Source organism: Micromys minutus, assembly GCF_963924665.1.
Source record: "Micromys minutus genome assembly, chromosome: 16".
NCBI lineage: Eukaryota > Metazoa > Chordata > Mammalia > Rodentia > Muridae > Micromys > Micromys minutus.
Genome location: NC_137985.1, coordinates 30,036,376 through 30,168,884, shown reverse-complemented (window position 1 = coordinate 30,168,884; position 132,509 = coordinate 30,036,376). Strand labels below are relative to the sequence as shown.

At 43.8% G+C, this 132,509-nt stretch overlaps 2 protein-coding genes across 2 annotated transcripts; one reads left to right on the top strand and one right to left on the bottom strand.

The window, feature by feature from the left end:
- Positions 1–12,973: 12,973 nt before the first annotated feature.
- On the top strand, positions 12,974–22,834 carry VSIG10L2 (V-set and immunoglobulin domain containing 10 like 2; the record flags this gene model as incomplete). Its single annotated transcript, XM_080930537.1, has 13 exons — positions 12,974–13,052; positions 14,327–14,674; positions 14,939–15,214; positions 16,752–17,027; positions 17,538–17,789; positions 18,356–18,616; positions 20,259–20,549; positions 20,884–21,180; positions 21,779–21,901; positions 22,159–22,183; positions 22,308–22,360; positions 22,484–22,577; positions 22,693–22,834. 13 exons carry the CDS (start codon positions 12,974–12,976, stop codon positions 22,832–22,834), a joined length of 2,517 nt encoding a protein of 838 aa, XP_080786663.1.
- Positions 22,835–25,879: 3,045 nt separating this feature from the next.
- CDON (cell adhesion associated, oncogene regulated) lies at positions 25,880–107,426 on the bottom strand. The gene is made up of 20 exons (XM_080929657.1): positions 107,302–107,426; positions 76,554–76,683; positions 75,848–76,120; positions 74,393–74,539; positions 73,404–73,547; positions 72,124–72,411; positions 71,329–71,598; positions 64,443–64,796; positions 58,831–59,120; positions 57,847–58,021; positions 56,838–56,969; positions 52,260–52,463; positions 51,364–51,545; positions 50,816–50,921; positions 46,360–46,482; positions 44,286–44,507; positions 42,116–42,396; positions 39,627–39,706; positions 28,816–29,069; positions 25,880–28,177 (listed from the first exon to the last, which is right to left on the bottom strand). The coding sequence occupies exons 2-20, from the start codon at positions 76,621–76,623 to the stop codon at positions 28,014–28,016; spliced, it is 3,759 nt and encodes a 1,252-aa protein (XP_080785783.1). The 5' UTR covers positions 76,624–76,683; positions 107,302–107,426; the 3' UTR covers positions 25,880–28,013.
- Positions 107,427–132,509: the final 25,083 nt, after the last annotated feature.

The following is a 132,509-nucleotide window of genomic DNA, read 5'->3' as shown; positions in this document are numbered from 1 at the left end:
TGCTTCTAACACCTCCTTTAAGAAACCCACATTGCATTTTCTTCAGCTATCTCCTTTTGTGTAATAGGTCTCTATATCCCGAACATGTAAGGTTCTGGGGAACTATGAATTTGTTTTTTCTTATGCCAGTTTCTGTTTGGTTTTGGTCTTAAGATTGGTTTATTATGTATACAGTGTTCTGTCTGCATGTATGCAAGCAGCCCAGAAGAGGGCACCAGATCTCATTATAGAGGGTTATCCTTGGGTAGAGACCCCAACAGCAAGCTCTCGGCTTGATGAAGGAAGGCCCTTACCTGCTGTGGCCTGTCCTCCAGGTCCTTTCCAGCTCTGCGGTCCTTTACATTTGTGATGCCTCTGAGCCAGAAGCCTCGGTCTCTGCTTATTCTTCAGTCTACAGACAGCAAAGCCATGACTGCTGTATTTCTTCCTAATTGGGACCAATTCTCTAACCAGTGCTGGGCACCCAACATGTGTTCCCCAGACACGGGAAGAGAATGACAAAAGGGAAAGCGGGCAGCCCCTGTGCACAGAAGAGGTTTGTATGGGCCAGTACATTCTGCAGCACAGACTTTGGCGTAAAACCAGGGATATTTTTGGCCTCTAGACCACGCAATTCTAGAATGTTTACCTAGGTAAGACTGCAAAAGGAAGAAGGGGCTATAGTACTGGTCACAATTATGCTAAAAGTCTATATATATATACATAAATATATATATAGACATGGGTATATATATATATATATATATATATATGGGTATAGACAAGCCTGGAAACACAAAACCACCTGACAGATTATGGGAACAGTATGACTGGGTGATTTTCTGCATGCTTGTTGCTGTCTACTGTAGAGACTGGAAACTTTGAAGAAAGCACTTGGCAAAGAGGAGACGATAGATCCCATTTGAAGCCTTCATAACTCTGAGCTACTCTGTGCTCCTCGGGGGAAATTCTATCTAAGAAGCATTTAGAGTGTGAACAGCCTGCTTGACTTTTACTAGAGTTTGGAAGCATTAAGACTATGATCATAAAGACATTAGCCTTTAGTTCCAGCAGTCAGGAGGCAGAGACAGGAGTATCTCTTGAGTTCAAGGTCAAAGTGATCTACACAGTGAGTTCTGGGGGCTACACAGACCCTGTTTCCAAAAGAAAAAGAAAAAAAAGAAAAAAAAAAAAAAAACAGACAAGCTGTCCAACCAGGACCCAAAACTCCTAAAGACAGAAGAAACAGCTAGTCCAGCTGAGCAGTGACACCTCAACACCTTTTATTTTAAAAAGCAGAATGCTGGGCCAGTTCATAAGTCTATAATCCTAGCTATTCAAGAGCTTGAGGCAGGGGGAGCACAAGTTCAATGCCAACCTGGGCAGTTAGACCTTGTTCCAAAAGAGAAGGGGCAGAGGTGAAAAGATTAGCTCAATAGTAGAACCTACCATGTGTGAGGTTCTCACTTCAATTTCTAGGAGCACACACTTGCACATATATACATGCACTCAAACCACACACACACACACACACACACACACACCTCTGACTAAATTGAGCATGGTGACCTACACTTGTAATCCCAACACTTGGGATACTGAGACAGGAGGATGATGAATTTGAAGCCAGTCTAGGCTACATAGGGAGACCTTGATTAAAAGAAAAAAGGGGGGCCTCTGAGGACTGGGTTCAGTGACTGTGTGCTAAATGTAAAGATCTGAGTTCAATCCCTAGCACCACAAGAAAAGTTCTTTCTTCCTGGAAGAATTTTTATGAGATGAGAGTGTTGACAACTTTGTCATTCCCAGAACTTGCAGGCACAAGCCTCCCCTCCCTCCTCACCCCCCTTGCCTTGGTTCTTCAGTACGTTTTTTTTTTTTTTTTCTCCTTATTTTTACGGGGGTGGGAAAACTCTCTTGAGCAAGCAGAAAGTTTTATCCAAGGTGTTTGGCAGGGAGTTTGGGTTCTGGGAAAGATTTATGTCTTGGTCTCCTGGCACTGCTTCCTGTTAGCTCACTTGAAACAACTGAGTAAGCGAGTTAAGTTTATCCTCTCTGAGTGGAGCCCAGGGCAGCTCGGTACCCAGCTGGGCTCCGTGGGGACCCGAGGCAATGCTCACATCCCAGTCACTTACTCTGAGCTCAGCCCGTTTTATGTCTATCTGAGATCATTACATCGAGTTGGGCAGGGGGCAGAGCTTAGGAATAGATGGTGTGATGGAGATCCCAGTGGGAGTCAAGGGATACAGCCAAAAGCATGGAGAAGGAGGTTCACATAGAGGGCTGTCTGCTCTGTTCTCTCTCTCCCAGTCACCAGTGGTTGGGACGGGACTGAGACTGGTTTCTTTGAGTTTTAGCTTCAGAAGAGTTCTTCCAGAAAGTTCTCCCTAGCTGGGCACTGGGCACATACATTTATAGTAAGAACACATGAGATACAGCAGAGGCAGGCAGCCACAAGTTCCAGGCTCTATCTTGCCCTCTCGTTTGCTGACCTGTCTTATCACTAAAGCTTTGAACAAGGTCGGGTGCTCCAGAAAAAGGAACATGAATTCTTCCTAGTTGGACTTTTGGGCCAGAATAAAGCTATGGCTCTCATGTGGGTTAGCAAGACGACTTGGAAGGAAAAGGTGCCTGCCACCAATTCTGATGATCTGAACTCTTGGGACCTACAAGGTAGGAGAGAAATGACTCCTGCAAGTTGTCCTCTGAGCTTTACTTGCTGGCAGTGGCATAGGTACATTCATGTGCACAAACATACATACATACATACATACATACATACATACATACATGGACCAAAAAAAGCACAGAGAGGGCAACCAAGAAATGAGTGATCAGGTCAGAATACTGGCTGCTCTTCCACGGGACCCAGAGTGGATTCCCATTACCCACATGGTGGCTCACAACCATCTGTCACTCTAGCTCCTGGGAGATCCAATACCCTCTTCTGGCCTCAGAGAGCACAGGTACACATATGGTCCACATGTATCCATGCAAACAAAACACCCACACACGTTAAGAAAAAATAACAAGCAGCCCAGGTTCTACATCTGCTTATCCAAGAAGTCTCCCATAAACTCCAGTCTCCCCCCCATGTTAAGCCTAGTTCCCACTCCTGGGATCCTCTATGAAGGCTGGTGGAACTGTTACAGCTGTTTGCACTTGGGTATCTAACTGACCTTGTGCTGTGTAAAAAACCTAAGAGAAAAAAAGGTGTGCCGCCTTAGAAGAAAATGAATGAGTTCTGAGAAGTGCTCTGGACAGTTTGTGTGATTTTACAAATGTAGTTGAGACAACAGGTGACCTCATTCAGACTGTGGCTTGCTCAGATCTCTCTGGAATCAGCATTACCCAAAGCTCAATATGTCCATGTTTCCTAAGCTCAGACCTTCTTCTAGTAGCGGACTCCATCACTGTCTGGCCAGGGACTGGCTCTTTTTACCTTGCCCAATGGGGTGGAGCTCAGGGAAGTAGGCAAGAAAATGCTGACGTTCCAGTTGCTGGTTATCCCAGGAAATCCTTTGCTTCTGGCCCAGGAGTGTCTTCTGAAACTATCAGACTAACTTGTCAGTTTGCAATCAGAGTAAAACAAGAGACCCTTCCTACTTCTTTTGTTTGTTTGTTTGGTTACTTGCTTTTGTTGAGACATGCTCTCTCACTCTATAGCTCTGGCTGTCCTGGTACTCACTATGTAGACAAGGCTGGGCCTTGAACTCACAGAGATCTACTGACCTCTGATGGGATTACAGGTGTGCACCACCAAACCTGGCTTCTACTTTACTGACTCCTCATTACACTGCCTGCAGCCGCTGAGCATTGGAAAATGTGCTGAGCGTGACTACACTGGAACGTCTATTTTCATTTTAAACGGCTGCACCTGGTGAGGAACTACTACATTACAACAGCACGGTATAGAATGTGTCCTAGGATAAACTCCTGGTCAGGTTACAGCCGCTTTGAGAGGCAGATGTAACACAGGACCCATCTGAAGGAATGAGTTGCTAGAATACAGCTGCTGCTTCAGGCTCAGGCCACGATACCTCCATAGCAGCCTTTCCCTTTTCAGATACCAAGGTGGACACCCTACAAAACATCTTGAATCTCTGGCTAACTGACTTCGAAGTACCCGGGTTTCTCACCTGGGAAAGTGAGTTTACAGATAGGCAGTATTTGGTGGCCACATCTCTTGTTCCCCTGTTCCCACCTTCCCTGCTTCCTGCCTGGGAAGCAGAGGGCTGAGGCTGCAGGAATCCACCCCCATGTACAGTAGGATATAAGAAAACACACACACATCTGTCACATGGATCCTGGTTTTCTCCCTCCATTCTGTTGTCTGTCTGTCTGTCTGTCTATTTGTCTGCAGCATTAATGACTCTTCTAATGAACCCTATACTTTCAACAATACGTCCCTTGAGCCCACATCCAGACTTTATTGTCTAGGTTATTTTCAGACTTTGAGTAGAATCATAGAGAGGCCAAGCATAGAGAGAAAGATGCCCTTTCATACATACCCAAAGAGGTACTCACAGAGCATCCAGCTGAAAGCCAAGAGTAGTCGTGGCTGTATGGGAATGGAAGATGTTGCTGACACAGGAAATGCCGTTTGGGAGAGGTTAGGATGTCAGTAAGAGAAGATACAGACAGAGAAGAGAAGCCACAAACAGCGGGCCGTGAAATGCCACAGTCCCACCATGCCTTTCTCCCCTTCCTCCACTGGTTGCCTAGGACTCCCTTTGGGTTCTCCTTAACTCCCCAGACTCCTGCCCTTCTCACCTCCTGGCTCAAAACAATCTCCTCTTTGATTGCCAGCTCCACCCACAGCTTGTCCAGTCAGCTGCACCTAATCAGGAGTAGCTGGGCCTGAGGGATGATAAACGGGGCTTCTCATTTCAATAAAGTTTGTGTAGAATATTAGAAACAGCTGTGGGCCTCCATGGGCCCTGGAGAACCTGTGGGGGCTGGCGTAGGGGGGTGGGGGCCGGCGTAGGGGGAGGGGATCGACGTGACAGAGCATCAGGGCAGGAGTCTGTGTAAAAAGGAGCTTAGCCACCAAAGCAGACAGTTAGCAAGCTTTCACATCAGTATCAGCTTCTGCCTGGAGCCTCAGGCTGGGGTGAAAGCAGAGGACACTGCAATCAGAGGACACCTTGAGGGTGCTGGGTCCCCACTACCCAGCTTACCTTTATTGTCAGTTGTACAAATGCTACATAGCTGGTTTTCTCACTTCACAAAAAGCAAGTCGATTCAATTTACTCTTTTTTAAAAAAAAAAAATTGTGATATACCTATAAAGTAATATTTACTGTCTTAGGAGGAGCTGCCTTAAGTACAGTCATGTGGTAACATAACTCATCTCTGGAACGCTTCCTTGAAACTAAAATTCTCTCTCAGTTAGACAATTCCCTGCTGCCTCTTCCCACACCCTGGCAAGCACTGCTCCATTTTCCATTTCTGCAATTGTGACCACTCTGGGGACCTCTTATCAGTGAAATCATACAGCGTTTGCCTTTCTGTGATTTATTGTTCTAATAATTGCATAATAGGATATTATAGGGGGGGGAGAGACAGCTTAATCAATAAAGTTCTTGCAGCACAAACATGAGAACCTGAGTGTGATGCCCAGAATCCACGTAAAAAGCTGTACTTTTAATTTACCTCTGGGGATGCAGACACAGACACGGATCCTTGGACCTCCGAGGCTGGCCAGTCTAGCCTCCTTAGTGAGCCCCAGGCCAGTGGGAGAGTGGGAGAGTTTGCTTCAAAAAGTAAGGTGGATGTCACTTGAAGTACATGTATTCATACATGCATGTACACACATGTGGCATGTAAACATGTATACAATACACATACAACCTTACATTGTATGGACACACACACACACACACACATACATATCATTCTGCCATTACTATGTGAAATATATATACATAAGTACACCCCCACATACAGTTTCTTGGGTTTTTTTTCCTCTCTATGGCTTAACTCCCAGACTTTGTTTAAACTGGCCAAAGAAATTCATACTTTAGTTTTCGTATGCCCTGACGAGTACCTTTCTCAACAGGCTGAGACACCCATAACTTCTAAGAGGGCTGTTTCTCCTCCAACTTACCTGGCATCCAGGTGTAATCATCCTGAAGTCTCAGTCTCCTGGTACAGGAAAAGCAGTATCACGTATTCAAATGTGCACCTCACTGACTATTCATGAGACCTTTTCATACATTCATCGGCCATTCAGCTTTCTTGCCTATAAATCATGTCCTTTGCCCTTTTTCTGCTAGGTTATAGTTCTTTCTCAGGACTGCACTGTGTTTTACAGATGTGTGGCATTATCCATACTATATATCCAAATATTTTCTCTGTGTATATCTGCTATCTTCTTTTTGCACTGTGGAGTCCAGATTTGCTTTAAGAAAATTGTCAGACTCTAGATTTTATAGTCTCCTCACTGTTTTCTCATGAAAATGTTTTAAATATCATATTTAAGTCTTTTATCTCTTTAAAATAAGAGGAGGTAGAAAGCTCGGCTATTTTTTAAACGCAGACATAATTAGTATATTATAGTTTTATATAGTTAGTATATTATAGTTTAGTCCTCTAATCTTCACATGCCATGGTGCAGGCTCACGTATGTATACGCGCACACACACACACACACACACACACACACACGATATATATGGGGTGTGGCTCAGCTACTAAGTAAGAGAACTTCTTGCTCTTCCATAGGAGGCGGGTTCAGTTTCTAGCACCTATATCAGGCAGTTAACAATTCTCTATATCTCCAGCTCCAGGGGAAGCTGACACTCCCAACCTTTGAGGGTACCTGCATTCATGCGTGTCACATGTACACGCATGCATGAACACATACACATACATACACAAAAACAAAATTTTAAATAAAAAATATTTGAATAAATAAATGCAATACCAGCTTAATTATTTCCAGCTATCAGAGTCTGAGGATGCCAGTAACCCTTCAAAACAAGCCAAATCCAGGCCATCGAGGTGGGGCGGGGTGGAGGGACTGTGTCTGTACCTTCTCATGTGCTTCTCCCAGAATCAACACCTACTACAAAAAGCATTGCTCTTTCTATAAGCAACAAGGCTGGGAGTCCCAACTTTCCGGTTCTTAGCAAATAGTAGGCTCTTGTTTCTCGGCCCTGAGCTTACAGTCTACATTCAGCTTTGTAACACCAGGCCCTGTAAACACATTTCTGCTTTCCCAGCTGTTCCTTGTTGGTGTCAGCCACTAGAGGGGGTGTGCAGGCTGAAGTGGAAGGCGAGACAAGCTCCTAGTGCTCCCAGCAAGTAGTACCTGAATGGTGCCTCCCTCCTCCCAGCATCCAGTTTGCAACATCACCTACTCCAGTATCCACAGCGAGCCTTATACTCCCGCCCAAGAGACTACAGATCCAGCTTGCAGGTGCTGGCTACCCACAGGTCTGGATACACAAGCCCTTCGTTCTCACTCCAGGACCCTGCCACCAAAAGAGTGGTGTCCCCTCTTCAGAGGCCCCTTTCTTGAGAACTTCTCCGCTTTCTCCAGCCCTGAGAGTGGAAGGTGACCTTGCAGGTTTAGCCTTCTCTCATTACCGTCCACCCGCCCACCCCCGCCTAACCAACCTTGAGCTTTGTCATTGATTCCTCCTGTTAAATGTTCTTTTTCAGTTAATGCATGGTTTCTGTCTCCCGACAGGACCCAATTGGCACAAATATCGAGGAACTGAGGTTTTCCTGGGTCTGGAGGCTGCTTCTCTTGGCTGCCCTGCACGCAGCTCTCCTCCCTCCTCCATTCCCAGAATTATTTGGCTGCTAGTTGCCAAGGAGATGGCTGACAATTTCCAGTTGCCAAGCCTCCCCCTGAAGCCTATGGAGACATTATGGGAACTCCCAACTCCTTCCTGAGCCCTCGCCAGAAAACTCAGAACACCAGGCCAGGTTGGGGTGGAGGGCTTTGGAAGGAGGAGAGGGAAGCCAGCCAGTGCTGAAAGATGGAGAGGGGAGGTTTCCGTGGACTCTGGTTCTCTCCACGGATCCCAGGTGCCGGGCCTGCAGTCAAAGGTTGGGGGCTGGTCGTGATAGATACCCCCTCTGCTTCGCACACAGAGATACTTGTTGGATTCAGTTCAGGTATAACCTGTGTCTTCTAGACAGGCCTTTTACCAGAAAATAACTGTCCCCATACGGTCACCTCAGGCCTACGGGGAGTCCCTGCTGCTTCTATCTAGGGAAAGTCCAGGGAAGAACTTGGCAGCTGAAGGCTGGCGATGGAAACTTGGACATTTTGTTGGCACTGAGCAGCACTTAACAGCCAGTGAGACCTAATGTCACACTCTGTTTGATAGTAACAAGAACACTGCCAATCACAACAGCAGTGACTCTTACCCCACAAACTCAAGTGTGCAGAAATACACATTTCTTTATTTCATGAATATCAGAGTTGGTCCCAGGGGCTTCCTCTCCCTTCCAATGTCCACTCGGAATCTAGGAGGTTCGTTTCTCCAAAAGTTACACGTTGCCAAGGCAACGTTAATTAGAGGATGGGAGGACTCCTTCACTGGGAGGGCGATTGGTGTCCTTGGTGAAGAGAGTTTATTCCTTTTGGCCTGTCTGCCACATTAGGGCATGGTGCTCGTCCCCTCCAGAACATCAACAGTCTTAGAAACAGAGAGCAGTCCTAGCCAGTCAGCCTGGCCTTCCAGCGCCCTGATCTTTCGTTTGTTTGTTTGGATGTTTGGCTTTCCAGGACAGGATTTCTCTGTAGCACTGGATGTCCTCAGAACTCACTCTGTAGACCAGGCTGACCTCAGACTCAGAGCTCCACCTGCCTCTGCCTCCCAAGCACTGGGATTAAAGTGTGACCCTCCATCACTCAGCCAGCACTTTAGCCTAAAACACTCCAGCCCCAGACTACTTCTGAATTGCCATCTCTGTTGTCTTTGCTAGCAAACTAAAAAAAGGGGGGGGGAGGAGCAATAAAACCGGGAAAAGACCTCTAACCTCCTCTACACCCCACCTCCATCCAGGCTGCTGACATTTTCCTCCCTGCCTGGGGTGGGACTTGTGCATCAAGGATAACATTCACTTCTCAGCCCCTAGGCCGAGCCTACTCTAGGGTTATCCTTTTCTGGTGTCTTCTGGCATCTGAGGAAGAAAACCTCATCTCTGCTCCAACCATTCCCATTGGCTCTTTACTTGTCCCCAACACACAGCGCACAACTATTCCATAAATTCAAACTTTTAAAAAAGTAGACAAACGTTAGCCTCTGCTTCTAACGTGGCAATGTAGGACCGGTAGACACAAGGCTGAAGCACCACTGACGTTATTTCTGCATATGATTTTCAGGTGTATAAAATATACTGTTATATTTCATCAATGAATACTTTTAACGTTTGTTTTTAGATGGAAAAGTAATACAAATTCAAGCATTTGGTTATGTGAAGTATTACATCAGATAATCAAAATAAGAAAAATTTTCTGATATCGTCTAATAAATGATTACACAGGAAAAATGAGTGTTTATGTGTGTATGTGTGTGTGTGTGTGTGTGTGTGTGTGTTTTACTGAGAACAGAAACTAAAACCTTCCATAAGATAAGCATACTCTGTACTACTGAGTTACCCACCAGCCCTGTAATCATGTTTTTAACCTTACCTCTTTTTAACTTATGTGTGCAAAAATACACATTTCTTTATTTTTAATGTAGGTTAAAAACAGAGAAACTTTACATAATTGGCCCCATGAAAGGCCTGAGGTGAAGGGGCCCCTGGAATTGTGAAGCAGGTGGAAGGTTATTAATTTCCAGATACCTTTGGCACCAGAAACAAGACCTTTCCCACAGCCCCAGCAGGTGTGATAGTCCCTGTCACACCCTCTATAACTCTGTTCTTTCCTTCCTCCTGTGAACTGCTCATCTCTTTGTCCCTGCCAACCAGGTAGGGCCCCCTTCATTTCCTCTCCAGTCCCCAAGACACAGTTTAAAAGTGGCTAATTGGTGACCCTAGCTGGTCCCCCATCCCTCTTTTTCTTCTCTCCATTCTGAGCACAGCAAGGGTACACTGACTGTGCAGCCTCTGACCCGTGTCCTCTCTGGCTCCTCAGCTCATCTCCTTATGGTGTCCCCAAGGGTCCATGTTGGAGTCCAAAAGGTGCACATGGAAAAGCTATCAGCTTCCAGAAGCATCTGCTTCCCCTGTTCCAGTGGTCCCCGTCCTTCCACACTGATACTGCAGAGTCGAGTTCCCAAGTGGTTACTGCAGGCCGGAGAGCTGGCTTAAAGCATGCAGCACAAATGCTGAGTCTGCAGTTGTTTCTAAAAGGCGGGAAGGTGATGATAAGACAAGAAGCCAAAGGGCGAGAGTTAACCTGTCTCTCGTTTAACAAGAAGCCAGTGTGATGGAGCTAAAGCGTGTGGTAGGGCAGAGGCAGGAATGGGAGGCAGTAGTAGGAAACCTGGGGGCCTGTGTCATGCACGCTCCTACATAGTCAAGAAACACAAGGAAATGCTTGAAAAACCCATGTTCTTTCAGATGTCAGAAGGTCTTCCCAGCCCTCTTCACTTGCCTGGTTAAAAGCTCAGAATGTAGCAGTGAAATCATTTCCTAATGCTCAACATATATTACCTAACAGGAACAATAAATACCCTCACTCTGTATAGAGCAGGAAGGATATTGAGTTCTCCCATCAGAAGAGAATTAACTCAGCAGCTCCGCAGACCCCTGGCTGGGCAGAGTAACCCATAGTGCAATAGCTGAATGACACAAACTGGAAACTCTCCAGACCCGGAGAGCTAACAAAGGTGGAGATAATTTGAGCATGTTTCGAAGGAGGAATCCTACGCTATCCATCTCTTCATACTTTCAGACTCCCAAGGCAAAATCAGCTCCCTTGGGTACTACCACTTATCTGTGCAAAGAATCATATGAATGGAGCCTTTATAATAAATCTCTTCCCGATGGGCTAGAATGTGCTTCAGTGGTGAGCACTTGCCTAGCATGTGGAAGGCCCTGAGTCATCCCCAGGACAACATTAAAATAAAACACACACATTTTATTGGTTTTGTTTCCTTGGAGAAAACTGATGAATATCCCTCTTTCCCTAACTTTCTTTCCTAGGGTATCCCTTATTTAAAAAAAAAAAAAAAAAAAAAAAGTGTGAACTGAGAAACCCACCTGAATCTTCGGTGATCTTGCTGCCCCTAGATAAGAAAGAGAAATCGGGACTAATTTTTGCAGGCAACATAGAGCAACTTTTGGAGCAGCACGAACCCTTGAACCCTTCTCACAGGCAGGAGCATCATGTAAAAATTTCCTAATTCATACTGGCTCTGTTCTGCATGAGACAGGCTACTGAATACCTTGAGTGGGAAGCAGTACAAATCCTCAGCTATGCTCCCCAGAGCTTATCTAATTGTTTTTCTTTTTCCATTTTAGTTATATGTGTGTGTTTATGCTTACATTTGAGGGAGCACACATGTGGGAGGGGGGGCGATGCCTGTGTATGTGGAGGTCCAAAGCTAATGTCAGGAGTAAGGATCAGTCATGCTCCCACCTTATTCAGTGAAGCAGAATCTCTGTCGAACTTGGAGCTCATCTCACAAGCCAGCTTGCTCTGGGGATCTCCTGTGTCAGGCAAGTACTTAACCACTGAGCAATCTCTTCAGCATCTAATGAGGTTCTGAAGATTCCAACTTTGAGAAACATGGAGATCAATATGAGTGATCCACAGGAGCTGGTCTCTGGTCAGGCACCCCTGTCTTCACTACATAGTCAGAATCTGAGTCTCAAGGGCCACCTTCTCCTCTGTTCTCCATCTGATCTGAGGGGATGGGGGCTCACGACTCCAAGAAGGGTTGAGAGACCTTGGCCATGGGTTGGGGAAGAGGGAGATAGAGTCTGTTCTCAGGGCTACTGTCCTAAGGCAAAATTAAAAAGGCCAAAGAGAATCTCTGAACCCAAGAAGAACCTGCCTAGCTAGCATTTGCCTCGACAATGATCCTGTCACCAACCAGAACCTGACACCAGACATCAGATCTCCTGTCTCACTGGGGTCCAGGAATCTCACCCTCCCCTCAACCTTACCAAAGAGGATGGAAAAATCTGATCCCATGTGGCACTGTCATTCAAAGACCACAAGGGCAGCAGGGCATGATAGCAAATACCCGAGAGGAGGAATAAGAGGGCCCTGGAGAAAATGCTGTTTGACTACAGCTTCAGATGCTACACTTCATCAGTTAAATCCAGTCAGGAGCACAAATGGTGCACCTGCTGTATACTAGGCAAGGCTCGCCTGCATATGTGTATGTGTTCATGTGTACAGATGTGTAAATCATATTAAATACAAAGTGCATAAAAATTACAGCGTTATGAACTATGGCCCTGCCCTAATCAAGAAATAGGACATTGTCAACATCGAAATGTTCACAACATGCTAATATAAATTTTCATGCAATGTTCACAATGTATTATAACTTAGAGTATAATCCCATTTATCTATGAAGTTACTGAAGTTCCAAGAAGTTGGAAACTTCTTGAAATCCCATACTCCTTTGCTTATGTTTGACTCCTCCTACTAAAGCTCTTCTTACAAAATGGGGGGGGGACACAACCCAAGGAGAGATGAAAGTCATTCATCAATGACTTAGATGCGGTTCCTTGGAAGTCTAGTTTTGAGCAAGTGGCAGATCTTTAGGTGGGAGGCCTTATTCACCACAACATTCAGTGACACCCTTTAATATCATTGAGTTGGGTATACAGGTCCTCTCAGCCAGGCCTGCCCCCCCCAACCCCACTCCCTAACCTGATGTTATGGATAGAGTGAATTATCAGGTAAATAATTCATGAGTTATCAGGGCATCAAGGGTAATAGGAGAGCAGGGGTATCAGAAGGGCTGAGGTTGGCAACCTGAGCTTGATCCCCATCCTCTCAGGACTCCTGTGCCTTGAAGAGAGAGATTCAGCAGTTAGGCAGGAGCCTCAGGTGCCCTGATGGGGCCATGATGGGTCTGAGTGCCCATCACAGACCCAGCTGCTGGCTGCTGGTACTCTTCTGCCTAATGCATCCAGGGACCTCAGGTGAGTGACACTCAGACCCTCCTCCATCCCGCCTCACATCCCATTATTTCTTCCCCTTCTGCATTCACAGTCATTTAAGGACATCTATTCATCCATCTATCTGCTAACATTTGCTTAGTATGCACTGGCTCTATTACTCAATGTGCTGCTCCATTGTTAGTTGACAAAGCAATGGAGCCTGGTGGACCGGTAAAAACTGTTCTCTTTTCCCTGGGCCACAGTAGGATTTGAGGAAGCTAGAGTGCTAGTCCGAAATCCTTACAGAGAAACCCCCAGACTCTGAGTAGCTCTCCTGTGTCCCCAGGATTGCCATGGTCATCAGCCTAATCAGGCTCACCGTAGGATGCTTGTTGAACACAGAGTCTTGGTGATAGAGAGATGAGATGATGGTTAACCAACCATGAGGAGACCAGTTTGGATCTCAGAGTTCACGTAACAAGCTAGGCACCCCTGCAAGCACCTGTTTCTCCTGGAGGGCTCTGATGTATCCAATACCCTCTTCTGGTTTCTGCACATGCATCTGCATACACACAAGTGCAAATGTACTCAAACAGACACCTGTGTACACTTCCATACATGCACATAGATAAATACAATAAACCTTAAAAGCAAACAAAGAGACAGACTCCTGATCCATGACCCCTTCTCAAACTTTGGGATTCCAACTCCTTAGTCTGAGGTGGAGCCTATGATTTTGTATTTTTAGCAGATAGCTTTATGTATGTATGTATGTATGTATGTATGTATGTATTGATGGATGGATGGATGGATGGATGAATGTATGTATGTATGTATGTATGTATGTATGTATGTATGTATGTATTGATGTATGTATGTATGTATGTATGTATGTATGTATGTATTGATGTATGTATGTATGTATGTATGTATGTATGTATGTATGTATTGATGGATGGATGAATGTATGTATGTATGTATGTATGTATGTATGTATGTATGTATGTATGTATTGATGGATGGATGGATGGATGGATGGATGGATGGATGGATGGATGTGGGGGAAGGCAGGCTGGCAGGAGTGGAGAAGGGAGGTTCTGCTCCAGGATGCTGCTCTATGACAATTAAGCTCCCTTCAGAGAATCTAAACGGGGAATCCCTCCGGCTCCTTCATGGACTCTCTTGCCCATTAGCCCCAATAGTCCACTGGACTGCCTGAGTCTACAGAATGCATAAAAAGGCTCCAGGTTATGGGGTGGAATGCACCCGGAAATCTAGAGCAACACAGATATCATGGTTGTCTCTTGTGTTCCTAGCCCACCCCTACACAACCTCGAACACCCCTGAGGAGGCTTCATCTATCCAAGGAGTGCGGGGCAGTTCTGTGGAGCTCGAGTGCAGAGCTGGGCCTGCCCCCTTGGCAATCCTCTGGAGCTTCACTCCACTGGGTTCGCTGGTTCTCCAGCCTGTGGCAGTCACCAATGGAGGCTCTTCAAAGGTGGAGTCCGGAGCATTAGCTCTGGGGGTGGTGAGTCTGAAGAACAGCAGCCTGGTGATAGAGGAGCTCCGAGAGAGTGCCCGTGGCCACTTCCTGTGCCAGACCTTGCTCGTGTCTGGTGGCCAGGTCCATACCACCTACTTGTACCTCACGCTAACTGTGCTGGGTGAGGCACCAAGTCTGGTTGTTGCCAGCCCCTGGCTAACCTGCCTCCTGTTTTCTATCTCCTTGCATGCACTTTCTTTCTGTTCTTGTTGCACGTGGTGAGTCCCGGATTTAAAGGGTGACTCCTGGAAGTGAGAAAACAGGATTTGGAGGAAGGGATGTTCCAGATCAAGTGTCCCAACAATCCCATGGAAATCAGGGCCAGAGTCCCTGAACACAGATTGATCTATGTAGCAACCCAAAGGTTTCTCTGTCTTCTCCTCAGTGCCTGTGTCTAAGCCTCGAGTACAACTGAATGACCCATCCCCAGTAGAAGGCGTCTCCGTGGTGGCCACTTGTGCTGTGAGGGAGGGCACAGAGCCATTGACCTTTTCCTGGCACCATCACACACCCCAAGGCCCTGGAGAGGTCCTAGTGGGTCTTTCACAGCCAAAGCTCCAACTAGATCCAGTCAACCGGACCCACCTAGGCTGGTACATGTGCAGTGTGGGCAACGCAGTCAACCAGCTCAAGAGTGATGGAGCCTTCCTAGATGTCATCTGTGAGTTGGACTTGGGACACTGGATGCCCCCTACACCCCCACGAAGTTTGGCATCTGGTCCCATGCCAGAACTCCCCACATTCTTTCACAAAAGTCCTCCAGCCTTCCAAAGACTCCAAAAGGCACACAGTTGGGGATTTTTTTTTTCTCATTGGGGCCCAACATGTCTCTTACGTCAAGGTTTTTCACCTTTGAAAGTCATGAGTTCCTTTTTTCTAGGAAAAGGGATGTCTACTCTCATGCCTGAGCTTACATACAACTTGGGGAATGGCCTAAAAAGTTGGTCTTTATGTTGAAGATGTAAATTTCTAACCGTGCAGCAGACTCCTTGGAGGATCAGAGAGAAGGATCATTATGGCATCAAGCTGGTCCATAAGTTGAGGCTGAGGGTACCAGTTAGAAACCAGAAGGTGAAGCCTGGAGGAGGATAAATATGTTCCTGTGTTCAGTACAGTGGCCACATGTGTGTCTTTGGCCATTTGAAAATGTGGCCAATTTGAGCTCTGTGAGTAAGGGGCAAAACACGCCCATGATTTTGAGAACTTCCTTGAAGTAAGAAAACACAAAACAGCACAACAATAATTTTTAAATTCAGTAGCTGTTGAAATTTTGTTTTGGACTTATTTGGATAACATAAATATTAAAGTAAAAACCGCTGTGTGGTTTGATTGAATTTGCTATTTTTACTAAGACTGACTACCAGCAGCTTAAATCCACACAGTGGCCCCGGCATCCATAGAGCCCGGGTGGTCTAGAGAGGTCTGCCGATTTGCTTGCATTTTATTTTCAGTCACTACATAGCCCAGGCTAGTCTTGAGTTCCTGATCCTCCTGCCTCTACCTCTTGATATTCAAGAGTATGTTTACTTGCCCAGTGGTCCTGAGGTTTTTAGGGACAGGAGCAGATGGTACCCTCTCAGTCAAAAACTAGGTCGTGTGTGGGGATTGCGGACTGAAAACATGGAGCAGCGAGGTGAGCAGGAGATCTGGGGAAAGAGATGGAAGCAGAAAGGAGGCAGGCAGAGACTCCCAAATCCTCTGGGAGTTGGGGAGAATGTCAGGACTGGAGATCCCAGTTGTGGAGAACAGGAGAGGGCAAGGTAGGCACCCAACAAAGTAAATAATAGTGCTGGCTGGCTGTAGGCTCTATGCTCAGAATGTTGGACCACCATCTTTTCCTCCTCTCTGGAGTCTGGAGTGGTCAAACCTTCCTCAAGTAATCAATCCCCTAATCCCAGACACCTAGAGCAAGTTAACATTCGATCTCTTTCTTGTCTGCCTAGTAGGGTCCCTGCTTCAGCCCAAACCTGTGCTCCAAGCTCACCTCTCACAATAGGAGACTCCTGCCTCCAGCACCCTTGCCTGCTCAGTGCTAAGACCCATCCTTCCCAATCTCTGAGCAACCAGAGGATCCAGCACAGACAGGACTTACAGACAGCCATGGGCTCCTGGAATGGGTGAAGAGAATCAGCAGTGATAGCATGGGCGAATGAAAGGACAAGGATGGAGCGATGTGACGGGCCTTCCTTGTCCTCCAGATGGCCCAGACAAGCCCGTGATCACCGTGGAACCACTAGGATTCTCTGAAGATGGGTACTGGGCCAGCGAGAGGGAGGAGGTGACGCTGAGCTGCCTGGCTGCATCCAATCCACCTAGTCACTACGTGTGGTTCTGTGATGATTCTCAGATCCACACTGGGCCCACCTACATCATTGCCAGTGCAAGCCGCACCCACACGGGCCTGTACACCTGCCTGGCCCACAACAGACACCTAGATACGCACACCCAGACCACTATCCAGCTCATCATCTACTGTGAGTGTTGGGTGGGGAGGGCATCCAAATCTGGAGCTTAGCCAGGCATGTGTTCAGGTGGCCTCCAGCCACCCTGGGGGAAACAGTGTCAAAGCTGTTGGCTGCTGGCTGCGGGGGAGAAGGCTAAGAGAGACCATGGGAAGAGGCTGGGAAATGGGATGCTCCTAGCCTTCCACAGTCCTTTCCCAAAGTCATTGTCCCCATGTTCTCAAGACCTGGACTGAGGCACAGAGAGGGGTACTATAACACCAGTGAGGCTAGCTGCCCAGGGGCAAAGATGAAAACTAAGGGCCTTTTATGGGGTCCCTGGGTTCCTGCAGGAGCTCTGAACTGCCTAACCCTTAACCCCTTGTTTCTGGACCCAAAGGGTTAGCATTTCTTTACCAACTCCACTTGTCTATTTCCTTCCCCTTTGTCACCCCAGTTCTCCATGCCCTGACCTGGGTCAGGCCTGCTGGGCACTGACAAACAAAGCCACTTCAGCTCCTTCTTACCCACCTCTCTACCCAGATCCCCCTGAAGGGCAGCCCTCCTGTGCTGTGCTCCCCACCCTCGGGGGTGTGACTCTGCTATGCACCTGGCCTGGGGGTTTTCCAAATGCTCAACTGCACTGGGAAGGGCCACAGGGGATTGGCCCAAGTGCCTCCGGCAATGTCACCTGGAGTTACACTGCCACCACCAGACTTCCAAATGGCAGCCTCTTCACCTGTATGGGACAGCACCCAACCTTGGCTATACCCGTCTTCTGCAGGGTCACTCTCTGTAAGTAGACACAGGTAACACCCAGGATGCTGGTATCCTAGGCAGTGTGGGTGGGAATTAGGAGACATCTAGAAGGTCCTGGGGTCTGAAATGATGCCTAGACATTTTAGGGAGCAAGGAGATGCTAACATTTAGTTCTCAGCTTCTTGCCCATCACGGACTTGGTTCTTTTTTAATTTCTGCCCTGGAGCCCTAGCCTGTGGCATCCTCAAACCCACATTTTGCTCCTGCCTATTACCTGTTGATCTGGAAATAGACCTTCGAGGCTCTCCCTGGCTATATTCTCTTCTGTCACTGTATGTTCCTCTGCACACCCATGCCCAAGACAGTTCCAATGTGGTTCTATCTTCAAAGGGTCCAGATTGTGTTTCTCTACCTACAATCTAATACTCACCAACTCATAGAGACGCTGCTTAGTGTCCGTCCCCCACCTTTGTACTGCCCCATGGTCAGCCTTGGATAAAGGATGCGGACTGAGAGTGAGTGGAGAAGTAACTTAGGGGAGACATAGGCCTACCAAGCCCTTCCACTTCCCACAAGGCCACATTGATCTTATTCCTTTCCAGGGGAACCTCCTGGGAGCCCTACCTGCTGGACCACTGCCACAGTAGGTGATCAGTTCATCATGCTGAGCTGTGAGTGGCCTGGAGGTGAACCTCCTGCAATGCTGAGCTGGATGGACAGACAGCAGCAGCCCCTGGGTGACCCGAGCTCTTTGCAGGCTGTGTACCTCCTGCAGGCTCAGAGTGATCTGGCAGGCAGAGAGTTCACCTGCCAGGGTTCTCACCCGCTCAAAGTGCCTGGCTCCCACTGCCAGCTAAGACTGGGTGAGCAGGACCCGAGTCATGGTTCCGGGCTTTGGGCAGCGGAAGCCAGGGTTAGGGGCTCTGGAGGTGGGCAGTGCTAGGCTGCAAATGTGAGTCAAGATTCACTTTCCAGGAGCTCAAACTATTCACTTGGTGTGTGTGTGTGTGTGTGTGTGTGTGTGTGTGTGTGTGTGTGTGTACACCCTTACCATTCTGCTTGTAGAAGTCAGAAATCTAGTAGGCAATTTTCCCTCCATGTGAACTCAGGTTGTGAGACTTGGTGGCAAACTCCTCTATACGGAGCCATCTTACCAGCATCCCCTCCCTCTTTAATCCATAAAATGAGAGAGGTTAGTTAGGGTCAGTAATGTCCAATAAAAATATAATATGAGCTATATGCAATTTATTTAATTTAATATAGTTAAAATTCTTTCCTACGTAGCAATGCTATTTATGAGTTATTTAACATTCTTTTCACCATCTTGAAAATGCAGCCTATTTATAAGTTGCTATACATCTCAATGTGTCCTGGCCTTATTTCAAGTGCTCAGTAGTCTTATATGGTTGGTGGCTATGGTCTGTATTGGACATCACTGGGCAGTACTGATGGTGTGGACACCAGCTGCATGTCTCACTTTCTCGTTTGCAGAAGGGAGATGTCTGACCACATTCTTGGCTTCCACTGTTTCAAATATCAAAGCCTCCTCTACCTGTGTCCCTTGCTTTACCTACAGTTTGGTTCCTCCTCTGTCTTCACCTGCCCCCTTCCCAATCTATGAACAACTGAAAAGAAAAGAATCCAATACTGAAAGGATTAAGATTTCAGGAGAGCAAACAGGAGTTATCACACGCAGCACGTCTCACAAAAGGATTTCCCACTTGCTTTTCAAAGTCTTTGAGGCTAGCATACTTTGGGGGCTTTAAGGAGATCCTCAGCCCCAAATATTTCCTTCCTTATTAATCAGTTTCAGAAATTCCATTGTAAAAATTTCACTGGCAGCTGACTGTGGCAGCCCTGCAGAAGCTGAGTGTCTTCTATACCAGCAAGGAGATATGGCAGGCCAGTGCAGGAAGGAGGACCCTGCTAGGTGCTGGTAGGGAAGTGAGTAAGGACAATCCCTGCCTGGGGTAGGAGAGGCTGTGATGGGAAGCTGGGAGAACATTCAGGAAAACTGCAATGACTAGTGGACCCTAGAGAAGACCATATTAGAAGTCTGAACAGGAGGACTGAGTTGCCCAAGAAGAGCAGCCTTCTCTATTCGCTCTATCCACTACCTTCCCAGCAGCTGAGGTCACCACCTCAACAGCTGGGGCTACCACCTTCTCAACAGCTGAGGCCACCACCTTCCCAACAGCTGAGGCCACCACCTTCCCAACAGCTGGGGCTACCACCTTCTCAACACCTGGGGCCACCACCTTCCCAACAGCTGAGGCCACCACCTTCCCAACAGCTGAGGCCACCACCTTCCCAACAGCTGAGGCCACCACCTTCCCAACAGCTGGGGCTACCACCTTCTCAACAGCTGGGGCTACCACCTTCCCAACAGCTAAGGCCACCACCTACCCAACAGCTGGGGCTACCACCTTCTCAACAGCTAAGGCCACCACCTTCCCAACAGCTGGGGCAGCTGTTCACTCACCCTTACCTTCTCTGTCTTTGTAGAAGTCCCACAGCTGACAGTGACTGAATCCCGAGTGTCAGTGCTGGAGGGAGAAGAGGCCTGGCTGGGCTGTGCTCTCCAGCGGGGCACACCACCTGCTCAGCTCCTCTGGCTGGGACCCCAGCAACAGCAGTTGGAAAGAAGTACTTATGGATTCACGCTCCACCCCGAGGGTACCCACCTGAGCCTTCAAGTCCGAGATGCTGACCCAGCACACCACCAGGGCACCTACCAATGTGTGGCCCGCAATGCCTTGGGCAATAGCAGCCAGAGTGTGCTGCTGGAGATCCTGAGTAAGTGTAAAGCATGTGTGTGCTCCTGTGACACGAGATATAGGTGATCAATGGTTCCAGAGAGCTTTGCAGAAAGCTCTGAAAAATTACCCTTTCCAAAATTTGGGCACAGCATGGCTCAGATGGGTCAGGTGAGTATGAATCTGATGGAATCTTAAATACAGGCACATAGAATTCCACATTCCCTCATTTCACTAATGAGGAAGTGGGGTTTAAAGATGCTCACGGATACACACACTATCCCATCTCTCCATTCTGCAAACTCTATCCACAGGGCAAAGCCGCATAGCTTGTTGCTAGGCAGATTGTCTGATTTTATCTCCATCTTCTCCAGGGTATCCAGCTCCTCCCAACGTCACTATCAGCCGACTGACCTACAGGCGACAACGGAGAGAGGTGCAGCTGCAGTGGGCCATCTATGGCCCTGGCAACCTGACAGGCTTTCTGGTGCAGCAGAGGGCCAGTATTCCCAGCTCAGAAGCTGGTGCTTGGGAAGTAGCAGCTAGTGACATTGAGCCAGAGAGCAGGGATCGGCATCTGGGAGGGTTGGACCCAGGTGTCCTTTACGCCTTCCGTATCCTGGCTATGAATCACCACACAGCAGGACATCCTTCGGAGGTGAAGACACCAGGTGCTGGGCAGGGAGGAATTCACCTCCCACACCCCAGAAAACTGAAACCTGTCCCATCCTCACTCACAGGGTACCATGCTCCAGCCCTTTGCCTCCATCCTGATGGGTCCCTTGGTCTATCTGTGTATGATCCTATTTGTCCTTTCCTATTGCTCTTTCCTAACTCTCCCAAGGCAGCTCAGGAGGCCCCAGGCACAGTTTCAACCAGAAGAAACTGGGATGCTGAGGGTTTATGAGGAACCCATTCTGTGCCTCAGTCTTACGTTTCAGGGAATAGGAGGGCTCAGCTTTTTGTTGCTCCCTCTAGTTTTTATTTTATGGTCTAGTCCCTTCGGCCCCAAGATGCTAAAATAAGTCATATCCTCATGTATCTTCTGCCAGAAATGGGGATTTGGCTGGGGATGCGAGCCATCAGCATCAGGCAGCCAGAACACCTCTTTCAATGGGAAAGAGCTAAACTCCACATTCCCAGGGTTTCCCCACAACAGGCAGCAGAGCCTTTGGGAGGCACAGGGCACCATCTCTGTACCCTGTGAGTCACTGTTGCCTAAGTTCGATGGTGGGAATAGTTAATACCATCCATGCTCTCACCTCCTAGTGGACCCTGCCTTCAGTGCCTACCCAGCTGTATTGGGTGCCGCAGGCACAGGAATGGTAGTGACATTGGCGACCTCTTTGTTGGTGTTCCAGTATGCTGCCCGGCACCCACACACCTTCTCCTGTGAGTAGGAATCTGAAAGGATGGGCTGTTTGATCCCATAGAGTGGCCAGGTATAGACCTATCTAAGAGAAAATCTAGACTCTTCCTTTGCTGTGATGTCATCCTTTGAGGGTCAAGACCACAGCCAGCCTCAGGCATTGGAGCCATCCCCCTTAGACTCCTGAGACCCTGTATGGAACCCGCTAGAAAGGGAAGGGCAGTTTTTCTAGGGTCCACACTGCACTGGTCAAGTAATGCTCTTTCATTTCTTTCCACAGGCCTGAGTCGGCTGCTTGTTCCTATGTGAGTGTGCAAATTATCTTTATGGGGTACAGGTTTTTCTTAATTGGAAAGGAAGGCTAGAAAGGTGCAGAAGCCCTTAACATTCCTTCCCTCTCCTCTCTCCCCACCCCCACACGCACCTCAGGGAGCATGAGCAGCAACAGAGGACCTCCAGGGAAAGCACTGAGGCCCCAGCAGGTAAGTACCATCAGTGCCAATGACTATACAAGAGTCCACTGCTGGTTTCTGTACATGTCATGTGGTCTGAGAGCAGCCTCCACACCCCACTTGCTCTTCTCTGTCTACTTGTGCTCTTTTTAGGCACCGAAATAGCATCTACCACCTCCAGTTCAGACCCTATACCAGAATCCATTGATGCTCCAGTAAATGTCACCATCACAGTGACAGCGACACAGTAAAGTCAATAAAGGTACAATGGGCTTCGGGAAGGCAGGTAGGGTGGGATGACCCCATCAGACTTTGGTCTTAAAACTAAGAAGGTAACTCTCCCTTCCCCATTCAACACCCAGATATCAACTACTTCCATCCAATATCCAGACTCAAGAAGTGGTCCATGGCCCAGTTACAGTTCTCCATGAGAAAAAAGCACTCATCCAGCTTGTGGCAGATAGAGGAAAATCCACAACTGGAGCCAACAACGAAGGCATCTGAGAGCAATTGAAAACAGCGCAGGGAATGTTCTCTGAAACCAGGGAACTAAGAGCTGAGTTCTTTCTAGGAGCTAGAGAGAGAGAGAGAGAGAGAGAGAGAGAGAGAGAGAGAGAGAGAGAGAGAGAGAGAGAGAGGACAAAAAGGCATTGGGTTGAGTAATTCCCTAACTCAATTACAGTAATGTCTAGCAGAGCTATCTCAATTACAACTACTGAGCTGGTTGCTCGGGTTATGCATTATTGGCAAGAACCAGGTGCCTAGGTATGTGTTCCCTTTGTTCAAATGCAGCTTAGAAACATCGCTGACCATGCAGCGGTCAGACTCCTGGAATCTGCCAGCAGAGGTATTCGGTAACATTCCAGTCACCGGGCCTGGGGGAGCTGGCTGACAGAAAGCAGAGGCTGTTCCAAAATCACACTCTGACAGCTGCCAGTGTGAGTCTGAGATCTGGGCGAGGCACAAGTGAGCGCTTGTTTGGTTGACAGGGGAAAAAGTCAGAACTCAGAGCTGCTCTGCAGACGACTCAGATGAGAAGAAACAGCCACAGAGGCCAGGGCTGATCTGCCAGCAGTACTGAAAGTGGCGCCTGACAGGAGACAGAAAACCGGGAGAAACCTAAGAAGCTTCTTTGGTTCTCACACACTTAGGCCATATTAGAAAAGGGTTTCAACTTTCCTCGCAGACCCCAGGATGGGGCCTAAGAATTAAAAGTAGCATATTTAAGTATGAGAAATGAAATACAAAATGGTTACACCTTATAGAAAGATTTTGTTGATTTTTTTCTGGTCAGAGAAGATAACTGACTTCCACTATTCAGGGCAGTAAAGCGAGTTTCTTTGGAGGTGTTATATCCTGGTACTCACACAAGGACCCTGAGGCTGTGGTAACAGGCACTATGGGGAGGACTCTCCCCTCTCCTCACTTCTCTCCCACCCTCCTGTCTATCTCATGCTAAGCTCCTGCTGGGGACTCTCAGACTCCCTAGTAGATGGCTGCTGTAGTTCTGCTCCCTCCCAATACTGGCAGTCACGATAAGGGAGAGGTAGCTGGGCCCCTGGGTGTTCTAAGGGAGAGGTGGCTGGGCCCCTGGTATTCTAAGGGAGAGGTGGTTGGGTCCCTCCCTGGGTGTTCTAAGGGAGAGGTGGCTGGGTCCCTGGGTGTTCTAAGGGAGAGGTGGTTGGGTTCCTCCCTGGGTGTTCTAAGGGAGAGGTGGCTGGGCCCCTGGGTGTTCTAAGGGAGAGGTGGCTGGGTCCCTGGTGTTCTAAGGGAGAGGTGGTTGGGCCCCTGGTGTTCTAAGGGAGAGGTGGCTGGGCCCCTGGGTGTTCTAAGGGAGAGGTGGCTGGGTCCCTCCCTGGGTGTTCTAAGGGAGAGGTGGTTGGGCCCCTGGGTGTTCTAAGGGAGAGGTGGCTGGGTCCCTGGGTGTTCTAAGGGAGAGGTGGTTGGGCCCCTGGTGTTCTAAGGGAGAGGTGGTTGGGCCCCTGGGTGTTCTAAGGGAGAGGTGGCTGGGCCCCTGGGTGTTCTAAGGGAGAGGTGGTTGGGCCCCTGGGTGTTCTAAGGGAGAGGTGGCTGGGTCCCTGGTGTTCTAAGGGAGAGGTGGCTAGGTCCCTGGGTGTTCACAGAGACTTTGCAGAGCAACAAGGCAGAGGTTCCGGAAAGTTCCCAACAGGACAATTATATACTCTTATTCACAAGCTACGTTGTGCCCACAGGTGTGTGTGTGTGTCCCTCTTCACAGGCGACAGTGTGTGAAAGCAGCATTCTCTTTTAATATAAAATCATGTCGACCAAATAAAACCTGTCAAAAAAAACTACACCACTTAGAGTATGTACAGTTTCACACACAATAGCACAACTTTGAGGAAAATAAAACATATTTCTTCAATATAGTACAAAACATGCATCTCAGGGTCAATGCTGTAAGAATAAGCAATACAGGTAAAGGACAATTACAAACAGTTTCTTGGGAGTACTGGAGGTGACACATTGAAGGGACATGATCAGCCTGGAATAACAACTGTACAAAGAGAACCCAGCAAAAACCATTTAACAGTGAGGTCATCTCAATGGTTTAGAGTAACGCAATTAACCTGTACCCTGGACAGCACCTGTCACCAGAGTCAGCCACACAATTGGTGAACACAACCAGGGAAAGGTGACATGACTTACTAGGACGAGGGATGTTTAATGCTAATCAAAGACTGGCCCAAAACATGAAGAGGCCTTACCAGCTTCATGGTCAGTGAGCCAGTAGAAGGTTAAATCTTCACAGGGTTAGGAGAGGGTAGGAGTTGGGTGAGCGTAGGGGTGAGGGTATCAAGGAGAGAATCCTGAAGACAAAGTACTTGGTAAAGAACTCTGCCAGCGTGGGATGAGAGTGGGCAGAGGGAAGCCCCACCAGCTGCAGTCGGAGCCTCACAGAGAAAGTTTGCAGCAGGGGTGGACAACAGCATATGCCCTGGACTGGTTCCACAGAGAGTGAACCATAACACTTCCAGAAAGCAGGTAAATGGGGTATCGGTGATGGGTCAGGTAAACTGGGCTCCAGTGCAGGCCCCAGCTCACTTGTGAGCTGGGAATTATTTCATGCCTACCCTGTCTATTTGTTGTGGGGGTCAGATGAGATAATGGTAATAAACAGGGAACTTAATAAACAACCATTCCTCCACAAATGCATGCCATTCCATCTAGGAATGACTGGTACTCCCCCCCCCCCCCAACACACATTTTCCTATGTCCTGTTGATTCCTGGGGAAGTGACACTTGCTAGGACCATTTCTGGTAACTGTGCAGGGCATGAGAGTTCACAGAAACTCACACTAAGGAGAACTCAAACTCCTAAATATAAAAGCAATTATATAGATTTATATTTATATTTATATATCTCAATATATAAAGCCATTTTTATAAATAAAATACAATAAAAGGGTTAACACTTAAAACAGCGTTACTAATCATAAATAAAGCAGTCCACAATGAGATTGCCCTAAAGGTAAGGGAATTTCATCATCCTCATAGGCAAGTCCCATGTCAAATTCAATCTTTAAAAGCAGTTCTGACCTAAGGCTCGCGCCAACAGATCTGTTTCATGAGTCACAGTGAAGAACTGACTGCCCACAGACATTTGCTTCCTGCTTTCCTAAACCCCCTGCTCCGAGACACATTTGTTCCAACTCAACTGGCAAAGCCCACGGTATGTCTCTATGCCATCCTTGGCAAGTCAAGATGTAAGGCTACAGCTAACCACCTCCAAAACTAACTGTGGATGTTTTATAACCTGGCCATGAACCCCAGGATCATAGAACTCGCTTCTACAGCACCCCGATACCCAGCTATGGAATTCTATTTACTACATTCTACAGAGGGAACTCTGCTGAAACTGCACATTCCCACTAACAGTTCTATTTATAAAAGATACAGACATATGTAAGGGAATACTGAAACGTGTACAGAGCTGACTAGTACAGTACCTTATTCCCTTTCACTGCAATTTGTGGGAGACAAAAACAAAATGTATCCTGAAATCGTTTGATTCCACATAAAGAATAATTTTGTCTGCCCCTCCCCCAGCAAGGGATACACAATTCAAATCAAATCTGTGCTCCATCAGGGCTTGGTTCGAGTTATTGAAATGCATTTGTAGCACCTGGGGTTCCTATTTGACACATCTGGATGAAAAGCCTTCCACAGGCAGCTGCAATGTTCTTGTCGCTCAGAGAACAGTAACTGACGGCAGGGACCCTGCTGACCGAAGCCTGAGTTACTGTTCCTAATGATGGCGACCAGAGAAAGTGTCAGAAAATGCCCTCACAAACCCTTTCTTCCAACTAAGCCTTTCCTGACATTCAGCTACAGTTTGGATACTGTTTTCCAAAGCCTGTCTGTGTGTCCAAGGTCTGATTCCCACGGCCGCATGTCTCAGAGGTGGTAGGATCTTGAAGAGGGAGGAGTGTGAGGTCTTCAGGTCACTGGAGACAAGCTCTCAGTGAGGACCTGAACACTCTGCTCCTCTTCCCTTTCTCCCCTCGCCTCTGGTTCCGCTCATGCCGTGCAAACCCACCATGATGTGCTTCCTCAACACACGCCCAAAGCTACAGGTCTATTCGGCCACAAACTAGAACTTCTAGAACTGGGAGCCGAGAGAAAACCCTGTGTCCTTAATAGACAATCACCTCAGGCATTGTGCTACAGTGGCAGAAGGCTGTCACATGTGCTCACTCAGGTCCACATTGAAAGTGGCAAAAATGTCAGTCTTGGAATAGTGTAACACCACAGCGGCATGGGGCAGAGGGGAGAGCTTCCATTAGCGGTCCCTTCAGCCCTCCTGTCTTTCTCCTCACACTATCACTTTAAAAGCCTCACTGCATATCATACAGCCTTGCAAGTAGTGCAAAGAACTCATGGTGAGCATTTTGTAAATGAAGATAATTAAAGCAGTGGAACATGAAGACATTAGTTTCTTTTCTGCATCTGGTCCCCTTTCTACATAGCACAACAATCCAAATATATAAATACATGCTTTGATATTCATAACAGCACTGGCTGGTTTTTTTGTTTTTTTGTTTTTTTTTTTTTTTTGTTTTTTTGTTTTTTTTGATACCGAGATCAATCACTAATTGTACCCAGGCACAGAGAGAAAATAATAGTACTTTTCTGGAAGGTAGTCAAAAAACTTGTCAGCTGGGCTGGCTATTATAAGCATATGATCACAACTATGGTTGATTTCTAAATGTTCCCAGAAAGTCTGACAACATGGGGGAAGTGACAGTTTTCCCTTCCAGGAATGACTGCTGACAAATGTGAAATGGCTTGGGCAATCTTCCTCCCCACAACTGAAGAGGCCTGAAGAAGATGGAACCCAGCACAAGTTCCTCCTGCCATGGAAGGCCCTGGAAGACACGCAATGATCCCCCGCTCTCCAGATGATTAAAACTCTATTAAAAACAAAACAACAACAGGGGGAGGGTGTTGCTATTCAGGGGGAGGGAGAAGAGAAATCATAAGGCATAAATAATATAAAAGAGCACACATTTTAAGATACATTCATGACATTACTACTACAAAAAATAAATAATGGTTTTCTCTGATTTGAATTAATGTCCTTCACACAGTTTGTTCCCAGGCCCACGTGGCACAGTTACTGGCTTGCAGTGGAACATGAAGAGACCCGCTCATGCTCCTCTCAGGTCTCTTGGGCTTGCTGAAGGACCACTGACAGCCCGTCTAGAGGGGGACCGGGAGGAGACCACGATGACTTCTCACTGCAGTCCTCCAAGACAGGTGACAAAATAAGAGGATTCCAGCTGAAAACTCTGTCCTCTGCTTCTGAAGGGTCACTGCTGTCCCCTAAAAAACAGGGAGGTTTGGGTACATCGCAGATTAATAAATGGGCTCATTCAGCTTCTCTGAAAACAGTATGTTGAATAATAGAGAAAAGTAAGCCCTGCTTATGTTTGGTTTGAATCTGAAGAAGAAAGTATACTTTAAAAGCCGATATAAGTCGTTTGGGATTAAAATGATCCCCCTAAGAGTCCTTAAGAAAGCATCTTAAAGAAAGTTTATAGTTCCTACAGGCAACTCAAAGAAACGCAGGGCCCATGCTCACAAAACGCATCATCTCGGCAAGTCCTCTGTTCTGGTACTAATGAGTCCACACCTGTTTGGAAAACTTCCCACAATGCAATGGGATCAGCAACCTGAGCCACCTACTGCTACCTGAGTGTGTTGTTGGCTCTCATCCCATCTGAGAAGCTAAACAGGGCCAGCTCTGATCAGTATTTAGATGGGAGACATGCTGGGCTGGAGGGTATAACAACAGAGAAGTTCCAAGAATCTCTTATCTGTCTTTATCTTTTCTCCAAGTTCCCAGCACTCCCGCCCAGTCTTCTAAGTGTTCTGTGGGCCAAGCACGGGTACAGCTTTCCTGATCCAGCTTTCAGCCCTCTGGAGACCAGAAACGGAAGGAGGAGAATGCCTCCCTGTACCTCTGTTGAACTCTGCTGTGTCTTCTGTGGCACTGATGTCACTGGTGTTATCCTGGCAGCAAGTATGCTGGGTAGGGGCTGGTGCCACGCTGTCCTTGAGGCACTCTTCAGGGACCTGGCCACAGTCAGGAACCGCAGAAGCTGGACACACAGGTACCTTCATGGCACTGAGGGGCTTCATTTCCAGACCATCCTGAGGATAAGAGGCTACCACTGGGACCACAGAAAGGGGACTGCTGGTTTTGGTGAAACACCTGCAGAGTTTAAGTGGAGAAAAAAGAACTGAGTTTTTACACATATCAATAATCAAAATAAGCTTATTTTAAACCTAATGAATATTTTATGCTCACTATCTCTTAAGAATTCTTGAAAAATAGCTAACTCACTCATTAGGATTGGAAATACCGAGACCCTGAGAACTGCAGTTGTAGTGGATGTTGATAGGAACTTGTACCAAAGGCAAACCACCTAAGGACAGAACCTTCCATGATAAACCGACTCACACACTTCCTCTACTCCCCCGTCGGAAAATAACTCCCATTCCATTAACCAGTTCCTAAATACAGCACACAGAAGTGAAACACACCAGCAAGGATTGGGGGAGAGAAGGGAAGGAAAGACACACGGCCACACAAGAGAAATGGCCGTACAACAGTCAATATCAAACCCCATGAAGTCAGGTGGCACAATGGTTTCTTTTCTCAGTGCTATGACAAAGTCCCAACCACAGCCACTTGATGAAAGAGAAGTCCACTCTAGGTCCATGGGTATGATGCACCATGGTGTGGATGGTTTGGTGACAGGGCAGGAGGTAGCTGGGGACACTGCGTCTGCAGCCAAGAAGCTGGGTTCCACTGGCTTTCTCTTTTCTATTCAGTCTGGGACTGCAGTCCACACTCACTGAGGGTCTTTCCACTTTAGCCTCATCCAAGGACTCCCTCACAGCCATGTTCACAGCTTTGTCCCTAGGTGATTCTAGGCCCTGTCACCTGAGGGTCAACATTAACCTCATAGGTACTTCCCCTCAGCCCTGCAGGAAACCGCACAGACTAGTCACTTAAAAACCAGCAGTTTTAGCATTTTTTTTTTTTCTATCGTCAAACTAATTCCTTGGGAATTTACCCAGCACTGAACACTTCATTTCAACCCTATTCTACATTTCTTTCCTGCCTCCAGCTTCAGCCTGGGTAATTTCTCCGACTCCTGGTCTTTGGTTCTTCTGCTCTTCCGTTCACTGTCATGTTTACACACTTCGTGTTCTCGAACAGCACTTCCTCAGCCCTGGGGCTCCTATTTGGATTTCTCTCGGCTGAAACACCCATGTGTTCATTTCCTGAGTGTTTATTTTCCCGTATGTCCTTGAACATATTATAATATCTGCTTGATGGCACTGTTTGCTAGCGGTGACACTTGGGCCATCTCATGATCTGCTTTTACTGTCCTGGTGTATCTCCCCAGGAAGCACCGTGTTCTGTTTCCTTGGATGTATGGTAATTCTTCTCTAACTTGATTTCTTTTTGAATTTTGTTTGTTTTACTGTTGGTGAACTCGGTCTTCTGACATGTTCCTTCTTGAGTCCCTACCCCAAGACTGGAGAAAGGCTTCAGGTGAAACCCAGAGTGCCTTTGACAGTTTAGTTTCTGCCTGAAACATTGTTTAATTGTCTACATTTTACCATTGCCATCTGCTGAAGATCAAGCTGTTCCTGTTCCTGGTACTCCTTTTTTAAATATATAATTTCTAAAACTGGGACTAAGAACAGTTTGAAAATGAGACTCTGTTAGGCTTTAATGTAAGGCAGGCAGGCAAGGCACAGAGGTGAGCAGTTACATGGTTGAAATAGGTCATTTGAGAGAATAAAGGCCAGAGTTCTTTATTTCTATCTTTAACACATGGGAGGGCAGGGTCCTGGGACAAAGAACTTAGGAAAGGAGTTCAGTTCTGATGGCTCAAGTCATTGGAAGGACCAGTTCCGAGCAAGAAGACGCAGATCATTCTGAAAGAGAACCAAATATCTGTCAGTAAATGGAGTCATTAACTTAAATAAATCTTTTATTTCAAACAAAAAAAATACACTAACTATACAGCTAATGGAATTCAGACACCAGGGATCTAATTTTGGCCTTAGATAACATGGCAAGACTATGAGTATGACCCATGTTTTCTCCAGGCAGGTCTTCAACCAGTCCAGCTGAAGGAACCGCAGGTATAGAAGTGACATATCACATCTCAACAGAGTAGGTATTGCTTTTGGTTTTCTCCCTTTGCTGTTTGATGTGAACTTTTAATAGTGTTCACATGATCCGTGTCTCCTCCCACTCTGTATTTTGTTGTTAGCGTCTCCCACTCTCATACTCAGGGGACCCCAAAATTCCCCTGTGGACTCAGTACATGCTACCCATAGACTCTGAATATGTTAAAACACGGGGTAATGTCAAAGGTGGAAGTCATTCTACCTTCAAACTACTATTAGAGAGAATTCAGTGAGTGTAAGGTCTTCACAGACACTCTCCTGTGGAAGACCCCTCCAACTGGCAAGGACTGTGGTAGGCACCGTGAATAACAAGGTAAAGACAGCAGAGGTCCTGTTCCCAGCACAGCAGAGATAAAGAAGCAAATAAACAGGTGCAACCAAATGTTGGGATTGGAAGGAAGTAGAGGAGACCTGGGGCTTGGCGAAGGGCTAAGGGTGGGAGGCACTGGGACTTTATAGCTGAGGACCTCGCGTTAGTATCAGTTATGAAATTGGAGAATTTTAAAAACTCAGAAATATCTCTGGCTAGGGGAATTAGAATGGCTACTGCGACTTACTGAACCTATTTCTTAAAATTTAAATGCTAGACTCCTGGATATTTAGTTTATAGTGTAATATCTGTCCTGGTAGGAACCACTAAAAGGATAGAACATGTTTCCTTTTAGTCTATTCAAGGCGCTGGGAGTTACTAAAGTACTCGTGTGGCTGAGGGTGTAGAGAAGGTGAATGTGAACCTGACTGACAGCCTCTGTTGCTCCCGAGGCACCTGCTCGACCGAGCGCAGATGAAACTCTGCGAGCTCAAGAACTGAGAAGCTGAGAACCTGAGCTGAACTTCTGCAAGCATCTGGAGCTCAGAAGACAACTATTAGAGTTGTTTTCCCCTCCACCGTGTGGATTCTGGGAACTAAACCTAGGTTGCCAGGCAGACATTTTTACTTTAAAAATGTAACATAAATAAAAATTATTAGTATTAAAAATTGGGCTTTTGTCTATACCTTTTCTCAAGCAAGTAAGTTATTAAGAACATTAGGCTCAATAGTACAAGACTATCGCACAGCCCCCACCTAAGGCTCAATAGTACAAGACTACTTGCACAGCCCACACCTAACATGAGGTAAGACACGGGTATTAAAGCGGGAGGGCCTGGCACTTATTCATTTGCTCATTGCATCACAAGCCTCATTATCCATCCTTGTTCAATATTGGTGGCCAGATACTTTTTCTAATATCTTTAGCGCTAGCTGGCTTAAGCAGCCGTCTCCAAGAGGTTGGCAATGACTGTCCTCATTGTCACAGGGGCACAGCCAGACACTTGACCTTTGTGTTGTCTCATGGTGCTAGGACCCTGAGCTCAGAGGACAAGGAAGGACCAGGAAAAAAAAAAAAAAAGCTCATGTTAAGGAAGCAAAATTAAGTTGAGGGGAAAATAAAAAGCACACTTGTCAGAATCCAAAGGGGGGGGGGGAGCAAGGCAGGTCTCTATAAATATAAACATCACAAATAAAATGAGTCCATACAGCAGCCACGAATGATTTTCATCATGCTGAAACAACAACATGCCAGGGACTCACCGGACAGTCAGAGGCCTCTTCTTTCCCTTTGATTTTTCTTGTCCTGCGCTCTTCTTTAATTTAAAGCAAGTTGTAGATGGGATTTCTGAGTGAAGTCTAAGGTCTTTTCAACATCATGATTACTAATAAACATTTATCAGTGTCATGGAGTTACATCCACGGGGCAGGACTTGGGGCCAACGAGACAGAAGAGCAAGGGCCAGCTTCTACAGGGATGGCCATTGATGTAGGTTAATGTACCAGGAATGCATATTAAAGAGATTTAGAAATGACTGATTCTTGGCAAGAGAAAGTACAACTTCCTGTCAAGTATTCCTTGGTATCTGCTTTCCAGGTAGTAGACATTCCTTTGAACTGTACCTCTCCTGAACCAGAGATCAGAGTAGTGTAGTTAGTGATATAATTTAGTAGCTATGACCCAGATTTCACCATGATAAACCACAATGGTTGAAAATTTTCTAGTACATTGAATCTTAACTCAGAATCTGCAATTAACCACTTAGCCAACCATGTAAGTAATTGCATGGCCTCCCTGTTAGCATGCTTCCAGATGTCTGTGTCTGTAGAAAAACGGCTTGGGCTTGGGCTGGGCATGTGGAGATAAAAGCATGTGGTCCACAGAGGGCTGTGGCCTCTCTTCTGAATGTGACCAGGTGCAGCATGAGAAAGTGAGTCTGCCATTGATAATGCTCTCAGACATTTTCCTAAGGCCATGACGAGAATATCTGTGAATATGTAAATCAAGAAACCAAATCTCCAGGGAGTGAGGAAGAATAGAACGTTCCTTAAGACTCTTAGAATGGGCTTTACCGTTCACACAACCTTTGAACGTAGTGCCCCAGATACACTGGGGGTTTCCACAGAGCTGTCACCAGCCTAGGGAAACTCCTCTTCTTCATTCCTTCAACCCCAAGTAAATGGAACTCTGAGTATCCCATCATAAACAAAGTGGGTTATTCTGTAAGAGCTCAGGTAGTCAAGGACTCGTCAGGTTACAAGACAGCCTTTTCACCTATTGTTTATGAGATGGAAAAATGACTAGAGTAGGAATCACAAAAATAACGGAATCCTCATGAACCAGCAATCGGAACAGCATGAGTGGAGTATGAAAGAGAATGGAACAGAGGTTTACATTTGCATTTGGGAGACCAAGGCATATTGCTAGTTGATTAAACATAATTTGGTTATTTCCATAAATGATACAGACAAATGTTTTCTAAATAAGTATTTCCCTTCTAATTATATGCTTGGATATAATTAAGCAGAATTATAGTGGCTATTCTGATCAGATGTGGGGACACTTTTTACATAAAGCCCCTCCCCCAACTTTTTTGCAGTACTGAGGATTGAACCCAAGACCTTATGGATGCCAGGCAAATATTCTACCACTAAGCCAGCCAGGCCTTCTCTCTATTCATTACCCTTGAAGTTAAGGAGTAAGGATTCACAGGCCACCTGAAAAAGTCAACATTTATTTTCACACACATGCCCTGAAGACTTCTACAATAGTATCTTGGTGATGTTTGTTTTATATTTAGTTCATCTTTGCTGTTTCCTCTGGTCACTGCTAGCTCTCTTACTGGCTGCTCTAGTCCTTGACTGTAGGAGAAGATAAGTTGCTGTACAACAGAACCCTCATGACCCTCCTCTACGATCATTCTCACTGTCTGCACGGTTGGATTCTGTGATGAGCCTAGCATCATGGTGGGACTTTCCTTTAGTAGTTAATTTATCAGTTACTTTTACAAAAAGGGTGGCAGTAAGTGCTGGGAGACAAAAACAAAACAACAAGAAACAACAAATAAAAACAATCAACAAGTAAATAACCAACCAAGAAATAAACACACACCCACCAAAACCAAACAAAACATGGCTGCTGTTCAGTTCCCAGCATCAAACCAGATGGCTCACAATTGCCTATGACTCCATCTCCTCAAAGTAGACAGATCCCCGTATGTGAAAGAAGAGCCAGACCTTGGACTTAGTGTGTGTGTGTGTGTGTGTGTGTGTTTTAGGCATTATAGATAGTTCTGAAGTTGCTAAGTGGTCAGAAAGAAGAGAAGGATTGGGTTATGAAAAAAACAGTCTTTGCAGAGGAAAAGTTTAAGCATGCTAGACAATTAACAACCACCTGGGTCCATCGAGCCCTCTCTGGAGACTATTATTATAACTTAATATTCTCGCTTCATCTCTGAATCCCATTTTCATCTGAGCACATCTGACATGAGCCGTGGAAGGACACTCCCAGACCGAGAGCGCACAGACATTTAGGATTATCACTACACACAAACTTGGCAGCCATCTGTAATATCTGATTTTCTAGGCACTATCCCCAGTGGCTTTCTTTCTCTTGATTATCAGCCATTCGGCCTTTCCCCAGATGAACTATAGACATTGTTTTCCATGCTGATTTTTACTTCCTGCCCATCCCCAGTCTCCCTAGGACCCTTAAAATTAATCTCTCATTCTTTCCTGATGGGACCTCCATTCACTCAGCTGTGAATTTCATCAGTGTCTTCTCTACTCTCTCTTACAAATTATCAAGACTGATGGCAAATAGACACAATTTAATGTCAATTCCTTCCCATTTAACTAGCCAAGCAGCTAACAAACCACATTTGATTGCATATCCAGAACTGTACCGTTTTGTCTGAATTGAAGAGAAAGGCAGAAAGAATTTGATTTATTTGATTACAAGCTGTTTAACTCTTGAAATGTCGAGCAGCAGAACATTTCCTCAATTATGTCTTTAGTGAAGGGGATGCTGACCAGCACAGTGGTTTCTCAATTACATTTTCAGTGGAGGGGGACTGGCTCCCTGCAGGGCTGCGTACAGCAGGCCTCTTTCTACAAGCTGCTAAAATCCTGAGAAGGTTTTACTTTTCAGTTAAGAGAACATCAGAGGCCTGGAAGCCATTTACATGTCCTTGGATGTAACAATTCCTAGACTGCCCTGAGATGTAACAATTCCCCCTAGATTGTCCAGGGATGTAAGAATTCCCACTAGATTGTCCTGGGATGTAACAATTCCCCCTAGATTGCCCTGAGCTGTAACAATTCCCCCTAGACTGCCCTGAGCTGTAACAATTTCCCCTAGACTGCCGTGAGATGTAATAATTCCCTTTAGACTGCCATGAGATGTAACAATTCCCTTTAGACTGCCCTGAGATGTAACAATTCCCCCTAGATTTCCCTGAGATGTAACAATTCCCCCTAGATTGCCCTGGGATGTAACAATTCCCACTAGATTGCCCTGAGATGTAACAATTCCCCCTAGACTGCCATGAGATGTAACAATTCCCCTTAGACTGCTAGAGGTGATATCCATCTTGCTTATTCACAATTTTTTGTTATTGCTGTCTGTTTGTTCATTTGTTTGTTTGTTTGTATCTGGCTGCCTCAACAAAGCCCTGGCTGTCCTGGAACTCACTATGCAGACCAGATGAGCTTCAAACTCAGAGGTCCTTCTGCCTCTGTACTCTGTGTCCTGAGTACTGGTGTTAAAAGTGTGTGTCATCACATACTTTCTGTCCCCAATCGTTTCTTATGTCAATAGAGGCAATCTCAGTTTCCAGAGTTACTGCTAGAATAGAGGGATGAGAAAAGGGATTCCCCAAGTGTGAACAATTAGTTTCTTAACTCTAAGAAATGCATTTGGGTTTTAAACCTGAGAAGGCAGAGGAAAAGGAGGAGCAAGTTACAGGACAAGCGAGGAATGCTTAGGAACTCTAAGGAAGCCCTGCCCAGTTCTTGGGCACCAGTGGAATAAAAATGAAAATTCCAGGGCTAACCCCCAATTTTAAACAGCACAATGCTGAACAAGGAGCTGGTTATTTCCCAGTTTTCTGTTTCCTACGCTGCCTCCCAGTGAGTTGGTTGTACCTAGTGGCTAAGACTTCACCCTTTCCCTAGCCTCTTCAACTGTCTCTTACTTATTTATAAAATCTCATACCCACAATGCCTCTCACTTCCCTTCTCAACGGTGCCTACAGTGTTCTTGAAGGAATAGTTCTAGCTGAAGTGATCTGCTTAAAGTCTTTCACTAACCTGCCGTGGCTCTAGATGACATGGCTCACTATGAAATGAGCTGCTCCTTCCCTCATGATGTTCGGCAGCTGTCAGAGCACAGGAACAACGGTGTCAAGTGGCAGGGAATACTACCCTGAGATTGTGAGCTGAGACATACATTTCCTCACTTGGGGTGTGTGTGTTGTGGATTTAATTCAGGGCTTTGCACACACCAGGCATGTAAGCCACCACTGAGTTCTGTCCCCAGCCCTTTGGGATCACAAATTTTTACTTCTAAGACAAAGTTTCATGACATTGTCCAATCTGGCCTTGAACTCACTCTGCAGTTCAGGCAGGCTTAAATTTATAATCCTTCTGCCTCAGCTTTTTGAGTAGCTGGTATTACAGGTCTGTGCTGCAAGGCTTGTATCCTTTAAAAATGGTTTCTCTTAGGTGTCTGTCACATAAGTGTTAGGTTGACAGACCAGATAACCTATTCTCGATCACAATATCCATAGCATTAGTAACAGGAAGTTAAATGATTCTAGTTTCTGAGAGATGAGGGTAGCTACTCATTAATACAATTCCCTGTGTGCATCTGTCTGTCTCTGTGCATATCTGTATGTGTTCCTTCATGCAGGAAGAACACTTGAGCCAGGGAAAACCACAGCAGAAGAGAATTCACCTGTTTCCAGATAGCAGTGAAACAAACTTGAAATGCAGGAAGTTATTAAACCAAAGAAATACAATTACAATTTATAACAAAACCACAACATTCTACACAGATGTACATAGGAAATGGCCAAACTCAAGTTGCCAGAGTTCATTTAAGTTCTCTTAAAGAAATGGGATCTGCTTTGGACACTGAGGTGGAATCTGATCATAAGGACATTTCATGAAAGTTTATATTATACTGTGATCGGTCCTCCAGTACTAGAACACACCTTCACTGTTTGGAGGAGGATGCTGACTCATTTCCCAAGATTACAGGTATAAGCAATGACCAAGCACAGGACTACTTATTCCTAGACCAAATTACAAGACTCCAATTTGTAAGGAGAGTTGAGGTCTGTGACTACCACGAGAACCACAAAGGAAAACTCAAGGCACAAAACCTCTGCCTACCACTGTTATATTAAACCACCCGATTACTACCAAGTATGTGGGCCAGCTTCATGAACTTCCTCCCTGTGGTTTTTTGGGGGAAAGATCTTGCTCTGTAACTCAAGCTGACCTTAGACCCATGGCAATCTGACCATCTCAGCCTCTCAAGTACAGGTTTATAGGCAAGAGCCGCCACAGCCAGGTCTACAAATTATTTCACATGTTTCTTAATGAACTGTGACAGCTCTGAGCAGAGCTGCAGCTTTGATATATGAACATTTTCAGAATGCCTGTCACAGACCGGAAACACCCAGTACACAAAATGGCCAGGCAGCTCTGGCTAACATATAAGACTTTACATGATAAGTAAATAACAAAACGTAGCAATGATTTATTGCTCTGTTCTGAGAATTTCTAAAACAATGTGCTTTTTGTTTTCTGAGACAGGACAGGTCTCACCACATAGCCCAGGCTTGCTTTCATTCCAGGGCTCACAGCTTGCCTGCCTAGGAAGGATGCGCTTCAGACTGAACGATTGGCTACATCCTTCTGATGTCACTAACTCCGGGGACGATACTTAACCTTTCGGATAAAGCATGATCTAAATATCAAGCTACCTTCAGCTATCTTAGTATATATGCAGCCGAAGCAAGCACTACCTTCAGCTATCTTATGGACTAAGTTTTCTAGGTAGAGAATTTCAGCAGAGGGATAGGTTTTTAGGACTACCATCATTATGGAAAAGAACTAATTTCTTATGCAACTTTAATAATTCTTTGAAATTGATATATAGAGAAGTATTTGAAAGAGTTTAGAGCTCCCACCTCCATACCACGCTAGCCTTGAACCTAGAATTCCCCTGCCTCAGACTCCCAAGTAGTTGGGATTAAAGGCTTACACTATCAAGCCCAACTTAAAAAAACAAAAACAAGATTCTTAACCAAATGCCTGCTATAGGAAATAGCATTAAAGCTTTCTGCTATTCAGTGTGTCAAAGTTGGCAAATTTTTATTTGCTTGTGTTTGAAACAAGGTCTTATTATGTAGCCCAGGCTAGTCTTGAATATGTAATTCTCCTGATTACAGCTTTCAAACTTTGAAACTACAGGTTACTGAGATTATAGACATGTGCCACCATGACTACTTTCTATGTTACTTTCTAAGTTCCATAGGCACATATGTGTACCCATACCCATGTGTACACACACACACACACACACACACACACACACACACAATTTTATTGTGGTTTTTGTTTTGTTTTGAGACAGGGTTTCTCTATGTAGTCTGACTGTCTTGAAGCTCACTGGTAGACCAGGCTAGCCTTAACCTCACAGAAATCACCTGCCTATGTCTCCTAAGTACTGGGACTAAAGGCATACACCACCATGGTCCAAGTAAAAATTCTTAAGTATCTGAAGATTTTAAGAATTAAAGAGAAAGAAAGAAAGAAAGAAAGAAACACTGTATAATCTAGTAGGAAAATTTCAGCACTCTTATGGAAAACTACTGTATAGAAAAGAGATGGTTTTGTTTTGATTACTTTTTGAACATGATCAACTGTATTTATCCTCATCCCAACAGAGACATGAAAATAAGAAACGGGAAAAGACAAAAATTGCATACAGAGATGAACCAACCATGCGCTTCAACAATGCTGTTATAAAACAAAGCCTCTAGTATGGTCACTACATATCTGAAGAAACTGAATCACAGAAAGATGACAATTATAGAGCAGGAAAAAACCAATATTAACAGCCTTCCATGAAGGGTGGTAGGGCTTTGTGTCAGAGACAGAGTTTAGAAAAATCGCTAAGGCAGCAGCACAGAATGCATAGGTCACGGCACGGTGGCGGGGCACACGCTGACATACCTATTGTTGTTCCGGCAATTCCGACAATTAATGCATTCCAGTGGGTCAATCTGAGGGACAGCTGTGTACACTCCTCCACCCTGGTCAGGACAACGTTCAAGAAGAAAGAAAAGAAGAAGCTGAAGAAACCAGAGAGCATTTGCCAAATAATCACAAGTACACATTCATAACAAGTGGGTACATGGTACGTTTTCACACACTGCCTGAGCAATGTAATGTATATGACTGATTCACAAGTGAGCGCCACACAATGTCACACTATTCTCCCTAAGCTAAACTGCGACATTCTTCCTGCTACCTCTGTACTGGAAAAAGGCAACAAACTGGAGGGAGGTTAGTCATTTCCTTTTAATATTTCAAATTTATGCCTTCAAATATATTATACATCATAAGCGCCCACTTGTGTTTTCTTTTCTAGCAGTCATGGAAAAAGCTTGTGTGATGCCCGTTAGAGAGACAGGGTGTAAAGTTTGTTTGAATGATGTCACAAGATCAGCCCATCTTCGTTTTCCTGTAATTATTTCGATTGGGTCTGTTCACTAGACTGAACTGTGTTAAGACGTCATGTATTTCCAGATGGAGTAGACTCCCAGCCAGCAATGACTTGGAGGGAATATTAATATTCTGATGTTGCTTTTGGCAGAAAACACTGAGCAATTAAGGAAAATGCCCAGATTAACACATACCTCATTGTAAAATGTTCACTTGACATACGGAATGGCAAACAGGAAGTTAAAGACTGCCTGGCCTTAGATTCAGGGTTCTGCTTTCTGAAGAGAAACAGCAGAGCTGAATTTGAGGGTTGGGGGCATTATCACAGTGTGCCCCAAATCTTGAGCAGGCCTTCCAGGTTAGAAAAGGTTCAGGCAATTGCTTTTGCTAGAATTCTCTCCATTTCATTTATCTTATAACAACATCTAGAACCTAAGCAAAGCAAGACTAGAAACTTCTTTCAGTAACCCTGATCCACCTAACAACAGGAATGATTAGAAAAACAGAGAAAGACAATCCCTGGACTACAACCAGTACATATGGGCAAAGTCCAGAATTGAGAAAAATTATGTCATTTATGAGAATTGTTGAATTTGTTAAAGTCAAATCAGTGATTTTCATGATGACTAGTAAGATCTTAATTTCTTTATTTCTTCCTTTTGAGAAAAGTAAGAAAATGGAAAGTTTGAACCACAGCCGACAACTTCTAAACCTGTCACCTAATGGGGCAGCTATCATCTGAGTGGCAAGTCAGTTCGTATGGAACAGCATCACCTTAGGGTCCCTTCTTTTAGAAACAGCACGTGCTGTGCCAAGTTGAATGCTGTGACCACCAGCTTCCTTGACTGAGGCTAGGTGTGGACTAGGAACAGTGATAAAACTGTTTATGGAGTCTGAAGGTAAGCCAGGAGTTGCTCCACAAAATAATGAAATTATTATCTTTTGGTAATGATATACTTTGTACAATGTACAAAAATCTAGTCACACAAAGCCATTGTTTTTTTTTCAGCTTTGTGATACAAAAGCACCTTAAAAAGTTTTGTTTTATACATCTAATTTTCTAAATTAAAGATGAAAACTTTTCCAGATTGTGGCAAATGTCTTTGTAATCAGAATAACAGTAAAAGCTAAACCAACTTGATTAACTTGATCAACTGAACAAATTATCTGATTAAAAGGTAATAATGGATGCCCAGCCAGAGAATATAATAAAACAATCTTCCTTGTATATGACCCCTGTAACCAGTATTATTTAAACTATACCAGTCATTCCAGTCCCATCAAAAAAACAAAAGTGTGTATTTGTCTCAGAAATAAAGAAGTTTCAAGGGCTTCTAACAGAGCTCCTTCGGCTAAAGAACGCTAGCATTCTAAAATGTAAAAAACATATGTTACAGGGTTTAAAAACAATACTAAACAAAACAAACAAACTCATGATGGACAGTCAGGAATCGGAACCTGACAGCCTGTGGAGGTTTTTGGCCTGGTCTTCAGAAGCTAGGGGTTTGAGTCAAGTAGAATACTTGCCGACTATGAAAAAAGGCCCAGGTCCCATCTCCAGCACAGAAGAGAATCTGAGTACTATCCTAACATTTGGTGATTTCCCCCTATATTTACAAGTGTTTTGAAAGGTCAAGAAGCTTAGCAGCACCAGAGCCTGTACTGTGCATGACAACAGCAGGTACCAAACTGGAACTGCTTCTTCCATGGGGACAGCAGCCTCCACCTCCTTCCTCAGAGGCAGCCCGCTGTGCTCAGACTTAACGGCACTGAGTTCTCAGACTCGGCTGCAAGTAAATCAAATGTGAACCCTCTGGCTGGGTCATTGCTATTCCCGATGACAGAAACCCGATGAAGATTACTCTGGATCTGAAGCTCCAAGAAACACACAGAATGCCCACATATATGACCTAGGGGTGTCAGGCATGCTCACCAGTCCTTTGTTCCCTGCCACACTGGGACCCAGACAAGCAGACATTTATAATGAGAGCTCTTACATTCACTAGATGGTGAGGATGCTCAAACTCCACACATGTCCTGGTTAGGGAGTTTGTGTGTGCAGAATAAAGCCCTCCATTTATGTTTCCACTCAGGATGCCATTGACTCCATTGGGGCCTTTGTGGTGGAGGTGAGAGCAGCCATTGCTGAGGCTGCCTTTGCTGAGGAAGCCCCCGTGAACGCTCCCATTGATCCGGGTTGTTCCTGAGAGCGTGGTATACTCTACCATCTGCCCATTAATCTCTGACCCCTGGTAGAGATATCCTGGAGGATCATATTCTGTTAAAAAGAGCAAACAAATCCAGAAGGAAAAGCAAAGTCAGATACTGAAGGAAAAATCTTCCTGCTGAAAACTTTTATCAACGAAAGCACTAAGAAACTACCAGCAAGACTAAAATAAAACATACTAAACTGTTCTCACAGGGCTGTTGGTAGCGTTGCTGCTGCTTTTTCTTTACAGTGAGGAGTAACTTGGAATGCTGAGTTAAAGCAGACTCTGCTAACAGGAGGAAGTTTACCAGGGAGAAACCACTCCCCAGGGAATAGATTGTGCAGAAGCAAATCCTCCTAAGCGATGCAGCAGTTGAGTAGGAGTGCGTAGACTCCTACGTACTTCAAGAGCTCAAAACAACCGTCCAAACAATGAGTAAAGAAACAGCATTTGGGCTGGAGGGATGGCTCAGCGGTTAGCAGCACTGGCTGCCCTTCCAGAGGTCCTAAGTTCAATTCCCAGCAACCACATGATGGCTCCCAACCATCTGTAATGGGGTCTGATGCCCTCTTCTGTCATGCAGGCAGACATGCAAACAGAACAGTCATATGTATAAATTAAAAAAGACATTTTAAGCATCAGGAAGCAGCACTTTCAGGTAAAAACAACAGGACACCTGTCCATCTGCTGGCTCTTCAGTAGCATTTCCTGTCATCCTGCACGCCGAGGGTGTAAGGTACCAGAGGCCGAAACGGTAGTTCTGGTCCTTACGTTAAAAGCTCCTGAGCAAAACTTTTAGTACCAGGAAGTCCTCCCTAGCTTCCTCCTTGTACTTTTCTCTCCCCACAGGTTCACATCCTCCTGGGCTAGCTAATCTGTGCTCCTTCAGAGAAGGCCCTCCTCCACTCACCACCATTGTTTAGCAATGTCTAACAAGCAGGAGACAATCAGTTTCTTCTGGTGGCATAAATGGCCGAATAAGCACTCCCATGAGAAATTTTTATTTTGTAAAAACTATTATCGTCACTGGGGAAAATTACTTCTTATCAGATCAGTCTTGCTCACGTAGCTAGAACAATGCTTTACGATTCAACACACATACAGTTGAAAGTAACACAACAGAACCATCTAGAATATGGCACCAAATTTTGCAGCCTGACATCCCCAATCTGGCCACAACTCTTTTGGAAGGTGCTGCCTGATCAAAATGGATGGTTTTACTTTTCATGAGCTTCTAACTTAAAAGGGGAGAATCGGACAGTGGTCCCTGGAAATACTTGTCACTTTTGGTTTCCTTTTGCTGTTCTTTTATTTTCTCATTTGGGGCCAAACAGGAGACCCTTCTCACCAAAGTCTGATATCCATGCTTGATTTGGTTACAGTGTTTCAAACAGGGATATGAAATTGTTGGTACTGAAACAGTACCATAGTCAACATTATGATCACACCTCTTGATGCATTTGGGAGATGTTATGCAACTTCAGACTTGTTTGGGTACAGCAGTTACACAGGCAGCTTGTGACACACAATGACAGTAACTTAGAAATGTCTTCGCTACCTTCCTGTCCATTAAGCCATTTCTGTTTCCTGTTGACTAGCCTGGCACCAGCCTGAAGATGTTCCGACAGTGGATTCCAGAGCTGAATCTTGAACGCTCATCCTCTTTGGTGGTCCAACAAAGCCAGGCTTTCCCAGCACCCACGCAGCTATTTACATGGAGACCTGCTTAGCTTTGGCTTTGGTGTTTATTTCTATTGGGCAATTTAATTTGATGCTCCACATGCTTTGGCTGGCAGCATGAATGGTTCTAAAGTCACCTCCCCTGAGCGGAGAGTATCTAACAGCTTTCATTCCATGGCACAAATATACGAGAGTGTTAGGAATCAATATTTGTTCTGACAATATTTTTTCTACCCATCTTTAGAAAAATACAAGGAAATACTTATAAATGACTCACTCTGTATGGCGCTCTGTTGGCGACTCTTCCACAGACACAGCGCAATGAAAACCATAAGAATGAGGACCATGACCCCAAGTACACAGCCAACAATGAGGTACAACATATCGCTACTCCTGGCAGGGCTGGTTGCAGGCCCCACATTCCCTCCGTTTCCTGAAGAACTGGGAGGGGTACTCAACTCTTTCATGGGATACTCTGAAGCTCCAGGAATGCGTTTCACTGCAAGGAATATTTTTTTAAAAAATTAAATTAGAGTGAACACAGAGCTTACGAAATAGACTCTCTGAAGGAGGTCTGGCTAGGAATGCAAGCCAGTCTGTTTAGACTCCTTTACAGAGATGATCTGACCACCAATGAGTCACAGAGAAGGATCCAAATGTGAAATTCTGATCTGCCAAAGTTTTGGTCCACAAGTTTTTGAGAAATTCTAAGAGCCAAGAAACATACAAATTGGTTTGACCTAAACAGCTGTATGATGGTCTGCTGAACTGTACTTGCAGAAACTCCCAGGGTTGAAATAAAATACTTCAACTTACAGACAAAAAACCCAAAAGCAAACAAACAAAGACCAAAAATAAGCAAAGCCCCTTATTCTATGTGATATATTTTCCTCTCAATAAGACTTGGAATCAGTGTCTTACCTTCCGCCCGTAAAAAAAAGGTGGGAGACACACATTAAATGGTTAGTGTTGAACTACTATAGCAGTACACATGGTCCAAACACCCTGCATGTGTCTAGTAAGCATCTCCAATGAAACCTACTACAGTCCACAGTCCTCTTAGCTACTTCATGGGTGCCCTGCGCAACTGTGATTACAAATGCTATTTCACAAGTGTGATACAAATCTCATTCTCTTGTCTGCGTGTCACATGTTCTTACTGCTCTAAACGTCATAGTAAAGTCCCTCTCTGTCAGGAGCAGACTACAGTGGCCGGCAGCCCATTCTCGGGAGGCAGGATCGCTGGGTATAAACGGAGTCCTACTCTACTCCGTCGCTTTCACTCCCACAAACACACAGCAGAGACCCATCTTAAGGCTGCAACAGAGGCCTATGTTTGTTTGGCTGTGTCCAAACCCAGGTGGGAGTGTGACCATAACGCTAACAGCATTAGAAAGTGGAATTGGTGATTAGGTTATAAGGGCTTTATCCCCGCTGACAGATCAATGCCGTTATTACAAGAGTGGGCTGCTCATGTGGACACAGGTTTGAATTTGGACACTTTGGCCTTCCACTATACAGCATTCGGAGGCTCTTGCCAGACTGTCAGACTGTCTCCGACTTCCCAGCCCATAGTCAATAGGTTTCTACTGGCTGTAAACTGCAGCTGATGATGGAGCAGGGCTGTAAGACTAGAAAACACATTATAGCACTGTTTTAGTCCCTTCCTCTTTGCAGTGCTGGGGATGGAATGCACCACTTTCTACATGCTAAGCAGGTGCCTTCTCTCAGAGCTGCAACCCTATACCAGAATTGTTTCCTACTGGGCCTGGCAAGATTTACATAATATAATTTTGTGTGTGTGTAGATGCATATGTGTGCTCAGATGCCCTTAAAAGCCAAGAGACAGTGACAGTTTAGAATCTGTGACCCTTCAACATAATACAGCACATATTTAAATACAGAGCTGAACGGACACCAGCTAGCACCATGCCCTTGACATGCAGAGCTGAGAGTTCCCAGTCTCAGACTCGAATTATCAAAAACGATAATGCAGGTATGTTACTTTTCCTTAACCATCTACAGTTTTATTGATATTTCAATTTTCATAGGACGTAGTTAGCAAATATCTCTACTCTCTTCTTAGAGAATAAGAAAAAAGAAGTGACTAGCATATAGTCACATTAAAAGTAATGGGTGCCACTAATGTTCATGAGGACTTTTTTTTTTTAGATAAATGTCTAGCCAATACCACATACTTTTATAGGGGCAATCTAAATTCCTGCATCTTGGAACTCATCCAAAGCAGAAATCCCCACATAGAAGTAGATAAGTAATTTTGAGACGTGATCTAGAGTTTGGAATTCTAGTAACTGGCCAAAAGGAAACACAAGCCTCCGTGCCTCTCCTACCTTTGGTCTCACAGATCATCACGTTGCTGAACTCACTCTCTCCTCCTTCGTTAAAGCACTGCATCTTGATGTCGTAGGAGGTTTCCGGCTGCAGGTGACCGATGGTGTGCCACTGTTTCGAGCCTGGAGAAGAGACGAGAGAGTAGCTGTACACAGCACACGGCCCGGATGACACCAGTGCGCTTCTCTGGTATTTTCAGAATGAGATTTACAGAATCCCTTGTCACTTCACACAGCTTGTGAGATGAAAAACATATTCTACGTAAGTATTTCTTAGTGCGTCTTAGACGAATGGCATTTCTACTGAGTGGCATGTGAAGGAGATGAAGAGATAAACTCAGTGAAAGGGTGTCTGCGTGTTGGTAGCAGTCCTGGTTTTATTAAAAATTAATGGCATAGGGGAAAAATTCCTCAAATCCTCATTTCAGTCCAGCAAGCCCAGTCACCATGCCCATCCACTGAAAAGCCATGGTACAAATGCCAGCAAGTCATGCATGGCCCTGAGAAGGCACCCAGAGGCAGGAAAGGCTTTCACCAAACTCTCTTCCATTACCACTGACACGTCACAGGCCGACAGTCAAACACCGCAATAAAGCTCTGAGCGTCCACAGGAGGCAAACTCAGCAGTGGGAGCCCTCAGCCTCCGCTCCTGAGGGTCTTAGACCGACACAAGTGTCTCCACTATTGGGTCTCTGTTATCTGTGGCATGCGGCCAAGGTTTCATTTAGAAACACTCCCAAACTGAGCACTCGGTGTAAATCACCCTCCGCTTTCACTTTCATGGATCTGTGACCAACTTTCATAAACAGGGACACTTTTGCCAGATTTAATTAACTCTTCAAGTACTCCTAATCCCTTTTAGAAAATGACTCTTCAGACTGTCTCCAATGTTTCCTAAAAATCCAAGCATACCACCAACTGATTTAAGAATTAATTAAAGGGAAAGAAAAAATAAATACCACACCACATGCATAACTCAAATCTGCTTGGCTGACAGGGCCAGTATCACAGGCTCCTTTCTAATTCAACACAGACCAAAACATTTCAGCCCCGTTCCAAGTCACAAGCACAAAAACCCCTCGTTCAGACTCTCACTCTACAGGGGAGAAAATCTGATTGTCTGAGATCAAGCGTCTCAGATTGAGTGTCTCTGAGGGGCTGTAGAAGTGGGTTCTAGACTCTGTATATATATTTATACATACATACTTTACACTTGTAAAGAGACCTCCTCTGTCCCAACTTGGTTTTGGTTTTGTTTTGGTTAGTTGGTTGGTTTTTCCTTCATTAAAAAACAGGTTGAAGCTAGAATGGGCCTATTTCTAAATTGCTAAAATATCCTACAGACTACTTCTTGCTCTATTACTTCTTTTGGGATTCCTGGTTCTACAACCCACCTACAAACTTCTCCACTAGACCCAAAGGACTAGTTAGACTTCAGAGACCTAGTAACAGTGGGGGTTAAGTTTCTGATTTTTAGGAGAAAACAGTTACAATATACACCTTCTTTGATTTATATTTCATTGTTGCGTCTAATCTTTCCAACAGCAAAAAGTATAGGCTGGTAAAGAGAAGGAATTTTTGCACTGGATAAGTAAGGCAGTGCACTGCTGAGTCTAAACCCAGCCAGTGAGTGTACACCTTCTGCTAAGCTTCACAATGAGAACCACAGAGCAGAATGAATTTTATACACGGATTTATCTGGAACTCCACTTAACAAGATAAAAATACTTCAGAAAAACACTGTCAAGCTGAGCACATTTGTAGTTACCTAATGTGGCAAAGAATTAGAAGATCAGAGAGTGTTAGAAATATAAGTGTTCTTACATAGTTCTTTCATAGTCTTTATAGTTCACTCATTAGAGACAGGGGAGAAACCCTAAATTTTAGATCAATACACACGTAAGTATCCAAACCTTTTAAGATAATTTTTGTTCCTGGTTTTGGAAGAATAAACCAATAGTTCCAACTGCCACAGAAAGAATTTCAAAATGAAAATAAGCAATAAGCAAATTACACAGCACAGCGGATCCCACTTAAACATCTAACTGCTCAGTGTGCTACATTTCTAAACAAGCTCGCAGAGAGCCCATGAGCTCCGCTACGCATCAGACACTGGAAAATGCTCTTCCAGTCCCAGGCTCCCATCACAGAGCTTTGTAAAAGTTCAGACTCCTCTCAAGAGCACAGTTTAAAAACTGTTAACCCACAGGGATTCCTAGAAAGTACAGAAGGAAGGCAAGGACAAGGGAGAGACACAGAGGTTCATGTCACCTAATGTCTGCTTTGTTTAGAATCATCGTATGCAAATGTTTAACCTATGTCACAAGTTTTAAAAATAAAAACCTGATATCCCCATTCTTCTAAATCATCTAAACTAAAACAAAGACTTGGACAGAACAAAACACAGAAATCTTACTCATCTTTCTGCTTTTGCTCACAGCCTTTTGATTGACAGAAAGTATGCAAACTGAAGAGCCACACACTCTGAGTACGTAGCACAATGAATGTTCACAAAGCAAACACTCAAGGCACCGACGTCTAGACCACCAAGAGAACACCGCTGCATCCCACTGTCTCCTGCTGCCCCTCTGTTTCCTTCTCTCCCCCAAGATGGCTACCGCCTTGACTTCTGAGAGTGCTGAACAAGGTTGCCACTGAACGTACATTCTTTCATTTAAAATGAGTCATGTGCAGAGTGTAAAGTTTTTATTATGCTACAAAAGTAACTCCATTGAATATGTACTAAAAGAAATCCTACATAGGCTGGTGAGACTGCTTAACAGTAAGGAGAACTTGATCATTTTTTAGAGGACCTGGTTTGGTTCCATCACCCACATGGCAGCTTACAACTAACTATCCACAACTTCCGTGCCAGGGTATCTGACACCCTTTTCTGACCTTTGTAGGCACCGGACATACATGTAATACACATGTGATTAATGACTCATAAATATAAAAAAATAAAATACCCCAAATGATGTAATATTTGATGAGATAGCATACTTAAATTGATTTTAAAAAAAAAACCAACTAGGTATTTAATGGCAGGAAGTCATATGGTGAATCCTAGGCCTAGAGAAATTTTCTGACAAGATTTCTATAATATGCATATATGTATACAGGGATATATATATGTGTGTGTATGTGTGTGTGTGTGTATGTGTGTGTGTGTGTGTGCATAAGTGTATGAGATAGAACTCAGGGCCTGGCACATACAAAGCACAGGTTCTACCACTGAATTATAAACCCAACCAAGACTTTCACTATTCCAAATGATCAGACTTCTGGACTAACAACAGAGCTTAGAAGAAGTTTTCCTCTCACACCAAGAACCCATCTAAAAATTTACCAAGAATGAAGCATCTGGCTTATACCTGATGCTTCCAGACTGTGAGGGAACCTAGACTTTTATGCAAGAAAACTCCCCTCTATATCATGTCCTTATAACCGTCTGTCTGACTGGAGCAGCTCCCCTCCCACACAGAAGTCTACCCATTTGAATAGAGCTCTCATGTTGTTTCCTAGCTCCACCCCATCGACAGACACTCCACTGCTCTTTTGTTGGGCGCCATTCACACATCCATGGACTCATCCAATTCTGAATGCCTCACCATTGAAGGAACTGGAAATCCGGCTGAGGGAACAAAGATCCCCTGACTGAAGTAAGTTAGGTTAGTAAGAGAAATATATAGTTGAAAATGCTGTGAGAGAAGCACGCAGAGATTAATGTGGACTAGAACTTTGGGGAAGATCTGTCACGAGCAACAGGCACACAGAGTCCCAACAGCGCAAAGCATTACAATGGGGAATGGTGGGCAGCGGGAACTATCCTGCACCAAGAACTTGAGGCTGGTGTCAACTTCTTCACTGCAAAAAGATACAAAAGGCATGGCTGTGGGTAGAGAGGTGGACCAGTAGGTCACAGCAGCTACCAGGGCAAAGGCAACAGTCAAGATTGAACTGTAAATGCAGCCAAGGAACAGTGTTGACACCCTTCACACCTGGACTGTTTCTTGTTCCCTCTGCAAAACACTCCAACTCCTGAACATCTCTAAAGGTGGATAGCATGCTTAACATTTGACTGTCCTAGTGCAGAGCTCTACAGACCAAGACTTTTTTTTTTAATATAGTAAGAAGTTACAACTGATTTATACATTCAGGTCATTAGTCATTAAAAAACAAAACAAAATCAACAACAACAAAAAAAGTCAAAATCGTTTTCAGACGAACTACTCACAAAGTATCTTCTCCCATACTTTTTAAACTGTCTCTGCAACAAAATCAGGGCAATCTTGTGGAGAGGAGAGACTGGGAAATTTGGGTTATAGGAGAACACACTTAACAGCACATACCAGCTCATGTCTAACTCAGTCTTAGCCTATGAAGATGGATTCCTGATGTTTTTGGCCCCTCCCCCAAAAGCATGTCGAGGGTCCCAGTTTACCAAGGGACTCACCTTCCACAACATCTCTCTTGTAATCACTGTCATTGTCACTGTCTGTAGGGCGGTAGTAGATATAGAACCCTTGAATGGGAGTGTTGTTGTTACTTGATGGAATATACTAGAAAACAGAAGCAAAGTCTTGTCAGAGGCAAAAATAAGAGTCATATCCGAATTTCCTCAGCTAAACGGCAATGTTTCTCTAGCTTTATTTTACAAAATCTTTCAACCTGATTCAGAGATACTCAAAAGTATACGAGCAACTAGCTTACTACAGAACTAAATAAAAACAAAACAATACACACTTCATTAGCTTCAAAAATAAGTGTACACTGGTTCAAGAAGAATAGAGCATAAAATGCTAGTCAAGTTAACAACATTTGGACGAGAGCAGAAGAAACAGCGACACCATCTTCACCCTGTCTCTGAGATCATGTGCTGCAGACAAACCTCAGTGCCCTTCCATCTCTCTGCAATTAACTTTCAACAGCTCCGAGCAGCACACCCAGAGAGCACTACACTGCTGACATGAAATCTCACTAATTAGATGCTCACTCACGTACCGTCCATTTGAGCATAATCTGAGTGTCGCTGACAGCCTCCGTGTATGCAATGTGAGGTCCGGTTATTGGGCGATTGGAGAAACGGTTTGGGAAGCCAGCCACCTGGTAGGGACGGGATGCTGAGCTCCGAAAACTCTCACCATAATGGTTGATAGCAATGACCCTAAATTTGTATATTGAACCTTGTGGGAAATGGGGCAGAAACAAAACACATGTAACTTAAAAAAAAATAAAATTGTAACAAGGCTACGATGCATCTAAAGAATAAATTAAAATCCTAAACTAAGTTTCCTTATCATTCAAATACAATTGTTGGAAAGTTTCAGTTCAGAAAATTTGACTTGGTCCCACCCATATCTAAAACTGCTGCCTTCTCCCAATTAAGGTAGACACCAACATCTACAAAACTTGTGTACAGTCAAGATTCCAAACGCAAAAGTGGCCATAAACCCAAACAAAAGTATAAGCTTACTTATACTTTTTTTTCTCTCTTACAGATAATATTATTAATAGATTCAAGAATTGGGATTGGAGGTGCCATTTAAAATCTAGAAATGAAGAACAGTTGAGGGGTGGGACCAAAGCTTGCTTGGCATAGACAAGGCCGTGGCTTCGATTTCCACCACTGAAATGACGCCAACAAAAATAGTCAGCAAAGTATGACACACTCACAAAGTTAGACACAATGTGAGGGATGTAAAATCATATTTATAATCAGATTCCAGAGCATATATAGGCACAGAGAAAAAAAAAGTCTAGAAGGAAATCTAATAAAATAGAAACAGTAAGTATGGATGGGTACAGTTGACATAAGTTATTATCTTTTCCACATTTTATTTTCAAAAATAAGAAATTGTTACCATAACAAACAACAACAACAACAAAAGTATTATTACCTGGCTCTAAACTCCGAACTTCCACAGAGAGTTTGGAAGGAGGGATGTCCTCAGCAGCCACCAGCCAGTCACTACTTCTCATACGCTTGTATTCCACCTTGAAGGCGGTGATGGGAGAGCCGCCATTCGCGCGGGGAATCCAGGTGACGTAGACTGAGGTCTCCGACGCCATGGAGATAGTGGGTCGATCTGGTGCCTCTGGGACTGAAAATTGGAAGCACTCATTTTTCCATCACCATGATGTCAGAGATAAGAAGAACCTAAAAGCACTCTGAGGGGTAAACCCCAAACCCGGTGTTTAAGGTACCTCATCAATTTTTTTTTTATCATCACTAATAATATTACAGCCTCCCTGTCCTCTCTAAAAGCTAACGGGAATAAAATGTACAAGAAAGGAAACACAAGAGACTGGAGAAGGAAGAAAAATGATTACAGGTATAATTAACTCACCAGGAAGGAAAGTTAATGAATGTGATGGTTTCTGCTTTTCTATTTTAGATTTATGGCTTAAGAAGTATACAAATAATTATATGATTTGGGCTATGATAGATAAACAATTCTCACAATGTTTTCTTATTTGAAACCTTTTCCAAATTACATAGACCAAGCCAACCACCTACTGATTGTTACAATTACGTTCCTTTAACAGGTGCCTCAAGGTCTCAAGGATTTGCTGGTTTGAAACCAAGCTTGTCAGCGCATGCATGGACAGAGTATGTTGACATCAATACTAATAAGGTGACAAGGGAGGGAGAGGATGTGAGAAAGACAGGAACAGTGCCACAGAAAGACCGAGACACAGACAGAACAATGAGCTATAGGGTCATGTCCAGCAGCTTGCAGGAAGCACTGCCAAACACAGTGCCAACCACGTGACAGCTGAGAGGCACTAGACCCTGTGGCAGATGTAAGCATTGGGAACGAGGTCACCTGCATTTAAATCAGGAGCCTAACTTCCCTTGCTGAACCAGCAGTCTAGTGGCTGTTACTGGTTTCCTTCCTGAGTCCTACTAGCATGGCTCACAAAATAGTTACACCCACCCCAGTAACCTGCTATTCTGCCTCCCCATCAGCTGCCTGAGAATCCTGTGGGTCCAGTTCTCAGCAGGCCAGTCGGTCTTTTGGTGTGCAGCCAACTGAGCTTTTAAATGACAAGGAAGGGCAACCTGGGCCACGATGCCACAGTATTGGTGAAGACACCAAGGAAAGAAGTCTATCTTTATTCCAAGTCCATGTTTCCCAAGCATGGACTTGTTTTATTTCAGCATCTCTAAGCCTTCCTTCTAGGCATAAGAAGGAAACCACATTGAACATGGTCCTTGTATGCAGAAAGCCAGGGTGTTTTACAGGACAAACGGCTTAAGGGATGAACAGAAGAAGGCATTAGCAGGCAACTGTGGGTGATACTTACTATATTCCTTTCCACTAGAAAGCAATGGAAACAGAATGGGCAGAAAGGTTAGTGCAGATCTTTACAGGAAACCAAATTACTTTCTCAGGATGATTGTGCAAGATGAGAACACAAGAGTTACTGAGGAGAAGACGTCTACGAGCACAGTCTCTGCAACAATGGCAGCTGCAGTTTTAAAAGAAAGTGTGGACTCCAGTGGCAGCTGCGCCACCGTCTATCACACGGAAACCTGAGAGCCTGCGTCCCTGTCTGGAAAGCAGACATGGTCTCCTCCTTGGGAAGGTGTTGTATAACCAGAAAGCAAATAACTTCAGCTTGGAGAGTTCCAGACTCATAATCTTCACCTACAATCTTTTATCCATGTCTCTTGTAAATGCTTCCGAGCTGCCTGCACCCAAGCTTCCTTCCCCCCATTCACTATAGATTCTATTACTCTAACCTTCAGCTGGAACCCTCCCCCTTGAGTCTAACCTAGGCTGTAACCCTCCCCCATGACTCTACCCTCAGCCGGAACCCTCCTCCTTGACTCTAATCTCAGCTGTAACCCTCCCCCTTGACTCTAACCTCAGCCAGGACCCTCCCCTTGACTCTAACCTCAGCTGGAACGCTCCTCCTTGATTTTAACCTCAGCCTTAACCCTCCCCCTTAATTCTATTCAGCCAGAACCCTCCCCCTAGATTCTAACCTCAGCCTTAACCCTCCCCCTAGATTCTAACCTCAGCCTTAACCCTCCCCCTTGACTCTAACCTCAGCCGGGACCCTCCCTTGACTCTAACCTCAGCTGGAACCCTCCCCCTTGACTCTAACCTCAGCTGGAACCCTCCTCCTTGACTCTAACCTCAGCCTTAACCCTCCCCCTTGACTCTAACCTCAGCTGGAACCCTCCTCCTTGATTCTAACCTCAGCCTTAACCCTCCCCCTTGATTCTAACCTCAGCCTTAACCCTCCCCCTTGATTCTAACCTCAGCCTTAACCCTCTCCCTTGATTCTATTCAGCCAGAACCCTCTCCCTTGATTCTAACCTCAGCCTTAACCCTCCCCCTTGACTCTAACCTCAGCAGGGACCCTCCCCTTGACTCTAACCTCAGCCTTAACCCTCCACCTTGACTTTAACCTCAGCTGGAACCCTCCCCCTTGACTCTAACCTCAGCTGGAACCCTACCCCTTGACTCTAACCTCAGCTGGAACCCTCCCCCTTGACTCTGACCTCAGCTGGAACCCTCCCCCTTGACTCTGACCTCAGCTGGAACCCTCCTCCTTGACTCTAACCTCAGCTGTAACCCTCCCCCTTGATTCTAATCTCAACCGTAACCCTCCTCCTTGACTCTAACCTCCGGCTCTACCTCAACTCCCTTATTCTAACCTTCTAACCTCAGCTATACCTACTTTTTACTCTAACCTCGGCTGTTCCCTCTCTCCTGTAGTGTAACCTCAGCTGTCCTCTCCCTCCTGTAGTCTAGCCTCCTGTAATCTAACCGCTGCTGTCCCCTTACCTCTTCCTTCAATCACTGATGTCTTCATATTTTCTAGGTACATCTTTTACATTTCTTCCTCTTTAAGACCCTTCACGGTTTTTGGTTTGGTTTTGTTTGAGGAGGTGACATGAATGCAGTCCCTCACTACCAGATTATGCAGTCACGCTTCCAACATTTGGAGAAATCATATGGGCCAACACATGCCAAGTGTAATAAAGGAACCTTGCCCTGGGGAACCCACCTTCATGATCCTGGGGTAGATTAAGCACTAGGGCTTTCACAGCTCTCAGGAAAAGATTACATTTTTTAAAGTATTATTCTATGTATTTGTTTATTTGTTGTAGGGAGGGACATATGACACAGCACACATGTGGGTTCACTCACACAGAGGTCAGAGAACAGTTTGTAAAGAGTTTCTCTTCGTTCAGCTCGTGGGTCTTTGGGCTGCCAGGCAGTAAGTGTCCTTACTTGCTACCTGAGGTTACACTTTTAATTGTATCGTATCATGGGCACTGCCTGTACCTTATCCTATCGTCACTCCCACCAGCAATAAGTCACAGCAAACAACATCTACTCTCTGTCTGTCCATCTGCTATCTTCTTCATCTGGAGGCATTGTTCTTCTCTTCTGAGGCTTAACTCAAGCTGCCAAGCAGTTGTGTGAACCATAATATGCCCTCCTTTGTAGCAAGTGGTTGAGCTGGGTGTCTCTCTGTTGACTCCAGAATACCAAGAGTATATGCGCAGGCTGTCACAGGCATATGTCACAGGCATGCCTGTGTAGTATACATTCTGTTCTATGGGCTTAGCTGTTTCTTCCTTAGCAGTCAACTCACTGGCGTGTGTTCCGATGTCTGTACCACCCACTATGCTTTAAGTCCTTGAGATCAAGGACTATTTCATCCCTACTGTGGGGGCAGAGAGTGACTTCTATGTGTTGGTTAAGTAAATAGTAAAGCATTTCCCTTTGAGGTGTCCACATTCCTCTCGTAGTGCTGGCCGGCATTCACTTAGTATCGGGTTTAAGTAACTGACAAGCAGTTCTGGAGAGAGAGAGGCTCCTCAGGAAAGGAAGGCTCCCGACACCGAAGACGGCAGCTCAGAGGACTAGGATCTGTTTTGTTTGATATCAATTCATGGTAAACTATAAAAACATAAGGGGGGGAAGCATGGACACGTGTAGATCATAGTAGCAGATGTTAGATGCTCTCTACTTGTCCCGAGTTAGCATGATTACAAAAAGTGACTTGAAGGCAGGGTGTGTAGCTTAGAGGTTCAGTGCTAGCCTAGCATCACTTAGTCCTGGGTTTAATCTCCAACATTACACACACACACACAGTACCACATGAGGCTAGAGCTGAAAAAATGTGAAATTTAAATATTACAAAGGAAAATTTGCTGCCCATTTAAATTTCGTAAGATTAAACATAGCAATAAAAGTAAATGACACAAAATCTTTTAGTAAAATAATTTATTATAGATATACCTGCCTCTCTCTCTTACACATGTATACACGCACATGCACAAACATGTGCCCAAACACACACACGTGCACCACATATACATACACATATAAAAAATAGCTGTGCAGGCTAGAACACAACCTTAATAACAAATGTCCCTATCCTACCTCCCAAAGTGAATTTATAAACAAGCATGGCATTTATAAACAAGCAGCATAAAGATTCTTTACCTCCACTATGCCTAGAGGAATCCGTAAGCACGACTCCAAAGTGACTGCTGGAAGCCTCCGAAGTAACAGGCCGCTTAGGGACGCCCACGGGCGGAAAGGATGCCTGGGTGTTTTTTGATGATGCCACTTTTTCTGTAAAGTATTTTTTAAAAGGCAATAAGCTCACATATGCAAAGTAAAAACAGAAATGACTATGAGACATAACTAGCTACAACAGAGACATATTTCTGTCTAAACACAGGATCTCACTTATACTAAGCTGGTGTCAGGAACCAGGACAGACGCGTGGTGTCTCTCTCTCTCTCTCTCTCTCTCTCTCTCTCTCTCTCTCTCTCTCTCTCTCTCTCTCTCTCTCTCTCTCTCTCTCACTGTTAAGAGAACTCTAAATGTGTCTTCATGGCGCTACAGTAAGTGCCACAGGTGATGGTTGGGTGTGAGGTAAGCTTGCCACGGTTAGAATCACCTGAGAATGGAGCGCCTGTGTGAAAAGCCGGAAGACCCACCCTGAGGCCTGGGAGCAGTCCAGATTTGCTCAGTCAGATTTCCCTGTGGCTGCTGAGTGAATTCATCCTGTTGCTACTGCTCATTCCAGTGCTGCCAGTGTCTGTCACTGACTGAGGATCAGCAGTTCTTCAGAAACCTTCTGGTTGTCTGTTTCCTTGTCTATGTCTGTCTGTGTCTGTCTATGTCTCTGTCTGAGTCTGTGTCTGTGCCTGTGTGTCTAAGTCTATGTCTGTGTCTCTGTCTGTCTATATCTGTGTCTGTCTAAGTCTATGACTGTCTCTGTCTGTCTGTGACTCACCCATATGAATGCTGCTCATCGTGAATTTGCAGAATTATGTATGGAATATTACACTGGAATACAACCACCTAAATGCAGCCCCCCCAAAAAAGGTGCTACAGTATGCATAGGTAACAGAGTTATATCTTGGGATTTCTATTATCCGACAGGATTCTCACTAATAAATTAGCATTACACGGCCCGTTCCCTCTGACGGATGACACCCACCTTTGCTGGTCCGGAAGGTGAGCATGGCAGGCTGTCCTTCGCCAGCAGCACTTCTAGCCACCATCAAAACTTCATACAGGCTTGAAGGCTCCAGCTCAGTCAGATGCAGCTCGTTTTCACTCCCAGGGACACGAACCGTGTGCCAGCTGCCCACCGCGCCGCTACCGTCATCTAGCTGCTCAAGAGAAACCCAGATAATTAGAGACTGAGGGCAGACAACCTTTCTTCCCAACGGCACAGAAAGCAGCATTTATCTAATTCTAGAGGAGTTTGCAGAGTGATCTGTTATTGTGAGCGAGAGATGCAATGCCCTTCACCTTGTGAAATGTGTTAATCTCATTAAGATTATAAGACGAGCTTTCAAATTTTGCTTTAGTATAGCCTGCAGAGGAAAATATCACCCCAAAAATCAACACATAGAGGCCCAAGCATGACAAATTAATAACCAAGCCATTTAAGACTCCAGTACTAGTAAGAGGCCAGCCTACAATGCAATGGCCAAAGATGATGCCAGAGGACCTTGCCCCAACAGGCCTTCTTTATGTGATGAGTATCTAACCTGGCAAACAACAGAATTACAGTTTTCAAAGCTTACAGAGTTTGATGCCCAGTATGTTAAAACAAGAAGCTTGATAGAAAATGGGAAGTGATGGGGGTCAGAGACGGAGCTCAGCAGCAATCAACAGCCTAGCTTGAAACCTTGAGTTCCATCCCCAGCTCAGGGTGGGAAAGAAGGGAGAGAGAGATGGAGGGAAGGAAAAGTAATGTTATGCTTACTGGGGATTAGACTTCAACTTGGGAAAAATTTATTTATACTCCATCCTTAATGGTTTCCTAAGGTCTGTCAATCCAGAGTGACTAGTGAGGAGCCTCTGACAAACTTATTCTGGAACACTCTTACTCTCCACCACAGATGTAAAACACACTAAATAAATGTCTCGCATACACTCAGGGTTAAAAAATGAGAACAGAAAAATGAACTACCTTTCGGTACTTCACGAAATAGGCATTGATGGGCATTCCGCCATCCCTCCCTGCCCTCCACACCAGGTTGTACGTGTCTGGCATGTGGGTCTGTGGGGGGCTCAGTATGTTAGGAGCATCGGGGACAGAGGCATTTTTCTCTGGTGATGATTCTACTCCACTGGGGTGCACCTTCACTGGAAACAAGTTCAGCAGGCCGGACTCCGAACTGTCTCGTGGGTCTTGTTCATCATTCTGAGAAGCTTCAGAAGGTGTGACTGACTCTGCCTTTGTGTTTGTTTCAAAAGGAACTGCAGAGAGGGGAAGAGGAATAAGGGGAGACTGCTTAAAGAAGTTGACTTTTCCAGCATCTTCTACCCAGTTAATATAAGCGCCCATGTGGACATCAGGAGCAAACGTGAATCTGAGAACTTAAAATGAGTAACGTTTCACCGTTGCATTCAGAGTGACATCTGATGTCTATTGTCCATCTGTCCGCTCACTGGGAAGCAAAGGGGGCTGTTTGGGGAACTAGTGGCGTGGCACTGGTGAGAAGGCTTTTATTTTTAAGTAGTTCTACATTATTACTGAGGTTTCTGCAGTAACAATTTACTGACTCAACTTAAAAGGACTTGGCAAGTTTAACACAATGGCAGTGAGTGGAATGAAGCATCCCTGAGAGATTGAAGAAGAACATGAGAAATAGTGTGATGGCTTGGTGGACAAAGGCAACTGCTACCACACGTGACAACCTGGGTTTCACCTCCAGAACCTACACAGCAAGCTAGAACCAATTCCTTCGAATTGCCGTCTGACCGCTACATGTACAGCCCTCCTCACATGAACAATAAATAAATGGTTTGGTTTTGGTTTGGTTTAGTTTGGGTTTGAGTAGTCAGCATTGATATCACACACTCCGGGAAGTTAGTTTCCACATTTCCTTCCCAGAATTCCTACTTACACCGTGCCTTCCAGCCCTGCATCTCAGCCTAAGCCTCAGGAAGTCCTGGTTCTCCTTCACTTTGCTTAGGCTTCGACCACCACACAGGCATGTGTCACTTGGTCTTGTATGTAGATTTCACAGAGATGAAGATGAGGTGCCACTTTCACAAATGTCCACAGGACAGTGAAGCTACTTTGGCTGTATCCCTTGGTGTTGCCAAGTTACCAATTCCTAACCCCAAGCAAGCGAGGCAAAAGAAAGAACAGCCCAGCTGCGTGTAGCTAACAGAACAGAATAGAACAGAACAGAAAGGCAAAAGGGCTGCGTCACTAACCTTTCCGGCAGTCAGTGCTCATCAATATGTATCCAGATTATGATGGGTAATCTAATCTCCACAGAAACATGCTTCTGCGCATGCTCATGAGCACTTTCTACACTGGATTAATTGAAGTGGGGACCTTATACTAATCTATGGGCTGGATCCTGGAGGAAGGCAGCTGGGCACCAGCATTGCTCTCTCTGCTTTTAGACTGTAGAAGTAATGCGACCAGATCAAATCCCAGCAGAGAGGAATCCCACTGCTGGCCAAGGAGCTACTGCCATGGCAGTTGCTGGGAGAAGAACACTTGATTTTCTTTAACAATGTGGCCTCTGGTAGGTAAAGCACAAACCAGGGTAGACTCCACTCCCAAAACTAACTGGGCAACACAAACTGAACTTGATGGGGGGGGGGGGATCTCAGTGGGAAGTGATGGTAATGTGGAGAGGGTCATGATGGGAACAGATGGAGAAGGGAGAGTAAATAAGTTCAAAATAAATGAAGTTCTCAAGGTATTAAAATACCATTTTAAAAATTGCTAGTCTAAAGATCCCTAAGTCTTAACACCGACTTCCAAAAGCATTTAGAATATACAGAGGAAGGTAAAAAATAATGTATTTTCACTTAAAAAAAAGAATACAAATATCTAAAACCACTGAGCACATTTTTGTACCGAGAACTGTGTAAGATCTTTGATACAAATAATCTCATTTAGTTCTCGGGTGAAGAGAAGTACTTCCTGCTTTACAGATGAGGACACAGAGCCGGAGAAGAGGATGAGCAGGCAACTGTGAGAAAAACAGGGAAGGTGTGAAAAATCTGTACAGACAGACAGACTGCCAGAGTAATAAAACCTAAGGATTGACAGATTGGTTTCTCTCCATTGCTATTAATACCGGCAACAAAAGGTCCCTATTGTTCACTCCTTTGAGAAGGAAGGGGAACGCACGGTACGGGGACACCAGAGACGACAACACATGACGGGTTAATTCTACAATGAGGTCAGAATCCTGCTTTAAAAAAAAAAAAAAAGTGGGTGTGATTTTAGAACCACAGCACATTAACAAGAATCCCACAAGACCCAGACTGACAGTGTAAGGTCAGGTCTCTGTTAGTGTGTGAGAGAATGTCCCAGAATCATCCTCCACCAAGGAAAATAAGAAGTGAGTGCGAAACAGTGCAGAAGGAAACTAGTTAAGTTCCCTGAGACAACTTGAAAATATTGCTCCTGGAAGGAGCGTGTTTACCCAGTGAGTCAGAGAGGAGTAGATGCTTGGTGGATGTTGTACCTGCCGGTGCTGTAAGATGAGCTCCGACCGGAGGGGATTAGCTATGGCCTGGGTGGTGGGGAAGGGCTCTTGTTTCATTAGGAGTTTCCTGGACCCTCCCAGCAGCTGACCACTGGGAAGTGGTATCTGGCCACAAAAGAGTTTCCATACCACATGCCTCAGTTTATATGGAGTGTAAGAAGAACTCGATTCTGCAGCCTGCCTGCTGAAAGAGCACCACAGCTCCGTCTCCGTGACTCCAGGTGCGCTGCAGCCTGCCACAACTTTTAAAGTAACCTCTACTGGTGCAAATAATACACTCTGAGTAAATTTAAAAATTGGACTAGACACTGTGGCCCCACAAGTGCTCTTCATTTTATCCCAATAAACTCACCATCAAGTAAAAATATTAAGTTGAACAAGCACATTTAATATGCCCAACCCATTGGATACCGACATTTAGCATCAGCACACGTGAGCAACTATGTCTCCCTTATCTGGAATGGCTGACTGGGAGGAACAGCTCACAGCTACTGCCCAGTGTCAGAGTACCAAAGCTCTCAGTGTCTTTCTACTGAATGTGTATCACTTTCATACCACTATTTTAGACGGAAACATTTTAAGTGGGATCATCTCCAACTGGGGACTGTGTGCATTTTCAAGTGCTCATGGACAGTTTCTCTATCTCGGTTTGCCTTTGGAAGAACTCTGTAAGATAGGCAGAACTCTATTTCTGTATCTTAAAAATAATAACTTTATTCTTTGTAAATTTCACTCATTTACACGTTGTGTTTTGATCATATTGGTCCTGCACGACCTCCCTCCAATTCTCAGTGTCCCCACCCCAGTCTGTCTCCCAACTTCATGTCCTACTTATTTTTTTTTTTTAAGGAAAGATTTGCTTTGGTTTGGTTCTTTGAATCAGGTTCTGACTCCACAGTCTGGACTAGCCTTGATTGTGTAGCAATAATCTTTCCTCAGCCACCTAACTATTGATTCCAAGCATGAACCCTCTCTTCCAGCTTAAATATAGACTGTTTTTGAATTATGAAAAAAACACAGCAATGTAAATGAATTTAATAAGTCTGAGTACAAACTAATATAATGTGTAATACAACTGTACCTTACCAGCATGTCCTTGTGGGACCGCTCACATCCAGGGACCCTAGGCCAGCCTTCATTAGAGTTTTGAGCAGATACAACTCACACTATAATACTATACATCCAGGACCTCAAAAGCTCAAGGTCTCTGGAAAGAAGGGAGAGGGAGTTGTCATTCACTTTCAGATCTAGCTTACCCTCCCCATAATAAACAAAGGAAGCCACAGTTACTCCTAGAGTTTAATGAGGCTCCTGTTTCTATGCAAGGAAGTGCACTGCTATGTACTATTGGAGCTTTAATAAACTCAACCGGGTCTTAATAATTCTTCTAGCACACAGACGAAGCCCGTGTGGGTAGGCTGGAACTGTCAAGGTTATTGCTCATTAAAATGGCATTTACCAGGACAGGATTCTGGAACAGAGGAGACTGTTAAAGATCTAATCTAAGAAAGTCAGATAATGAAATTTAAGTGTTTCAGATTTCTCATATTTAAAAGGAAGAAAGAAAAAATAACTAGCTCTGTCAGCTAAAACCCTAACATCTACATCTCCTTGTCCTGCTGTACATTTGCATAAAATAATCATGCCTGCCAAGTTCTACCCGGGCATCTACTATGGATCTGCTGCCAGCTAATAATACTAATACTAAACTGTGCCATTCTTATAGAATATACATATATATATTTGTATATGTTCATATGCTCATATATCTAAATTTAATAATACTCAACTGTCTCTATTTGAAACTCCTAAAGCTATTAAAATCAATGAATAACCACATTGCCACAATGAGTAATGGTAATTTGTTAGTAATTAGACAGCAGTAATCATAACCTAATATGTTAAATTTAGTGTTTCCTATTACCAGACACCATTGTAACAGCTTTCCTGTCCTGGCCTCTTGGATTTGCATATGAATCCTATGAACAGGACATTACCGACATCAGGAGGAAGCAGAGTTCAGCAATTGGCCTCTGGTTTGCACCTTATGCATTACGTCAGTACAACCTTCAGACTTCATTTCCACACAGTGAACCCCCATTAACATCCATCAGACAACACAGCACATGTGAGAACACAGGTCCCTAGATTTTGCACATGTCTCTCCTGGCTTCTAGCTTTACCCAGAGCTCCTTGTTTACGAGAGCAAACAAATAGCGATGTTAACAGCCAACCCTAGCACCAGGACTTTTCTGCCAAGACCACCCACGGTTCCTTCTCTGCTTTAAGGACATCGATGGAGGACAGGACAGGCAAGAACACCCATGAGGACCAGGACTGGGAACTAACTAAACAGGGAACTCTGGAGCCCCAGAGTCACTATGCAGAGAGAATGTGAACTCTGGGATACAGACTGACCAGAGGAGCCCTAGAAGGAGTATCTAGGGCACGAACCTCAGTGTCCCCCGTATTAAAACAGTACTGGATACCCCACACCTTAGCAAACAAACACAGCCACAATCTACTCAGCTGACTGACAACCAACTGATAACCAACCAGCTTAACAAACTACTCCACCATCTACTGGCTTAACATCGGGGGATGCTACTTGACATGCTCACTGACGTGAGGTCAGAATTGGAGTACTTCAAACATCATGTGTAACTGCTGTCATCATGTAAGTCAATGGGATATGCATATAATTCCATATTTCATGAGATAGCCATATATGGGCATTCGATAAAACCCTAAGTCCACCTTCTGAATACGTGCTAACCCTTGAATCTTGTTTCTCATGCTCGCCTCCAAAAAATACACGAAATAACCTTCAAAGCACAAGGCACAAAGGCAGACTATTTTGAGCTCATTCCTAAGAATTAAATGAGAAATGGAGACCAAGGTCCACCTGGTTCCCATACAGCAAAATACCCCCAAACACAGTGCTACATTTCACTGCCACAGGGAAAACACACAGCCATTCAAATAACCTTTCAAATCATCTTCTCCCCTACTACAAAAGGGCTCTGTTCTACTGAGAAAAAACATGCTGAAAACGACTCACCAACTGTGAGGAAGGCTTCTGACTGCGTGCTGCCATGTTTGTTTGTAGCTTCACAAGTGTATTTCCCAGCATGCTCCTGAGTCACTGCCTCAATAGACAGAGAGCTGGAGCCCGCTTGGGACATGATGAGGTAGACAGGCTCCGGGTCCGGGTCCCCAGGTCGGAACAGGTGGGACTTTCGGGGTTTGGACCTAAGGACCTGAGATGGATGGCTGGTTATCAATCCATGGCGGCCATACCAATGAATGACTGGGACAGGCATTCCCGTGGCATTGCAAGACAAAGTCACGAAGTCTCCGTCCGTCACCTCGACGTTTGCTGGTGCAGTGACTATAACAGGCCTCTGTCCGCTGTCTATTAGAAACACAATTTACGTAATCAAAATGAGGAAGATGATAGCATCTGCCCTGCAGAGCAACTTTATCCTACTGCAGAAATGATACTTCGAAGATACCGCTCTCCGACTGGCTCTCTCCTCACTTCCACCGTGTAAAGCTGACAACTAAAAGCAGAATGTTTCAGAGCCAACTGAAGCACTTGCCTCCGAGCCTAATGACATGGGTTTGATCCCTGCAACCCACATGGTTGCAAGAAAACTAACTTCCACAAGTTGTCCTCTGACTTCCACACACATGCAGACACACAAGAAGAATACATAATTTTGAGAATTAGAGAAAGCATCAACTAAATGTGTAAGGGGAGGATGAAGTCCTGAGGGCACGTCTAATACTGAAAGGACCTCAATGTCTGAAATCCATAGGAATTTGCAAAGTCTTCCCAGGTGAGTTAGACTCAGGGAATTGGCAAGGCCCCAGTCTGGTACCTGTGTGAATGTTGATGATGCAAAAACAAAAACAAACAAAAAAACCCACAACAGTGGCTCTGTCCTCCATGATGACCCCAGCCTGAGTCTGCTCCCTGGAAACCTTCCTCCTGAGGCCAGCTAGGTTGTTGCATATTTAGGTGTCCTCCAGTAGAGTGGGTACAGCCCATCCGATGCCAGCTTTCCAAATATGATTGAGTGTGTGCCTGTCTTTTCTTCATCACCTCCTCACCCCCTTAGGGCTCTAGCACCAAGCCATGCAGAATGTTCTGGGCGACTGTTTTGTGTGAGGGATGCAGTTTTGGAAAGGGTTTTTTCTGTGTAGTCCTGGTTGTCATGACACTTACTCTGTGGACCAGGCTGACCTTGAACTCAAGGATTAGAGGAGTGTACCACCACACTCAGCTTAGAGGGAGTAATGTTTAAAAAGTAGACTTTTTCATAGTTGTAGATTCATTAAATTTCCTATCTAGACTTCTTGTTCTTCTGAAAGGAGTGTATATAAACACATTTACTGAGATTCCAGTAGGTAGACCACGCCTGCTAGACTGCTATAAATACAGAAGGGTGAATGCAGACATAACACAAAAAAGGTAAAGAAACATAAAACTAGAAAACATTCCTTCAAGAAAACAAGCAGTTCTGGTGAAATCTCATTAGAGAAAGCTTGAGAGAGAGAGAGAGAGAGAGAGAGAGAGAGAGAGAGAGAGAGAGAGAGAGAGAGAGAGAAATCTATTTTAAATTCAATTTGACACAATTATTTTTTACTATGGACATGTACACCATTTTGTTTCTCAATCAAAATGGCACCAAGTCTTCTATCCAGGTCCTGGTATTTTCTGAAAAGATTTTTAAATATGGCCACAAAAAAAAAAAAAAAAAAAAAAAAAAAAAAAAAGACTGTTCAACACAGAAGTCATCTTTTTTCCAGAATGTTTCTTTTTCTCTAGACCTATTTATCGTCTCTAATAAAACCAAGGACATTAGATCTTCAATGGTTTCCAATTTTTTGCCACGTGAATAGGTATAACAGCTCTCTCTCACTAGCTATAATATATACATCCCTGAGGACTGAGGAAGCAGAACATCGCCTGGCAGGTTTATGTGCCATTCGTAAATGCCATACATGGCTTGCTAACACGTCTACTCACATACAGATCATACAGGGACCCTCCAACATATCCCTCAAAAACGTTCTCTTGTGAGTTTATCTTTATGTACCATGTCGAGTTAGAGACTCAGTTTTACTTTCTATTTCAAGTCAAAACTTGAAACAGATATCCTCCCCCACGGAGCACACGACGCCAGTTCATCCATGTCTTTCCGTGTACGCAGACTTTTGTCATATTCTGTCATGTCTAAGAGTCTGTTGTTCCTGGGGCAATATAATGCTTTTGAAATTGTTGCTGGCTTTTTACGCTTACAGAAAGTTCCCCAACGCTTTTAGAGTAGTCCAGATATTCTGAACTCTGGGGCCTCTGTTTATCTTTATACATTTTCTCAAGGGTACGTGCACACACAGAGACACTTTCATTCTCATATAATCTAGGCTGGACTCAAAATAATTACACAGCAAAGGATGACTCTGAACTCCTGCTCTCCCAGCCTCTACCCTCCAAGTACCAGTGTTCTTGGCAGGTGCCATCAAAGCCCAGTCAAGGTCTTCAAAATAGTCTGATAAGACTCCACGTGGAGTAGCATAAATCTAAGGGAAAAGTTTGAAAAGGCCAGATTACCATATGATTCCAAATGTTGCTGTCCATAACCTAAAACATATCTTCATATGTAACTTTTTGCCAAAACAAAGGGTGACTTTTTAAAATACTATTTCCTGTTTGTTGCTGGTATTCAGAAAGGCAAATTCTTTGTACTTATTTAGGTCTTCACATAGCTTCTTGATAAATATTAGTATTTTAATAATAAAATATATGCTAAGAAAGAGCTAGTAAGCACTTTGGATATTGTACAAGGGCAATATTGGCTATAAATTAATAACTGTTCAGATTTGTCTTCCAATTTGTCTGTGTCTTTCTGTACTGGCTGGGTTCTCTCACACATAAATACTTGGAGTGAATTTTAAGAGAATACCTTTTGCCTTTTCATGGTATGACATGTTTCATCTAAGTCTTTGCTAGATACCTTTTATCAAGTTCTAGTTCCATTTTCTGGCTGTTTAGCATAAATCTGTCTCATTTTTCCTACTTCTAATGAGATAATCATGGTGTCCCAGTCAGGGTATCTATTTTCCTGCATAAGCATCATGACCAAGAAGCAAGTTGGGGAGAAAAGGGTTTATTCAGCTTACACTTTCACATTGCTGTTCATCACCAGAGAAAGTCAGGACTAGAACTCAAGCAGGTCAGGAAGCAGGAGCTGACGCAGAGACCATGGAGGGATGTCACTTACTGGCTTGCTCAGCTACCAGCCCAGAGATGGCACCACCCACAATGGGCTGGGCCTTTTCTCATGATCACTAGTTGAGAAAATGCTTCACGGCTGGATCACATGGAGGCATTTCCTCAACTGAGGTTCCTTTCTCTGTGATAACACCAGCTTGTGTCAAGTGCACACAAAACCAGCCAGTACACATGTTTTCCCCTTTATACAGTAAATAGGGTGAATACATTTTAGGGAAGACTTCTGAAATATCTGCTTCAGCAAGACATGTACTTTTATATACATTCCTGGCTTGATGCTATGTTCTTTATGTTTCTTATACCTATGTTCACAAAAATGAGACCTGCCTTTAGCTCACTTTCTGATCCCATCCTTCTGTGATTTTAGACTTCAAATTATACTGACTATAGACTTTCCACTTCCCCTTCTCTCTGGGAGAATTGTGTAATATCTGGAAAGGTCTATTACTCTACAAAACCATCTGGCCTGATGTTTTCTTTGTGGGAAAAACTTAACTCCTAATTCAATTTCTGCCACAGCTGTAGAAAAAAAACCTACTCAGGTTTTTTATTTACTTTAAGTTAGCTTTTCTAAGTTCTATTTTCCCTTAGAATTTGCCCATGTTACAGTTTGAATCTGGTGTTCCCCACAAAAGCCTATGAGTTGAAAGCTTGATCAACAGGCTGCCATAATGCCTGAGTGATAATGACATTTTTAACAAGACAGGGGCTAGTTGAAGAAAGAAGTTAGGTCTCTGGGGGTGGGGGTCCTTTGAGGGGAGACTGGGAACCTGCCCCCTTTCTGTTTCTCTGCTTCCATTACCTATGCAGGTCTCCTCTAGACTTATTCTGGCCATGATGCTCTGACTATACTGCCTGCCATAGGCTCAAAGCAACAGACTCAAGTGACCATTTCTGATTCTATGAGCTGAAATAAAGCTTTCTTCCTTTTCAGTTGATCATCTGAAAGTACTCAGTGGTAGGAGCTTACACCACAGCTCTGTTTATATTTGTAATGTATTGTTCTATTGGTTACTTTAATACTTCTAATTTGCCATTGAGACTCACAATTTCCTTCTCCCCTCAATACTGCCCCTTTGTACCTACCTTTTTACTTGATTTTGCCAAAGATTGGTCCATTTTATTAGACTTTACCAAGAACCAATTTCTGTGATTTTTATCTTGTGCTTTACCTTTCTTTTCTTAGATGTTTTCTGCTCTTGGCTTTGCATCTCTTGTCTTCTGATTTCTTTGAATCTACTCTAATGTTCCTTTTATTTACTCAATAATTTTCAACCTTACTTGTTTTCTTTGGTAAGCACATAAGGCTATAAAAGCCCTAAATTCCATGTTGGCCATCTTCCCACAAGACATGATTGATTATTCTGGCTGGTCTTATGTCAACTTGACACAAGCTCGAGTCATCTGAAAGGAGGGAACCTCGATTGAGAAATGCTTCCATAAGATCCAGCTGTAAGGCATTTTCTTAATTAGTGATTGATGGGACAGGCCCCGGCCATGCTGAGTAGACTGGTGGTCCTAGGTTCTAAAAGAGAGCGGGCTGAACAAGCCATGCGGAGCAAGCCCAGTGAGCAGCACCCCTCCACAGCCTCTGCATCAACTCCTGCCTCCAGACTCCTGCCCTTGAGTTCCCACCCTCACTGCTTTGTTAAAACGGAACTGTGAGGAAGTAAAGCCTTTCCTCCCCAACATGTTTTTGCTCACCGTGTTTCATTGAAACAACAGCAACGGTAACTAAGACATTGCCCTTAGGTATTTTCATTGCCACTTAGCCTAAAGTATTTTAAGCTTCTGCTATGATTTTTGAAGTGTAATTTCATGTTTCCAAAATGTATCAGCTTTTCTTTAAAATGTTTGCTTTCTTAGTAACTTCTAAATTTGTCATAGCAAGATCCAAGAGGTGTTGTTTCACGTGGATGCTCTGAACTTTGAAATGTTTAAAAACCCACACCACAAACAAGTTCCCTATTATAAATCAATAAGGAAAATACCCCAAGCTTAAATTTTCAGATGGGCAAAAGACAGTTAACATGTAAAGAAATAAGACTAAATGTCTTGCAGGAATATGCAAAGATAACTAATTTCACCCAAAATAAAAGAAGTACAAATTAAAAAGTATTTTTTCCTCATAAGATTTCAAAGATTGGGGGGGGGAATAAAAATATCATAAAAAATGTTTAAAGGTAGGCTAGGGAGACAGCCTAGATGGTAAAGTGCATGTAGCACAAGGAGACCAGTTTGGATCCCTACCGCCCACACACGCTGGGTATGGTAGTGTATATTTAGTATCTGCAAGCCCAGAGCAGGGAATGCGGCAAGGAGGCAGATCCCCACAGGTCACTGCCCAGCCAGCTTAGCCCAATTAGTGAGTGCCCAGTTCAAAACATAAAAGGATTCAGCAAGACACCTAACTTCAACCTCTAGACTCATGAGCACACATGCGCGCACACACACACACAAATTGATCCTACTATGTTTTGGTGAGAGTGTGAAGAAAATAGGACATACAAAATGCTCATGAAAGTATGAACTCATGGTAATTATGAAGAGAAAGTAAATAGTATCTATTAAAATAGTATCTATTGTTTATTCTACAAATAATTCCGTGTGTGTGTGTGTGTGTGTGTGTGTGTGTGTGTGTGTGTGTGTATTCTACAAGGTTCCTTCTAGGAATTGCTTTTATTAGAGACACACAAGTGCAGAAAAATCTAAATGTTCATCATATCTCGAACAGCTATCAACAAGATGCTAGTCAAATTACTGCAAGTATAAAACAAAATTGTAAGCAGCCATTTTCCTTAAAGAAAAAAAAATATGATTTGCTGTACCATGAGAAGAAATTCAAACTATAGGTTAAGAAAAAAATTTTAAAGGAAACACAATTTAAATTCTAACACAATTTACTCTTTTAAAAGACAATTAAAATCCATGCATATACACACACTTGTAGTGTATGACTCTTGTACATGTGCATAGACATTTATTCAAGAAACTGATAAAACTAGTTGGTTCTAAAGAAAATAGTGGCTGTGGGGGGTAGTCGGGATGGAGAGGACAAGAGAGACTGTAGACTTCAATGTATACCTTTAGAAACTTTGTAGAAAGGGTTTACAATGTATTTTGCAACAGTGTATTATTTATGGCCTAGAGGAACCCAGTCAATAACACATGCTGTTCCCACTAGAGCTATACTTCCAGCCTAGACACAAGTTTTTAATTAAAATTTTGTTATGTTTATGGGTGTTTTGTCTGCATGTATGTCTGTGTACACCACTTCTGTACCTGGAGCCCACACAGCACAAAGAAGGCATTAGATCCCCTGAGACTGTAGTCATAGAGAGTTGTGAACTGCCTTACGGTATCATTGAGGGTTGGTACTTTCCACCAATGCTGTTAACCATTAACTATCTATCCCAAAACAATTTTCTCTATGAATTTGATTAAGGTGGCTTCATCATGGAAATCCTGGTCTGTCACTACAAAGGACCATGGGAAACAACCCCAGTTCTCGAACAGTCACAGGAATATCTTTTTCCAAAAACATGACAGGATTATTTTCTTTTAAAAACACAACTTCATTGCTAGTTACTGAAAAGGCCTACCCATGAAGTAAAATTTCTTGTGATTACATGACCTCAAAGCACACCTTGTTCAATCTGAAGTCTTCCAGTAGACTGCATAAATCCAATCCCATTGTCTGCTATGCACTGATATAACCCAGAATCTTCCATGATAACCCCAGTGATCTTCAGCACATTTCCTTCAGTTAGATGCCGTGAGGAGGGGTGGATGGGCTGCGCGTTATGAAACCAGGTTCGGTTCGGGGCTGGGTTTCCATGAACATCGCAGGTAAAATGTACAGTGGCCCCCAGGGACACCTTCTGATCGTGCAGCCCTTTAGAAATTGAAGCGTGCTCTGAAAATAAAGCAGGGATACGTAATATCGCATACGACACAGAGAAGCATGCTCTGAAAATAACTCAGGCACACGTAACACACATAAGGAGAATCTGCCTCTAGCACGGAGTAGTGAAATCTCTGTGTTCCTTACACCTTTCCATCTGCTGTGGTCAAGAAACACTGAGAGATCTATCTTTAACTTTCACCAACAGACTAACTATGTGGCTAGTAGCTTAGAGTCTGCTTTTTAACATGGGTCAATCAACTATATACTCCAACACCTATAAATACACACACACACACACACCAAACTCTCCAGGCTTTGCATGTAGTGAGGATGAGGCCCCAAGAACACGTTATGCCAAATGTTGTGTCACCCAGAGATACAGTCCAAAATGAATTCAGTTCTGGCTACTGATGTGGCTATTATTTGACATTCTGTGTCTCACTTTTGGCTCACAAACACCCTTCAAACAACAGTTAGACTAGGAAAATGACCTGATTTGAGATGAAACTCCGTTTTGAATAGGTAAGACCTTACCCAGTACATTGACCATGTAAGTGACATGTTTTACATCTCCGGACTTGTTGCCCACCATACAGGAATAGTTCCCAGAATCCGCTGGGTCAATGCTAGCTGTAGTAAGATGAGAGTCCAGCCTTCTCCAGTTGCTTCCTGATACAGCGTCCTGCCCGTCCTTCAGCCAATACACTTGTGAGGCCGGGACCCCACTCACCACACACTCCAAGGTAACAGGGCTGTGAGGAAGGACAGCTAATGCCTGAGAAAGAGCAGGGTGGAGAATGTGAAAACCACCCGAGGTAGGACCTGGAAAAGGAAGGGAACAGCATTAGAAATGACTCATGTCCACTCCCTCCCTTGGCTCAGCTGTGAACACCCCGGGGGCAAACTGCTTCCATTTCTCCCTCATGTGACAAGGCCCTATGAGTAGCAAAATCATTTTTCTCTGAGAGCCAAAATAAAAATATTTTGTAATTTTTTTGGGGGGAGATTTTTCTAAATTGGCATTTTGGAAATGTAGGGGCTTTAAGTCTAGAGCCACCCATTACTATGTTCTTCCTCAGCTCAATAGTGACAATCCCAAATCAACAACAAGGCTTTTGTCATACTGGATAGAAAGCAAATTATCTCTTGGTTTCCTGCTCCACAGACAACCAACATGCTGCTTGCCTCTGCTATAAGACTGTTTTATTTTAAATGTCAAAAAAAAAGAGGGGGTTGGAGAGAAGGCTCAACAGTTAAGAGCACTTGCTGCTTTTGAAGAAGACCAGGGTTCAGTTCCCAGCACCCACATGGTGACTCCCAACTTTCCATAAATCGAGTACCAGTGAATCTGGTGCACTCCTTGGGCACAAGGCATACATATGGTGCATATACATACATACAAGCAAAGCTCTTGCACATAAAACAAATGCATCTTTAAAAACTACAATAAAAGCAGGTATAGGATTACTCTATAACACCCTGATGGACAGAGATATGACTCCGTGGTTAAGGTTGCTGGCTGCTTTTTCAGAGGATTCTATTCCTAGCATTCCCATTAAAGCTTACAACCATTTGTATCTCTGCTTCAGGGAATATGATTGCCTCTTCTGGCCTTTATGGACACTAGGTATGTACCTGATATACAAGTAAGCAAATAGCCATGCATAAAAAATAATAATAAATGTACCACTAAAAATAAATAAATAAAACCAGGATTGAAAACCATCCTGAGCTTTCCCTTGCCAATGCTTCTTAAGCCAGCCTTGCGGGGACTCTTCTGTCCCCAGCCACCAGCCATCCTGCCAAATACTTACGACTCACAAGCAGCTTCCGGCCAGTGGGTTCAACTTTCAGTTCACTGGTGACAGGATTATAGGCGGCACATTTGTAGGATCCCTTATCCTTTGAGGATACGTTCAAAATCTGGAGATTTCCCGAGGGAAGGATTATGTAGTTCCCTGGGAAAGGCAGAGGGATGTAGTCAGAGCTCGTGAAAGCAGCTCAGTTGGTAGAATCTTGTCTAGCACAAAGCCCTGGGTTCAGCACCAGCATCCACCACATGCTATCAGACATGGTAGTACATGCCTATAATCCCAGAATGTGGGAGACAGAGGGAGGCATGTCAGAGGGTCAAAGTCATCCTCACCTACAGAGCTCTAGGCTCTCCCTTCTATAGACCCCCACAACTCAACTGGAACCAATAGACACTGTTGAGATTTACACAGAGGACTAGCAGTAAACTCTCAGCCAAGAGTAAACTCTCTGCTACAAAAGAGAAAAGAAAGCCAAGCTCAACAATCCTCACATAGTGAAACCCCAATTAGAAAACCTTCAGCAGACAGTCAGAGTCAGAAAGTCCAAGAACCTTTTTTGGACCAAGATGCCATGAGCATAGATCCATCTGGACATATCACAACCTAGAGCCACAACGGTGTCCTGTCATTAGCTTCTCAACACGTTTCTCAATCAATATGCAGGAGGTAGCTATTCTCAGCCAGTCATGGCCTGGGTGTGCACAGCATGGAAGTGAAGAACAAAGGCCCTGCATTAATACGCTTAACTTCCAGTATGGAGTATGAGGTGGCAGATAAAGGGGTGCCCAGCAAACAAAAATATATACGGCACACACCAGGTGTGATACCCTCTACCAAATAAAGGGGGAGAAAGTGACAGATCATCCGTTTATGCCCATCCCTGTGGGCCATCTGAGAGGTTAAGGAGCGAGTCCGTGGAGTAACTTGTCTAAAGTAACCACCTGTCTCAGCTCCCTCCTCTAAGAGCACACACCCCAAACAGGACTCACCCGTGGAATACTTCAGCCACTTTCCCCGGATCTTATAGCGCACCTCAGCTTTGGGGTTACTTTCTGGTACCCTGCAGCCAATGAAACCTGTGTTTTTCTCTTCTGCAGTAATAACGTGCATCGTTGATGAATCAAAATCACCCAGAGCTGAAATAAAAAAGTAAACAAATGATAGACAATTCAAAGGAAAGGCAGAGCTCAGAAATGTGTAAAATGGCCTTTGGTTGGCTTTAGACAGGTTTCATTCTACAGCACCATGCAGCTGAAGCCTGCTTTGAATGTGCGATCCTCCTGCCTCAGCCTCCCACTGCTAGGATTACAGGTGCACACCCCCACAGCCAGCAATAATGATTTTCTCATATGAGAAAGCCTCTGGAGCAGAGGTCAAGGTTGAGGACTGACAGCTCCATCAGCGCACACAGGTTTTCAAAGTCGCTGCCTCAGGGAGCCGTAAGGAAAACAAACTGCTCCAAAAACACCGGAGAGAACTGCAGAGCATACTGACTCCCGTTCAGTCAGGATAAATCCTCTCCCATCCAGAGGGATGTTCATCAAAACTCACTTTCCCTTTGGTGAAAGGGCTTCGGGGAATGAACCCAGGACAGCGTGAAGCCCAGTAGTCCATGCGCCTGGATGCACCGCCCTGGTGCTGCCTCCTTTCAGTTCACACTGTGAACTGAGCAGGCTCTTTATTATCCCCACCACCCAAGGAAGCCAGCTGCCTGCCTCCAGGAAATCAACCCTCCAGTGTGTGTCTTGGAGCTGTGCATGGGTCACAGCTCTACAAAAACATTTACTCTTCTCAGTTATGACAAACTCACTTCTCCGGGGGATCCAGATTTGTTCTGTAAATAGGGGTGCCCTCACAAAGCCGTTTCCCATTACTGGAAGCCATTGCTGGCAGATGGCTCAAACTTCCTAAGAAAAACCACGCATTCCAGATTTTCCATAAGTTCAATTCTTCACATTCCTTTCTTTACAGTCAGTTCCCTCCCCCCCACTTCCACAGTCTGGTTTAAATTACATAAATTACAATCCCCTGGTAATAGAGGGAAATAAAACAATTAGATGTAAAAGAAAGATGGAGGAGTATGTGAAATAAATGAGTGTCAAAGCCAACTGACTGACTTGTCTGTACTGATATTAAGAGCTTTAAAAGATGCACCAAGAGACTGCCCAGAATTCACACTAGAAAACTGTCCTGTGCTAACTTAAAAAAAAAAACATTTCCACACTATGACTTGAGATTAAGTCACTAGGCTGGGCTACAGAGGTTCCATGATCTTTCCCCAGCTATCCGAATGCAAAGCAAGCTTAAGATGAGAACTACTCAGATGCATGCATGTCTCATAGTGGTACCCAAGTTTTCCCAGTATTGAAAAAAATGCAGCACGGAATAGAAAGTCCACAGATTTTAAGGAAAACAACAGATCAAAAGATTTAAACTAGACTCACCTGCAGCAGACACTGTTGCGGGGCCACTCACAACGGCACCAACGCTGTTGTTGGCAATGCACCGGTAGCAACCAGAAAGGGAAGGGTTAAGAGACAGAATGGTCAAAGTCCCCCTATGAATCTTTATCTGTTCTGTGTTTCTGTCCAATCGTTTTCCATTATGCAACCATGAGATCCGGGCAGTAACAGGTTTAGCAGAACAATGTAGGACCACAGGTCTTCCAAGCTTCTGGACAGCAGAGAGCGGCTCAGAAATAAAATAAGGTGCCAAGTCTACAATGGAACATTCCCAGGTATAAAAAGGAGAGAGAAGGAGGAAGGGTCAGAAAGCAGAGAAAAAAATACATTAAATATGTTTCATCTGCATCTATAACCAAGACAGTCTCTCATTTCTATATGTGGTAGTTCTTAACGCTTATAAAAAATTAATAGGTCCATCTCTCCCCACCCCATTTTTTGAGGCAGGATTTCTCTGTAAAAGAACCCTGACTGCCCTAGTCTTGATTGGTGGACCAGGCTGGCCTTGAACTCACAAATATCTGCCTACCTCTGCCTCCCAAGTGCTGGGATTAAAGATGTGAGTGTCTATGCCAGGACCCTGCATTTCTTTGTAAACAGGTAATAAATGCTGTGCAATGAATTATATAAGGCAAAAAGATTAAGAAGAGGAAAGGCTTCAGCTCCAACCCCATCACTGTCCTCTTACCTGAGCTCACAGAACACAGAATCACAAGAACATACAGCAGTGTCCATAAGGATCTGAGGTCTGGATGCATATCGCCCAATTACAGAAGTATGCTGGGAAGACGTTTGGAGAAAGCCCAGGCCTCAGCTTACTGGAAAACATTGAAAAAAAGAAAGAAAACTTAAACCCTGAGAACCCTTGGCATCTTTAAACTGATCAGTTCATCGGATGTTCCTTATGACCCCTATCTTCTCAATCCACATACAGACAAGACAGGAAACTAGGGTTAGAGGCGTTATTCCTTCTCGTGGGGACTGTGATTCTTCATTACTGGAGAACTACTCAGAACTGATAGCTATCACACTGAAGTAGTCAAGAATGGAAGAGGAAAACCCATCAAGAGACCCTGAGTCCTGGAGAGACAGATAGGGCACAGTGGGCGACATGAAATGTGATTTTATTCAAGACACAATCTAAAATCAGAACCAAAGGAAATACGGAGGCCAGGAGATGAAGTGTGAGATGCACAGCCATGCCAAGGTAACTCTTGGGTGTTGGTATAAAAGAGTAAAGAATGCCTGTTTACTAAAGCAGAAATACCCAGAGAGCACGGTACGAAGTGAAGGAGGGAGAGAGTAAGAGGCTCTGTGTGCCTGAGGGACATTTTAGATTATCAACTGGACATCCAGCTGCTACCAGGAGGTCCAAAGTTGCTTAAATGAGTAACAAGGAGAAGTTAGAGCTGGAAATGTAGATTTCAGACGTTAAGAAAATCGGACACCATCTCAAGTCTTTTCTACGTAGAATATGCTTGAAGAACAAGAACCTTTAAAGATTGAATTGGGAAGGAGCAAGAGGGATGCAAAGACGTAACAAATGGGACAAACCCAGGAGGAAGCTGTCTCTTGTAGTCCACAGAGTGAGGTTAGCTGCTGTCCAAAGGGCGTGATGCAGAAGGCCGGTAATGTTGACAGGAGGGGTTCAGCAAAGAGAGGCTAGCTCAATAGGAATAGAGGTTATGTAGACAGCAGGAGACAAAGGGAGAGGGAAGGACAGACACTCCCCAAATTCTGCCATGCAGCTGGGAAACTGGCTGCAGATGGTGGCTCTGACAGATGTCACCAGAGGGAAAGGCGATTTCTCTGGTTTTTGTTGTTGTTGTTTTTAAGCTAGAGACAATAGAGTGCATGTAGAAAACTTTTAAGAAGTCCATAAATCCCAGGACTGGCAAGGACATAAAGACAAACCACCACATATATGATGTTAGAGATAGGATCAGTGAGTTCTTTTGGGAGACAATTTAAAAATATGTATCAAAACTGTTCATTCCTGAAGCAAATGTTTTGTGTTTTTCAATATTCGTTATGTAGTAGATACCATCCTAAGAGCTAGACAAACATAGAAATACAATAGCACAGATGTAAGTTTAAACCTTACATTCTAGTAGGAGAGAGTACAATGAGAAGATACAAATGAAGGAATCAGTTTAACAATGTGTCCTCTAGAGATGGGGCACTCCCTCTTTGTTCTCACCCTTCAGAACATATCTGGTGATGTGGTGCATCCTCCTTAAAGCCAAGCAAGCTTATTCAATGCTGTAAAATTCTTCCCAGAAGAAAGCATTAGATCATGTTCCTTAAGACAAAAGGACAACTTCAATATAGTGAAACTTCCATGTGTGCAATCATATTTAATAAAAACTGACACTGCATTAAGTATGCTTGTTCCTTTACTCATTTATTCACTCCTGTGCCTAATTAAAAAAAAAAAAAAAAAAAAAAAAAAAACAGCAAATGTGCACTAAACCCTTCCTCTGTGCTAAGCATTATCCTGGGCATGGTTATCAGGAACCTCTGCAGGTCCTGCCCTGTGTTCCTCCTTGGCCAAGGCTGGAGATAGACTATGGAATAAAACAAAACAGAATGACCTGCTATAGTAACAATACCTCAGCAATGAGGAGTTTATGGACATGGCCGTCTACATAAAGAAGAGTCATATTCACCATGGAAAAAACTGGGAAGTGAAAGGAAGCAAAGCATCGAGAGTGCAGGTGAGTGACTCGGGATCTGCTTCCGTCTCTGACATCCTTTTCCTTGTGACCCCTTTAAGAAGTGGGAGCAGATGTACTGGCAGAAGGGAGTCAGCTGTGTGAAAACTCTTGGTTTATTTGAACTGTCCTAGTTAAGGCTGAGGACAGACACAGCAGTGATGAAGGCTAAGTAAACACTCAGTGACTTGTTAACAGGAGACAGAAAATGTGGACACTGAGGACTGTTTCTTCCTTTTGCCAAGTCTTTCTTCAACTATTTATTTATTAAAAGGCAGCGACACGGACTTTACGGTGAACTTTAACCCTGGCACATGACCTAATTTATAGCAGCTCTTAAAAGTTTCACAGCTTATTATTTCTACCTAAATACGGTCACATGGAGGCTCCCCTGATAAAGCCTTCTTTTAAACAAGGTTTCACTGTGTACTGGTGGCTAGCCTCTAACTATGTAACCCAGGCTAGCTTCAAACTTGCCATTATCCTCCTACCTCTACCTTCTTGATGATCAGACTACAGGCTTGATCCATCATGCCTGGCCATGAGGTTGCTTTTACCACGATCTCAGGTGATTTTGGAAGTTAGAGACTCAGTGTCCACAAGAGGCACTTTCTGAACATCTATGGGCTTGACTTCTGTGTGTACACAGCTCAGGATGAAGGCCAGGTGACTTGAAGAGAGAAGCAACGGACTCTCACTTCAGCCTCACCATGAAACATCACTCACCACACAGAAGGTGAGACCAGTACAAACCAGAGACCCATGAGCAGCAGAGGACAAAAATCACCCAATGCCATGTTACAATATGACAAAATATAATACCCTTAATATTAGCATTACTACCATTATTACTGTTTCTGCCCCTCTCCTTCTCCCCTCCCTCCATCCACCACAACACACACACACACACACACACACACACACACACACATTTCCCCTGCATTCCTCCTGCCATGCTGCACACAAGTGGCCTTACCATGATGTCATCTCTGTCACCTACAGACATTTACATTTGTCTTGGCTAGAAAGCATCCCTCATTCTCCTAACAACATAGTCTGTTGTCCCAGCCTCCCCTCACCCTCTCTGCTGAAAGGAAATAGTGACCAACAGGATGGAAGCCCAGGGAAAGAGCACACCTCCCTCCACCACACACCTCTTGAACATCATTTGCTTAAGGTTCTTTGACCTCTACATCATCAGGAATTTCCCTGTAGAAATTAAAACCAGAATTCAGACTTCAATCATATCAGATGGAAGAGAATTCTGATTAAAATCATACTATTGTTTAACTTCAGCACTTATCTCATTTAACACCTTTCAAAAACACCCCGAATTAACATAAATGCTGTGTTAAACAAAATGTATTCGTGTCTTTTCTTCACATGATTGACAGTGAGTAGGTTAGTTCTATAAAAAGGAAACTGTTAAGAGAAAGCTTCTATAAATACTCATTTAAAGCACCCATACACAACCATTCAGTATAGAGTATTTTGGGATATACAAAAGGGATAAGGCAAACAAAAATGAACATCCCAGCAAGCGGTGATAACACAGCAGCATTCCGACACTCACCCTCCCAGTCCTCCTCATATGTGCAAACATAACTGAGATCATAATGCATAATAGCTTTAAACTTTTAATAATTTCTTATGTAGTGATCTTTCTTCTTGCCAAAAGCCTTTCATGAACATTATTTGTAACACCTGTAGATACTCTGGCTTGGTTAGCGTTTCTATTTCTGTGAAGAGACACGTGACCACCACGGCAACTCTTGCTAAAAAACAAGACAAAAAACAAACTGTTTATTTTACTGCTGCTGGCTTACAGTTCAGGGATCTAGTCCGTTATCCTTATGTGGGGAAGCTCGGGAGTGTGCAGGCAGGCGTGGCGCCCAGAGAGCTAGCTATCTCCGAATTGGCAGGCAGCAGGTGAGAGAGATCAAGACACTGGAACTGGCTTGAGTTTCTGAGACCTCAGAACCCACCTCCAATGACGCACTTCCTCTGACAAGGCCACACCTACTCCAAGACCAGAGAGGGTTTCCTAATCCTCCCAATAATGCCACTGCTGATAAGCCTGGGGGGGTGCATTTTCTTTCAAACCACCACATACTGTTGAGTAGATACACTAAATATAGCTAAATTATCCCTTTTGAAAACTTTAACATTTAAATAAAGTTACTTTAATAAAAACTAACTTTTAGGTTACACACACTTAGTTACCTGAGTCATATTATACACATATATCTCGTGCATATGAGTAAATATTGTCCATAAGTCTTTAGATACTCTTTTAATTATGTGTCCTAAGGTTACATACACTCTTGGAAGTGGAATTCCCACATCACAGATATGGACATTTTAGCTAAGTTTTTTTTAAGATCTACTTATTTAATGTATACACAGTGTTTTGCCTGCATGTATGTCTGCAGGTCAGAAGAGAGTTCTGGCTCTCGTTACAGATGGCTGTGAGCCACCATGTGGCTGCTGGAAGTTGAACTCAGGACCTCTGGAAGAACACAGTGCTCTTAACCTCTGCATCTCTCCAGCCCCCCCAATTTTTTTAAAATACATATCATCAAAGTGTTTTTCTCAAAAGAAGCCAGAGTCCAGCACCATTCCTAACAACCACCATCTGCACAGTTAGATAATTTTCTCCTCAGTTTAAGGTGCAGACCCATGTACTTTCTAAGCCATATGTGGATATAAAATATAATTGATCAACTCACTGAAGTACATAGTCATCAGCCTGTTGACCTTTGACCTTACATGATAAAAATCTGCCTTTTTAATCATAAAAACATCCAAAGGGAGGGCAAGAAATCACTAGAGTTACTGTGTAGTTTTAATTTATAACATGTATTTCCTAAATTTATTTTATTTATTTATCTCCAAAAATAAAATTATATGCAAAATTTTCTGGCACTCAAAACTTCTAACTGCTGTCCAAGAATATAATCTCCCTCCCATTCTGTTTTTATTTTTGTCTGTCCATCAAAAATAAAATAGAAGTACATGCAGCTATACTTGTAACTTAAAGAGGCAATAAAATAGACTCACTTGATTAGGCAATGCACATGCATACACTTGCACTCGCAAACACACACACACACACCTGCTAAGGCTTCTCTAACTCACTGGTCTCAGAAGGAACTGATTGACCATGAGAACGTCCTTCAATCACTTCCATATGTCCAGCTGTGATCACACCCTTCCACTTTTCAGAAGCAGTTCTGAAAAGACGCTTCATAGTCACTGTGCTCCCACGAAAGGCTCTGGTAGTTAAGGTGCTCCCACAGACTTCAGATTACCAAAAAGAAAGTTGAGCGGCTCCAAGAAGCAGGCCCGTTTCTCTGCCTCTCTTTCTCTTTCCTCCAAACTACAGACGGGCTCCACACCATTAAGCACAGTTCTTTCTGCTCCTTGGAGCTTGAGGTTCAAGGAAGAGCTGTTGTATCCTAAGTGGCAGAGATTTAAGCCTTTCCCTTTCCTCCACGCAGGTGATTGTGTGTATAACAGCCATGGATTCTGTGCCGTGCTGGGTTCAGCTGGGGTCTTCTAGCAGCAGGGGGCTAAAGGTAAGCCTCATCTCAGCCCAGAGAGGAAATACTTCCCTAAAGTTTGCTTAACTCACTGCTCAGGTTGTGAACTTACTGCTTTTATAACCCCCTTCAACATGCTGCCAGAATGGTCCTGTGGGGAAAGCCCTTCCTGAGTTTTTAGATTTGATTACTTTGTTTTTGAAGCGTCGCTTCTGCTTTCCGAAGGCTGACCGGCTCTTTCTGAATCACCCACTCCCCAGCACACCCCAAGTCCCCCAAGGCTGACCAAGGCTCTTTCTGAATGACCACCCCCTTTCTTGCCCTAATTATGAATAAAAACTTGTCTTTGGGATCAGTGCAGTTCTTCACGATAGGAAACTCTTGAAGTTAGTTTGCATTTTAAAGGAATCTTATTCTTCATGAAAGGTGATCTTAAATAGAGAACTGATTCCTATTTATCAACCAGTTTCAAAATGTGACATTTTTCAACTGTTGAGACAAAAACTATATTTGTCTGCATTAACCAAAATCTAGAATATGCTGAAGGGAAAACCTTTGTTAAGTGCTAGAAGATTAATCCAGTACAGTTACAAAGAATTCAAACACAGGACATTTAAAAAACAAACAAAAGACCATATTTAACTACCTACATATTAGTCATATACAACTCTGAGTCTTCTGTCAAACTTTTCTTCATTCAGAATATTTAAATAATTTAGCGAAGAATCTGACATCATTTCCTATACAAAGTTTTCCCAGAATCCTTCTCTTGTAGCAGAAGGTCCTGTGGTTGATTAGTTAACACACAGGACATCTCTGGGTAGCCTTGGCTGTCCTGGAATTTGCCCTTGTAGACCAGGCTGGCCTCAAACTCAGAGATTTGCCTGCCTCTGCCTCTCGAATACAGAGATTAAAAGCTTGCGCCACAACAACCTGTTCAGATAGTAATTTTTCCACAGTGGCTGTTGAACAGCTTTTCCACTTTGTGGATGGTTTCTTTCTGTGCACTGTATCTTTGAAGAGGCTAAGGCAAAAAAAAAAAAAAAAGAAAAAGAAAAAGAAAAAAAAGAAAAACCTTCAAAAAGTCATGTCTTAGAACTGCATCTTTAAAGAAACAACCAGTTTAAGATAGGTCTCATCATAAGCATCATACTAAAAACGGAATTGCGTGTTGACTAGACGGTCTCCAAAGCAGTGCTTTGTGAGTAGTGCCAAGTAGGAAGGCAGTGAGAGTTCTAACTGTCCAGATGCATGGCCCCAATACTAAGAGTCATGAAACAGTCATATTTCATCTACTGTCTTTTCTTTCTGCTATCACTCTAAGTGACCTAGAAACACAAGCTAAAAGTCATTACAAACAAACAAACAAAAACATTCAAAGAACTTCTTCATAGTCCTCATTGTCTATCACCTGTACAAATCGATTTTCAGTGCCTAGTAGATAGATATGTTTTGGTTTCTTTGTTTTTTTGTTTTGTTTTGTTTTTGTTTTTGTTGTTGTGTTTGGTTTTTTTGTTTTGTTTTTTTCTTTTTTTCTTTTTCTTTTCTTTTTTTTTTTTTTTTTTTTTTTTTTTGGTTTTTTTGTTATCTGTGAAATCTGGCTTTTATTGGGATGGAGCCTAATACGATGTTTCCACTATAATCAGTGAAGACCACTTTCAATAAGTGACTGAGTTTATAAAAAAATAAAAGTTTTCAGGGTGTAAAGCAGTTAGTTAAGTGCGGAGAAACAGCTGGGCAATATAATCAACACATAAAGACACTAAAGGGGAGACAGATGAGCAACAGAATCACCTGTTCAGGTAACACAGGAAGGGCAGGAGGCTTATTTCACCTAGACCCAGAATTAGGACTTCTCAGAGAAGGCAGGAGAAATGCTGCAGGTTCAAGGTCAGCCTAGGCTGCATAAATAAGGGGACTGTGTCTCGTCACAGAAAGATTGAATATATTAGATGAAGTCAAAGTAATAAATTAGGGAATGCAGTCAGGAGAATGGTGAAGTGGGAGGAAAAGGAAGAAACAGATTCTAAGCAGAAAGGAGAGACATCGGGTGCACAGAATCTACATATACAGAGGAAGAGAATATGGGCTGGAGCATGGGGTTATTATATTCAGAGAGGAAGAGGTACACAGAAACTAGAGCATCACACACACACACACCACATCACATCATGGTATTTGGCTTTCATCCTGACAGGACTATTTTCTACTGGACAGGGTATGCTCAGACATGCACCTGTGAAATACCATCTACACTGCAATGTGGAGAATGTCTGAAGACAAGTCAGGAGGCAGGTATGAAAGAGAAACTGCCCCTAACATCTGGACATATTTAAATGACATGGACGGTAAAATTGTCAGGATGAAGTTCACAAACGATCCGGTCTGGGAGAAAATGCACAGCTCAGACATCAACGGAATCCATCTGTCTATCTACTTCCTGTTTCCTGCTTTGACAAGAAAGAAGGAACCAGAATGACAGTCTACATCTCTGACTGCAAAGTGACTGTGTAGATGGCCTGCATTTTCTCATACAGGAAATCCATGAAACAGCAGGGCCTTTGTCCAGAAGGTGCTAAGGGATGGAGTACATCTATGGAGATGTGGAGTGGGACATGCGTGGGGGTCTAAGACAGCTGATTATACTTGTGGAGCAAGGCAGAAATGAGGGGGTCAACAGCAAACAGAACTGCTGGCCTCAACAAAGGAGGGTACAGTGGGCTGAGTCTGAGGCTCCCCATCTGATGAAGCAGGAACTCCTCATTCAAGACTACCATCTCAACAAAGCTGCTGCTGGGAGAACTTAAAGAGGGGGAGGCAGGACCGATTATCCAGGGATGAGATTGAAGAGGCTTGAAATGCCACTAAATCAACCTCAACCCTCCTCACACCTCTCATGTACCTCCAAAAGGTGCCATGATCGAGGTAATCAAGCATGTCCCACATCCCCAGACTGTCACTCCTTCATAAGTACTAAAGGCTTTGCTGGGTCAGTGTCCTCACTGTGTACATGGGGCTCCCAAAATGAGACAACAGCTGGTATTCACCTTTCAGTAATCTTACAACAGGGACTGTGGGAAGGGGGGAAAGGCAAGAAGAAGCAAAGAAAGTGCCATCAATTTAGTCCCAACAAATGCATTATCTAATAGTCTGCCATTCTGGTTGGCATGGGGCGGGGAGAGGAAACACACTTACAAACTAAAGCATCCCTTAAAGCAGTTATGTGCCACAGATAACGAGGTACCTATTCTGTGACTTGCCGCATAGCCTGGGGGCGGGAGAAGGAATCTGCCAATCTCACAGGAAGGTTCCAAGCTACTAACTCTGGAGTCCTGCTCTCTCAGTGAGCGACGAATTCAGTGTGCACGCAGACAGTGGCATTTGCACACTTATTCAGGACCTTGCCATCATTCAGATCAACCTTCTTCTTAAAGGCTGGTACCCACAGATTCTGCAGCCTTTCCCCAACCTCCCCTGTGTCTGTCTCGGTTCAGCCAGCCAAGCATACAAGCCAACAACCCTGCTGCCCGCAGAAGTGTCTCCTTCCTCTGAGGATCAGGAAGAGTAGAGGGAGGGAAATGGAAGTGACGTAGGAGCCAATGGCACCAAAGAGGCCAAGTGAGCAAAGAAATAATCAACTCCACATGAGCCACTCCAGCACCGACACAATAGAAAGGGCCTAGGACTAACCCCGGGAAAGGTCACGAGGATCAAGGGTCACAGTGAAAAAAAAAAAGGCAACAGCTAGGAGCAGCCAGCTGCAACAGGCGTCAATGTGGTCCTCATTAGACACCAAAAAAAGCTCTGAGAGCAGGCTTATGCTCTATTCACAATATTTGTGTGTTTTTTAAAAAGACACATCAAGAGTTCCTTTCCCTCTTTCTAACAGATGACTCCTTCCTACTCTTGAGCACAGGAAACCAAGAATCGTGGAGTCTGGATAACTCTGGCGACCATCACGAACTGTGCAGGAGAGTTACGAATACTCACAAGCATGGCTTCGTACAAATGGTGAAATGATAAAAAGCAACTCAGGAAAGACCGGTGAAAATACAGCAAATTTCAAGGAACTGCTGTGCAAAACTGTAGAGTCGACCCTTGCCTTAAGTGCACCGCTCAGTGGATTTTCAAGTTTATTGTTGGCATTAGCTTCGTGGGAAAAAGGAACAGAATTACGGTAACCGCAAAACAAATGCTCAAAGAGAAGTTTTTTTTTTAAGTTCGGTAAAAACTAGCTAAACTAGAACAGACTAGAGTGGAGCTGTAATACTGCCATCAGACACTTGGCTAGCCTCCTTTGTCGGGGATGAGGAGGAAGAACAGGGAAAGAGTTGGAAAAGAGATGCTTAGGTAATATTATTAATACTGTTGTTTAAAAGCCAGAGCTTCACTTAGACCAAATGACACACCAAGCCAAGAATTTCCCTTGCAGTTATAAAACAAGACCCTCACTAGGTTAGTTTTAAATTGTATTTTAATAATGTGGAAAAGGGGGCTTAAGGGGAAACTAATTTCCATAAAGTATATACTAATGTATCCAGACAAAGCACTGGCAGGTGAGGGGGGAATCAGAACTCTTAGAAAACTCAGGTCAGTGCCTGTGGATAACAGATCTGTCGTGGTAACTTTTCTACCTCTCTACCTGTTGAGTTATGTTTTCTGGAATCTAGAACATACTGATCTTAGTTTCTGGGTTTCTCTTTCCTCTTTAAACTTTGCTATGCAAAAAGAACTGAAGACGCCTAGATTCCTTTGCTCCGTTTAGTGACAAGAATTAGGTCAGACGCAGCTTCATCAAACCCGCCATTCTACCTTGGACAAGCAGCTGTGCCCTGATAATAGAGCTCACCAGGCTCATTCAAAAGTTGACACTCAAGTCAACCGCAGATTACCACCTATTCAGTACACAAGGAGCCCAACGAGACTGATAGGCCAAAACATACAAAAGCACAGTGATCCACACCAAGAAAATCTGCACTGAAGAAAACCTTTTATCACCTCAGGCAGTTAAGGACAAAATAATGATCAAGCTACCATGTCCTGATGAACAAGAAAATAGGAAGTCAGGTCAGTTAAGTTTACAGTGTCTTTGTAAATATAGCACTTTATACATAGCATGAAGTGCTTATCCAACCAGAAAAGCCTGAAAGTTCATCAGTGAGACAGGACCAGCCTGTCTGTAAGAAATGAGGCATAATTTGCTGGAACGACTCTCTTAGACTCAACCTATACCAACCAGGGGCTACTGCATTGTAACAATACATTGGGTACCAGTAAACAAGGGAGCCAGAAGAAACGCACCTGGATACAGAGACAAGACATGTGTGTGTACGCACAGACACAGATACTCGAGCCAGCGTGGAGGACGATGATGCTGCATGGTGCAAAACGTTTCTTAAAATTCTCTACGAATTCTCACCATCAATGTATGAATGAGGCACAAAAATCATCCTCATCACTATCCCTCAGTTTAACCCCACAGAGTCTCAACTTCGATATCACAACCCAATATTTTTATTAGTGGATATTTCAAAAAATCAAGAATAGAAAGAGTTTTAACAAACTATAATCAGTACATGATAAACTCCAAGTTCCTTGGAACAGTAACAGCAATATGAGAGTAAATAACATTTTTAAATTAGCATCCATTACTGGTATTTCATAGTAGTTTAGTACTGGGTCAGGCTACCTTATTTTGTAGAACACACTTTCACATGTCACTATACAAAGAAAGTCTTGTGGGTTCTGACACTTCTTGTCGTGGTTGACTTTCATGTATAACATGTGGGGGTTTTGTTTTGTAGCGATTTTTTCTTTTAACTCACAAAGATTTTTTTTTCCTTTTTTTCCTTTTTTTTTTTTTTTTTTGTTAGGGGTGGGAATAGCAAGAAAGCTGTACATTGGATAATTTAACTTTTCCAATATCTCTTGATATAAAGCATTATTTTAAGGACAAGTATGAATGGGTTGTAATTTGTAGACTAAAAACCACAAAGACGGCCAGCATGGGAGAGATGGTTCTATCCACAAAGGTATGCACAAACATGACACCTTACATTTGATCAGTCCCCAGAACCAGTGTAAAGATTCAAAGAGAACAGACTCCAGAGAGCTGTTCTCTGACCTCCACATGCAGACCATGACATGTGTGGCCTGGTCCGAATACATCATGTACACACACACACACTCCATTTAAATGTTTTAAATTCTCTAACAAATTTTCAATAATTCCTGGGCTCTCACGGTGATAAAGGGCAGAAAGGCCAAGAGAGCAGTTCGGTATCTGGTGGGCTCTGTGCTGTAGCGTTCCATGACAAAAGGCAGGAAAAGCAGAGGAGCAACAGATGTGAGGATAACTCAGACCTTGGGTGGCATCAGTCCATTCGTGGCGGCCCAGCTTTCACACCATCTAACCACTCATTAGCGAGCCTTGCTCAGCGCTACTCTGGGCATACATTTAAGCCACATCAAGTGTCTATAGCCAACAGATGGCTAAAGAATGGAGCAATATATTGATAGGCATAAATAATAGAGACCCCGTTTCCTAAAACGTTACGTGTCTCACATTAACACTTTTACATAATCAGGAATTTCAAAGGTTTTTATTATTTAAAAAAAAATCAAAAGAACAGAATTTCATTTGTAAAGATTTTTAAACAAAATTATTGGTTGACAGACTAAGCTGGTGTATTTCCCTTTCCTTAATTATGTGCACACAGGGATTGGCAAGATGGCTCAGAAGGAAAAGGGTACCTGCCACCCAGCCTGACAACCTGAATTTGATCACAGGTTCTCTCTCTCTCTCTCTCTCTCTCTCTCTCTCTCTCTCTCTCTCTCTCTCTCTCTCTCTCTCTCTCTCCCTCCCTCCCTCCCTCCCTCCCTCCCTCCCTCTCTCTCTCTCTCTCTCTCTCTCTCTCTCTCTCTCTCTCCCCAGATAATTAAATAAATGCAGTAAAACATTTTTAAACAAAAGAACAAAGGCATGTCCAGGCAGCGAACAGTACCATGGCTCAGTGAATGAAGGCAGTTGCTACACAGCCAGACCACTGAGTTCAAGTACTGGCACCTGAATACAGGTGGAAGGAGGTAGCCACCCACAGAGCTGTCCTTAGACCTCCACAGCCATGCCACAGCGTGTACACCCATAAGCATGCATCACTACTTACATTTATCTTTTAAATGATGTTCAGAGGGAACATTCCCTAACCTAATAGGACAGGAGTTCTCTCTGCAAGAAAAAAGAAAAGAAAAGAAAAAGAGAAAAAAAAAAAAAAACAACAACAACAAAACCTCCATAATTTCTCCAGCCTCAGAATTCTGTAACATTTTGTAACTGCTCTACCTAAAGGAAAGAGAACAAGAAAGCCTGCCATGTAACTCTGACCTGTCACATGAACCTTGCCTCATCTTTCCCAAGCAAATGCCCAGCAAGCCAAAGACAGAAAAACTTCAGCCCTAAAACCGAAGTGCAGGGCTTCCACGAACAAGGCAGAGAGTTTATGTGTCTACTCAGGAAATAAATAATTGCTATTTATTAAGTATGAGACATGAGGTTCACGGTTTCCTTGTAAGGGCTTAAATAAAGGATACCCCTTCACGTTATACTCAAAAACAAAAACCTTGTAGAAATTTGCCTGGTAAACCCTTGTTCTGTAAGAGGTACCCACCACTTCACAGTTAAACTGTCAGTGAGGCATCCATGGAATTCTGCAAACACTGTCAGAAATGTGTATATAGTGAAAACAAAGTTCTTTTTGGGACTCAGAAGTTATCCTTAAAAAGAAAATTACTAAATAAAGAAAATATTACCCATTTGAAAACTGCTCAGGTAGGAGGAAGCAAACTGGATTTAATTCATGCATGCCACATGCCTGTATAGAAATTCCACCCCGACCCACATAAATATATGCAACTAATACAACTAATACATGCTAATAAAGGAAATAAAAATGAGCTGGAGAGATGGCTCAGTGGTTAAGAGCACTGACTGTTCTTCCAGAGGTCCTGAGTTCAAGTCCCAGCAACCACATGGTGGCTCACAGCCATCTGTAATGGGATCTGATGCCCTCTTCTGGTGTGTCTGAAGACAGCTACAGTGTACTCACATAAAATAAATAAATCTTGAAAAAAGATGATAGTTTTCAAAATGAAGGGTAGGGGAGAAAAACACTCCGATATCAAGCACTCCAGGAATCTACATTTGAGGCATCGCATCATGCCACATAACCGCCTCCTTTCCGCTCGATTCATTGCCAACATAACCAGCTCAGGGGCGAAGTCCAGATGGCAGGTGTGGGTGTTCCAAAACATCAGATATTGTTTTGTTTATCTGAATTACAATCTTGGCTCAAACGACCTGGAGGTGCAAATAAAACATACTGCTAATTAAAATAACCAGCAGCAGTACTAATAAAACATCTAAAAAGCAACTATTTTATAGAGAGAAGCTTTTTAGGAGCTTGCCTCCTAACCTCGGGATACAGAACAATCAGCATGCCATTAAAACTAGCAGAGGTATCCCCGTTTCTGCTGGCGGAGGATAAGAAGCAACTGAAATGTGGAGCCAGGCAGAACCAAACATGACACAAAGGCATCATACTGACTTGACAGGCATCTTCAGACAAATGCACAGCCTACGGAACAGCAAAGAAGCCACATCCTAACACCAGCAAATGTGTTGATGGCTTGCTGAATTTACATGCCAGCCAACACCTGCCAGATTAAAAAGGAGATACTCTGATGCTGGGATTGTGGCTCAGTTTCAGGTCAGCTGCCTAATATAAACATGGCCATGGGTTCAATCCACAGCCCTGGAGATGAAGGTGAAGAGAGAGGGGATAGGGGCAAGGTGTTTAAACCTGTGTATGAATGCCAAAATCTGCCAGGCAAGATTATTATTTTTTCTAACTAAGCACGGATGTTTTGTTATTATTGTTTCATTCAAACAAGACAAAAAAAAAAAAAAAAAAAAAAAAAAAACAAACGGGAAGTAATTTCGCAGTGAACACAGCTTCAGAAGTAATCATTTTATGTCTTGACTCTCTGTTCTGTTTCTCATTTTTATTCCAGGTCAGTATAAACTTATTGCAAAAAACCAAGCTGGCTTCAAGACCAGTGCTAAGAAAGAGCTAAAAACTTGGGTGTTCGCTGCCTTAAATGACTATAAATTTAACAGCTTGATGCCACTCTTTATGAAACAGGACACCCGGTCTCTCCTACACACACATGCCTTCACCTCCATGTTGGCACCAACTGCTATTCACAAAGAGCCATCCATACCTAAGCGCATCCTTCACTTTCATGCTTACCTTTCCCAGCATCCTTCAGGGAAGCTGGAGGTTCAAAGGCAGGACATTTACCACACTGGACCCTACATTCAACTTAAATAAGCCCCACTACCCTCATAATCTCCCTACACACTGATCTGAAATTTCCGGTTTTTAAACCTTTGTTTTCATCTGACTTCCCACATGGAAAAATTGTAGGGGAACAGAGGTCTCAGAGGGGATGCACGGCCCTGGCTTTACCTGACCTGCCACACTGCAAGAGGAAGGAAGGACCTAGGCTAGATTATTTGGGGATGAGAGGATGTCAAAAATCCTTATCCCTTCCACTCACCTGTACATGAACCAGCTCTAAAGATAATGTTTTTAAAAGCCATTTTCTAGTGGGCCCATTTAACCCCCCTGTCAGCTCCAAGCTAGGGGAATTTCTAGCTGTTCTGCTCACTACTCTAAAGTCCAATTCGGGAAAGAAACTGTCACAAAGTAGGTCTTCATATACTTTATACATGAATAAGCGTACAATGCAGGAAATGGTTACTTGACAAACTACCGATTCCCTGTGGATTTAAAAAAGGTGTACTAAGCCAACTAGAATGTAAAAATGGTGGAACGCTATCAGCGAGCTAGCTGCTTTGGAGAATCTGTGTTAATGCTCTGCACCTCAGCACTGACTTATGTCTCCTCATGAGGATCTATATGTTCTTCATTACTTATTTTTATGCCAGGGTTTACTTACCTATTTCATATCAGTCTTTAAGAACTCGCAGCCAACATTCTCAATGTATACAATTTAAGAGAGATATCAAGAGGATTCATTAGCAAAGCATATGACACAGCACTGAAGAAAACTCCAAGGCCAGAGACTCAACAATGAAGCATCTGAATCACTAGTCTACAGAACAGTCGCCAGGAGGCTCAGAAAAAGCAGTGGACATATGGAAACCTCAGCATTAGGATTGCTCCCAAGGCCCTGTAGCCAAATCCTCTCAGAGCATGTATGATGATCTTTATGTAGATATCGATGATAAGGATCATCAGTACGAGGTGAAAAGCAGGATTTTATGTATCACACACAAGGACCTGGTTTCCAATATGAACTATACAGCCACAGTCACAGAGCAGCAAGATCTCTGGAGTAGGGGCATCAGTACCCAAAAGAACAGTAACTAACATATAAAATTCCAAACACAGTAAATGTCTCATTCCTATGGACACCGTGTGACTAGAATGTGCCTATAATTATCAGGTTGGACTATTCACTAACACCTGCTTTTCGGTCTTGAACGTGGAAAATGTCTCTGGAAAACCAAGCACGTTTACGAAATAGTCTTCCATAATCCCAACCTGACTTACGAGTGAGGACTTAGTTGTTTTCTGCCAAGGCAGGCAGCACCAGCTTGTTGGTTTGTTTACATAAATAAACTAGATCTTCATTAGTGGGTATGAAATTAGGATTTAAAAATACTGTATTTAGATCAGAGCTACAAGAGAAAGACTCAACTGTTTTGGTCAGTCGTTCCCAGTCGGTTTTTATGGCACCTTCCCAGGGGTAAGTGTGGGTTATAGATGGAGGGGTGGAGCTACCACACATCTTCACAGCTTTGGGTTGGGAATAATGATAGGAGAGGAAGCAAGAATTTTATTTAAAAAAAACACAAGGCGTGCATAGTTTATAAAAGCTAAAATAATCTTGTAAATGCTGCCTAACTCCAAAGCCACAAGACTGCATCCCTACAAAAACTCTATAAATGCAATATAGCCAAGCTTTATCCTCTCTTTTATAGACCCCAAGTGGGTATCTTAAACCCTGTGCATTGGTAGAATTGTGGTACAATGTTTTCTCCAGAGTCAATTCAATACCACTACAAAAAATGACTCTGCTTCCCTACAAGCACGCATGCCTGGATTGCTGTGTGCAGTGGGGGCTGGGGAATGGGCCTGGACCCAAGGCTCTGCACAGAAAAATGCAGGTAGAACTTCTGGCATATTCTCGTCACACCATGTCAATAGGAATGAGACATGGAACAGAAGCCAACAGCTACGCTCATGGCCCAGATACGATACTACAAAGGTCAAACTGGTTTCTTATAACTGGAAAACAAAGAGTCGAAAATGCATTAAAGCCAAACATTTCCAAAATGCTTTAATTTTATTAAGTTTTTTTCTTTTGTAAGTTAATCCCATTATACTAAGGAACATATAATATCAAAGCAACCCACGATAAAGGTGTTATGCTAGAAAGCAGGACCTTAAGTAAAGGGCCAGGGATACATGAAGAGCAACACACAAATGTACCATGCACGAGGCTCCAGGCTGACCTCCAGTACCAGAGTATACAGTCAAGCTACCTGCAGACTGAAAACTAAGACACTGCTGTTCTAAAACCATCTGTCACCTAAGATACGCCATACATATTAATGCATGTTAGTATAGACAAAATAATATCAGACAGTTTATACTTGGCAAATAGGAATTAGAATTAGCATTCAACCTTGTTCAGTTTTCTTTTTCTTTTTAAATTAAAAAAGCAAAACCATCACAGACCAGCATCATCAATCACCAGGAGGGTCTGGTTCTGATATTATATGAGCTCTGTCAGCCTTAATCAAATTGCCTGCCAGATGGTAGATAAGTAATGACTTGCTTAGGTTAAGCCAGGCCAGAGTTTTCCTTCCGTAGTATATACATCTCTGGAGTGAAAATAAACAGCCTCACACCTCGCTCTGGGAGCTGCACTGGGCAGTGATTACAACTCAGCTTTCTCCAGAGGAGGAGGGGCAACTTTGAGCCCTAAGGATATCTACTTTCCCCTTTCTTCTCAATCATTTTAAACCATGTCACTAAGCAGTTAATGAGTATTTTGATGATCTACACCAAAATAACACAAATTAGACATGGTGAAATGTTTCAAGACTGACCTCTGTCTTAGCCAGCACTACCAAACAGAAATTGTTAACAACTGTCCAAGATGGTACTGATTACTCAAAGCCCACAAAGCTTGAAACCCCACACTCACATAACCAAGAGATGAAAAGCAATATCCCCAGTCCCATTTTAGATATAAAGAATACCAGAGAATAATTGATAAGACCAGAGGCAGAACATATCAATCTAGAGACTGTATTTGTGCCACAACCAAACAATAAAGAAAAAGAACAAACTTTACTTCCAAAAACTTTACTTCCCCTTAGCGTTCGCTTTTACTATAACTGGGAAAGTCTCCCAAGTGTCACATTCAGCCAAGATGATATTGTAAAAGAATGTCTGAGCATCCACGTATTTTCCCTGCTCCAAAGAAAAAGGTTAAAAAGCCAGGATCCAGGCAGGGACATAAAATACAAGACACTGGGGAGTTGGTTTCAGCTTAGCAAAATTCGTTTCATTGTTTCCTATTAGGTCCATGGACTCTACAATGTAGAAATTGTGGTTCAGAATCATCAAACGCACAAGAAAAACTTAGAATTTAACAATTTTCATCTACTAAGGCCATACAAACTGACCTACAGTAAGTCTTTTTTAAAAAGCTAGAAGTTCCAAATGACACTTTTCCAGCATTCAACAGGGAAAGTTGAAGAGGCTACCTGACTGAGCTGCATGACAATTTTTGCATCTGATACCAGTGCTCATGGATGGCCTTCATGATTTCCTTGCTCCCAAGAACTCTACTATTGCCTACACTTCTAAGCAGAGAGACAGAAAAGACAATTGTGAAATGCTGTGTAAAGTAGACAGGGCTCTGTTGAAGTTATTTAAGAAGTGACGATCAGCATCAGAAACCCAGGGAAGGAGAAACAGATCCTACATAAGGAATAAAAAGAAGCACAGTACAAGAGTTTGTAATTGCTCATCAGTGGAGCTGAGGACACGGTGTCTGTGACTCCTCCTGGGCCCGTCTGTGCGTGCAATGACCAGACTAGGTCCGTACCTCTCCTTCCCAATCTCCTGGAGGCACCATTCTTAGAAGTCTGAAGGGCACCCCAACAGACAAGAGCCTTGCTCTGTAAAAGCAATAGTTCACTCCCTTGTCACCCTATTATTTATTGTCAGATTCCCCAAGTGCACAGGCAGCATTCGCTGGAGGTGAATTAAGACACAAAAGTCACTAGTATTTCACAGTGAATTAGAAAGAGCTTTTATAAGCAAATGGGGACCTTGCCTGCTTACTAAATGTTAAAGTCCCCATACTCCCCACTGAAACCCTTACATTTCAATGTGAAGAGAAAAAAAGAACTGTATTTGTACAAGAACTTCTCAGAACAGTTTCTCACTCTGGGTTGTTGAACAACTATAGAATTTAACATGTGGGACCTTCCTGTTTTGATTCCATGCCTCCTGCTAACATCTATGATTCCAAGTAATGAAGTATGTTCTCACAACTCTCTCTCTCTCTCTCTCTCTCTCTCTCTCTCTCTCTGTGTGTGTGTGTGTGTGTGTGTGTGTGTGTGTGTGTGTGTGTACACAGCTAGCTAAGAAAACAAGAATGTAACTAAATGTTATAATTTCTGCTTATGGGGCTAACCACTTCTTTATCTTTCCCCTAGTAATCTACTATATTGAGAAGAAAAATCTCAAACCTAGTAACATACTCAGAGGCTCCTTTAAATAATTTTTATGATCATGTCTAAGGGTGGGGGAGGAAAGTTCCCATTTAGGAAGCCGACTTTGGGAGTTAAATAAAATACTCCTATTAACATTAGCAATATGCACATAGCCAAATCCCTGAGCTAAAATTTATTTGATTCCACAAAGGCCTGATAGCAAACCTCTGCAAGCTGCATTGTATAATTTAAAACCCCACCGTGGCTGCTGTCATAGCAACAAATGTAAAATTATTCTAAGACCTAACCACTATGACAATAGTTCTTTTTAAAATACATCCTCAAACACAAAAGAAATAACAAATCATGACAATTGTGTTTCCTAGCTTAATAGAAGACCATGGCTAACAACCAGGGTAACGATAACTCAAAATTAACTTTGGCTAGCCAAGAAATCCAGAAAGAAAGAATTTAACTCAAATACATGATGCAATTCATATGAAAGACTTATAGACAGTGACAGTCAGAGAAAGATTAATAAAATTTATTTTCAGGGCAAAATCCAACTAAAATTCAACATGATTTAAAATATGGTAACTAGAGCTTAGAATCAGGACTGGGGAGAAAAATGGATGTTTTATTTTTGTTATAGAATCAAAAGGGACGTGTGTTGTCTTTTAAATGTGCTATTTTTCAATAATTGTAAATAAAGCTACACTGATTTAGAAATTAGTGTGAATCCAACCAGAATATAGCTTGAAAATATGTTTCAGAGATGCACATATGTAGAACTAAATTAGGAAGACACTTAATCTACCTGCACTATCTCAGCAAAAATGTGTGCTTCTCAATACAAAACAATGTTCACTTCCTTCTTCATGACCATCAAAGGCTTTAGGGAAGACTAGAACGGCTTTTTTAAAATGGAATCTTAAATCTTAGAAAGTAGAGGAACTGCCACAAGTCAAAGGCTAGCCTGGTCATACAACAAAATCCTGTCCTGAAACTAACCGGCCAATGAATGGTTCAGCCATTAGACATGCCTGTATACAGGCATAAAGACCTGAGTTCAATCTGGATCCCACGAGGTAAAAGGAGACAATAGTTGTCCTCTGCCTTAATGCTTGCCAGATACAGCTCCTGCATACCTGCACACACACACACACACACACACACACACACACACACTCACATGCATATCAAATGCTGTAGCAATAATACAATGGCATTTGCACAGAAGTACATAACCATGTAAGTCATGGCCCCAGCACAGAAGTGAATCTTCAGTGGGGTGCGACTCGAGTTTTTAAATGTATTAAGAACCTAAACTTTTCTTCTTGGGGTTCTCTAGTCCCAAGGTTGACTGGAGCTAATATTCAGATGCTAAGACACCAATAACAAGAAGTCACCTCCTTCCCTGACCCAGACTTCCCTTCTCTGTACCATCACACGCACAGAATGCCATCAAGTTGCCAGACACATATGGAATAAGATGGAACCCCTTTAAGGAGTGTGGGTTTCTGGGACCCCTCTCCTGCCCTACACATCTCCATCATGGCAGGAACATGGGTACTGACTGCAAGTCCTTCTGTTCCAGCTAAAACCCATTCACTCCCTAGTCTTTCCGCTTGTGACTCACAGTTGTTATTTTGTTATATACACTCCCTGGGGTCAAGATCAGGAAGAAAAGCCAAAGGACACGGGCAGGGGAGATGTCTCCCAAAGTCAGTATGCTTTTTCTTTTTAGTGGACTAAAAAGGGACTGCCAAGTTCTGATATCACTAGAGTAATCTCGTGGCCTGATAAACGTAGTATTTTATCCATTAAACACTTGTTTCCCTTGCCAATTTTACCTCCAGCCAGGTGATGTGTACAATTACTCACTGAACAGATACCAAATTATTATAAATCAGAGAATACTAATTACTGCTGCTCTGATACCACAAAAGCCTAGTAACTGTGAGAAATTGCCCTGGCAAACAGACAGAAGCCAGGGTGTGTGTTTTGTTACTTACACACTCAAGGGAAACCCTAGGATAATAACCAGTTAAAACGCAAACAAGCAAATCATGACCTCAGCTCCCAGGCGCTGATGGTGTTACACAAAACGCAGCAGGTTTTAAGTTCACAAAATTGCTAAACTGTTCAAAATAACTGTCATAAATCAGAGTGCCAGCTGTTGTTCCTGACATTCACCTATATTTTCTTATTTTCTGAAACTTTCTTCGATCTTCGTGAATGGGAACTATGTGATCTTTCCTTGAACCTGACATTTAAAATCCATGATTTCACTGACTTTTATAAGAATTTTGTGTGGAAATTATTCAGAGACCTAGAGGAAAGAGCCTAGGATCCCAGGACTCCAAGGGCTCCACCTAAGTCCTAAGCATGGTGTTCCTCATCATTGAGACAAAACACCTCAGAACACAAGTGAGACTCGTTTCTGGTGCATGAGTTCAGAGGTTTCCGTCCACGGTGGTGACCAGCTCCACTTACTTCCACAGGCCTGAAGTGAAGCAGAACATGGCCGTGGATGCCTGTGACACGGGAGGCTGTGATCTCAACGCAGCTAGGAAGCAGAGGAGAGAAAAAGGGAGAGCCCAAGTACATTCTCCGAGGGCATGTCCCAGTGACCTACTTTCCTCCAGCAAGGCCCTGCCTCCTCAGAGCCCTCTCTGTAGGAACCCATTCCATTCATGAGTGAACCCACTGATAAAGTTAGCTTGCTCATGATCCGATCAAACCTTCAAACTAGAATTTATGCTTTAGCATTGCCCTAAGAATTTAAATGTACAGCCGGGCACAGTCAGTAGGGTGAGGACAGGCAATGGTGGGAGACAATTGCATTGTCCTTACAGGGCAAGCCTGACAGCAGTGGACACAGTTACAAGGTGTTAAGATAGTCTAGCTGGGGAATGTAGCTCAGTTGGCAGCATGCTTGCCCAGTAGACCTATAACTCCAAAAGCCAAGCATAAAAGCACATACCTGGAATTCTACCACTTGGGAGGTGGAGGTAGGGTAATCAGAAGTTTGTGAGTTCAAAGCCAGCCTAGGACACAAGAGACCCTGGCTCATATAAGGGAAGGGGGAAAGAGATCCTGAAGTATGGTGCAGTAGAATACAAAGCTGTGAATGGCAGAAGCACTTGGTGTGCTACTGACCCTGCACATCCCCAAAACATCTGAGCACTGGGGAATACAGCTCAGCAGCAGAACATTTACTCGGTGTGTATGGGCCTGAGGTTCAATCCTTAGCACAACCAATAAACTACCAATTTAAAGGAGCCAGAAAGATGGATTGGCAGATAAGAGAATTTACTGCTCTTGCACTGGACCTGAGTTCGAATTCCAGTGCTGTTTTCAGGCAGCTCACAACTACCTGTAACTCCAGCTCCAAGAGATCTGATGTTTTCTTCTTGTCTGTTTGCATTCCCACACATAAATCCACTCATAATTAAAATAAGACATATTACTACAATAAAGGAAAACTTTTTAAAATGTCAGAAACTTGAGGATTTTTAAGGGAAGCGGGCACGTGATCAAACCTGTTTGAAGACAGGAACATGGTGATGACCTAGTAGCTGTTCAGGAAAGGGTCACAAAGTTTATTTCTTTTGAGGCTTTATTTGAGGGGGTCCCCTTATATTTTCACCCCCCCTCCTGATTGTGCTAATGGAGCTGGAGAGATAAGGCCTACCACAGAAAAAAGATCATGAGTGAGACCTGCTTCCTGGGACTGGAGGGAGGAGGGTAGCTATGTACACACATATAGAACTGTAAGTTATTGGGCCAGAGTTGGCTCAGCAGGTCAAAATGCTGGCAGAGCAAACCTGGAGACTGAGGTTCCATCCCAGAATTCACAGCTACTCACGCACAATCATCACCGTCATCATCAATTAAATTTAAGAGTAAAAACTGAATATACTTTCCTGGTTTTTAAGGGGAAAATATTACTTTGATGATTCAAGACCACACAGCGCTGCCAACTATCCTAAACACTAATTATTAACATGAAATGCCACTTTGTAGACAGGAGTTATGCACACGGTTTAGAGTAACTGTGTATGATCCCAGCCCAGCCCAGATACTTTTATTGTTTTACATCACGGGGGCTGGCCTTCTACCCCTATCTTTCTCTCGAAATTAAAGTTTAGAAAACTTTGGATGCTGGAAAAAACAAGAGGAGTATTTGATACTCTTTACATATAATTTGTAGGAGCAAATATGTAACAACGAGACTGGCAGAAATACAGAAATGCTATGTCTGCCAAGTACCATCAGTTTTGATACAGATAACTCCAAACATTAGAAAACCCCAATTTATCTCCCTTTTTGTTTGTTTGTTTTTGTTTGTTTGTTTCGTTTTGTTTAAAGACCACGTTTCAGGACACGGCTTAGGCTGACTTGCAGGTGTATAGGAGACCACCCGTGGTTCGCTGCTCTCCCTTGAAATGCAAAGAGCAGGCCAAGTAGAAGAAGTGGTCTCCAATTTAAAGCCAGGGTGAGTTTGAGAAAATGTATTGATTTGGGAACAGGATACATCCCGCCACCCCCACCTTTGGAATCGCACTATGACAAGTATGTGGCCCAGCTATACCATGAAAACATATTGCCATGGGACCTTGGCACAAAGGCTCTGAGAGGTTACTGATCTGGTCTCTCACCCACAAAAGACTCTTTATACATCATCCTTGGCATACACAATTAGAACAGTCCAGAAGGACCTACAGTCTTTCAAACAGCATGCTGCACATGAGGTGGCTCTATTCGATGGACAGTTCTTCCCTTTGGAACAGAATCTACAGCTATAATTGCCCCTACAAGAAAAGATGTAGGCTGGAGAGACAGCTCCAACAGCTATAGGCTGGAGAGAAGGCTATATGTTCCTTCTGTAGAGGACCTGTGTTTGTTCCCAGCACCCACTTAGTAGTTCACCGCCACCGCTGGTAACTATTGTTCAGATCTGACAACCTCCTCCAAGGGTGCATGCATACATACACGCAAGCAAAACATTTACATTCCAAAAAACAAAATGAATCTAAAACGTAATTTTAAATAAATGAGTCACACGTGGCCACTACAGCTGTCCCCAGATCTAATGACACCCTGGCCATAATGGGCTCCTTGGGAGTCAGGGGGAATCCTTTCCTATCCATGGCTGTCTGTGAAAAATGACCTGTGTCAAGGAGCTATGAATAGAAAGATTTAATAAACTTACAAATGCTGAAAAATACAATGTCTCCTGAGGGGAAAGGATTGGCAAATGTCCAAGCAAAACACCAGAAAACCCTCAATCAACATTTCTAATAACATAGTACAAACTATTCATCTCAACTACAGTCCCCAACAAATTTTTTTTGAGGGGGGACAGAAAAGCTTCACATCTATCGCTATCACATTGGTTTTTGTTTTACTGCTTGTGAGATAAATTTCATTCCCCATATTAAGGAATTTCAAAGCACATAAACAGAGAGTCTTGACGAACAGCAATTGTTCAGACTGGGTAAAACTGCTCTCCACAACAGAAAACTGTGTGGCCACAACAGAAAACTGAGTTGTTCCTCAACTCCTCCTAGACTAGAACATCTTAGCTCTACTCCCCTCAATTTTTGATAGACTCTCTTGTAAATCAAAAAGCAGTATCTGAACACAAAGCCATGTATATGTGTGTATAAACTGCAATTACATTTCCAATTCAACGATCAGGACTAGAATTGAGCTGGTTGTTATTTAAGCCAAATTATAAGTATTGATCAGGGAACTTCATCTCAAACATGAAAACCCTTCTTTTACCTCCAAGAAGAAGAGGAGAAGGAGGAGGGGGAGGAGGGGGAGGGGGAGGAGGAGGGGGAGGAGAAGGAGAAGGAGAAGAAGAGGAGGGGGAGGAGGGGGAGGAGGAGGAGGAGAAAGAGAAGAAGAGGAGGAGGAAGAGGAGGAGGAAGAGTAGGAGGAAGAGGAAGAAGAAGAAGAAGAAGAAGAAGAAGAAGAAGAAGAAGAAGAAGAAGAAGAAGAAGAAGAAGAAGAAGAAGAAGAAGAAGAAGAAGAAGAAGAAGAAGAAGAAAACAGAAAATGTTTTATCAGAGGACTTGGTATATGGACTGGAAACAAATGTAACTGAGTTGCCTCCACCTCAGTTATACATTAAAAAAAAAAAAGATATCATGGTTATTTTTCTAAAATAGCCACTGAGTTCTAATAATGTGTAAAGAAATGTTATTTCTTTCCTTCTGCCAATGACCATATACCCCAAGTGCCAATAAAATAAATTTCAAAACACACAAAAGACCATCACAACTTGAAACACAGGAATCAGTACTGCACACACGAGCATGGATAAACTGCACAGGCACGAGGACTCCCCAGGAATGCAGCCACTGCATGACTCTACTTCACCAAGTTCAAGAACAGGCAAAAGGATCCTGTGGCAAGATGGCTCAGCATAGCCTGAGCCTGCAGAGGGAGAGGAAGGCTGAGGAAGAGCCTTCATAGGCAAAGTAAATGCAGCTGGAGCTAGTAATGGAGCAGGTGAGTGCCTGCCGGATACTGCATCCGGTAGTGCACCCTTGCGCATACCTTTACCCAGATTAGAAAAGGCTCCAGGCATTGTTTCCAACTGCTCTCTAAATTTCAAATGAAAATAGAAGAAACATTTAAGAGAGGAAGTTGTAGCAATTACACAGGACACACTGTTACAAACTTACAAGACTTCCTCCTTATTTAGAACTTGAAAGCAATCACTTTTGGACCAAAGTAACACACAAACAGGCGCAGGAGGAATCAGTAAAAACCCCAGCAGCTAACATGTATAGAAGTTTTACTATCTGCCAAATGTTTTACTTTCATATACTCATTTAATCCCATGGAGGGAAGATATCCTATCCATTAATCTCCATTTTACAGATAAAGGATCCAAGGCTAGGTCAAGCCCATTGCCTAAGCTCACATAAACAATAAGAGGAGTAGCTGAAAGCAAGTTCTATGCAACCCCTTAATTCTATTTTTATTACAGTACCATAAAATAAAACCAACTACACAGCTTCAAGCAAGGAAAGGAGCAGAATGTGTAACCTAAGTTCGATAAAGTAGCCAGCTTACACATTCTTTCTCCCTATTAAAAGGTACATCCTTGGCATTCATGAATTGAAGCGCCTACTTGCATACAGCAGAACAAAATGTGCCACAGTAGTGTTTTGTTTGTCTGTTTTTTACTTATCTCTGGCAATCAAAATATATTATACAGCAACTAAACCGTGAAGGCAAACAAGCGCTGACTTCAGAGTTGAAGCTACTTCTTAAAAAGCATGTCCAGACTGACAGAGGAAAAGAGGTAAACATGTTCTCAAAGGGGGTTCTTTCTATTCTAAACATGTGGTATTGTAAGAACCTGGTACAGGGCAACTTGGGAGTGGAAAGAAAAGAACAGCACTATCTACATGATTTTAGTTAGCAATAAAACACATCACAGCATCCACCAAACATGCCGCTGCATTCTAAATGAGCTGAAAACTGTTCACATTGTGATTCACATTCCCAGAAGATGAGAATCAATTAATGATACCACCCACAAACTACAACCAGTCCACTGTAAAAAGTACACTAGAGAACTGGCCTAGTACTCTGAAAAAAAGTTGTTTCCGAAGTATATCCAGAGGAAGAGGCAGGCAAAAGGAGATACACCAAAGCTTCTCCACAAATCTGCTCCAGAATGGTTTTGGAAATTATATTTTCATTTACTTGGGGCTGCTAGCGAGTCAAAAGAACAATGGCTCAAAAATACTAGAAAGCCAACAGAACCATTTTAAATGCTAACAGAAATGAGAGAGAAAATGAATTTAAAGTCTATAATAAAAAGAAACAGAACAAGATGATATAGAAGCAAAGCCATAAACTAAAATATGCCTATTCAAACAAGCATCTCATTTCTGCTCAGGCAATTGGCTTGCCATAAGAGCTGACTTGGCTCTCAAATTTTAAGTTATTACACAATACACCAGCCCTTACAGGCAAGAGTACACTGTAATACACTTTCACATATTTATCCAAAGAGCATTAAAAAAAAAAAAAAAACTTACCAAGGCTGCAAATATGTATGCGCTTGTACTTAAGGAGAGCAGAAAGCAGCGCCTCTCTGTACTTACACTAGGGTTCGCTTCAGTGCTAAAGCACACCACCACAGCTCTGCCTGTAATAAAGTCCCTACCAGCACTCTGCCTTTGGGTTGGGCTTTTCTCTTACAAGATAAGCTGTTAAGTCATGCCTTGATTTTAGGTCTGCTAACATATGGAGCCTTCTAATGCAGCCTGCTCTCCGCCCCCTCTACTCCCCCTTCCATTCACTACTCAGATCTGCTCCCTCTCCACACATACACATACACACATACAAAAAAGGCACTGCAGGGCAGAAATTCCTCAGGTGCTCGCTAATGGAATTCCCAGGGTCTAGGAGCGGCTTCGGGGATCAAGAGATCTCACAGCCCCTGCTGGGGTAAGGAGCAGCGAGTCTGTTCCATTTAATCAAATACAGCATGAATTTTCAGCTCTATTCACTTGCTTGTCTCCAGGGCTCTCAAAAGGCACCAGGCAGCTAGAATCACACACATGTGGCTCTTTTAGGCAAGTATAATTAGTTTGATTTTAAAAAGCCACATTAATAATATCACCTCAGGACCATTATTCAAGGGACAGATGACAATGATACTGTATGTTGTAAGCCTGACAATGGAGGGAGAGTGCCCAAACAATGAGAGAAAACTTGAAGGATTTAAAAACAACAACAATAAAAAACCCACAGCTTTTCATTTCAATATAATCCAGTATTCCGGTATTTAAAAGTGACACTAAGTACATTCTTGTGCCCTATCCCTTCATCTTCACAGTAAACAAATACAGCCCTCCCCTCCAGTGCACAGTGGATGCAGGCCACTTACACAACAAGTTTATCACGTGCAATGTTTGGATACAATATGAGAGTGTAAATAAAAACAATGTAACATTTTCTAATCCAATCTAGGTGGATTTAAAAAAAAGTCTCTTGAAAAAGGCATCAGTCATAAACGAACAAATGAAATAGCCAGATATTAAAAGCAACTCTTCCAAAGAAGTACAGTTATATCTCAAATTCCTGTTTTAGTTTCTATTAAGCATTAATGTCATTAAGCTAAAGAATGAGTATCCAGTAGGGAACTGCACTGTCCTAGCTAAAACTCTACATTGTAGAGATGCGGAACACATGATGTTAACTAGTAACACACACTAAAACAACAAATTTCCTAACTCACTACCTTCTATATTCTTGATTTCACAAAGATATTGTTTAAGTCCTGAAACCATTTCCCTAGTATTTTACTTAGAAACATTCATCAAACTTTATAGTCTACATGTTCACCAAAGGAACAACCCCAGAGAACAAAAATCCTACTGCCGTTAAAAAGAGAAAAAGAGACTGTGTAGAGAACATGAGAGTACACACACACACACACACACACACACACACACACACACACAAACACACACAGTGGGAAAACAAGAGGAAAGCATAAGAACCAGTTATTAAATTTTACCTGACCCTTGTGGAGCACCGCCCTATGACACGTTTCTATCCCTGGGCACTGCTCTCTACATGCCTTGAGGACAGGGGAGGGTCCTATCTTAAAGCGAAGTTAAAGCCTTCCACAAAAAGTCAGGCCACCTGCAAAATCCGTCAGAAGTAAGGGAGATGCAGGAAGCGACCTACACAAGTTGAGATGGGTGTACGTCAGGTCCTCGGTTCTTTGTACTTCCTGCTTGAAAGTCAATGCTGTTTAAGTACTTTGCACAGTAGAGGCTGATGGGAACCACAGCAGTCAATCAAAGCATCCCTAGTGACGACTTACTACACAAACAATGGCGCAGCACCTCTAGCAACTGATTTCTATTTTGCTAGGTGATTAAACCATTCAAAGAAAGACTTCCCAAATCCGTATCCGAGTTTTTGCAAGAAAGTTAAACAATGTACATTTGTGTGTTTTATAGAAATATAAGTGTTTCTCCTTTACACAATGCCAAATACACACCCAAGGCACTTCTTTCCAAAATGAAACAAGTTTTCTCCATCCTTCTCATATAACTAAAAGTACGTGCCAGTTTACTACAACATGTGCATACCAGAGACTACAGTATTCAGTGCCTCTCTGAGTTGCTAAGAATTCTTTCGAGTTGAACAGTTTTGAAATTTTCTGAAGGTTTTCTTTCATCTGAACCTAAAAGTTGAACTATCTGTAGCCCACATTTTCATCTAAAAATAGACTGGAAAGTTAGAGTTATATAAAAGTAACCGAGTGTCTAGAATTCTATTAAAATTAAGGCACCTCTTCTCCAGCCCCCTTCCCTCCTCCCTGAGTTATGCTAAATACCCACTGGGAATCCGAGGGGTACAGTATCAGTGAGGAGTGGTCTCTGAATTAACTCAGCCTCTTTCATCATTCCTGGCATTGGCCTGAGACAAAATCTCACTTTACCTTTTAGTCCAACCTCTTGTTCCCAAGGTGATTGATTTAGGACACAAAGGCTGTCTTTCTGTTAATGAGGTTCCCTAAATTCGACAGCCCAACTGGGGAACAGCCTGCCCTTAAAACACCTGCCATCCTCTGTGGTCCTGTTGAGGAAGGGCAGGCATTCTGTAGAGAGTTCTTTTCTCCGAGATCCTTCCACCTGATTTGGTGGCGTTAGGGGAGAACAATAAAGCGAAGGGCAAAGGAGTCTATCTATCCCCCTCGGTGATTTATTACTGAAATTCCTAAAAGTGGAGAGAAAGCAACAAAGGTCTGAAGCTGCAGGCTGAAATAAATAGCGATGTATTTAAAGTATTTAGTAAATGATAATGCGAGCCGCAGAAAGCTTTACAGAAGAGAAGGAAAAATACACTCCCTGGGGCTGGGAAGTCACTGAGTCTGTAAAGGCAGAGAAAGATAGATTGTGCAGGAAATTTCTCTTGCTTCTCCCTACACATAAATCACTGTCTCTCTCCAGCACTCTGCGGGGATTGAGAGGGACGACAGAGTAGGCTCCCTTGGGAAAAGCGCCGGCGCCCCCTGCTCCCCGCTAGGCTGCATCCCACCTGCCCTGGCAGATCACCGAAGAAGACCTCAGCTTGTCACTGACACCTCACCCCGCCTCCTCTGGCGAGGTGGCTCTGCGCCCCCAAGGAAGCAGCGGTGAGCCGACTGCAGGGCATCCCTCAGCTGCCTTTCCATCCCAGATCCCAGCGCTCTGCGGGCAAGCCGGCCTCTGCTTCCCCAGGACCTCCCGCTCCCGAGCCGCGAGGTCCCCGCGCTCTCGATCCCGGGCCACCCTGGAGGACCCAGCCGAGGGACCCCCGCACCTCTCCGCAGGGCTGGCTAAGCTCCGAGACCTCCTGCACAGCAGCCGGCTCCGAGAGCCACCCCCAGGTCATCCCCCCGCGCTCTGGCGGCGGCGGCGGCGGCTGCGATCCGAACGGGCCCCTCCATGCACCGGGCAGGGCGGCCGGAGGGCGCGGCGCCACTCACGCGGGGCGGGGGCACTGGGGCGGCGCGAGGTCCCCCGTCTCGTACCGAGCCGCGCGAGCCGGGTACCCGGGCTCCGGGAGGGGAGCTGGGGGGCGGAGTCCCGGGGCGCGCCCCCGCGGCCGCGCTCCTCCCCGCGGAGCGCGCGGACGCCCGGCACCAGAGCCGAGGGAGGAGGGCACCGGCGGAGATGGAGGCGGGCCGCAGAGGCCGGGACTCCCCGGCCCGCGCCCCGCCGCGGGGTGCGCGCGCAGCCTGCCAGATCAGCGGCGGGCAGGGCTGTACCACTACGCCGAGGGGGGACGCTCGGAGCGCTGGCGCCTGCGCGCCACCTGTCCGCCCGCTCCGCACCGACACCCCTGCAGGCAAGTCCGGCGGAAGCCTCGGGTGCTGCGGACCCGGTGAGGACGAACTGCCTGAGCGAGACACCGAGGCTCCCGTCAGATCGGCACTCACTCTCCCCTCACCTTCGCTCACCCCGGAGAGGCGGCATTCCTGGCCGGTGCACCCTCTGCACGTTCCCGGGTTCCCGCCCATGCCCCGCCCCGGCCGCCTACCTTTTGAGAAACCACCTAGTGTTGCTCTTCCATAGTGACCCAGAGGTTGCGATCCCAGCTCCCGTACAAGTTCCTTAGCCGGTTCACAGTTCCATAGGGTCTTTGGGGAGCGTCCTTGGATTCCCCAGCTCACCCACTTTGCCTTCACTGGGACAGGTGACTGGGTTCTAAGATCGCGAAAAGCTGTGTTGCCTGGCGCATGCATCTTGCCTTTTGGCACCCTAAGTCTTCCCAATTCAAGTTGGACCTTTCCCCAAGTTATCTGAGTTCAGTGAACACTAATAGAACAGGGGGGAAATCAATTTAGGAGAAGGTTGTGGGAAAGTGTGATTGTGATACTCTGTGAGAATTACCTACCACTCCCTGGGCATCTTGAAATTGTAACTTATAACAATAATTGTTATTAGTAGGTTTTTTTAACCCCATGGCCAGTTAAACTTCAAAAAGCTTTAATAATAATGATACCTGGAGGTCACAGCTACACTGTACTGAGTTTCAAAAGATGAACCCTTACCTGATCGCTTTGGTTGGGTGCAGGGTCTTTCTGAATACTTTGAAAAGAAAATCATTATAAAAAAGAAAAATAAAAAAAGCTTTAAATCTGACTTACCCTTTTCCCCCCCATAGGTTTAAGTTATTTATAGGTAAAGTATAGAATAAAATATTTTTATTCAGCAAAGACACCTTCCTATAGAAAAAAGATTTAACTAAAGTTTACACACATAGAGTGTAGGTCTGGTAGTGTTCTAAAAACTCATCATCATCTCCTAGACACTAGCTCCACTACAAACACTTCCAGCTTCCTTGGGGCTCAGTTGAGTTTGGGCACCTCCTACCCCAAAACCTAACAGTTCTGTTCAAATATCACTATGCCCATTGTTACTCAGGTTCAAACCTAAGAGGCAGCCACAAGCTTGTAGATCCAATTCCTCTGCTTGCTTGTAAATCGAACAACTCATCTCAGACACAAAATAGTTTCTCATTAATGAACCACTTTTTCATTCATATGTGTGTGTTAAAATTGTTACGTACTAACTCCATGCCATCGATAGGCACGTGAGTCCATAGAAAAATATTACCTGTCTCAAGCTTCAGAGAACTCACAATCTTATAAACAGACAAGTTTGTGTCTTCCACACAGTGAACTGTGGCATATAAAGGCAGTGTGACCAACTCTGCCTAGAGTTTGGGAGTGTGGCTCTTTCCAGAAGAAAGAGAGAGAGGAGAGAGAAGGAACTGGCCGGTTAAAAGTGAAAGTGAATACAAAGACGTCTTGGCAGGGAGCACAGTGCTAAAAGTAATGCAGCTCAGGATATTCAAGCTCTCTTTTGTCTGTGGCTTAAACTTAAGGAACCAGGCAGGACCGGGTGAAGGCAGTGCGGAAAGCAGGGCAAACCGTGAGGACCAAGGATAATACCAAGGATACAGGACTCACTTCCAGGCATGAGGGAATCGACACAGCGTTTGGAGTGAGGGAGAGATATAGTCAGATTGTATTTAAAGCAATCATCTAGCATTGCTACAGGAACCGGTTTGAGGGACTTTGGAAGCTTCCTGCTATGGTGTGAGCATACCCCGAGGCTTTGTGTGTTTTAGTTTAATACCATTTGTGAGGTATTAGGATGAAGGGGTATTATAGCTGCTGTTTATAGGCGGGGGGTTTAGGGAGTGGTTAGGAATGGATACTATCCTGGTAACTATGAAAGCAGAGAGACCGGAGAGAAAGATATACACACATTTCTGTCTCTGACTACTTTATCCCTGTGCCCCCTGGGGATCCTACCTGATGAAGCCCTTAGAGGTCACAGTCCAGAACTGTGAACCAAAAGACCCAGTCTGTGATTCTTTTGTTATTAGTGGTAAAAACAAATATGGACTGTTGGGCTGCTTTAGAACCAGCCAGGCACCTTGATCAGAGGAAACTGAACTAGAATTTTAAAGTAATAAAAAGAAAAATAGAAATGGGTATAGATTCTAAAAACACAATAAAAATTTGATGTAACTTGGTCCATTGAGAACTGGAAAACCCAAGGATGACAATAGTCTTCTAACTCTGGTGGATCGTGGTCACACTTTCTAAACCAGTGCTAACTGGGAAAAAGAGAGCTGCAAAGAGTATGTGTTTTAACCAGAGAGGATACTCACCCAGAACGCACAAGTCCTGGGTTCAATCCAAAGTGACAGAAACATGCACCCAGAAGAACGCAGTGTTATGAATACAATATCAGGTTCAATCTTTAACCTTTTGCTTTTGGAGTGACCTATATGTGTTAGTTACTAACCTTGCTGTTGTGATAAAAAAAAGTACTTAATAGAATACTTAAGAAAAGAACTTATTTTGGCTGAAGGTAAAGTGATTTTAGTTCATTATTGCAGAAAAGGTAGGGCAGAGTAGCCCTGTTAGCAAACCAGGAACAGCAGGCTTGGGTCAGAACCAGAACTTCAGTCCACCTCTGTCAGTTAGGCCAGCTTCCCAGTGGATCCCCACCTGCCACAAAATGGTGCTACCAGCCCGGGACTGAGTGTTCAAACACAAGACTCTGTGGGACACATGTAACATTCAGATCAGAGGACTGTGGCTACCCCCCCCCACACACACACACGTACAAGTTTCTACTGCATGGCTAAATCCAAGCTAGAGACAAATTTGAAAGTGATGAATATGCGTTAGGCAGTTTTCCATTATTATAACAAATACCTTAATTCATCAACTTTAAAGGGGTGGGAGTGTTTATTTGATTCACAGCATGGTTGGAATGACAAGGGCCCCATATGTCTGACTACCTGGTCCTCAGTTGGTGGAACTGTTTGGGAAGAATTAGGGCTCATGGCCTTGTTGGAAGACTCATGTCAACTGGGCTTTGGAGTTACAAAAAGTATGTTTTCCTCTGCCTCCTATGTGTGGATCACGTTGGGAACTCTCAGCTATTCCTGCTGTCATGCCTTTGTTCTACCATCATGGTCTCTAAACCTTTGAAACTAAGAATTTTATTTCCTCAAGGTGCCTCTGCCTTGGTGTTTTTGTTGCAATGGAAAAGTAACAATGACAGTTTACAACCAATGATTGGCTACAATCATTGCTATAGATTGTGCCAAGGCAGCAATGCTTCATGGGCCAAGAAGCAAAACTGGAAAGAGAAAACACTGGGGGTTTCAGAATTCTCTTTAAGTTTTGCTCAAGTTACCAAAAGCTTGTCAGTGGGTCCTGTCTCTTCTTACAGGTGCTACCACCATTCTTTGAGGGGCATTCTATAACCAATCTACAGCAAGTATAGAATAGTGTTTACATCACAAAAGTTTAAGAGCCCACTCAGGAGTAACATGGAGTTCTAGAAAGTTTCAGCCAGCCATACGTCTCTAAACCTCCAGTAACGAAAGCCCCCTAATGAACTTAAAGTAAAGGTTGTTTGATGAACTCAAGCTGTCGGGATAATGTTTGGGGAAGGTGTCAAAGGCTCAGAACATTCATTAGGTTAAATAAGAGCTGAGACATGAAATCCAAATATCACTTGAAATCCAAAAATAGGTCACAAGATGGCTACTGATACTGGAGCCATGGTTGCCAGTTAGGGTTGTGAATTCACGGTGATAGTCTGCATGTCCATGTGGATTTTCTCTGTCAAAGTTTAACTACTCAGGCAGAGAAAATAGAGCAGTCCAAATTTAAAGTTTTCCTGAGCGGTGTATAGGAAGATGATACTGCAGAGGAAGGGCAAGAAAATAATTAAATCATCAATCATAGAATCCAGACTGTGAGCTGAAAAAGGTTAAGGAAGAATGTAAGACAGGAAGAAGATGACAGATTAAAGACATGGATGTTTCTTTCAGGTTAAAAAAAAAGCAGTTATTATAGGACTGGGGGTGAGGGGACAAGGACAAAAGGTCTTTGTTATAATCAGAGTTTACATCTCAGAAGCAGAGGCATGCCAAGTATTAAAGTACATTGATGGTATTGTCGAATGACTTAATGTTAAGGTCGTCAAAATGGTACAGTTAGGGGCCAATGGGATCAATCAATGGGAGAAGACTAAGAAGACCAAGAAGAGTGTGAGAGGTGTATTTTGAGCCAAGCACCATGGTGCTGAGCAATTAGGTGGGAAGACATTCAGACGCTAAGATTGTGCATCCACGGAATTCCACACACCGACCTGTGTGCTTTGGCGAGACCAGTTAAAACCAGTTCCCCAAAGATGACATAAAGACTGACTACAATCAAATTTTAATTCTACCTCATTTGTTTTCTGGGGCTTTGGGGTTTTGTTTGCTTGTTTGTGCTCTGTTTTCTTTTGAGACCTACATAACCTAGGTGGACTTGAACATGTGACCCTCTTGTGTCATCCTTTCAAGTGCTGAGATTAAAGGTGTGCAATACCAGCCTCTGTAGTGACTCTACCTCATCTGACTTTGGTAAAACCTTTGCTGAAGAGTCTTGAATCCTCAGAGTATGATTTCATTGTTTGCCAAGTAGAGGTAACAGTAATACCAAGAATTAATGGGAAATTGAGATGAAGCACAGAAACGCATTTAATTGGGCACCTGGCTGATAAAAGCTAGACATACTAGTGAGTATAGGGGGTGGTTCTGATGCTGTGATTGGGAATCTGTGTGTGAATTCTGAAGGTTCCCGATTCCCAACTAGTTCTTGATCAATCAATAAAGATGTCATTGGCCAATGACTGAAGAGGTGAGACTCCCAAGTTCCCGAAGGCAGAGTAGGAGATGCAAGAGAAGGAAAAAGAATTTGTCATTCTTCAGAGGGAGACAGAGCCACCAGCCCTGTGAGATCTCCGGGAGGGTGGCCATTGGCTGCTTCCCTTATTGGGCCTGAGATAGTAGGACAGAGCTTAGAGGTATAACTAAGCTAAGGCACATTTAGAAGTGTTAAGCAAGGAAAAGGTAACCAAGCAACAAAATTGAGGACAGATTCAGTGGTGTTGAGCAAGAAGTAAAGAGAAGGGCACACTAGCTGAGGCAGGCTTAGAAGAGCCTAGCCGCTGAGCCATAGACGTTAAAAATGAATTAATGTGAGTGTTTTTCCCCCTCCCTCCCTCCCTCCCTCCATTCCTCCCTCCCCCCTCCCCTCTCTGTGAGTGTGTGTGTGTATTCTTTTATTGGTGAATTCAGAGCTCTTGAGAGGGTGCAAGCTGCAAGAAACCAGCCAGGAGCCAGAGAAGATTCACTATTTACCACTATAAGTATGTGTAAAGGTTTCTCCAAAGAGTACAAACCATCACACGGTCCAGCTATACTAACCACTATTGGATATATAACCAATCTAAACACACAGCAGAGAAAACAGCACACCAATGAGCTCTATTCACAATAGCTATATGCCAAATGTATGAATAAACAGTGCCCCCCTTTACACACACACACACACACACACACACACATACACACACACACACACACACGGGTGGACTTTATTCAGCCATAAAAAGAAACAACACTATCTCCCTTCCTCCAGGCATGGGTTTCAGGGAAATAGATTGAAATGGAAGTGATTGTATCAAGCCAAGGAAACAAAATTGAGAAACACAATTACTGCAGATTTTCAACTCCTTTTTTTTCTTTTGCTTGTGGCTTCTAGTGGGAAAGAGATGGCATGAAGATGGAGGGATTATTAGAGAAGGAACCAGAGAGGTAATAGGGGCGATTTTATGTATATTATAGGCATGTATAAAAATATCAGATAAAAGCCATCATTTCCTACAATTAATTTATACTGGTAAAAAGATCTAGCAATTCCACTTCAGAGATATGCACAAATAAACACATGCACCCAGGCATGCATTCAACAGGATTAAAGTCAGTATGTTCGACAGGTATATATCTTTATGCTCATTTCAACATAATAGTTAGGACATGGGAGTAACATAATGTCCACCAATTGAAAGATGGCTAAGGAATCTGTGGCAAATGTGCACAAGAGAATTCAACACAGTGTATGTGTGTGTGTGTGTGTGTGTGTGTGTGTGTGTGTGTCTGTGTAGGCTTTTATGTTGTCTTTGTTTTGAGAAAGGATGTCACTTACTGCCACTGGCTGGCCTGGAACTCACTATGTAGATCAGGCTGATCTGGAGTGCACAGAAACCCACCTATCTCATCCTCCTGAGGGTACACACCACCACTGCTGGCATAAAAGACTTTCAGAAAGGAAAGAATCCTGTCATTTGCAAGAATGTGGGCAGAACTAACTGGAAGAAAACCGGTACAGATAAGCAGATAAATGAACTCTAAAAGTCAGTCTTAGAGAAACAGAGACTGAAATACCTGAATTTATCATCTTAATGAGAGAAAGAGTTGGTTTTGCCTTACAATCTTGGGGGTTTCAGTAGAGCATGCCCTGTTGTTTGGGGCCAGTGGTGACACAGTTGCATCATGGTGTGGAATAGTTTTTCATGTGGGGGCTGGGAAGCAAAGAGAAAGACAGGAAGAAGAGGGCAGGAGTTCTAATGCCACTTTTAAGGGCACTCCCCAATGCCCTGACTTCTTCCCACCCTCCTGAGGCTCCAACACCCCTTAGTAGTACTAACTCTCAAGCCTCCAATATATGAGATTTTGGGTATTCAAGACCCAAACTAAGGCAACCTGTCTTTCAAGATTGAAATGAGTTAGACATGCCTGGTTCCTAGCACTGCCAGGTCTCAGGCAAATGACTTCAGTGGAGGAGGAATGCCTTCAAGAAGGAAGGAGAACTTAACTTCAACCAAGGAGGGAGGGAAGCAGGGACTTTTCAAGGGGGGAGGAGTAGAAGTAATAAGAGGAGCCAAGGAGTACAGGCAGACAGGAAGATGAAGGCTCAGGATCCTGAGTGGTCCTGTGGTTAGAGCAAATGGTCACAAAGGGGAGGTTATCAAGCAAGTTAGCAAGGAAGAGTGGAATTCTGAATTGTGGGTAAGAGCTCAGGAGTCTTCTTAGAATCCTAGTCACAATAATTAATCTTTACATTTATACTGCATCTTACAGCTTATGAAACCTTAGTCATGTGTGCCCCTTACCTGGTAGGAATGCAAATTTTACTGTCTGAAATTTGATACCAACTCAGATTAATGTCATGAGCCTTTGGAATATTCTTGGGCTACTAATGATGTGTGTATGTGTGCGTGTGCGTGCATGCATGTGTGTGTGTGTGTGTGTGTGTGTGTGTGTGTGTGTGTGTGTGTAAGGTGCCCCATTTAGTGACAGCAAGTGTGGTCAGAGGTGATCATTAGCAAATTGATTCAGTCTGTTAACCGTATCCTATCTAAACAGTAGTTTCTCGTGTTTGGCTCTTGGCCATGACTTTGGATTTTACTTGATCTTATTTATATAAAGAAAAAAAGCATCAACCAATTTAAAGCTGAAAAGGGGGAAGGGAAAATAACCATAAGTCAATTGGTTTATGGCCTTTCTATTTCACTCTTTGCTGAAAGTACCAAAGTTCAAAACAACAGCGAAACCCCACAGTAAGTTGGACCCAGAGGGTTAAACAATAACAAAAGTCACTTGTCTCCAATTTGGACAGTTTCCAAATTTATACAACAAAGTTCCTACTAAAGATTCAGGAAGTTCTGATTATTTATGATGTAACTTAATATTGACATGTTATTAAATGCCCTGACCCCTCCCACCCCCAGCCATTGGAATTCGGTGACTAATGACTGCAGATTCTTGACTGCAGGACACCCCTCCTAACAAGGCCAGAGGTGGCAATCAGCAGTTTATTTCTACAATCATCATCTTCTCCTCATCTCCCTCCTCTTCCTCCTTCTATTCCTCCTTCTCCTTTTCAAAAGAAATTCCAATAGGGCTGGCTGTATGCTTGCTGTCTTGTATATTTCCTGAACTGCAGGAGGATTTCACGGAGAGAGGGATTTCTATGGCCTTTTTTATGCTGAACAGGCTAAGCTCCGGAGACTCACTGCCTAAACCTATTACACACAGCTCACCTAACGCTGTTATGGGTTTGTAATGCTAGATTAATTTACCCATACACCAGGTTGGAGAAAATGACTTTCCGAATCTCCTTTGCACTAGCAAAGAATGTGCAGATCATTTTACAGGAAGGAGAGAGGCAGGTCCCTAACCAAGCCTGGGGCTGAACAGACACGGATGCCACCTTCCATGTCACTCAGAATGGTCAGTAAAGGGGCCCCTGTCTGAAATATGAAAAGAAAGCAAAGGGCCTGGAAGAGAATGGCAAGGAATTGGGCATATTTGCAAAGGACAGGGAGCTAACGAATGAGTTACTTGAGGCTGGATGGTCTCATAGAAAAAGCATCGAGCTAAGAATTGGGAAACCTGTCTGGTATAATTTATTCCCAACCTCCTCATTATCCTCCTGTCTGCTGTGTGGACTTGGGCCAAACCCTTAGTCTCCATGGTAGAATTTCCCCTTCTTCCCTCCCAAAGGGAAAATGAGCTGCAATATATCAACGTCTCTGAGGGTCTGCCATTGTCAGGGAAAGTTCCAACAGCCACAATGGCCCCAGTGTAGACTGAAACATGATTTTGGGTTTCGATATGATGTCTTAGCTGTGCTTAGAGAAGGCCCTAGGGATATCTATCATCTAAGGAAGTTCTGACCATACTAGCCCTGGAAATAGCAGAGATCATCTGATGGACCCTCTGTTTACTCTTTTTATTCAGCAAGCTGCTTATCAGTAAATACAGGAGGCTGCCAACGTGTTTTGAGGACTAAAGATATGTCATATGGATGTAACAGACACTCCAAACACAATTGCTCTGACCACTAACAGCTTGGTCTGGAGATCCACACTTTTTTAGTCAGTGTAAATACTTCTTAGTTCAAAAGCAAAGGATGCCATTAAAGCTAAATTGTGTCACGGACAAATCCCTTCTCAAGCTTTGTGCTTTGTTGTGTCCGTCTGTGAAATAGCACTGACCATCCGTGAGAATGAAATGCAACGATGCTTCTGAAGCCTGTGGTCCAGATGCAATCAATGGCAAAGCAATCCATTTAAAAGTACCTTATCGATAATCAAAATGCCTCAGTTTTACCATTACCACCATCTTCACTTGTGGTTAAAAAAAAAAAATCATTATCTCTATTAGTAATATGGATGTTTGCTCTATTTAGCAATATTGATCCAAAGAGGACATAGCTTGGCAGTTATGTAGATTAGATAAGCATAATGCATGGTAAGCACTATCTAGGTACTTATAAGTGATAGGAACACACATGAACATAAAAAGATAAAGTCATCTTGTGAATTTCTACCATTCATTTTTTTACATTAATTAACCAATTATTTCTTCTGGGAAGAATAATGTCAGTACAAATAGTATCAATACCAAGGACACTTAAAAGGAGACAGACCTCCCAAGTCAGGGGCTTTGTCTTTCCACCGCACCATTCCCTCCAGCCAGCCCATCAGCTCCCGGTGTGTTTTGTTTCCTCTTCTCTGACCAGGTCCTTGAACAGTTTGCTCGCTCACTGCCTCCTTCCTAGGGACTGTAAGTCCAGCCGTGGACTTTCTTCCTGGAGAAATGCAAGTGTCACATTGCTAACTTTACACTTCCTTCTTAGCGTCGCAGCTTTCCTGGAGGGTGGGGACACCATACAAGGCTCGTGGGCAGCGAGGGAACTTCAAGAACCTAAGGCTCTCTCACCAGTGGGCAAAGGTGGGAGACCCAAGAAGCTACTGCAGCTCCCAACTTAGTGTGTGTTTTGTATGCTAGCGCCCCTTAAAATTCACATTGGTACCTAATACCAATGTCATAGTAGTGAGGTGGAGCCTTGAAGAAGTTGTTAGTTGAGAGACATTGTAGTGTCTCATGAATGATTGAATGAATGAATGAATGAATGAATGAATGGGATTCATACTCTTATCTAAATACAAACAAAAACAAAAATTCCAGTGAACTCTCTTTTTCCTATCGCCATGTAAGGAAGAAGGAAAAGGTGCCACCTTTTACTGTTTTATTATTCTTAGACCTCCAAATTTGGGTTTGCAAACAGGTCTTTCTAAGTTGAGATTTTGTGCATGCATGTGTGTTGAGACGTGATCCTACTCCACATACTTTGAACTAGCCTCAGAATCCTGGTCCTCCTCCCTCAAGCTCCTGAGTACTGTGATCACAGCTGTGTGTCACCGTAGCACACAAGTCTCAGGTATTTTGCTATAGAAACCCAAATGAATTAACACTTCAGTGTGTGGCTTTCGATACATCTTTTCTGTTCATAGTCATGTTAGAGGAAGGGAAGTAAGTAAGACTATATGTGCTTACACACACATGTACATAATACACACACACACACACACACACACACACTAAACTCTAGACACCTGAATGAGGGAAGTTCACAAGAGGTGGCAGTTCATTCCTCGTGATGGGTGTTGTTCCTTGTCCCCTTGCATCGGTCAGGATCTGCTTTCTTTAATTAGGGAGTGCCACAGAGCCATATTTCTTAAGCCCATTTTCTTAGATGTTCACTGTGGGAGTAAATTCTGTACACTGTAGACCCCTGCATGGTGAGCTTCTGACCACCCTTCGGAACGCAGCACCTCCTAGGCATTCTGTATTCCCTACATTTAAAGGACATGACACACCCACAGCTTGCCCTAAAACCTCCTTAAGGAGCAGCAGTGCTTTGGGGGCAGAAGTGAGCAACCCTGCCTGGGTGAAAGGCCCCGGAGTGGGAGGGGTGGGGGAAGATCCAGGGAAGGGCCTGTTCCCTTCCTTTTCAGGCTCCCACCTGGCCCCTCCACCTCTGCCCCCACTCCTCTGTGGTATTCATTTCATGAATTTGTCAGGAGCTAAATACTGAGCCAATTCATTCCTCCTGTAGCCAAGCTTCTCTTGGCCCCTCACAAAGGACTTCCACCTTGATTAAAGGGCTGTGCCTGAGGAGAATGTGCTTAACATTCTTCCCAGAAGGCAGTGGGGCCCTAACCTTAGAAGGAGGGAATGAAGTTGACGGAGTAATGAGCTAAGCCCTGAAGAAACTAAACGCACACACAAAAGGTTGGGACATGGGTGAGATTATTTTAATTGTTTACCAACCATCACGAGCTGAAACTTGGAGGCCAGCCTCCTGCCTCTGTGAGTGAGGACAGCCCAGGGAAGATTAACTGCAGTATGGAAGGCCTTATCCCTTCTCTCTCATATGCTAGTGTCTGCCTCTTCAGACATACAACTTGGATAGTCCTTTTGAGACACAGAAGTCTGGCTTCATTGTCATTTAATACGGAGCCTCTTAAGTATGTTCACCTCATCTGAATTCCTGTCTGTGGACAGATGTTGCCAGAAGGGTGCCCATGCCTGGCTTTTCTGGCAACATGAACAGCCACTGTCTGAGATTGGGCTTATGATTTCCCCCAGCGTCTGGATGGATACAAGCCTCTACCCTAAGGCTTTTGGCAAAATGGTTTAGACAGCTGTCAACAAGCTGAGCCCCCACCCCAAAGAAGACAAAAGTTCCAACCTATTTTTCTGTTCTCTTCTACCTTTAAAGCCCAGAAATCACCATTAATTCTTAATTTTGGTCAAATTTCTACAATGTTAAGTATAAAAAACTATACAGGAAGCTGGAGAGGCGGTGCAATGGTTAGGAGCAGTTGCTTCTCCAGAGGATCTGGGTTTCTTACCCAGCAACCACATGGCAGTTCACAGACACCTGTAACTCCAGTCCCAGGAGAGCTAATGCTCTCTTTTGTCCTCCACAGGCACCGGGCACACATGTGGTACACCAACATTTTACATATGGGCAAAACATCCATACACATTTTTTAAAAAATCATTTATTAAAAAGAAAAGCAGTTATTGTCATTTATTGAACATCTATTATGTTCAAGATACTGTGAAGTAAAATGTAGCTTTTCTAGAGCCTCTTTGTTTACCTCATATTTTCCTGTTGTTCCACAAGGGTTCAGCACATATTTCTCCCACATCCACCACTTCTTTTAGCAGCCAAATACTCAGACAAGTGTTTATCAAACTTCTCTTTGGTCATCATTAGCTTGACCCTTGTAGAAGGCTACAAGGCCACCTCTTATGACACACACCTATTCTTTTGGGTGAGATAAATGTACCTAGCTAGATGTGGTGGTGTAGGCTTGTAATCCCAGCACTCAGCATTCGAAGGAAAGAAAATTACCTGTTCAAGGCCATTCCGGGCTATGTAATGAACTACAGGCCTGCCTTTACCATATACCAAGACCTTGTCTCAAACAAACAAAGGAGAGAGCTTTCAGAGTATCTTACTCCATACCAGGCACAAAGACATTTTTCATGAACATTTATTTTGTACTTTTGAAAATTTTGAGAGTGAGACAAGTAAAAATCTTGTCATTTTTACATTAGAAATGAAAAGGGCCACGTTCAGAGAGGTTGACTGAGTTGTCAAAAATGGCACAGCTATGGTGGGGAGCTCGGCTCAAACCCAAGAAGTCGAGTTTCAGCATCCACATTCTTAGCCACTGTGTCGTTCTGTAACGTTTGTGTTGTCAAGCGATGAAGAGCCTCTGCACTGCACAGCCTAAATAAACATTATCAGAGTCACACTGAAATGAACGTAATGGAAAGGTTCAAAGCAGTCATTGTGTCGTAATCCATGGTAAAAGGGGAAAGGATGAGCCATATAGGCAAATCGAGGGCAAAAGAAGACAATGGTTTAATACAGGAGCTGTCACCTAAATACTCTTGAAACAGCCTTGCCACAGTAACTGATGAATGACAGTGGCTGATGGATGTCTTTGCAGAAGTGTGGGAGCCTTTTTGTTCAAGGCTTCAGTTGCCTTTGTGCATGGTTGTAGCTTTGGAAGAATCTTTATTTTTATTATTATTAATTATTATTATTATTATTATTAATGGCAGGACACAGCTACAAAGTGCCTGTAGAAGTCTGAGAACAACTTGAAAAAGTCAGTTCTTTTTCTCTACCATATAGGTCTGGGGATTGAACCCAGAGAGGGTCAAACTTTGAGACAAGAGCCTTTACCCACTGAGCCATCTCTCTGCCTACCCCTGAACGTTTTTGATAGCTCCTATTATCGACATGAAGACCCCTCCTCTACACCCACTTCATGATTTCCTGGCTTTGTTTTGGCTAGAGCTTGACACAATGGCTTCGTCTTGATCATAAGAAATTTTTTAACACCCATTGGCTATGGCATAGACTGGGGTTATGGGTTTAAAGAACAAGACCCCGTTCTTGGGGAAAGAACTACAGAAAGAGCAGGCTTGGACTGATGGAGAGCTACTTGAAGATATCCTTCGCAGGTGCAATAGGATGGATAACCTGCAAAGAGAACCTGAGAATCAGAGTAGGCATCTTGCCTATGCTGAGAAAAGTGAAACCAGGTAATTTCCCCTCTGCAAAATGTCACTAATGATCGTTAATTGTCTCCAATCTGAAAATCCCAAAGGATCCAAAATCCTGAACATTCTGATTGCCCTTGTGATGCTATGAGTGGATAAATTCCACACCTAAACTCCAGTGATGGGCCACAACCCCAACGCAGGCACACAAAGTTGTAACACTGCCTTCAAGCTGTATGTGAAATGTACCAACTTCATATTTAGACTTGGGTCCCATTGACAAGTCACCTCATTATGTATGTGCAAATGCCCAAATCCAAAACATGTCAGGTAAGGGATTCTCACCTGGTGCATGCCCCACAGTTGTGAGTTGTAGAACATTGCTATGCACCTAGCAATTCCAAGAAGTCTCTATGCTGGTGTTGGCGGCTCTCTTACTATTATTGTTCTTGGATGACTTGCTTCATTTCAGGACCCATTACAGTTGGGGAGAAGGGAGCCTGGCTTATATTATAGTGTCTTAGGTTAGTGACTGAAACACACTGAAAATCTTTGTTCCTGCCAAAGCAGCTCCATGCTCTCATTTCAACCCCACTTATAAATTCTGCAATGGAAAAAACGGAGCTAGCCCTTAGGGAACTCACTATAAGGGCCTGAGACTTGAGCCACACTCTCTCTAAACCCTCTGGCTAAAGGCCTTTGGGCCACTCAGCCCCACCTGGAGGTGGAAGGCAATTAAATGGATGATCTCACCAAGTCCCTTTTGACAGAGGAGAGGGCTGTCTGTGGTCCTGTAAACAGACTCCTATGCGTTGCAAACCATGGGTGTTTTTGTGGATTGTTCTTTGTTCAGAAAAGACCAGAACAGTTCTGAGAAAGTCTGCAGAATGTTAGAGCTGTCGCTTGTAAAGTAACGTGACTCCCTCTGCCCCGATCAGCAAAGCGAGCAAGGTATATGTCTCCATGAGTCAGGGTTTATTTAATATTCACGAGCCTGGCAGGTTTTTGACTGATGAAAATGCTCTGCAAACAGGGCCAGGTCCTGTTTTTCCCCCATGCTCCTCCCCCCCCCCAGCCCCCTGCCAAATGCAGAGCGAGAGGTCAGCAAAGGCAGCGCTAAAACTGACAGTGCTAAGCTTATGGGATGTTATCTCCTCCTCCACATAATGCAAAAATTTATTTTGCAGCAACTGAAATGAACACAAAACTGAAAGCAGCCCAGAATTCTGGGAGCAGGAGGCTTGGCTTCCCCTAGGTTTGTTGACTTTGCGTTTGCCACTGCTCTGAGCTGAGCAGGAGCTCATCCTAAGGAACATGCCACGTGGTGCTGCTGGGAAGGCCAAGGCCTAGAAAAGTACAGAGGCGGTAAAGAAGCCTTCTGTTTTTTGTTGTTTCTTTGTTTGTTTGTTTGTTTGTTTTTCCTGTGTGTGCACAGGCATGGTTGTGAATTGCTCAGAAAAAGCCAGAATATTAAAGCACCATTACTACCTGATGTTGTCCCATCAGATTTAGAACTCTAGTACTATAAGCCTGCTAGAAAAAGGTACGGTCTCTTTATGTGTCTTTTTTAAAGTATTTATCGGTTGCTCGTGTATGCTGTGTGTATGTGGGGAATGCTTGTGCTCTGGTTCATGTGTGGAGGGCAGAGGGTAAAGACAACTTTGTGGTAGCCCAGTCTCCTCCTCCCCTGTGTGCCCACGATCAAACTCAGGGCACCCCTCTTGGTTGCAAGTGATTTTACCTGCTTTACCCACATCTTGATGGCCCTTTTAAATCCAACTCAGACTGAGTCAGCAGTAATTAGGTAAAAATCTGTCAAATCAGCACTATTGTGGTTCTCAAACGGAGTATGTGTTGTGGAGACAGTAGCGTGCGCTGTATAGTTTACTCAGCAGCCTCGCTGGCCTCCACCCACCGGATGTGAGCAGGACCCAGTCCTTCAGTTGTGACAAACGTCCTCTAAACATTACTCTTGGGATAAGGTTGTCTACTTCAGCAAATGAAAATGCAGTTCATCCGGTTGTCCTCTTCTTGGGTAAAGATGTCACCCCGGGGTTGAGAGCCCTCTTTTAAATGCCTACTTCGTGGTACTCAGTCACCCACAGCATAGCCGTGTGGAGCAGTTGTGAGCAGCCCATTCTAAAGATGAGGAGACTGAGACAGCAGCTTGCAGTCACTCAGGCGGACGACTGATTTCAGTGCCTTCTTCATGATCTATCATATCAGTTCTAAAGGTCCCATCCTCTTGCAGTGTATTGTATGTCTGTGAGCCTTTAAGCCACCTTTCCCATCTCCTTTGACCCTCCCATTCTGATGCTCTAGTATTTGGGACATTGGTTATATGAAGGGCCGAGGTAGACATTTTCCTCCAAATCCACCTCACACAGCTTTGGAAGTTGTCTTTTGGAGAGAAGGGAGAATGCAGGGGATGCGGGGTCCCTGCCTCCCAGATCTCTCCACAGCCAAACCTGGAGAGACAAAAGGCAGCGTGGTGCAGGGACATTATTTCCCCTGCTCCATCACCCAGCTCAATGGGGCATTCTGGATCCCTGCCCTCCAAATCTCAGGGGCCTTATTAACAGACCTCAGCTGTGGCCCAGAGCCCTTACCTCACCCGAGAGGGCTCTATTTGCATGATAATGCCCTCTTTGGGGGAATTATTGCTTAATTAAAGAACAGCAATCACTTTAATTAGCATGTCTCCTTGCTCCCTGGTACTTTGCATGGATTCAAATGAGCTCCTCATTAGCCATTGGCACTTGTACAAATCTGGGGCCTCTGGCTGGGAAGGGAGGCTCCCAGGGCAGTGGCCTCAGCCAGGACCTCAAAAGTGGGGAGGCACAGCATGGCCAAGAACACAACCCAGGCTTTGTGAGGAGAGCAGCAGACAGGGCCCCAGCCAGTACCCTTCGGGCCCAGGAACCCTACATGCTGGGAAGGCCAGGCCCCGGAGGGTGGCATTGGCTGAAACTAGACAAGGACTTTCTCTTGCCTCTGTCTGCACACGTGTGTTGTCACTCACTCTCTCTTCAGCTGCTGTGTCTTTAGTGTTTCAGTACCCGACCCCACCTTCGCCTGCACACCCTTTCTCTGAATCCGGATCTGGATTCATCTCATCTCAGATTCTTTGAATTTGAGGAGTTAACTTTTCTGTTCCACCCAGTAGTGTAGGAACAGCACACACACACACACACACACACACACACACACACACACACACACACACACACACCAACTTCCTGATCCAAAGACAAGCATCTCTCCTTGGCTTAGACAGCAGCCTTGTAGCTTTACTTTCTGAGCTCTCCACAGGTATAGAAGAATGACTGTGCACCGATTAGGCCTGGGTAGATTTACTGAACTGCAAGCCACTGTGAATCCTCAACCAGAACTCATCCTCTCCAGTTGCTAAGAAATACATAGGTTGTTATGGAAGCCACTGGACAAGCGCTGTCTGTGCGCAGGCTGTGATGTCCACCCAATTGTACTATTTCTCTTGGTGCTTCTATCCACTCACTGCCATAGCCCCTCCTCCAAGAAGACTCTTTCTCTTCTCTTCCATCCAGCTGGAGGCTAGTGTACTTAATCCTTGATGTTCAGCCTCCTTCCTGCATTAAAACACACACACACACATACACACACACACACACACACACACACACACACACACACACACACACGGTAGGGGGAGAGAGAGAGAGAAAGAGAGAGCTCTATATGCAATCCTTCTATTACTCAAGATAAAAGCAAACATTTAAAGCAGTGTGGTTAGATGGACTGGCATGGGGGTCTGTCTTATAACATCCCTTTTTCATTTTCTGGAGCTTTCAAGAATTGCTTCATAGCCCTCTGGCCCCTGAGAGAGAAAACACAGCCTCCCACTTACACCAGCATCTTTTTCTACTGCAGTCTTAGCCCTCACGGAGCTCTTTTTCTTGTCTCCCTGCTCCCAGACCTCACTTGCCAGGGGTGAGACTCTCCTATCTATGGAGTCCTCACTTTGGTCTGAATAAGGAACAGAAGGTAGCTGGGAACTTGAGAAAGAGGGATGGAGAGAAAGGAGGGAGTAATTGAGATTGAGGAGAATGGGACTCATCATCCTGCAGAGAGAGTAACAACAAATCAGGTAAATCCACTTCCTGGCAGGAAGCTGAGCCCGAAACCAGATGAAGCCCCAGCAGTTCAAAGGCGGAGTGACACCCAAACAAGAGAGCAGCCCTTAATCCCCAGGGAAAGATGAGAGCCCGCTCTCAGCGCGGAGCGAGTCCACTCGGCTTTGTTTAACCAGGATTGGAAACACAGCCCTATTGAGAGCTGGGACTCTGAGGCATGGACCCCGAGGGGCGGTTGCCAAGCTGAAGGCAGTGAAAGCTGTCAGCGTTCACCTCTTTAGTGCTAGGCTTGGCGGTAATGAGGCAAAGGGCTGGGACTTTTAACTGACTAGGTCAAAAAGATTTCCTTATTAGACAGCGCGCAGGGCTGGAGGTTGGGGCCTGGAAGGTTATAGAACAGGCACTTCCAGAAATGATGCTTCGTCTGAAGCCTGTTTAGCCACCCGCACCGAGGTTCTGGCTCGTCACCTCCATCCCAAATCTCCTCTGGCTCATCCTTCCCACAGTTTAAAGGGGAATGTGAGCGAGAGAATGTGTCACTTTGCCAGAAAGAATCTGGACAGATAGGAACGACAAGCAGGTGGCTGGGGAATGAACTTGCCCCAGGCTGGTTCTTGTCCTGGGATACTCAAACAGAAGGGCAGCCCACACCCCGCGGACAGACAGCCTGCAAGGGAACAGCCCTGTGCAAGCCCTCTAGAAGGCCAAGGCCCTGAAGGTCTTTTTAGAATAGGGCTTCTCCTGTGTCCTTTACAGACATCAGTCAGACTTAGGAGCTAGGATGGAGCTGGGTAAGAGAGTCTCATCTTTTTTTTTTTTTTTTTTTTTTTTTTTTTTTTTTTTTTTTTTACTCACTGTATTTTCCTTGTAAGACTTCTTTTGAAGAAGCCGTTAAACAACCCAGGAAGTTCGAAGGACGCTACCCTAGGAATGAAAAGATGCTCGAGAAGGAAGGTTCCTGCATCTCCGTTTCCATCCCTGTATCACTCAGACTTGGCGTCTAGTCTAATTCATGCAAAATGCCTATTGAGCACCTCATTTAAAAGCCTACTTATTCCACCGAGGCTTTGAAGCAGTTTGTGGAGAGATGTGTACAGTCAAACAGGGTCGGTAGGAACAGAGAGACAAGTAACCAAACCAAAATAAACAGACTCGAAGAGAAGTTGAGATCCGGGAAGGGAAACACACCAGGCAGGGGACAAGTCCCTTTATTCTCTGTTTTTAGACTCCAAATGGGCATCTGGGCCTTTCAGAAGACAGATCTCTGGGTAGGTGGGGAGAGAGGGAAAGTAGGAGGGGAGAGAGGAAGAGAGAGGAGGAGAGAGCAAGACAGGGGGTTGGGAAAAGAGATTCTTTTCTTACCTGGATACAGAAAAAACATAGGCCAGCTTTGGGAGCTAGGCCATTTTTTTCCGTCAGTAAATTTGAGGAGAAAGCTTTCTCAGTGAACTGAGAAGCAGAATTGACTGTGTCTTTGAAGGACCACCTACAGCAACAAGACTCATGGCTCGCTGTGGGGTTAGGTGGAAAAACTGAAGACATTGGCATGAAAAGGGAACTCACTAAAAGGGTATTTTATGAGGGCACAAAACAACAGGACTAAGAAGAGTGGCCTTGCATTACTTGGGTTCAGTCAAGAACACCCATCGATCATAGTTTGGGCTCCTCCCAAAGCAGGTCTTGAGAAAAAGACTGCAATGTAATTTGTCTTGGATTTGATTCCAGTAATTGTGTAGAAGAGTAGACGATAAAGCCAGGAGAAGAAAACAAGCCTACCACAGGCTATTGGTCAACCCAGGAAAGCCAGCTAGGGCGACTTTGTACCACTATCTGTCAGTCTTGGATGAAGGCCAGCCAATTACCATCCATTTTTGATGGATCTCCACTTTGGGAAGCATCAGTCTCATGATATCTCCCGTTTACCATGGATGTAGGCAGCGCAGGCTCCAGCAGGCAAAACAGGCGAAGGTGCATGCTGTCAGACTGGCAATTAGCATCCTACAAGACAGCCTCCAGTCTGGTCACAACTGACACCATTCCACATGCTCCTCGCTCTGGTCCAAAATTGCAGACGTAGGACTATATCCATGGTCACACCCGAAAGAAGCCAGGGAGTGTTTCCCATTTGTTCACAGAGTATCCTAATCAGCAACCTTGTCACATCCACTGGGCCCTGACACAGGCTTTAAACAGGTTATTCTAACTCCTGGATCAACTGCTTCCTCTTCCAGACAGTGGCACCCTTACAGGGTAAGAACAAGGCAGATCAGCATTACGACACACACTCTCCATAGTTCAGAGGGACATGAGATTCTCAGAATTCTTCACAACATCCCATTGTGTTCCCAATTAAAGTGGAGAAAATGTTTCTCTCCACTTATGTATGGTCCCATATCTCTACAGTGATGCTGTTCTTTGTCTGTTTTAAGGTGGGGTATATCAGTATGTAGCCCAATCTAGCCTCAAATTCCTGGGCTCCAACAATCCCCCGTCTCAGCTGGAGTAACTGGAGCATGACTCCACACTACACGATCAATTGGTCAATATTTTATTCTTTTTAAAATATATTTTTTATTTAGCCTTTGATAGTGTCATGATTTTGATGATTAACCTTTGATTTTTACATGAAGCTTATCTTCCTTCTTTAGGGGGAACAAACACAGTATCCTTGCTTTTGTTCAACAAGCTATATTCAGAGATACTCATTCCCACAGAGCTTTTTGACCACACTTGCATCTTTTTCCGAAGAGGAAGATAACTCCTTTGTGCAAATTCAGGGATTGCTTCATTACTGTGTCAGATTTGTCTTTAAATGTCTTAAATTGCTGTGGTTGATACAACTTAGAATAGAACTGAGCACCCACCAAATTATAACAATTTAAATTATAAAATGATATCAATTAAAAATTTTAGTGAAATGGGTTAATTCTACATCCTTCAAATAATCTTTTAAAACTGTAACTTTTGATAGATGCTCATGGGCAGATGTTTCAGTATTGCTTTCCATTGAGAGACCCTGGGATACTTGGATTTTTTGATGAAAAAGGATAGATGTTTAGAAAGCAGGTGAGCAGGCAACATTCTTAATGATTTTTGTTTGTTTGTTTGTTTGTTTGTTTAGATGACTGACCAGAACTCTCAGCTGTGCAAAGACTGTTGCAGTTCAGGGAAAAGCTGGAGGGATACTTTCGGAGAAAGAAAGGAAGAATTTTTGCTAAGAAACTTATCTCTTTGTTTTTTTAATTTCTAAAGGCAGTAGTATCTAAATATAGTTTACACTGTTCCAGGCTATTAAAGTTTACTCTTTTTAGTTTAAAATGTAAATAGGGAGAGAATGAAAGTATAAAAACATAAATCAGAATGCTCTAAATTATATATGTCTGTATTATTCTAAACACTTATCATGCCACTTTGTTCAGAAAATAATCCCTGTGACCACTGAATCTCGTGATGTTAATCAGATTTCTGCTTGATCAGCAGTTTACACTGTTCCCATATCCATCAAGTAGGAGCCAGATAAAGGGTAACATCACCTTAAACTTATACTGGCTGCTGAAAGTAAAGAAGAGATCTGTAGTTGCATTGTTGTTTGAAAAGTCTACTTGCTTCCCAGGCAAAAGTATTGGCCTCAGGGAAGACACAGTTATAATTTCCTTCTATACCATTTACTTTAAATTCTGAATATTCCATATTATCCAATGCGGTCCTCCAAAATGAGTTAGGGGAAAGCTGGAAAGAAGCAGCCAAAGGGATCTGGGACAGAGCAGCTATGTAGCGTCCACATGGCCTGAGCTTGACCCCCAGCACTGAGAAAATAAAAAACTGACTGGTTAGCAATACCAATTGATAATAGTTAGTTTTAGTGTAGTAGTGTGAATAGTTAAATAGCAGATTGAATAAAAAGAGGTACATAGCTAAGTTGGTAAAGTATTTATGCATCATGATAACATGCACAAAGCCTTAGGTTGGAATCCCAGAACTGCATAAATGGACTATGTTGGTACACACCTGTAATCCCATAACTCAAGAAATGGACAATGAGGAGAACCAAAAATTATAGGTTTTCCTCAGTACAAAGATAATTGGGGGGAGGGGTGATGGTAGTACATGCTTTTAATCCCAGCACTTAGGAGGCAGAGGCAGTCGAGTTGGATCTCTGAGTTGGAGGTCAGCCTGATCTACTAGGTGAGTTCTAGAACAGTCAGGGCCACACGGAGAAATCCTTTTCTGCAAAAACAAACCAAACCACCAACAGCAACAATAAAAAAGAGATATTTTGGCTTTGACCCTGTGGGAAGTATTGGTTCTTCCTTTAACTAGAAGAAAATGCCTGGGACCTGATACTGGATCTGAGAGCTGGATCTGGAACAACCTACTGCATATTTCTCCACAGTTGGCTGCAATCATGGGATTTAATGACAAACTAAGGAGACCACCAACAACTCATATTATAAACCTAATCCATACAAAGCTGGAGGTAGCTTGATTCTAGAAGGGTATGGACCTTATTTATGGTGATCTTGAGCCTTGGTAGATTATTTATCTTTTCTTTCACTTGTAAAAGGAGGATAACAAAAAACTTGCAGGCTTCAGGGGTCTAGAGCTACTGCATGGATTAAAATAAAAAAAGATGGTCCTGTTTTTGATTCATGGAGCCCAGCAAACAAAACACTTGTTTTCATCACTGGCTGAGGAGGCCTTTGATAGAGATATGATTCTTTTTGATTGACACTGCCCAGGAGCACAGTCAGGGGATGCTGGGTCCTAATATGTAATCATGCTCAAAAAGACTGAAGGTTATTAATCAGTTTAGCAATTAGGACATTTACAGTTAATTTTCTCCTAGAGCCATCAGAGCACAGCTGTGAGCTAGGTACTCCAGGGGAAATGTTTTAGATTTTTTTCTGTAACTGTGTGTGGCAGTTGACTGACAGCCATTCCCTCTGGACATTGTTAAGGCCCAAATAAATCACATCAAATTTAATGGTCTGACTCTGCAAAGGGAGTTCATTATCCAGAAGGACACCTTCAACATACCAGGAGGGTATATAAAGCCATTGGTCAGAAATGACTTTTTCTAAGGAGATCCTTTTCGTAAAAACCTTCAAGGAAAATGAAAAGTTATCTGGATAAGAGGTAGGCTTATCACAGCGTCTTAAGATAAGGTGTGAAACTGGGAAGTAGCTTTAAGATAATAATGAGGTTATCACCTATAAATACAGCATTTAAGCTACTGGGGAGGTTCCTGTTATGTGAGGGTAATTGATCTGTGAGCATTGTATCTACATATGGATGATATGCTTACAGTATCATCCTTCTCATGTGGTTTAGATAGGGTTCCTGTATGTCCTAGTTAGAGTTGCTATTGCTGTGACAATGAATGACCACAAACAAAGTAATCTGGGGAAGAAAGAATTTATTTGGCTTACGTTTCCCCATCTCTACTGTTCATCATTGAAGGATGTCAGACAGGAATTCAAACAAAGCAGAAGCCTATAGGTAGGAGCTGATGCAGAGGCCATGGAGGGGTATAGCTTCACCTAGCTTGTTTCCTATGACATGCTTAGCCTGCTTTCTTACAGAACCCAGGACCCCAACTCAGAGATGGCACCACCCACAATTGGCTAGGACCTCCCTCATCAATCAGTAATGAGAAAAATGCTATATCTTATAGTGAAATTTTCTCATTTGAGGTTCTCTCCTTGAAGATGACTCTAGCTTATGTCAAGTTGACACAAGACCAGCCAGGCCACTGTGTGCTCTTGTTTACCCAAAACAAGGCAGGTTCAGATGCTCTAAACCCCCTACATTAGCCTTGTCTGTGACTTGTTGAACTCCTGTCCCCACTGGTCAGTCAAAATAGTATATTTCTTAACCAAATTTCAGTTAAGATTTTCTCCTTTCTCAAGGCCCCAAAATGTGTCCCATCCTCTGTCCAAGCCAGATCATAGCATCCCAGATAATAGGTGTCTTAGTTAGGGTTTCACTGATGTGAACAGATACCATGATCAAGGCAAGTCTTATAAGGAGCTGGTTTACAGGTTCAGAGATTCAGTCCATTATCACTAAGACGGGTGCATGGCAGCATCCAGGTAGGCATGGTGCAGGAGGAGCTGAGAGTTCTACATTTTGTTCCGAAGGCAAACAGGAGAAGACTGGACTCCTCAGGAAGCTAGGAGGAGGATCTTAAAGCCCATTTCCACAATGAAACTTCCTCCAACAGGGCTGCACCTACTTCCAACAAGGTCACTCCATAGGCCAAGCATATTCAAACCACCACAATAGGTACTAGGAATGAAACCTTTTAAATATAGACACCCACCAGGCTCCATCTTCATCTACCCCACTTCCTCACTCTAGCTTCTTCTAGCACATCTTATTCCTCTACAAAAGAAAAGCCCTATTGCCCAGTGCTTAAGCCGCTTGCAGCTTTAGGGGGTCAGAGCTGTCTCCTTTTTACAAGTTAATTTTCTCTTTGTCAGTCTTACAACAATCTCTTTGAATAAAAACGTGTCTTGACACGACATGGTAAGAGAAATGCTTTTAATCCCAACACAAAGAGACAGAGTCAGGCAGATCTCTGTGAATTCGAGGCCAGCCATAACCATGCAATGAGAACCTGTCTTAGGAAAGAAAGCATATATTTTCCAAGTTTATGTTTGTCATTTATTTGACAGTAGTAACGTACCATATAAAGGGCAGTTGTCAGGGCTGGGGAGATGACTCAGCGTGGAGAGTGCCTACTGCACAGCATGGGAACCTGAGTTAGGGTCCGCAGCACCCATGGAAAAGTTAGGTGTGGCTGCAACCCCAACACCTGCAGGTGGAGAACAGCCATCATCAGAGCCCAATGGCAGCCAGACTAACTGTAGCAGTGAACCCCAGGTTTAATAAGAGACCCTATCTCAACAAATAAGACAGAGAAGCAATTGAGGGCAGTCCAACATCAACCTCTATCCTCCCTTAGTGAATGAACCTTACACACACAGTTTTTAAAAAAGCAGTTAGCTTTCTCTTTATGTGTGTGTGTATAGTTATATTTTGTATATAAAATGACTTATTTAGTATATGTATGTAAAATATTATATAAAGCATCATATAATTATATTT

Bases quoted from the DNA above. Each gene is read 5' to 3' on its own strand.
- CDON (XM_080929657.1), bottom strand. From the start codon at position 76,623: ATGCATCCAGACCTCAGATCCTTATGGACACTGCTGTATGTTCTTGTG. The intron at 64,797-71,328 runs GTGTGCTTTGAG...TGTTTCTAATAG, and splicing joins AAGACTTCAGATTGAACAAG to ACAGCGGACAGAGGCCTGTT. The intron at 59,121-64,442 runs GTGAGTCGTTTT...CCCTCTCTGCAG, and splicing joins AGAAGCCTTCCTCACAGTTG to TTCCTTTTGAAACAAACACA.